The 144,179-nt window shown below is 42.1% G+C and overlaps 2 protein-coding genes across 2 annotated transcripts; both read left to right on the top strand.

Moving 5' to 3' along the window:
* The first annotated feature begins 15,426 nt into the window (after positions 1-15,426).
* LOC147897476 (putative glutathione S-transferase parC) lies at positions 15,427-16,102 on the top strand. Its single transcript, XM_087380936.1, has 2 exons — positions 15,427-15,480; positions 15,673-16,102. Exon 2 carries the CDS (start codon positions 15,682-15,684, stop codon positions 16,030-16,032), a length of 351 nt encoding a protein of 116 aa, XP_087237062.1. The 5' UTR covers positions 15,427-15,480; positions 15,673-15,681; the 3' UTR covers positions 16,033-16,102.
* A 68,081-nt stretch (positions 16,103-84,183) lies between these two features.
* On the top strand, positions 84,184-139,395 carry BIOF (biotin F). The gene is made up of 11 exons (XM_087380517.1): positions 84,184-84,474; positions 84,721-84,863; positions 84,973-85,080; positions 99,000-99,229; positions 99,361-99,402; positions 99,773-99,860; positions 99,958-100,091; positions 113,921-114,009; positions 114,090-114,240; positions 114,455-114,523; positions 138,978-139,395. The coding sequence occupies exons 1-11, from the start codon at positions 84,234-84,236 to the stop codon at positions 139,228-139,230; spliced, it is 1,548 nt and encodes a 515-aa protein (XP_087236643.1). The 5' UTR covers positions 84,184-84,233; the 3' UTR covers positions 139,231-139,395.
* Positions 139,396-144,179: the final 4,784 nt, after the last annotated feature.

Here is a 144,179-nt window from a genome sequence, read left to right as displayed (position 1 = left end):
AAGGGAGTATCTTAGACTTGGGATATGGGGTTTGATTTATGTGGGAAAATGAGGCAAAGGGTTTTCGCACACAATTGAGAGTGCGTACCCACCTAGCCTACATGGGAGACTTTTCCACACACACCATGCATGTGGGACGATGCATTTATTGGGAGAGACCCTCTCTCTTGGCTATAAAAGGAGGGGGCTATTCCTTGGTGTAACACGCTGATTCTTGTAAAGCCACCTAGCTAGTACTTTGATTTCCCCCTCCCATCCTTCCTTTCAAATAAAGCATGACTCTCTTCCCTTGATGTCTCCATCTCTACATTCCACCTCCCATCATGTACATGCTCCTCTTCCCCCTCTCCCTTCCCCCTTGTGGCATAGTCCCTCTCTTCATTCCCACCCCTCTTAATCCTTTTTCCCCACCTATGTTAATGCGTCTTCCCTCATATTCCCTTTTCCTCTATGGCCCTCGAGCGTCGCCATGCCTCGCGGTCTAGCATTATGCCTCAAATTCTTTTCTAGTTAATAGAATCTATGTGGCTGCTGGGATTGAAATCTCCATGGCTAGTGGCATAAAATTCATTACTTCCATGGCTGGGTATAGTTGTGCAACACCTTCCGTGTGCGGTTCTCTGCTTTTGCGCCTCCAATCTGCGTGTCTTCAACTTGCAGTTCTCTATCTTCGCGGCTGCAAAACTTCTCAGTTTCTGTGCATCTTTTGGGTTCTTGTGCATCTTCTGTGCGGTGCCACGTATCTTCTAGTCGACTGCATCTGCAAAATCGCTTCTTCTATACAGTGCCATGCAAAACTACTCCTACGCATCTGCAACAGACCTCGCGCTCCCCCCCCCTTCTATCTTCTCTTCTCCTCTCCTCTCCCCTCTTTTTATTAAGGAGTGGGAATTGAACCCAAGACCTCCCCATTCACAAAAGGAAGACTTACCAATGGGCCAGCAAATAGGAAGTGATGAAAGTGTAATGATATTGCTTATATGGTGAAATCTCATGAATTGTAACTCTCTAACCGTAGGGAGTTTCCTCTTGTTGTAAAAAGCAAAAGTACTTTATTTCATATGCTCTATTTATATCTGATACTAGATCATAGATTCTTAACTTTTTTAAGTTCACTCCTTGGATGCACGCCACACGAGGAGGGTGGATATTTATGTCACTTCTTGATGAGTTCAAGGATTTGGTGCTTGGTCCTCCGCTCATTACAGCTACCAATTGGCGAGATCTCTTTCTTGATCTTCATGTCGATCTTCAACAACTTATTGTACAATGCATTGTTCAAGGAGACGACAAGTGGGATGACACACCGTGGATGATTCAAGGTGAAGAACTAGTGATACACTGGGAGGACTTTGATTTCAATTCTACTCATTGTGTGGTGATCGAGCTACTTGCTGCATCGAGGTAATTAAAAGGGTGACATTCTTCGAAGGGTGGGATGCTCCCCAAGCTTGGGGGGAGATTTGGCACATTTGCTTATTAATTCCTGTGGATAAGCTCGTCTTGAATGATTTCTTCTCGATCTCACTACAAAGGTTTCTAGGGCTCGATTATGGTTGGTAAAGTTTCGACCAAGGAATCCCTTTTACCTAATCAACCCTTTCTACCTCATTTTGAGCTTCAAGTTGTAATTCTTTTTTGTCTAAAGATAAACTATTAACAAAGGATTGCAAGTTTATTTGGTGCTAAACCTCTTGCGAATTTTATTTGGTGCTAAACGTCTTGCGAATTCTCCCCACCCTCTCCTTCTACTTATCTTGGACTATCGAGAAACTTGGGATTTCCGGATTTTAGTCTTGGTGTGATGACATCTTGGCTCCTCCAATTTGACGGCACATACAAACCTTCGACCAAGGCTGCTGGTGTGGGTGTGAAACTCACTTCACTAGGGGGTGAGGTGTATTGTTATAGCAAGTCTGCACTAGCAAGTACTTGAAACCAAGCTAAATACTCGGCACTCATTTTTGGGCTACAAAAGGTGCAAGAACATCGCATCAAGCAACTTGAGGTGCAAGGAGATTCTCAACACGTGTGTGAACAAGTTAGTGGAAGGTGGAAGGTGCAGAGCGAAGGCTTGGTTCCATGACATCAACAAGCATTGGAACTTTGCCAACAATTTGAAGAGGTAAAAATTCAGCATATCCCTCGAGCTCAAATTCTAATTGTTGATTTCTTGGCACGTGAATCTTGTACTTCAATCACGCATGAAACGTGCGGAAGTACCACCCCAACAAAGCCATAAGCCATGAATGAGGGTGATCATTTGTAAGGAATGCAAAGGTTGTGGTCATCATGAAACTAAGTGTTGGGCATATTTGATACGAGTTTACTGACTTCGAAAGATCATCAGAAAGGTCCTTAAGCACATTGCTTAAAAGAAGGATGCCAAACTGCACACCCCTTGAAGAAATAGCATGGCGACTTCAAGAACTAGAAGAAGCTGAAGGTGATGTGCAAGCCCTCCAACTATTGACATTTGTCATGGCATTCTTGTTTGCCTTGATGAACAACCTCATGCAGTGCCACGTCTCTAACCCTCGCTTGTAAATATGGAAGCAATATCATGAGGGTTGGTCGTTTTAAGATTGTCTATGAGCTATTCTATGCTGAAAATTCTTCCCGTATAATATTTCACAAAACACCAGTCACACCCTACCCTGCCTATGTGTGCTTTGTAGATGTATCTTAATCTGATTTTCAGTTCAAGCTACCTCTTTTTATTGTTTGCCAATAGATAAGCCTCATTTAACCTCTCTCTTTCCCATCTTCCAAGCATGGCTGACATTCTCATGTTCTGTGGTCGGATGGAAGAAAATCCAAATGAGTATCTTGTAGCCTTGAAGCGCCGTTGTGTTTCTCTCAACTTTCTTACCAAAGATAGATGGTTGTTGGTTCTTCCCACATTTCTAGAGGGTTTGGCTCAAGTGTGGTACAAGAAGTAGGCTGAAGACGTTCGCCAAAGTTGGCCGAGGTTAATAGCAGCTATGATTGAGTATTTCGGTAAAAAAGAGGAGCCGAAGAATGTGTACTTGCAGGTGGCAAACCTGAAGCAGCCAGAAGGGGAGACGACATGCCATTATGTGGATCAAGCAGCCGTGCTCCTAGACCATTTAATTGCCACACAGGAGGACAATGCCAGATTTCAAGCTAGAATGACTCAGCATGTGTTGGGCTACCTCGTAGCAAGAGCAAGTGATGAATTCCGCGCCTCAAGCTTAAATGGGAGAATCCAGAAACTATGGTGCTAGCACATGAGATTGCTCAAAAGTTTGATAAAGTTCAATCTGACCCCACTTCAAAGAAGATGATTGTCCCTCCGCAACCCCCTCAATTCTTGCAACAACAACCTGGGGGGTCCAACTCAAGGGCATACCCCCACCCCCCATCAGGGATGTATCCACCACCTCCACCTCAAATGTATGGTCCTCCCTTAGATGCTTACCCTCAATAAGGAGTATATCCTCAACCTCCACCTGGAAGATTTCCCTAGCCTTGCCCACGAGCCCCCCTCCTTCCTACTCCCCCAGCCCCTCTGGCTAAAGAACCTGGAGTCAATGACCTAGCCAAGGCCCTGAATGATCTTCGGCTTGAGATGGTGGGCATTAGAAATCAAGCCAATCGCCCTCCAAGAGAACATGCCAATGTTGTGTGCTATGAGTGCCACCAGAAGGGTCATTATCGCACGAAATGTCCCAATATTCCAAGGGTGAATCTTCTAAGTGAATCAAGCACCGAGGATTCTGATGTAGAGATCCTTGACCTCGGGAAAAGAAGTCATACCACCTCGGACCCCTCTCCAAACCGTGGACTGGGCCACGTCGAAAAGAAGGTGTCCTTCTCAGAGCCCTCAGATGCTGAGATGGCAGACCCACCAACAGAGAAGACTAAAAGATCTCGCAGAAGTAAGTGGTCACCCTTGGATTTTCCCATTAGCTTGGGGCAAGAGGACTATTCAGTCGTTGAGGACCTTGCTCATTAGTCTTTGAGCATCATGCTTCCTCAACTAATAGCATTAAGCCCTAAGGTGAGACGTGAGCTGCAGCAAGGGCTCTCAACAAGGAGGAGCAAGAAAAAGGGAAAGGTATGAGAGGTTTCTTCTCTCTCTCAAGAAATTGATCGGCACCCTCATACAATAGATGTCATCATAGATATTTGCCATGTCAAAAGTGTGTGTGTTGATAGGGGGGCTGCATGTAATATCATGGTGCCCTGTATCATGAAAAAGTTGAATTTGAAATGTACAAGGCATTCCTCCACTTGAATCAAGGTAGCAGATGGTCGACGACTCACCACCCTGGGAGTCATTGAGGATTTTCCCATCACTATCAATGGGTTGACCACCACCGTCAATTTCTATGTAGTGGACATTGAAGATACAGGCAGGAGTTACCCAATCATACTCGGGAGACCATGGTTGAGGAAGAGTGATGCAGTTAGCTATTGGAAGACGTGACACATGTCTTTCGGTGCTTCTAAGGAGAAGATCCCGGTGCAGCCAGGTGCCACTGAACCAGAAGAAGAAGAGGAGCAAGATAGTGATACTCTCTCAGTGAATCAATGGAAGAATCAGACGGGGGGGAGTAGTTTTCAAAGCAGGAAGTTTACATGATGGGGGTGTCTCTGACCCTGCCACCTGCAGAAAAGGTAATAGCTGTTGAGATATCGAGCTCCACTCGCGATATGCCAAGGTGACCGTTGTGTATTTATGTCACCGACTTGTTAGCTGGAGATGCGGTTGGTACACCGCCGATGAATAATAGCTAGATGACAGCTATCCTTATCTACTCTAGTTTGTGGCTCAGTTAGTATGCCACCTTAGTTAGTTGAGTTTGATTTGAGACCCACATATAGGGTTCTTCTATTTCTTTGTACTAGAGTTCTTTTGGCTTTCACAACTAAGAAGAGGAAAACTGTTTTCAGCCTCCACCTTTGTGTGTATTCCCCCATTGTGCATGTGAGAAAGCCACAAGTGAGACTCCTTCCCTCTCTCCCACAATCTTCACATGGTATTAGAGCCTTGTTCATGGTAAGGAGCTCAAGAAAGCAAACCAAGTTCGCAGTGTCCTGGTAAGAGGACCAGCGTTGCTTTCCTTTTTCGAGTTTGGGAGCAAATCTCTGCAGGTAGCACAGCCGGAAGTGCAAGAGTGCACTGTCTCAGATTTGAGACGCCCTTCGCGGTGTGGCAAGAGGGAATTATATGCTACGGGAAAGGGCAAAACCCTTGGTGACTTTATTTTTCTGATTCGGGGTCATTTCGAGGCCCGTTTTGGAGGCGAAAGTTCTCCGCAAGCGCTCAAAAAAAGGCCCTGTTTTTATTGTGCGACCACTGTTCTACAGGTCGGTGAAAATTTGCCGTAGAAATTGCATCGTATGCCTGTGCACAAAGACATTGGGAGTTGCAGATTCATGCTTGTTGCTTGTTGATGCAAAATCGTCACTAGGAAGTGACTGTGTCATGAAATACCACTTTTGTCAGTTTTGCAAATCTGCTCGTGTGAGGCAAAAGCTGTGTTTTTTGCAGTGACAGAATATTTTGTAGTGCTTTGTAATGGCATCTGATTCTCTTTCACAAATTGTCACTGAAAAGTTTGACAAGAACAACTTCCAGGCATGGAAGTTTAGAATGACAAATTTCTTGATGGGAAAAGGCTATTGGGAGTTCATTACAGGAAATGAAGAAGAACCTGTTCTTCCTAATGTTTCCAGTCAATAGGAAATGCAGGCATTTAAAGGATGGCATGAGAGAGCCAGGAAAGTTATGTACTGGCTGTCTATCAGTATTTCGGACTCCATGATTGTGCATATTCAGGATGCAAATACGCCAAAGGAGGCATGGGATACTTTGGCAAAAATGTATAGCACAAATACGCAAGCCAGGAAAATGCAACTCAAACAGGAGTTGCACAATGTGCAGAGAGAAAATTTGAGCATAAATGACTACCACATGAAAGTGAATAAAATTGCAGATGCACTTGCTTCCATTGGGTCACCAGTGGATGATGACGATTTGGTCTCTGTGACCTTGAATGAGAAAAGGATTATGCACAGTTTCGGACATCCATTGCCATCCGTGAAAAATTTCCTGATTTTGAGGAGTTGATTGCTCTTCTAATTTCCGAAGAGCAGAGAAATGGTGGTGCATCTTCTTCAGTAGGAACTTCAAAAGAAACTATCTTCTACTTAAATGCTGGCAGAGGTAGAGGCAGAGGTAGAGGAGGCTGATCTGCAGGTCGTGGTAGAAATCAGAATATGCAGCAAACGCAAGAAAACCAGTCCTATGCAAGGGGACATGGTAACTCTAGAGGCAGGGGGAGCCAAAGAGGCCGTGGTGGATGGCAGAGAGGCCAAAATGCAAATAGCAATGTTGAATGCTACTATTGTGGCAAAATGGGTCATATGGTTAAAGACTACTACAAAAAGCAGAATGACATTATGAATGGAAAATTGCAGCAAGGCAATTATGCATCCTCTAGTAGACAGGGTGATGACAGAAATGAGCATTTGTTTATGGTGCAGCATATGACAAATTCTGTAACAAGTGCAGAAGAAAGCAATGATGTGTGGTATGTTGATTCAGGTGCGTCAAACCACATGACAGGTCATGCTGAATGGATGCACGATGTAAGAAAAATGGAAAAACCGGGATTTGTGGAGACTGGTGACGATACTGCACATCCTATTGTGCAGATTGGCAAAATTCCTTTGTCTATGCAGGATGGGAAAAAGAAATACTTGTCTGATGTATTTCATGTTCCGAACATCACCAAGAACCTGGTTTATGTTGGTCAGCAGATGGTTGAGCAGGGCTTGCAGGCCAGATTTAATCCTCATGGATGCTTTGTTGAGGATATGAAAAATAATGGTCGCTTGATAGCAAAAGGAAAGAAGAAGGGCAGGATGTTTACATTGGATGCAGACATGCCTGAATTGAGTGCAGCAATGTTTGCACATGGGACCGGTGTAGTTGCAGATATTGATATCTGGCACAAACGCATTGGTCATGTTAATATACAACGACTTAAATCAATGCAAGCCCAAAATATTGTTGCAGGATTGCCTATATTCAAGGTTGCAGAAATGCACAAGGTTTGTGAAGCCTGTCAATTTGGGAAACAGGCAAGGAAACCTTTTCCTAGGCATGTTCAAGAGAGTAAAAAGCCATTGGAATTAATCCACTTTGATGTGTGGACTACAAAAGCTGCATCTATTGGAGGCTGTCACTATTTTGTCACATTTATTGATGACTTCAGCAGAAAACTGTGGGTGTATTTTATGAAAAAGAAAAGTGAAGTGTTTGGGCACTTCAAAGCTTTCAAAGCTATGGTTGAAAAAGAAACAGGCCTGCAAATAAAATGCCTAAGGTCAGATGGAGGGGGAGAGTACCTCTCAAATGAGTTTGCAAGGTTCTTGCAGGAGCATGGTATAAAGCAGCAATATTCATGCAGTCATACCCCACAGCAAAATGGAATTGCAGAAAGAAAAAACAGGCATATTGGAGAGGTATCTCGGGCTATGCTAAATGAAAAAGATCTACCAGATTATTATTGGCTGAAGCAGTTGCTACAGCAGTCTATATAATGAACAGGACTCCCACTGCATCAATACATGGCATGATGCCAGAGGAGATGTATACTGGTAGGAAACCAGATATTTCTCATTTTAAGATTTTTGGTTGCATTGCCTATGTCCATGTGCCAGATGAGTTGAGGTCTAAGTTGGATCCAAAAGCTGAGAAGTGCATCTTTATTGGTTATTCTCTGTAGCAGAAAGGGTATAGATGCTATAACCCTTCTACACGTAAGTTCACAGTGAGCAGAGATGTTGTTTTTGATGAGATGAGCAGCTGGTATAAACCAGTAAATGTGATGATTGATGTAGATGCACAAAATGGTAATGCTGCACAGAATGCACAGCAGCAATCATAAAATATCAGTGGACCTGGAGTGTCCTCTACCAGTGGTTCACATACTTTGCCATGGACAGGCAGATTGAGATCAAGAGAATCCCCTCAAAGCAATGCAGAGAGTGGTATGCAGGTATCACGAAAAGGAAAAGAGAAGGTAGATCAGCCCATGTTTGATGTGAATGCAGGTCACTCTTGTGTGGATGGTGAATCCAGTGGCTCAGAACAGAGCATTGATGATGAGTTGGGTATTCCTTCTGTTGTTACACTTGGAGTAAGGAAGACCAGGGATGTTTTGAGAGCACCTGGAAGTGAGCCTATTTTGCGCAGGGTCTACCAGGGTCAGGTATCCTGTGGATAGGCTGAAATATGATGGATTTACAGCCATTCACTATGCCTATATGGTCAAAGTGATACAGGAACCAGAACCCACTTCTTTTGAGCAAGCCATGGGAAATGAAAAATGGGAGAAAGCCATGGATGAAGAAATGGATGCCTTGGATGCAAATGCTACATGGGAATTAGTACCTTTGCCTAAAGACAATAATGCAATTGGCTATAAGTGGGTTTATAAGATCAAGCACAATGCAGATGGTTCTATGAATAGATACAAGGCAAGATTAGTTGTCAAGGGGTATGCACAGACATATGGCATTGATTATGAAGAAACTTTCAGCCCGGTTGCAAGGATGGCAACCGTAAGAGTAGCCATTGCTATGGCTGCATCAAAGGGATGGTCTTTACATCAGATGGATGTAAAGAATGCCTTCTTGCATGGTGATTTGCAAGAAGAGGTCTTTATGGAGCAGCCAGCAGGTTATGTTCATGCCATTCATCCTGAGCTTGTTTGCAGGTTGAAGAAAGCCTTGTATGGCTTGAAGCAAGCACCTAGAGCATGGTCTGACAAGATAGGACAGTATCTTGTCACTATTGGCTTTCAGATTTCCAAGGCAGATTTCTCACTCTATGTGAGAAAAACAGAGAAAGGAATTATGCTGCTTGTCATTTATGTTGATGATTTGATCATCACAGGTGATAGTGATGAAGATATCCTTCATGTGAAAATGCTATTGAGGCAGAAGTCTGAGATGAAGGATCTGGGAGAGCTGCGTTATTTCTTGGGCATTGAGGTGATTAGATCACCAAGTGGGATACAGCTCTTACAGAGGCAATATGGATTGGACATGCTGTCCAAATATGGGATGACAGGCTGTAAGCCTATTTCAGTTCCTTTGGAGTGTTCCTTTGGAGTAGAATGTGAAGCTGAGTGCAGATGCAGGTGAGCTTCTGGAAGACCCTACTATGTACAGACGCATAGTAGGAAGTTTGATTTACATGACTATTACCAGGCCAGATTTGAGCTATGCTGTTGGGTTGGTAAGTCAGTTTATGCAGGCTCCAAGGAAACTGCATTTGGATGCGGCTAGACGCATACTCAGGTATGTGAAGTCCACATTGCAGTATGGACTATTTTATGAGGCTGGGATTCAGATACAGTTGCATGGATACACTGATGCTGATTGGGCTGGTAGTATTTCTGATAGGCGATCTACCAGTGGATATGTGTTTTCTTTTGGGAGTGTTGCAGTCACTTGGAGTAGCAAGAAACAACCTACAGTTTCCTTGTCGAGCACAGAGACTGAGTACAGGGGTGCAGCAATGGCTGCATGTGAGGTAGCTTGGTTCTCGGGGGGGTCACTTATCATATGTAACGCTATCACGTGAGTTCAATAAAAGGATATTTTTTATTTCTAAAATTTACAGAAATAAATATACATAAGGGATAATTTAAAATAGTTTTGGAAAAAATTTACAGATTTGTATAGAAAAGGGGTACATTTTATTAATGAAAAATTTACACAGATAAGGGATTTTAGAAATATGCCTTGAATGCACGTGGTATAGAGGGTTTATACATAGTGACCCCCCCGAGGCTTGGTTACATAAGCTACTCTATGATATGCATCAGATGGGCCAGTTGTCATTTATTGTGACAACATGAGCAGTATACACTTGGCAAAGTACCCAGTCTTTCATGCTAGAACAAAGCACATTGAGGTGCATTATCACTATGTACGGGAGAAGGTTTTACTAGGTCTTATTGATCTAGTTTATGTTAGCACAGAGGATCAGGTAGCTGACATATTCACGAAAGCATTGGGCGCAGAGAAGCTGCGCAAGTTCAGAGACCTACTTGGTGTGCAAGAATTGGGATTGAGCTCGAGGGGGAGTGTTGAGATATCGAGCTCCACTCGCGATATGCCAGGGTGACCATTGTGTATTTATGCCACCGACTTGTTAGCTGGAGATGCGGTTGGTACACCACCCATGAATAATAGCTGGATGATAGCTATCTTTATCTACTCTAGTTTGTGGCTCAGTTAGTATGCCACCTTAGTTAGTTGAGTTTGATTTGAGACCCACATATAGGGTTCTTCTATTTCTTTGTACTAGAGTTCTTTTGGCTTTCACAACTAAGAAGAGGAAAACTGTTTTCAGACTCCACCTTTGTGTGTATTCCCCCATTGTGCATGTGAGAAAGCTGCAAGTGAGACTCCTTCCCTCTCTCCCACAATCTTCACAACAGCTAGTCCTCTACAGCTTGAATCTATGCTTTCCCCAGTCCTCAGTCCAAATGAGAAAGACGAGTTCCTAGAAATGTTCAAAGATTTTCCTGCCTCTTAGCAACTAGGTACCACCACCTTCGCCATGTGAGTGCCATAGAACACAAGATAGAGCTGAAGCTTGATACGAAGCCAGTAGCTCAGAAGTATCAGATATTAGGGCCCCTACAGACCGATGCTTTGCACTCAGAGTTGTAGAAACTTGTAGAAGTTGGGTTTATTGTTCTGGTTCACAATACTGAATGGGTTTCACCAGTGGTAGTCACACCAAAGAAAAACAACAAGTGGTAGGTCTGCATCGACTATAAGAAACTCAATGCCGCCACCAAGAAGGACCATCATCCTCTTCCTTTTCAAGACCTCATTCTTGAGAAGGTAAGTGGTCATGAGATGTATACTTTCTGTGATGGTTACTCCGGGACTTATCAAATCAGAATTGCTTAGGAGGATGTGCTTAAAACAACATTTGCCACACCTTGGGGGACATTTGCATTCAAAGTAATGCCATTTGGCCTCACCAATGCTCTTGCTACTTTTCAAAGATTTATCCAGATGGTGTTTGCTCTATATTTGGGGGTTTTCTTGGAGGTATTTTTAGATGACTTCTATATATTATCGACACATAAGGAGGTTGGCCTTCCAAAGGGTCAATGATGTGAATGGAAGCCTCAACCCTGATAAATGCATCATTGGAGCCACTCAAGGGAGGTTACTGGGACATATTGTCTCATCCGAGGGCGTCAAACCTGACCTCAAGAAGGTAGATGCTATCCTCAAGCTCTCCCCGCCAACAACCAAACGTCAGGTACACTCATTTGTCAATCTAATAGGATACTGTCGCCGCTTCATTGATCAATATGTTGCTTTGACATGACCCATGACTATGCTATTAAAAGATGGAGTTGATTTCTCTTGGGATGAGGATTGTGATCATGGGTTTGTACAAATAAAGAGTGCTCTAGCTTCAAAACCCATTCTACGCAATCCTAATTGGTCAAAGACTTTCTATATCAATCCTGGGTTTGGTGAGTACACTCTGGTAGGTATTCTTCTCCAATAAGGGGAGGATCGGTCCATGTATCCCGTTTGATTTGCTTCTCGACAATTGCTCAAAACTGAACGATGCTACTGTGAGGCTGACAAACATGCTTCGTCTTTGGTATTTTGCATTGAGAAATTTAAGCATTATGTGGCTAGAAAGTCCTTCATTATAATTTGTAGCAATGGTCTTGCAAAGCAGGTTCTTCAATCACCAAATCCCATGGGCTCTGGTTGGCAGTTTTACAAGAATATGATTTTTCTTTCAAAACTGTAAAAGGGGGTTGTTCCAACTTGAAGAATGCTTTGATTGATTTAAAAGAGTACCTTGATGTAACCCTTGTAGCGGCCATAGAAGTTGGGGATCCATGGTATGGTGGTATCTACAGGTTTCTAACCACTTTCTCCTTTCCTCCAGAAAGTACTAGCTATGAGAGAAAGAGAATCTATAGAGATAGTAGGCGCTACACTCTCTTTGATGGGGTGTTGTACTGTCAAGGCTTGGATGTGGTACTAAGACGGGCCATTGATGCAAATGAAGTACCTAAGGTATTCAAGCATTATCATGATGGATTTTGTGAAGGCCACTATGCCGGTGACTATACAGCTAAGAAGATTTTACATGCTGGGTACTATTGGCTGACCTTGTTTAAGGATGTCACTATGTATTGCAAAACTTATGAACCATGCCAATTCTTTGGTAGGAAGGATTTGCATCCTGGGCAACATCACCCAGTTATTGGTCAAAGACTTTCTATATCAATCTTGGGTTTGGTGAGCACACTCTGGTAGGTATTCTTCTCCGGCAAGGGGAGGATCGGTCCATGTATCCCGTTTGATTTGCTTCTCGACAATTGCTCAAAACTGAACGACGCTACTCTGAGGCTGACAAGCATGCTTTGTCTTTGGTATTTTGCATTGAGAAATTTAAGCATTATGTGGCTGAAAAGTCCTTCATTATAATCTGTAGCAATGGTCTTGCAAAGCAGGTTCTTCAATCACCAAATCCCATGGGCCGGTAGGCCAAATGGTTGGCAGTTTTACAAGAATATTATTTTTCTTTCAAAATTGTAAAAGGGGGTTGTTCCAACTTGAAGAATGCTTTGATTGATTTATAGGAGTGCCTCGATGTAACCCTTGTAGCAACCATAGAAGTTGGGGATCCATGGTATGGCGGTATCTATAGGTTTCTGACCACTTTCTCCTTTCCTCCAGAAAGTACTAGCTATGAGAGAAAGAGAATCCGTAGAGATAGTAGGCGCTACACTCTCTTTGATGGGGTGTTGTACTGCCAAGGCCTGGATGGGGTACTAAGACGAGCCATTGATGCAAATGAAGTACCTAAGGTATTGAAGCATTATCATGATGGATTTTGTGGAGGCCACTATGCCGGTGACTATACAGCTAAGAAGATTTTACATGCTGGGTACTATTGGCCGACCTTGTTTAAGAATGTCACTATGTATTACAAAGCTTGTGAACCATGCCAATTCTTTGGTAGGAAGGATTTGCATCCTGGGCAACATCATCCAGTGATGTCCATCCATCCGTTTCAGAAGTGGGGAATAGATTTTGTTGGGCCCCTACCCATGACTGCCCGCAAAAAGAAGTATCTTCTGGTAGCCACTCAGTATGTCACTAAGTGGGCTCAAGCTATCGCCCTCCCCGCTGCAAATGGTAAGGCAGTTTCAAATTTTATATTTGAATGTATTTGCACAAGGTTTGGGACACCCATGGAAATAGTATCTGACCATGGGAGTCCATTCTTAAATGAAGCAGTGGAATTGCTCATGGATCGCATGGGTATTGATCACCGCACTTCTAGCATCTCTCATCCAGCGTCCATGGGACAAACGGAGCGGACCAATGGCCTCCTTTGTAAAACCATGTGGAAAATGGCCACAGGGAGCAGGAGCTAGTGAAATCAGAAGGTCACCGAAGCTGTACGGGCTTACAACATCACCCATAAAACGTCTACAGGTCACACTTTTTTTGAGTTGGTGTACGGTATTGAGGTAGTTTTACCAATATAGATAGAAATTTTGGCCTTGAGATTGGCATGAGAAGAGAGGATGACAGAAGATGAATATGTAGAGGCCAGGTTGGTACAACTTGGGAAGCTAGATGAAACCCGACGCCTTGCACTCCATCAAACAGAGATCCAAAAGAACCGACAAAAGGCCCACATGGATGGTAAGATTTGCAAGTGATGGGAAAGACACTTTGCTGAGGGGGATGTTGTGCTATGCTTTGACAATAGATTGGACCACCAGATGGATAAAAAGTTCCTTCCACTGTGAACCGGTCCATACAAAGTCATCAAGGAACGTAGCAATGGGTCTGTACAAGTACATGAGCTATATGGCAAGAAGGTGATCAACAAGCGTTATCTCAAGCCCTTCTTTGTTCGTGATGGTCCCAGGCATGGAAATGCTGTGCATTCCCTGCCTGGGGGGGGGAACTGTTATGGATAAATTTGACCAAGGTAAAAGGCATAAATATATGTGTGTGCTTGTATGTGTGGCAATAGTATAATAAAATATGGTGTGCATAGGGCCCAGGGTGTAGGTGGCAGGGCATGACCATGTGCCACCCTTCCACATAAGAGGACCCATAAGGTGTGGTAGTTATATTATAAAATGGTAAGGTGGCATGGTTTCTCCATGTGCCACCCCTCCACTAGGTGGCCCCATGCCTGCATTTAGTAAGACATGGCCCAAGGACCATGGAAGAAGTAATATAAAATAGGTGGAGATGGATATTATATTGGATTATTCCCTCCATGTAGGAAAGGCCCATGTGGGGGGGGTATAGATAGTCAAAGAATGCAAGTTAAATAATGGGAAAAGTAGGATGAGGTAGCAAGACTTCTTGTGCCAACCTTCCACTTGTCCTCCTAGATGTTTGAATGTATTATAAAATTGGGAAGAGACCCAGGGAGTATCTTAGACTTGGGATATGGGGTTTGATTTATGTGGAAAAATGAGGCAAAGGGTTGTCGTACACAATTGAGAGTGCATACCCACCTAGCCCACATGGGAGACTTTTCCACACACACCATACATAGTTCAATAATCTGTCTCAATTTAATGATTTAGTATTTAAGGAGCAAATAGATTCTGAACTTGATGCTCAATGTGTACTTGTGCCATGGTTGTGCACCCTAAGCATTGTGGATTGTTTTATTTGTTTTACTATGTGCACTTTGGAATGGCTCTAATATGTATAACTTGTTTGGTTTTATATTCTACCACGTGATTATTCCTTTTGGAAGAGAAGGCTATATCTTATACTATTATACCTCGACAACGTGCTCTAGGAAATGGATGGTGTTTTGTTGTCATATATGTTTTTCTTTTAAATTATCTCGACTAGTGGTGTGATTTTGAAGATATTTATATATTTGTTGTACCATATTCAAATAACTTTATCTTATATAAGAAGTTCTTTTAAATATTGTAGAAGTTCTAAATATTCCTCCATTTGAATTTCCGGGAAATTTCCGACTGCCCTTATGTAAGCTACGTCTCAATCTTGTCCAAGTTGCAACAATGTAGCTTTTCTCTCGTGGTTATGGAAGCCACTCTTGAAGCTTGCTGGGCAATAGCTTGTAGAAAAGATCCATGGCCGATGCTGATGATGTTCAGCTCCTCACCGTCTGGTCAAGCCCCTACGCCATGCGGGCGGAGCTCGCTCTGTGTGCTAAAGGCATTCTTCACACAAAAATCCCTAGGATCTCATCCACAAAAGTTCCCTCCTCCTTGAGTCCAACCCCATCCACAAGAAGGTGCCCGTCCTCCTCCACCGCGGCAAAGCCATCTGCGAATCGCCCATCATTGTCCAATACATCGATGACCCACTGACCCTTACCACCGTGCTGTGGCTCTTTTCTGGGCTGATTTCGTGGACAAGAAGGTCAGCTACTGCCCTTTCTCTTTCGGATTAACGGCCATGAGTATCAGTGTCCTTTTGATTGGCCCTCCTCTTCTGCTGGATCCTTGCTTGTCTCTGATATATGCGAGAAAGGCTACCCATGAATTAAGCTCGCTGTCTAAATCAAATGATGTGCTTGCTTGCTTACCTTCTGTCGTCCGACCTGTTCCACAGATCACGGATATGGTAGTCCGCATCACATTGAGAACTACAGGAGACGAGCAAAAGGCAGCGGTGCAGGAGGTCATAGGGCACTTTACTACACTGGAAGGAGCCTTCAGCGTTGTAGCAATGGAGCATCCATTTTTCGGGGGTGCCACGGTGGGCTATGTAGATATAGTGTTGGGGTCTCTTGTGGCGTGGCAAGAGGCGTTCGAAACGTTAGGCGGCTGCAGTCTCGATCCTTTTCCGCGGCTGCTTCGGTGGTTGAAAGCAATGAAGGAATCAGCGTCAATGGGAGACTGTTTGCCAGCTCCGGAGAAGGTTACAGAGTTTGCTCGCACCAGGCGGCTGATGCGTTTTGGAACCCAGTAGAATGACCCTCATCCTCATATATGAATTAACAAGTCGTATAGATACTTGTGATGTGCTCAGTAGAATGTGTGTGTAGCTGATCCAAGTTTTTGCCGTGATTACCCTCATGCTGCTCACTTACAGATTATCTAAGTCCTGTTTCTTAGTTTATAACATAATCTAAGTCACTTGGCAAATCGTGTTTCTTAATTCAATATTGGCATGCACAATGTGATTTTACTTCTGTTGATTAAATTAGGACAATCTGAGAGCAAGGTGATTTAGAAATTACATGGATCGGAGTAGAATGGATCCATCGAAGTGGAGGCACCCTATTTATGTCTGACCTCAAAGATGATGTTGAGTTATGGTTATCCGGATCCTCAAAAACCATTTGACATCTTGAACATCTAATTCAGCTCATTGTTCTTAGAGAAAAACTCCGCGCCCATGTGCTTGGGTGGGGGGTCTTGCCCGCCCATGTGCTTGGCGGGGGGTCTTGCCCACCCAAGGTTGGGCGGCCTCCAAAAAAGTCACGTTCAATTGCGCCTCCCCATGTGGCAACACGCCATAAATATTTTATAAGCATAGGCAAGCACACCATGAGTGTGTAATTGGCCTTAGTCTAGGATATCTATCATGCATGGAAATTGCTCCTTTTAAATATCTCAAGTGTATATTCTTGTTATCAAATAGCTCGTCTAAAATAGCCCATAGAAAATAATATCGCTAGACAATTGCACCAAGCTAAAATATGTCTGAAGTGCAAGCTACTCACTATCACCATTGTTGATGATAGACCTTCCCTCTTGCAATGAAGAGTACATTACTTTAGAAAGAACCACATGTCATCTAGAAAAACATGGGGCATAAGACACAAGATAAGTTTTGTAGGATTACAACTTGAATGTTTCGATATATCAGGGTCACTCAAGGCATTCTAGGCTAGAGATCTTGATGCCTTTTTATACATGGGCACTCACCTCCAATAGAGGTAGGCTTGACTAGTCCATTGTCATTATCCTTTTTTTTTTAATTATTTTTTTCGTTGGACACACAACAAGATTGAGTAATGCTCAGTTGGCTCATCCCTTATAACTATGTTCATTACATGATCCATGAGTAGATTGAACTGGTCTTGCTAGAAATACCATAGTTTGCCTAACTATTTACAAGTACATGCAAAACGTCTTGGCAATATCATAAGATTAGAAGGTCTTTAGGGTATCATCTCCTTGAAGGCTCTTTGAAAGGTTTTTGATTGGTACATGAGCACTAGCGTATTGGCTATATCAATGGTCTTCAACTAGCATATTATCGCGGAGGTATTACCCCCCTCATGTGCCTTACATCACCAAGGTATAGCCTCTCATCAATGATCTTTCATTAGCTTTCAATGAATACTTAAGTATAACTCTCCTTACAGGTTTAGAAGAATGAATATAGATAATTTTCCATCTTCATGGCACGATAAGACTAGACTTGAAACATGACCATGTATGTGAAACTTGTCCCTATTAGTGTATTTTTCTTTTAAGTCAACTTTTTTTTCTTTGCAAAAAAACCACATACTTATATTTAATATACTTTACTTCTCAACCTGAAATTTTAACATCATGCTTTTAGAATCTACGCATTCACAATACTAACTATTTAAATCAATAGGGAAGCTATAATTTTTAAAATGTTTAACATAGCTATTATGAAACAACCAACATGCACTACAAGGTATTGGTTGGTTTTTGACACTAATATTGTTTGGAAACAACACTATTTGTTTTTTCTTGCAGGCGCAAAGCATCAAAAAATCATCAGTATATTGTCAATAAATGAATGTCGGTATGTATCAACAGAAGAAGTGTTAGTATATACCGACACTAGGAAAGCATTGGTATATATCGGCAATTTACATAAGCTTTTAAAAAAATAGTGGGGTAGAATAGGGCTTTCAACCCCACTATTGTATGTATTTTATTAAAAGGTAATAGTTACAACATGGTTGTGTAAAATAGCCTAAATCTCTCCAATCATCATGTCTTATATATTACAAAATTTCCCTTAGGGGAGATAAAAAATGAGATACACAATGACAACATTGCCGAAGGTATACTAAATACAAAATGGCAAAATTATCGAAGGTATACTATAAAAGGGCAACTTCACCGAAGGTATACTACTACAAAACTGAAACATTGCTCAAGGTATACTACTAAGTTGACTCCAAACTAGTAGAATGGACCCTTCCTCCATGTGATCCCTCGGCATCTCCACCTTTGCATGATCTATCAGCCTCCTCTCTCTCCAATAGGTCACTTGCAAGCTTCTCCTCCTCTGTGTTGCCTAGGGTTTCCAAATTGCCACCCTAAGAGTGAAACAATTTAAAAAATAATATTACAATTTCATTGTAAAATCAATGGTATGATCAAACATTCTTGAGAACAACGATGATTGGAGTAGACTTACATGCCAAGTTGCACTCCCTCTCAGTTACACAATGACATTTTTATGGAGACTGAGAACAATATCTATAAATACTTTTTATTCATTTTGAACAACAGAAAAGTAAGTAGGTTTCCACCCTGTCTTTCTCCTAAATCAATTCTCTTTACATTTGCATAACATACTTACATATTGCTAAAAATTTATTTTTGCAAACACTTCAAAGGAGCAAAAGCAAAATTCAATGCAAGGACATTGTAAATAGAAAAATTCAGATAATTCAAAGCTATTGACTCCAGGTATTACTTACACAAAAAAAGTTGACATTTGATGTATTAATACAAAATGATTACAAGTATCATATGTTTTTCTATTGTTGCTCAAAATCTCTCTCTTAACTTTTTTGTAGTGGAGAATCCTTCTGAGAAGAGTTGTCTTTAGTTTCTTCGACATGCTGCTTAGGTTGCTGTTGTTGTTGTACATCCTATTGCTATACATCCTCCGTGGGTACTGCCTCCTTGTGCATTGAGTCCTCATGCTCCTTTGGTGTCCCTGCCTCCTTGTGCATGGGCTCAGGCTCGTGTTGCTTTGATGTCCCTGCCCTCCCTGCCCCCTCATGCATAGGCTCAGGATTTTGTGGTAGCTCTGCCTGGAAAGGATCAACTGCAGCTTCTCCTTCCACATCCTTCAAGAATTGTTCGAGCAGCTCATGAACACCAACACCTTCTAGAATATCTTCTAGATTGCTAGTGATAGGGACATTTTGAGCCTCTTGTTCAACCGGAGATCATCAAGGCCTTTTGATCCCTCTCCTATATGGATTGTTTGGCTTGGTGTTGGACAAGGGGAAGAGACCTCTAGCAGCTTCAAAATTGTCTTTGCTCTGAAGCTATTTACATATTCAGGGCCAAAACTATCACGCTCTTTAAACTGCAATAAAAACAAAGAATGTTTTCAATCTTTTTTGTATCAATGCATTGAATTTAGAACTTCTTAAACAGTACGCAATACAAGTGCTTACAATTCAGGCTGTATCTCTGAAAAGTATCTGTCCATCATATATTTTGCACTTATTAGAATCCTCCATCCACAAGAGAAAGGATCCTCCTGTTGTGGTGTCTGTTTTATCAAAATAGAAAGCTAAGATGTATATTGGACTATGAAGAGTGCAAAAATAAGATAGAGATAAAGATAAGTGACTATGATTACTGTACCTGCAATTGCATTAGTTGAGTTGAATCTAACTGCATCTTTAAATTTGGATCACGGAGGTCTAGTGCACCCATTCGTCTTTTGAGATAGCTGCAATGGGAATGAAGGACAACAAAATATAAAATTCATGCTTTTGCATGTAAAAGAGATATGGCTGACTTTTCAAGAGAAAACCTAGAAATTGTGTTTTACAGCAAAAGTATGGGGAATGACTGACTTACAATTCTAAATCCTGGTGGGCTCCTTTTAAGGAGTTTAAGGTATAGCATAGATTTTGTTGTATGTCTATATGCACCAAACTCTAGTGATTGCTGCAAGAAAAACAACAAACATGAGGGGATTAGACAAGAGGGTGTAAATACAATTTGAACATATCAGGATTTTGTCAATAGAGGTTAGTAGTGGAAAAGGTCAGGGAACCTACTCTGAAATATGGGAGGAGAATCATATCAACCACATCCAAATTGCAAAAACAAAACCACTTGAAAATGCTTTTGGTTGATGTCTTGTTATCCTTTAACTTGACAAATATCGCTGAATCAACTATATACACAGAGTGTTGAAGGCTCTGGTGGATCTGACTCTTCAAAAAACTACAAAAAACCACTTCACTTAGCCTATGAAAAAGTGAATGCTAGAAAGACATAAACACAATTGACCTAGAAAGATATACTTACTATAGAGCTACAAGCATGTTGTGCAAGTGACAAGGTTTTCTTTTTGTGCTAAAGCCATGATGCAATCTTTTGTCAAATCCCAGGTTAGGTCATCATTCACAGTCTTTACAGATATTCTGATCCTTGGTCCAAGTTGTAGGAGCTTTGCTGAATTTGCACTTGCCTTAGTAATGCTATTTCTTTAACTCTCTCCCTGAGGGACTCTTCATAGGCAACCTTGCCTCTGGTCTCATGCTGGTGAGTGAACTCTATGATCTTTACTACATCTTCTTTAGGTTTCTTGACTGGAGGTATCAACAGGATATCTCTCATTTTTAGATCATGCCAATCCTCTGCATTAAGGATCTTATCATACCTATACCTGACCCTTACAAGTGTTTGGATGTCTTTTTTCATGATAGTCACCCTATGTGCATGCGATGCTGCTACCATCATGGTGTCTTGGAAAAAATTTATCAGCCACTCTTCAGCAACTTCTTGGAGAGCAAGCAGTGTAGTCCTTTGCCATCTAAAGTCCCTGTGCCGGTTGATGCATATTGCCCTCACAAGCCTCTTGAATGGTGCCATGGGTACTGCATACCCTATGGCTTTCTGAGCCTTCCTGATCTCCATCAAGATAGATCTACTTTGGCTCACTCTCTTCTTCTTGCTCCTTGCTAGCATGTGCACAGGTTTCCCCTCTTTGAGTATTTTGATCTATATGGAGCTGTGGTAGCCCCTGCAATGTTAGGTCCCTTGCCTTTCTTTCTGGCTGTTGCTTTGGTTCTTGCCATAGTCTATTGTTGTCTTCTCCTAAATAGAAGCCCAAACATAACAAGGAAATAAGCCACCCAAAAGTTTGCTTGAAAACGCGACTTGGTTCAAAGATATAGGTGAACAGTAGTTAAAATCGTGTTTTTTAGAAAATAATATTTTGCATTCTTCAGCAACACACTCTAGCAGTATAATCTTAATTTTTATGTATCAAACTCTAGAATGCAGATGTTTGTTTGCTGCATGCTAAGATGAATACAAACATAACAATAAATACTCCATGTAAACATTTGCTAGAAAACACGATTTGGATGAAATATATAAAGAAAGTGTTGAAATTGTGTTTTTGAGCAAATTCCTTTGCAACATAATCTAATCAATCTGTTTGATGCACCATCCTCCTAAACTCTAGAACACAGATGAGATGTGCTCAATAGAAACAACTCATAAAGTGTCTTTGAGAGAAAGCTCGAGAATGGCCATTTCACCTTAACAACAGGAAAAAACCAATGATGGGTGACTAATTGCTTGCTTGGACTTGTGTGTCCTGATGACAGATAGGTCTAGATGATGGTTTAGGATAGAGCTAGAGCTAGTGAGGTTGGAGCTGGGAGATGGAGCTAGGGAGGTTGGGGCTAGAGCTATAATGGGTGATGGAGCTGCAGTGGGTGATGGAGTTGGAGTTGTAGTGGGACTCTGTGAAGGAGGTGGTTAGATAGTGAAGTTGGAGGTGGAGCTGCAGTGGGACTATGTGATGGAGGTGGTGAGCTAGTGAGGTTGGAGGCAACTGAAACTAGAGATAGAGACGAAAAGAGAAGGATAACTCTACTTAGTGGTGGTTTGGTCTCGAAATCTATGCTAGCAATGATTAGCAAATAAATGCACACTGTGTGGACAAAAAAGTAAATATGTTTTTCACTTGTTGCATGCTGATGGGTAGGTGCATAGCTATGTACATAGCTAGTTGATGGTGGCTTTGAGTTATGGACACCCTCATAAAGGAATCTACACTGATGTATATATTTTCTTGAGATGGTAGATACTTCTATGGGGACTTTTGGGAAATGATGAAGTGCAGTGTAGGTTGCACCAGGGTATGACATCCAATGTGCGATGATATTTTGTTACGGGATGACATGTGCTCTTCATGGTTGTCCTGAGCCATATGTGCATGAAAGCACGAGTTTTTTTCATTGAGGATGCCTTGTTTCCAGTGTGTCGAGATCGGCTTATATGTGGATAAGTTGGTAGGCAACTAGGTACTAAGCATTTGTGATATGCATTAGTGTGCACAAAGTCTGAGTGTGGTGCATTAATTGCCTCAGTCTAGTTTGTGGGGAAGTTTTGGGAGTGGTAAAAAGGCAAAGGTCAGGTGGCTAATGAAGGATAACATGGCTGGAATCAAGAAAGGCATGCATGCATGTGGCTACATGATGGAAAGGGGATACATCTAGATGACGAGTTGGCAGCTACGTGGGTTGACAACACTGAGGGACTCTAGATCTTGCTAGAGAGTCAACAGTTGTTGTGGTGGAAAACGGATGGACTTGACTGTGGTCACTATGACGCGGGCTAGGGAAAAGGGAACAAGGGGATCTGAGGATAACCGGGAGCTTCTTGTGAAGAGGGGGTCTCTTCTTTATAGAGCAAGAGGATTGGAGGTAAGAGCAGAGTACGAGGACTCTGTGAAGTAGAGGTCGACTGTGTAGGAGGAGCTTTCAGAAGTGGGAGCAACTCTGTAGGAAGTCGGTTGGCAGAAGCTATGGCTTGGGGCTTGTAGACAACGGGGGACAAGGAGTTGTGAGCATGAGTAGGAAGTTGTAAGTCTTGGTCATGGGCTTTCCTTTGCTGGCGTTGCTCTCTGGTGGACTATGGCTTGGTGGAAAGCTTGGGGACTTGGTTGTATCTCTACTGTGGGCAAGCATCGCTACTATGCAGGCCTGGAGGATTAGAGGTGATGAGAGGCCAAGGGCTCCAGGTGCTCCGTGAGGAGGGAAGCTGAGAGACAATAGGATATTCACATCAAGGTGATGGGCGATGAGTTTCTGGAGGTGGCACCTCAAGTGTGGAAAGCCATTGATATCTTCACGTAAGGGAGTCTGTGAGCTTGTGTGCTCTTTGAGAGTAGAGAAGTTCCAAGTGGTGGGTATCTTGACACATGGGACATGGGTTGTTGCTTCTGGAAGGGATAGGAGGTTGACGACTAAGTGGCAGTAGCAGTTAGTTGAGGCTGGAGGATTATGGGTGTCACCACTACATAGGCCAGGAGTCCCTTGGATAAATGGAGCTCTGGGAGGATCTTGGATGACAGAGGGTGTGTGTTCCGTGGTGAGCAAGAGATGATCATAGTGGAGGGGAGGAGAACTGTCAAGGCCAGAGGTCCGTGAGTGCTCCATGAGCAAGAGAGAGTCATGGTGCTTGGAGCTTCCGGGAGGGCAGTGCAATGAATTAGCCTAGAGAACCTTGGGCAATAGAATCCAAAACTCTATGATGCAGAGGAGAAGGTTGTCGTAGATATGAGGAGAGGGATTTTCAAAAGAAAGGCAACTGTGAGCTTCTTGGAGAGGGATTGTGGGTGCTAGGGGCTTCTGGGAGGGACTTGGCTATGGCGTCGATAATGTGTGGGCAGGGAGCCTTGGAAGAGTTCTATCGGGGGTCCTGCTCAAAGGTTCGGTGAATGTGATTACAAGGAGTTTGGCCTAGGCGTGTCCATTGAGTGGTTGGAGGTCCTTTAGGGGAGGAAGTCCAAAGTTCCTGAGACAAAGGAAATGTGTGCTCCATGAGCATGGGAGTAGCCACTACGCTATGACCACCATGTGAAGGATAGATAGGTGCCATCAATCCAAATGAGTCGTGAAATCTAATGCACTTGAGAACCCATGCACTACTACAAGGAGTACCTTTTGTAGAAGATCTCCAAGGGTCGAGATTATCAAAGGGCCAAAGCATTCTCAAAAGTCCATGAAATGCACGTAGGAGAAGAATATTACTTATTGACATGCTAATGAACGTGGCTAGCAAATCAAAGGTGATCGTGATGTTGGTTTTCTTGGCCTGACACAAAGGGAGATTGAGGTTGCTTGTTTGCTGAGCTGCAATGAGAATTTCATGGAGTTAACAGGGCTATCTCTTTGTGAATATGCAATTATCAAGATGATGTTTTGTTGCTAATTTAGTGCTGGAACTGACTTGTTGATTTCAATTCTACATGGATGGAGATGTCTTGTCTTCAGTAGCATGTTTCCTGTTGACAAGACAGTTTTGAAGCTGCTATGACTAACTGTTTTGAGTAGGCACAATATGAAGCTATCACTATGGGTTGTATGTTTTGTGACTATACATGGTTGTCTGGATGATTGCTGGTCAATCAAGAGGGGACTTCAAATGACAATTGAACAAATCTAAAAATCATCAATCTTTTGTGCATCCTAAATTGTAGTTCTTTTGTATGTTCCTGTCAATCAGTAGGAGCTTGTGTTGAGCTGTGTAATCCACTGGGTTGTTTAGGTTTTTTGGCTATTAGAGGAAATGTGGCCAAAGTATGAGTTGTACCCAAAGGTGTGTAGAGACAAGGAGTTTCAATTAAAGCTTTTTACTTTGTGATTGTGTTGTTCACTTGCTTTAAATGTGGATGAGGGTGGCTATGAAGGTGGTCTAGGCTCTACTTCTTTTGTCCATCCAACGCATACTTAGAAGACCATTTTTCGCACGTGTGGCTGACAAGACTGATGTGACATGCATTGATAATTGTGCCATCTCCTCTTATCTACACTTTTCTACATCCCTACACCACATCCTTATCTACATCACTGCCATCATCCCCCCCCCTTACTGTACCTGTGCAAGAGCCACAGACAAATCACCAAGGCTAGCCATGGATAGAAAAAATCTAGGTATTCATATATACCACTTTGGAATCTGCTATATTTGTGGGTAGTAGTGTTTTATTGATCTGTGATTGTCTAGACCTCACTTTTTCTTAGATCCCAATCCTTGCTCCATAGAGGACATGAATATTTCCCAGAAAATGAGATTTGAGGCCCTATTTGCATAAAAACACCCCATATCACGTTTATGGACAAAACATGCTATGTGTGCTATTATTTGGTAAAAAATGCAGTTTTCTTGAAAAAACTAGAATATTGTGTTTTTGAGCAAATGGGTGTGCAAGAGTCTATAGAATGCATAGAGAAAGACCAATTTACAGAAAGTACTAACCTTATTAGTATGTAGATAACAAGAGCTTGATGGGTGATAGCTTTGCTAAAGAGCCAACATATGATCCCCACTAAGCCTAATGCACACAAGATTAGCGGAACAACTAAGGAGGCTCAAAGCACACTAAATAAGACATGAGAGGGATATAGCAAATCTATATCTCTTGCAATGTGAGTACTCAACAATACATGATAGGCCTCTTATATAGACAGTGCCCTTTGAATAGTCAACACATGTGGGATCCTCAGATCCACATCTCTCCTTGTGGATATCCTCAATCCACATCTCCACATCATGTAGTCCACATCCTAGGGTGGCTACTTTAATACATTCCTATACCATACCTTATCCTCTAATTATGTGCTCATGGCACCACAACTCTCAACACCTCCCCTTGGTGCCATGATCCTTTGGCTACTACAAGGTGGTTAGATGTGAGTTACATTCCATCACCTCCCCTTAGTGCATACATTGCTACTTAAGGTGGTCAAGTGTGGGTATTTCAACATCAAATCCTCCCCTGAATGCTTACATTGTTGAGAGAGAAGAAGAAGAGATGATAGACACACGAAATAGACTCCCAATGACTAATTCATATTGATCACTAGTTACATATATATAGGTGAGACCTAGTTCAAGTTAGTGCAAGCTATATATAGCTCTAACACCCACACTCAAACAAAGGTCTCCAGCTACGGATGAAAAAACCCTTGGGAAGCACAAGGGAAAAACCGGAGCTCCTATATACAAGTATACAAGTTGATCATTTGTACAATTATTTACAAGTATGTAATACAGATGTGCATTTATAAACAAAAGGTCACCCATAGGTGTGTTAATCTTGGAAGAGAGAAGCTGCAAGAACTCCAAGTTCTGATCGTAGCATTGTGAAGCGTGCCTCACTAAGTCCTTTAGTGAGAATATCTACAATCATTTGAGAAGTGGGAAAATGTTCAATCATTATCATCCCTTTCTTCACTTCATGTCTGACATAATGGTAATGAACATCAATATATTTGGATTTGTTATGCTGAACATATTCTTTAGCCAGACTTATGGCACTTTGATTATCACATCTGATGGAGTACTAGATGATCGAGGATGACCAATATCTGCAAGCAATTGTTGTAGCCAAACCAATTCTCAAGCTGTTAGAGCTATATATAGCTTGCCCTAACTTGAACTAGGTCTCACCTATATATATGTAACTAGTGATCAATATGAATCAGTCTTTGGGAGTCTATTTGGTGTGTCTATCATCTCTTCTTCTTCTCTATCAACATGGTATCAAAGCTACAAAGGTTTTGCTATTGTATGCTCACTATAATGAAGAAAGACAGGAAGTATTAGTTGTTGATTTGATTACATAGTGCTTTCAGTATCTCATCGCTTATTTTCTCGTCGATTTTGGCATGTCTAACTTGATGTGGTTTTTTGGAGGTTTTCTAGTGTGAATTTGAGAAACTAAGCAGTGGCAAATGGATCGTAGATCATTTGTAGAGCGTGGCTTTCATCGTGCTCTTCGTTCTGAGCACTTAAATGCCCTAATCAGACTTTGGAGCAGAAAGTTACGTCAGTTTTTGTGACGACTACTTTTTTCTTAGTTTCATGATCGGCATGCTCGTACTGCTTTTTGCCAAGAATCTCGTGGCTTTGTGATAAACGTATTGGTTTCATGATCAACACAATCGTGGTGCTTTTTGCCAAAAATACCTCCGTTTCGTGATCGACAAGTTCTGCTTTTCTCCAAAAGTATCATGGTTTTGTGATCAACAAGCTCAAAGCGCTTTCTTGGCATTTATGCTATTTTTAGTATACTCTTGTCTCACGTTCTATCCTTTTTTGGGGTATCTCAAGTTCTATATTTTGAGAGCGACCGTTGTATTCTTGATCATTGACATGAGCTTTGATACCATGTTGAGAGAGAAGAAGAAGAGATGGTAGACACCAAATAGACTCCCAAAGACTGATTCATATTGATCACTAGTTACATATATATAGGTGAGACCTAGTTTAAGTTAGGGCAAGCTATATATAGCTCTGCTATTCTCAGGTGGTCAGGTTTGATTACAACCATGTGGGCTAAAGGTGGCAAGGATGTTGCTTCTCAATGATTGATGTCAATGACGTTCTCTTCTTTGCTTGATGTAGCTTGATGCATGATGCATTGTTCTTTCATGTGCCTTGATGCTTTCTGTGTGGATGCCATGCTTTATGCTATGGTCATCTCATGCACTTATGCTTCCGGAATGCTTATGATTCCGGCATGCTTATGACAGCAATGTGTGCATTCATACTTTGATTTCTCATTTGTTGCAAAGGTCTTACCCATTGATTTCTTTCAATATTGGCAGTGTCTAATTGCTAACAATGATTCTGATCTAACAGATGCGTAGAGCTCGAAAAGACGATCACTTTTTTTTTTGGAGCATGTCCAAATTCCTCTTGGATTGGGAGTTACGCCTTGTCAAAGTTTATGTGAAGAAGAGGGCCTTTGATGATGTGGCACAGGGATTCATATGCTGCATTCCAAAGTGTGCTTAGTAAGGTCTATGTGCTTAGGTGGCATATTAACCAACCCTAAACATGGCTTAGTGGGTTGACCTCACCAAGGGTTGGCTTGACCAACCCTATCCACTTGCTGACCAAGGTTAATCCTACCCAGGTTAAGTTCACTAGCCACACCAAACTAACCAAGGTTCGCTGTGGTTGGATTAACTTAACCACAGTTAACCTTTATCTTGCCACGTGGCTTTTTGGAGAACCTTAGCAAAAGTGGAAGCTTTGAAGCTTCTCTGCAGATGATGCGGTCGGATTTCGACGACGGAGTTAAAGTAGCTGCGACACAAAAAAATGGTGCTCGTGCGTACTACTTCTCCAAAGAGGAAAAGCTACTGGCAGATGAATATTTGCCACGGGGAGCCTCTCAACTATGCTTCATGGCACTAAGACTTCTACAGAGTCTGTGGATTGGGAAACATGATTGAAAATTGCAATTGTAGCTATCGGAGGCGTCGCTCATCTACATGGAATGAGTACCAAATTTACACACAGAGATATCAAGTCGTCTAATGTCCTTCTCCACCAAGAGTATGATCCTTGTGTATTGGATTATGGCCTAACTTCACTCTTCAGCTTCAATGCCACTATCTCACGCATAGTGGGATACAGGGCATCAAAAGCTACTGGCCATTGAAGACAGTGGAGCAAGGTCATTGAAGAGCTGTTGTTGAGGAAGACTGTAGTTTACTAATGGTTGTTTGCAGCCGTCATTGCGTATATCTTCTGCCGATGCAAATTTTGGAGTTGTATGGCATGGCTCATGGTGCCTTGTAGGGGGTTGTGAGGCCTCTATTGCAGGACACTTTGGAGCTTAGGCTGGTGGAGCAAAGCCTTTGTGAGCAAGAGCATTGGCATGCACGCTGTGTAGATGTTGCGGCTTGCAGGTGCTACAGTTGGTGACCCGTCTGTCTTAGGAGGCGCTTGGGCACCGTTAAGCTATAGAGGTGTTGTGGTTGCATACTTTGGGAAGGTTGTTGGGGTGCAGGTCCTCTTCAGCATCATGGGGTTTTGTCTTGCTGCAAAAAAGCTTGGTAGCAGTAAGTTCCACCAAGCCTGTCAAATGGGCTGTAGTCATCACTGCTAGGCAAAGCTAGAGGAGTAGTCTAGTTGGTAGGTGGAGTTGGACAAAGATTGTGTTCATAAACCACTATTGAAGAAGGGGGAAAGAACATAGTACGTAGTCTCTCTTGGCCGACCCTGAATTTAGGAAAGAGCACTAAGACAAAATATGCAGGCTGAGGGGTAGGACTAAGAAAACCTTCTATCTCTCGAAAAATTTCTCTCTTTCATATATTTCTTTCTCACAAATCTCAAAGCTCTCAATGAACACTCAAAGAACTCTCTCTTCCTAAGCAAAGGAATGACCAATAGCTCTCTCCTGAGAATAGAATAATGAACACTCTAGAATCCACCATGAACTGAAACTATCTCATGGACTTATCTCACAAACTCTCCCTAACATCAAGATAAGAGTGTGCCACTCACTCTAAACTACCTATGCTTGTGGGCAACCTATGCTCTGATACCATGTTAAAGAGCCAACATGTGATCGCCACTAAGCCTAGTGCATACAAGATCCCGCAGAACAACTAAGGAGGCTCAAAGCACACTAAATAAGACATGAGAGGGAGATAGCAAATCTATATCTCGTGTAATGTGTGTACTCAACAATACATGATAGGCCTCTTATATAGAGAGTGCCATTTGAAGAGTCAACACATGTGGGATCCTCAGATCCACATCTCTCCTTACGGATATCCTCAATCCACATCTTCACATCATGTAGTCCACATCCTAGCATGGCTAATTTAATACATTCCTATAGCATACCTTAGCCTCTAATTATGTGCTCATGGCACCACAACTCTCAACAAGCTTGATGGTTGTCAGCTTGATGGGTTGAGCTATAGTGGGTCTGGTTGGGTCATGGATTTTGAGCTGTATTAGGTCAGTGTGATAGAGCTGGTGAGGTTGTGGGTGATAGTTTAATGGGTGTCAGCTTGATGGGTTGAGCTAGAGCTATATCGGGTTTGGGTGATGGAGCTTCAGCTGTGGGTCAATGTGATAGAGTTGCTGAGATTTTGGGTGACAGTTCGATGGGTGTCAGCTTGATGGGTTGAGCTAGAGCTGTAGTGGGTGTAGGTGATGGAGCTGTAGCTGTATTGGGTCAGTGTGATAGAGATCATGAGGTTGGATAGCACAAGCGTGTAGGGAGGAAGATGAAACTCAAGATGGGGATGACAAGGCAGATGATTAAGTCTGGCAGCTTGGTCTAAAAATAGGTGCATGCAATCACTAGATTCTTAAGTCACTAGTACCTTGAAGACTATTTTTGGCATGTGTGGCTGACAAGTGTGACTTGCATAGATATTTGTGCCATCTCCTCTTATTTTCACTTTTCTCCATCCATTCAAAAGTTTTGATCTTCATCTTCTTCCTCATCTTCATCTGGACAACACTTTAGACCTTGGCTTGTCTCCCACCATCATCCTCGCTCGCCTAGCTACACTTGTGGAAAAGCCATGGAGAGAAAGGATACAAGTACTTAAATACGCCATAGTCTTGATCTACCTTTCCAAGTGTTTTCTTGATCTATGCAATTCCACTGCATCAGATATTAGCCATTTGCTTCATCTTTTGCATGATCAAGACTATTTTCTTTAAGATTTACCTGAATTTTTATGGACTTGATGTTTTATATGGAGCCTGGAGATTAATACTATGTGGCCAAGTGGTTTTCTTGAAAACACGATTTGAGCCTTATATAGCTTAGTATTACCCCATATCGCGTTTATGAGCAAATCCTATTTCTATTGCTAGAAGTTTATTTGCATAAATAGAATGTTTTGCTAGAAAACACGATTTTAGTGTATTTAACTAGAAAGACACTCGTATCATGTTTATCTCTACAAACTTTCAAAGAGGAGGAGCTAACTATTCAATTGATGTAGGTGATGCAACAAGACCAGACAGGAAGACCATTGACCTCTCAGCTTATGCTGTAAGGGAGGAGGAATCTCCTAGTAAGATTTTTTTTTTGAGTGCTTCTGTTTCTTTTTAGCTATATGTGTAGGACTTAAATTTAATTTTGTATGATGGAGTCAAGAGAAGAAATCCCAATGAGAAGGGTTCAGACAAAGGTGGATAGTCAGTTTTGTAAAGGGAAAGGAGAAGGACGAAAAGAAGTCACCCCAATTGCAGCTCTTCGAATTTCTACAAAAGTCAGAATGCCAAATGCAGTATCACAAATACCATGAGATGTTCAATAAGGAGATGGATTTGCAGTCTCTTCTGACATAGCACAAGGATTTTCATGGAGAGATGTATGAATCCTTCAACACACAAGGGAATCTGCACTGTACAAAAGGGCAATTACAGGATACTTGAAGGGTCACTTGCATTTGCCATGTATGTACACTATGTTGATGGATCAATTGAGGGCACAAAGGATAGTGATGACCAAGAGAAAATAGAAGATAAAGTCAAACCTACTAGAGGCAAAAGGGACCTGAAAGAGGAGGAGCTTGTAGTTGTAGCATTGGATTTAGTGGTCTTAAAAAATGAGACCCTAAGAGATGTTATCCTAGTGGATGACATTGAGGTTGAAAGCTCCAATGTCACTGTGCCCATTCTTCCCTCTTTTAATATTGAGGGGAAAGAGTATGGCTTGTTGTATGACATACACTGCCTTTTTAATTTGAGAGAGGATTATGCAATTGCCCTTATTGCACAATCTTGCAGGGCTGACAAGGAAGTAAGGATTGATGAGATGATCCTTTATTAGAGCTGGAGGACAAATTCAATCCTTTTGAAGAATCGTCCATCTATTTTGAGCAAGCCAAAATGTATGAAGAGGTGGATCAGACAATCTTCCAAGAAACCCAAGCATGAATGAACCTCACAGCAACAAGCTTGCTTGGAGGGGAAGGATGATGTATTTCCTTGTTTAACAATGATGTACTTAAGAAAGATGAGAATATTGAGGTGAGGCACCTACCTTTCTTGAATTTGGATTTTAGATATGAAATTTGATTGTCTGTTTTAAATCTAAGTGTGTTTCGCATATGGTAGTTGTTCATTAAAGATGACACATTCCTCTTGAGGGTTGCTGGAAGTAGAATTCCTGGGCTTCATAAACTATCAAGCCTCTCTCATTATATTAAAGAGCTATCTACTGCAAAGATATTGATTTTTAGCAAATTTTTTAGCAATGATAGAGTTTCTACTACTTATTTTTTCAAGTGGTTGTCAAAAGTTTTGGGTGGTCATCCTATATCGTGGCAAATAGATAAGATCACTTTGATAGAGAAGCGATTTGCTTTAATTACTTTTGGGTGTTATATTGGAAAGAAAGGCTCAAGAGCTGGTTACTTTTTGACATATACTTCATGGGCACTAGCTTGTGGTGTAAAGGATCCCCTCTCCTTGGAAGGTTATGGAAAGAATAAACTCATAATGAATTGAGAGCCTTCTTTGGTGGCCCTTCACGGGACAAAATAGATGAAGAGCAAACTATGAGACAACAACCACTCTTGTACAAGATGAGAAGAGTTCAGTTGCTCCTCAGCTCAAGAAAAAAAAGTCTCCAATCAAAGTCACAAGAGGGGTTCCAAGCAAAGTTGGCAAACCATTGGAAGGATAGCCTATATGGCATTGTATATTTTGCAAGATGGAAATAGAGTTGAATTGTTAGAACACTGTCATTTTAGAATGTCTTAGTTATGTTTATGTGTATTCATGACAAAAACAATGAAATTTTGAAATAGAAATATATGTAGTACATTTCAAATATTTCAATGGTTGCATACAATGACTTCTTATGAATGAAAGATCCAAGTCATTGTTCATTGCAATTTTTTTTTTAATAACATTTAATGATACCTATTGATGAACAAGGTTTAGCACTTAGCTTCTATCTACCTATTTGTGGTATACAAATATCTTTGAGTGTCTCCACTCAGCATGTCTTTGCACTGCATTTGAGTTCTCCAAAATCTGCCTCCTTTTCTTTTGAGCCAATCTGAAAGCTATCTTAACCTGTGATGTATTAACTTTCTTTTTAGCTTGAAGACTTTATAGTATTCCTCAATAGAACCACTGGAAGACTTCTTTTGAACTATTGGCTTTTTGTTTTCCTCCAAAATGTTGTGTATATCTAAAGAATGCATTCCTTGCCATGTAGTGTGATTTCTCCATTCCCTGTGTGGACCAAATTGTAGGGCATCTATATTTGTTTACAAAGAAAGGAAGGTGATTGTATATTGTATGTTGTTTTGATACATAGGCAAGTGGGCATTGGAATATATAAAACTAATATTGTTTGCTTTTTAAAAAAACATGCACAAAAATAGGATATTGTTCTTACCATGTAATGATTGATGTTTCATGTTATCCAAAGCCTCTTTCATTGCCTTTCCAAAACTCTTTACCGCTTCTTCAAATGCTTGTTTATCATTTTTGCTAAAGGTAGCCTTGACATCTCTTGCCAATCTATCTGCCTGATGATCTTTAACGGCATTGTGTACTTTTCTCCACAAGTTATACTTTATCCTTGGTACATTTGTTGTTTTACTACAATTAATTTTTCTTTTGTCTGGATGAGACAAAAATCTTATAGCCTTTACTCCACCAATAGATGGCTTAATAGGGACATCTCTTCCATTTGTAGATTTTTAAAGATTCTTTGTAATATATACATCTCCTCCATGGAGACCAATCTCCAATAGCACTACTTCTAATGATTGTAGTGCCTCTTTTCTTCTACTCTCGGGGCAAAGTTTCCATGCAAATCCAATATATAGGAAAACTAGTTTCTCAATGATCCTACATAATGCATGCAATGTACAAATGTGAACATTGCATAGTGGGATCTCAAGAAGTGCTTTGAAATTCTTATCTACTTTATCTCTACTGGATGCTCTTTTCCACCATTTAGAATCTAAGACATGCGCTGGCTCATTGCAGTAGTACAAGCAAGGAGACTTTTAGTTACCCCCTTTAGTTATATTGAACATACACTTCAGTGTCTTTAGGTCACCTGCCATATGCCATTCAATTTGAAAATCATCCTTCCCTGGAATGATATCCTTGGAGTTGACTCTTTATAATTGATGGTATATCTATTTGATGAAGTACCCAATAAAGTACTGCATGGCCTCAATCTTCACCTATAATTTAAAACCATAGGTTTGCAAGATATATGATATAAAATTTATAACATTTCAAGCAAAGACTAATTTGGAAGGCAATAGTTTACATACCTCAAATGAGCCCAACCACCATACGTGATTTTCCAACTGGACACTAACGTACTTTGAGCTAGACTTTTTGATTGATTGATCAAGTGATCGATTCATCAAAGTGATAGAAACTCTCTCTATCTTGTTTTCCTTGACAATTTCACATTGATCGAGCTTCACAAAACAAACTTCAAAACTCCTTTACATTCTTCAAATGTGATACTGTAGAACTCAACCATTAGTCTTTGCAATTGTTCAAGATCTACAAAAATATTATTCAAGCATTATATGTAGTGCTTCCCTTTTCACTTTCATATACACTTTCGTTATTATGAAGGTATTGTCCAATGAACTTATCAATTTCTTGGTTGAGATGACCTCGTTCCTTCCACAACTGTGTTGGTGTTGGTAACAACACATGTTTTATCCGTTGATCTTTTAATGTTGATGACACAACTCTAAATATTCAAGCATATCCCTTTCTGCTCACTCCGCTCACATCAAGAGCCTCTTGAATTTTTGTGACATTAGCTTTACTTTTTGATAAAAAATCTTCAAGAACTTCACATTTTACCTTCTTAACCTTTTTTTCCTCCATCATGTTCTTTGCAAAACAACAGTGGAGACTAAACCCTTCATTTATTTGATGGGAATTAAATTAGGATCAATGTTTTCTTTCTGAGGTCTCAAATTTATTTGCAACAAGTACAATTTGCAATATCATAGATTTTCTTGTAAGACAGAAACACATATACAAATACAATTTCTAAACAAGATGTACTCTTACCTTGATTTCTATACTCTGTGCTTACACCCTCTAGTGCCAGCTTTCAACTCCGCAATGTTTTGAATACTCTTGCTTAATTGTCTATCTCCAAGAACCTTCTCTTCATTCTTGCTCTTCGTAGCTCATTCTTTGTCTTTGAATGCTCTTTGATTTCCCTTTACAGCTGCTCTTTGAAGTCTGAATTTATCGACATTTCTTACACCTTGTTTGTTCTTTCTCGAACATACAATGTCTTGTACATTCCTTCTTCATCATTTCTCGGACATACAATGTCTTGTATATTCCCGCAGTTGAATGTTGAGTCAAAATGTATCCATACATTCCATTGTTCTCGTCACTGACAAACCTCAATAGCATTGTCGCAATTGTAACTAATGCATAAAATAGAAGGAGATCTTTCATTTATATCCAATTTACAAGAACACAAAATTGGAACTCATACATGAAAAGAAAAGGGAGATCTTTCATTATGTATCCAGTTTACAAAACAGAGTCTCAAGATCATTGTGGTTACTTCTTGAGGAAGGGATCTATCGAAATTGAGGTGGTTATTTCTTGAGGTGGGGATATATACGAATTGAGGAGCTACTAGGGGGGGGGAAATGAATAGCTATCATGCAAGAAACTATGAACCTCATAGTTTCTTGAATCCATAAGGTTTGGGGGATATGGGGTTTAGGGTGGTTGTTGCACCTGCTGTGTAGCTTGCTTTCGTTGTAGGAGATGCAAATCCATGTCGATAATAATATCCTCTAGGCCGTATCTTATGGCTGCAAGATCTTTCATGAGGTTATCAACCATTTTTAGTCTCACTTGCACTTGTTAAGATTTTTGGGCAAGTGATATTTTTCAATGTAATCCTTTCCACAAGGATGTTATCATCAACATCTTCAATTTTTTTTGGTTCTGTCCCACCCTTCAGAATGGAAATATCAATGTATTTTATTGTAGCATCAACCAAGGCATCAAGGTTTGGCACGTCCATTTGATCTTCAAATTCATCCTTGTGTGTGCCTATTGTGTCCTCTTTAGTGGCTTGAGACTTGTGTAGGCTAGGCATACCTTGTTTAGATGCATAGAAGGTATCCTTTTATTTCTCTCTCTCTTGCCCACCTAGCTTGTTCATTAGGAAACCTACCTTCTGCACTTTCTCATGTTCCATGCTTCTTAGCCTACAATGATGCTACAACATTTATTTGTGTTAACATACTTCTCCATGGGGGAAAAGAATTGTGGATGGATTTACTAGCTCTACAGCCATCATACAGATGGTTAGTTAGCAAAATAAAAAGTTGGTTGCAAGCACTTTACTATAAGTTAACAAAATTAGCACTATAGTATGCTAACTAGCACAAATCCAATCAACATAAAGGAAATAATTATAAAGCTACTTAACATTATATATTTCAAAGATTGCTAGCTAGCATTAGTGCTAGTTAGCATTTAGATAATAATGTTAGTTACAATACTATAGTGTTAATTAATAATGTGAGTTACAATACTATAGTGTTAGTTACCATGTAGTTAATAATGCTGGCTACAATACAATAGTGCTAGTTAGCGTGTAGTTAATAATGCTAGTTACAATCATTAGGAAAAAAGGGAGCTCATTTTGGGGCCATGAGAGAAATTGAAGATTTCTTCATTTTTCTTTCCTCTAAAATAACAGAATATGACATAACCCCACTGACGTACAGTGTAAAATTTGGTATACTTCTGTCATCATTGGCGCATCCCAGGAGTGAGCCAAAACCGCCAGAAAGACTTTGGAAATGGAAAAAAAGGGTCCTCGAAGGCCCAAAAAAGTCCAAAAAGGCCCAAAAAGCTACCTGTACAATTGACAAGACTTGTCAAATCGTTTTCATTTGTACAGGTGGCAATCTGAACCTTTTTTGCCTTTTGCAAGCCTTGGAGGGCCCATTTTTAGCATTTCCAAAGCCTTTTTGGGGGTTTTGGCCTGCTCGGGATGTGCCAATGATGGCAAACATACCAAATTCAACACCATACATCAAATATAATAAGGGATCAAGTATCCTCATTCAATACAAACTCGACATTTTTTTCTCTCTTTTTTTGATTTTTTCAATGTTACATTGGCCCTCCTTTGATTGGTGGAGGGCTATTCTCCTTCAGGTCTAAAAGGCCCCAAAATGAGCTCCCTTTTTCCTTTAAATGACTATAGTGCTAGTTAGCATATTAGCATAGTGCTAGTTATGCATACTACAATGGTATAGTGCTAGTTATTCATACTTCTTTCTACAATACTACAGTGCTAATTATGCATACTATAATGCTAATTATAGTTAGCATCATGGATGATTTTTTCAAGTTAGTTTCGTGAAGAAGCTAAAATTTTATATTGGCATCGAAAGTTTGTATGCCCTAATAAAAATAAAAATTTGAAACATTCGCCAGGATTTGAAACTTTTATGCAAAAAAAAATAAAGTTTTGCCAGGATTTACATTTTTTCCTTCAAAATTTAAAAGAAAATATATAAAAAGGTACTGAATTCCACCGATATTGTGAAACTAAAAAAAAGGAGCTTGAAAACTTTTTCCAAGATTTTATATTTGGTTAGCATACTATAGTGCTAGTTATGCATACTACAATGCAACTATGCATAAGGAGCTGCGAGTTAGCATAATCTAGAGCTAGGCATCATAGAAGAAATAAATCAATGAATCTAGTAACCATACAATATTTTTAAGAGTTCTAGGTATGATACTATTATACTAGTTAGCACAGTAAAGGTAATCTAGTGAGCATGTTAGAAATAGATAAATTCTCATATTTAAACCATGCACCACAAAGATGGAGCACTAGATAGCATATCAAATTGTTGGTGTGGTGTTTACAATTACTCACCATAGTTTGGTGTTTTGAAAACCCTTTAACGAGCCTTTTACCACCATCCTTAAAATAGTTAGAGGTTATCATTTGACCACAACTTGAAAGTGGGGTGGAAGCATAGATACGTGGTACCACTTTTCTCCTTTTTCTAAAGACTTTCACATGGTGGTTTTTGGGGTGTAAGAGAACGTATTTTCCAACATGGGGGGAAGAGGTTTAGAATTTCAACAAATTATATGATGATAGAAGTGCAGGGCGTCCCAAACATGCCACAAGATGTGCCGATTCACTCTATTCTCCACTTCAGTGTACTCTCCACTTCACTCTACTCTCACTTCAAGCTTCCCTCTCTCTCTCTCTCTCTCTCTCTCTCTCTCTCTCTTTTAGAAAGCATCTGCAGTTGTTTCAAGGCTCTCTTTCTCACAACATCCTGAACAAATAGTTGCACATAATGAAAACTCCATTGAGAAACTGTGCCAGCAAGTATTTGCGCCTTGATAACACTAGAATAGAAGTGTCTTCATAAGAAATCTAAGGCGTTTCTATCCTTCATTGTTCATATATGATTCTAATAGAGGCACACCATCCTCGTTTAGTCATGACTCTTAGTTTTGTTGTATGGTTTCATGCAAGAAGTGGTAAGCGACTTGAACATCCTTGTCTCACTTGGTTTTTTTATACAGTTGACGAAATGAATGCATAGTACAGATTGAGCTTGTTAGGAAAGCTCCCAGTACTTGTAAGTAAAACTTACCTCCTATATATTAAATGTGGTTGATGATGCTCTCTAGCAACCACATAAAGGGCAACAAAATTTTCCTTAGCATGCTTTGCCCTGAGTTTTTGGATGAGTGCCAACTACTTTATGAAAGAGTTAACTAGGGGAGTGCACCCAAAAATGAGCTCACCACCAAGTTTGCAAAGTTCTTTGCATTTGAACAATGCAAAGTAGCCAAGGATGACATAGAAGGCCACCAAATTGCCTAGGTAGTTTTTGGTGAAAATGTCCTGATGAGGTTATGGTCCAAGCAGGTGGCCTCAATAGGAAGCTAGACAATTGGAGGAAGGACAATGGCCCAATAAAATCTTACTCAAGTGTAAGGAGGTGCCCATGCAAGAGACACTAGAATGCAAGCCTTTACGTGTGAAAGAGAAGAAGCTCAGAACACCTTCAATAAAACATGTAGAGTGTGCGGAGCAATGCTTGTGAGCATGAAACTCAACATTGTTAGAAAGGAAGAATCCCAAGGATAGCAAAATCTGAGTACAAAGAAAAAAGAGACGCTCTGCTTCAGCTAGAAGGTACTTCTAGTATAGCTAAATTGTTCTTGTTAGAGATGGAAACCATTGAAAAAATAGATGGCTACAATACACGCATCGTCGTATCCCTTGACTTGGTGGCTTTCGAAAAGGTAGAGGCACAAATTCAACTCTATGAGAAGGGCTTGGGGTTTTGTGGGGTTGATGTAGACTGCCACGCAACAGTGAAACAAAATTTGGAGTCACTACAGTTAACCAAAAAAAGAAATACCGTGGAGTCTACATTCAATGAGGATACTTGGCATACTTTATTATATTGACATACAGTGTAGAATTTGGTATTTTTCACATTAGCGATGCATCCAGAGCACAACAAAACCCCCAGAAGGTCTTTTGAAATGCCAAAAATGGGCAACCAGAGGCCCGAAAAAGGCTAAAAGGGCCTAAAAGCCATGGGTGGCACACTACCAACCTGTGAAATTGCACAAGTGGTTTTTTGGGATTTTTTGGCATTTTTGGCCCCTTCAAATGCCTTTTTTTGGCGTTTCAAAAGTCCTTTCGGGGGTTTTGGCCCAACCTTGCCAACTTGTCAAATAGCATTCAATTGCACAAGTAGTTTCCTAGGCCTCTGGGTGCCATTTTGGACATTTCAAAAGTCCTTTCGAGGGTTTTGGCTTGCTCTAGATGCATCGATGATGTCATAAGTACCAAATTCTACACTGCATGTCAATGGGATTATGTCATATTTTATTGTTTTAGAGGAAGGAAAAATGAAGGAATCATGAATTTCTCTCAGGGCCCCAAAATGAGCTCCCTTTTTTCCTAATGATCATCTGAAAGTTCTTTTTATTTATTGTTCATAACACTTGAAAGCACTTCAATGACCTGGCAATCATGTATAGATCTAAAAGCACTTCAAAGTGCTTTTAGCACAATTCTAGGCACTTGAATGTGCTTTAGTCATCTAAAAGTTCCTTTTGAATGTGAGTTTAATGTGCTAGAAAGCACATTAAGGCATTTCAAAGTACTTGAAAGTGCTTTCATGCACCTCAAATCACTTGGAAGGGATTCCAACCATTTGAAAGTGTGTTCAATCATCTAAAAGTTCTCTTTCTTTATTGGTCATAGTGAAGGGGCAAATTGATGTGTGTGTGTATGTGCCTATGGGCTTGGAGTCCTATGCAAGAAGTGTGTGAGTGTAGGTGTGCTAGAAGGTTCTAGCTAGGTGTGTCAAGTTGGTGTGATGAGTGAGTGATCATAGGAGGTGATTGATTGAGATAATTAGGGAGATGATTGTGGATCTCGGATCTACCTACATGGAGGCAATTGCCTATATATGTAACCACTCTTGGAATAAAGATTTACATTTGTGCCTCATTGCTTCTTCCATGGATTCACACGTGGTATCAGAGCTTGCCGAAGATTCTAGTGCCTTTGAAGAGATTCTTTGAAGATTCCCTCTAGATTCTCTCTTCTTCCCTAAATGGAGTTTTCTTCTTCTTTCCTTCCATGAATTTCCTTAAGCTCATTATCCTCCTACAAGCCACCATTGCTCCAGCACTTTTAGGTGTATATTCCCCTACTTAGGGTGCCTCTTCCACCTGAGAGGAATTGAAAGATTATGGCCTCTACAGCCCATGCTTACACTCACCCTATCCCGTGCCATTTTCGATGATAGAGCATGTTGGAGCCACCATTTTAAAAATGGTCTAAGGTGCACTTAGGAGACCCTATGGCTACCTGCTGGGAATTTTGAGAGCAAATGGACCAAGGAATGAGGAGAAACTATAGAAAAACCAGTTGGGTTTTTCAAGGAGACATGTTTTTAGAGGTGGAGAAGATGCTGCTACCCGTAGAGGTGTGAAGCTCTTGTTGGTCTGAGACTTGCATTGAGTCTTCTACTCCCAAGGATCATTAATTGTGCAACAAATGCCCTTTGGTTGATGCCTTGTGGTGTGAAGTAGCAATCCTCCAAGGTTACTTTGTTTCTACAAGCATTTCTTGACTATTTTTTTACTAAATGGTAAGTTGATGCTTGAGGAATCAGAGATTCAGATATTTCTTTTATAGATCAGAGAATGCTCTTTGAAGTTCAGTTGATGTTGTAGTACTTTGTTACAGAACTACCAACATAGTACTAAGTAGGACTACTGTTACTACTAATGTAGTACTTTGATTTCTTGACAAAATGCCAAACTCTCAATCTTCTTCTTTAAGTGCCAAGAAGACTACAAAGACAAAGTACAAGGTAAAGAAGAACCCAGTTAAGAGGTTGTGGGAGAAGCCAACTGGTTATGAATATGCCAAACAATTAGTATTTTCAGAATTCTTATCTTGCAATTTGCATCTATATGGTGAAGGTGATTTTCTTGTTCAAAAATATTGATCTTTTGTAAAGGGATTAGACATTGCCATTAATTTGGTAAGACCTTCCCAAAATGGCTTCCAAACTGAAAATAGATAAGTTTGAAGGAGAGGGGTTCCACACTTGGCAAACAAAAATGAAGAAGGGAATGTGGAAGGTAGCAAATGGAAATGAAGCTAAACCTACAACTAGAGAAGGAGAAGCTTCATGGCTTCCAAAAGATGAAAAAGCACTTGCTATATTGCTCTTGGTTTGAGTGATTCCTTTATTCATCACATTCATAGATGTGAGACTGCTCATCCTGCATGGACTCATCTTAAGCATGTGTTTGGAGCACAGAGAAGATGCTCTAAGTTTAGCTTGCTTATCAAGTTCTTTGACTTAAAATTGGATAGAACGGAGTCCATCTCTTCACATCTAAATTCAATGAAGAGCATTTTGACACAGTTATCTGGCATCAAGTTTAATCTTGATGAAGATATTGTCATTGCCATCTTACTTCGAAGTCTCACTAAAGAATATGGCACTATTGTAACCACACTCACCAATATTCCAAAGATAAGTCTGGTAGAAATTAAAGCATCACTCTTGGAGGAGGAGAGAAAGATCAAACAAAGAAGTGATTACAAAGAAGGGGCATATTACAAAGAAGGGGCATATTTGGTTAGAAGCAACTTCTAAGAAGAGATGTTCAGCCAATCTTGTTGAGGAAGAAGAAACTAAAGAAGAAGAAGAACCAAAGAATGTCAAAGCTCTCACTGCTTACAACAACCAAGTCAAATCTAACAAGGGTAAGGATCCATATGTTTTCTAAGTTATGTGTGTATATTTTGAGATTTTTTCTTGTTGGACTCATTGGGCTTTACATACATAGTCAATGTCCATCTCCCAGTTGTAAACCAGGAATCCTAAAGAGTGAGTCACAGGTTGGGGCCATGAGTGTTTGCACATGATGGTGGGCAAAATCCATGGAGCATCCCATGTACTACTCCTAAGGGATGAGGTCATCAATTTGTGGGGGGGAATGAAGGGGCAAATTGATGTGTGTGTGTGTGCCTATGGGCTTGGAGTCCTATGCAAGAAGTGTGTGAGTGTAGGTGTGCTAGAAGGTGAGAGTGCTCTCAACAAAAGCAAGAACGGAAGAGGGAGAGAGAGAAACAGAGAGCCACACAAGTTTTGGTGGGTGCAGAACCCTAATCTTCTTTTTCATTCATTTATATATGCATTTGAGTATTGTACATAACCAGGGTAAAGGCACAGTGACCTTCAACCCCCACAACCTCCCACTTAAAGAACAATGTGCCTTTAAGGGAGAACAACTAGTGAGCATACTATCCAATGCCCATCAATACACGACAACACTCAAACCACTGACTAGGTAGACTCTTCGTCAGCATATCTACAAGGTTATCATCTGTATGAACCTTGACAAGCTCTATGCACTTGTCCTCAACTACCTCTCTGATGAAATGGTACCTGATCTCAATGTGTTTGGTCCTTGCATGAAAGACCGGATTCTGTGCTAGCTGAATAGCACTCATGGAATCACTATGCAATGTCGGTACACCTGTATGAATCCCCAAATCTCCCACTAGCCAATTCAGCCATATAGCCTCCTTGCAACCCTCTGTGGCTGCAACATACTCAGCCTCTATGGTAGACAAAGCAACACACTTCTATGCACGAGACATCCACGACACTGCACCACCTACAAAGGTGAACACATAGCTAGAAGTGGATCTCCTACTATCCACATGCCCTGCATAGTTTGAATCTGTGTACCCAAGTACATGCATGTCTCCTTCACCAAAGCAAATGCACATCTCCTTGGTACCCTTCATGTACCTCACAATGCACTTAACTGCCTTCCAATGCCTCTTTCCTGGATTAGCCATATACTGGCTAACAACTCCCACTGCAAATGCAATGTCTGCTCTAGTAGCTATCATAGCATACATAAGACTCCCAACTGCTGATGCATAAGGAACCTTGGCCATCATGGCGCTCTCCTCATCTGATTTGGGACTATTTGTATGACTTAGTTTCACATATGGAGGCAATGGAGTACTCAGTGCCTTCCCCCCCCTCCATATTGAAACGCTACAATACTTTTGTAACATACTCCTTCTGTGAAAGCCAAAGGAGTGTCCTACTCTGATCACGCATGATGCGCATACCAAGAATATGACCTGCAGGTCCCAAATCCTTTATATCAAAGGCCTCATGCAACTTGGCCTTTAATGCATCTAGCTCATAAGTATTCTTGCTAGCCAATAGCATATCATCCACATATAGTGCTAGGATTATTAGGCTATTATCCTTAGCCCTTTTAGTATAGAGGCAATGATCAATTTCACTCCTCCTAAAACCCTGGGACTGAATGAAAGCATCAAACTTTTGATACCATTCTCTAGGCACTTGCTTAAGACCATAGAGACTCTTCTTCAACTTGCAAACTAAATGCTCTTTGCCTTTTTCTTCAAAGCCTTCTGGCTACACCATGTAAATTTCCTCATGCAAATCCCCATGCAAGAAAGTTGTCTTGACATCTATCTAGATAAGCTCCATATCCTCTGATGCCACTAGTCCAAGCATGCATCTAAGTGTGATCATCTTCACAACTGGAGAGAATATCTCATCAAAGTCCACACCCTTCTCTTGCTTGAACCCTTTAACGACCAAACGGGCCTTGTACCTAGGCATAGCATGACCTGTGACCTTCATCTTGTAGACCCATTTACATGGCAATGCTTTCTTTCCATGTGGCAAAGAAAGCAAGTCTCAAGTCTTATTCTGCATAAGTGAATTCATCTCTGATTGCATAGCATACTCCCACTTGCGTTGATCCTCGCGCATCATAGCCTCTCTGTAGCAAGAAGGCTCCCCGCAATCAATAAGCATCACATAGTCTACCCCTGGAACAAACCTATTAGGCAGTCTAGACACTCTAGATGATCTTCTCAAGGGCATTTTAGCTTGTTGTCCCACCTGCGAGCAAGCAACGAGAGAGTGACGAGAGAGCGACTAGAAGTATCAGAGTGGAAGGAGTGGTGTGAGACGGAATATAGACTGGAAGGAGTGGTGTGATGCAAAGAAGAGAGGAGGGGAGACTTTAAATATTGAGGGAGGATAAAGAGGAGAAGGGAAAGGCAAGGAATAAAACGAATAGGGTGATAGGGGATGTGATTTGCATAGATTGTGGAATAAAGGAGAGTGGATGGAACAAAGTTTCCTAGAATTATCTTTTAGGAACATATTGGCTTGTGCGATATATATAATTTGTTGAATAGAAGTGAATGTGAATGTAGCTTGTTGGTACCCTTAATTCTTTTACATATCTTGAATGAGTGGCCTAATATAATTTGCAATGTGTTTTATATGGACATATTTGGTTCTTTTCTTTCAAATAGATTTTAAATGGAACATCCTCCATGACAATATTTTGAAAACCCCAACCCGATTCCCCACATTGCAATGATTTGGGACATCCAAACTCTACTATCACATGTAGCATAGAAGATTGCGCATGATACAGAGTACAACATCGAAGTGCGTGCACATGGGTGGGGTCCTGGCCGATCGCACATGGAGTGGGGATGACTGAGGCAAGCACACAAAACAACCTATGGGATCTCCATAAACTTTGGAGAGACCACTACTACGACCACAAATATAGAAAGGATGAAACTATAAATGACAAAATGGGTTGTGTAGAGGTCTTCTTGGATAGTAACGAGTACATAGTCCAAGAAGAGTATGATTATATATCAGAAGAAGTGGAAGATGAGGTCCTGAGTGACCTGTCTAGCAGGCTGAGGAGGAGGAAAGTACCTCGGATAGAGCAGTAGACCTCCTCCTCTATTTTGGCATTTTTGTCTCTTTTGGAGACAAATTTGTTTAACAATATTATTTTTGCAATATTTTTTGTATATGAAAACTCTATTGGATATAAATTGTCTTAAGTAAATAATTGTCTTTTCATAATTGTCTTAAGTAAAAAATTATCTTTTCATAGCTTTATTAAATTGAATTTGAGGTTCAAGTAATAAATTTTCTTTTAAGTAAATTGTCTTTCTGCTTCTTACCCACTCCTGTGTTTGTTTTTGGCTTTGTGTTTGTTTCTGTGTTTGTTCAATCCCCCCAAATTAGACATGTCAGCATGTCGCACGTCCAGAGAATATGGAACCCCTTATAGGAGGAGACGTCATGATTTGTACTCTCCAGAGGACTTCAATTCCACTCAGCTGACTCCTCAAGGTCCTACCACTGGGTGGACTCCCCATGGGCTGACTCCTCTCAGGCCTGGCACTTCGACTAGAACTCATTTGCTTAGCAGTCCATGGCTTTGTTGAGAGTCCCAATGAGTTTGTTGCATCCATGAGCGACGCGGAGGCAGTGAGATTCTTCTCTCTGTTGTTCGAGAGGACCTCAGCTATTCCCTCTCCTACACCCCTCGGGGGTAGACCAGGGCCATTGACGGTTTTACCTATACTTAACAGCCGTCCCCTGTAGCCCCTTCAACCGAGGGGTCATCACCTGGGCATACCCATTGTAGGTCTAGGAAGAGTAGTAAGGGTCGAGGTATTGTGGTGGATTGAGGGATGTAGACGAGTCTACACACACACATCCCTACAGGTCTCCACTTCATCATGAGACATTGTACCAGTCAGGTCCCTTACCATCTCCACCCATAGGCAGTGGCACCCTAGAGCCCACTCCCTCTCTGCTACTCCTCGCTCCTAAAGTGCTCGCACCACCCCTCACTCTAGCTCTGCTACTCCATCCATTGTGAATCCTTCGGACTTTGTTTTGCTCAAGGACCTTTTCTACAGAGTGAACAGCATTGGGAACGTTATATATTACAAGGACGGGAAGGCGGTCATCGGATACATGAAGAGGTTGGTGAGCACCCATTGGTGAGCACCCACTTCCCAAATGATATATTCAAACCTTGAAATCACCAAGACCTCAGAGCCAAGGATTCCTACAACGAACATCGTTCTTCTCCCACTTGAACTTTTTATGTTCTTAAATCAATGGCTTGTTGTTGGCTTCAGACATTGGAAATCAAAGACCATCTAAGTATGTATTCAAAATGATATTAGACTAGCCCAATGAATTTATTCCCAGTTCTCCTCAAGGCCCCTCCTCTCATTTATTACCATTGTTCATTGCTAGGATTTGACTTTGAGTATCTATTGACTTTGCTTCACATCTCTGCCAGGATTTATTTTGATCACAAGGAATTTTAACAAAACACGCACTTTCTCAAGGCCTGATGTCCTACAAGAAATGCTTGCTCTCTTTTGTGGCCAACTTCCACTTGAATAGTCATGGTGCACATCATCTCAATAGTAGTATAATTGTTTTTGTCATGTTGAAGGTGACCTAACTTTGCCATAGAGGATGCATCTTGCAATCACATCCGTTCACCACTATAGTCACACAGGCTTGGAAGGAGGCAAAAGCAATTCAGTATGCAGGAGCTATCTTCAACTATCTAATTAGATGAGATATTAATTGTATTGCTTAGAATGTATACGACAAGAATGTATTTCTAGGGCGCCTTCTAGTCTCAATGTATGCCAAGTGTGAATCCTTGGAGCATGCCTTCATATTGTTTTCCAATCTACATGAATGGGATGTTTTCATATAAGAGTGTCCTCCGATTTGATATCTGTTAGGCATTATGTTCTTGTAATCATTATCATTGATTCTTGCTGCTCTTTTTTGGTAAATTGCCTAGGATACTTTCTATCCATTGCCGATTCGAGAACACCAGCCATTAAGGTATGCCTTATCCTTTTGGGTGAAGGAGTACATAGTACATGAAGTGATTGAGCAAAGGGAGTCACTAATCCTCAACAACTCCCACATTGAGATTTTGGGTAATACGAAGGTGGCTCGGCGAGTGTGCACTACTAAGAAATCCTAGATATCACTTGGGTCGAGGGGTATTTTAAAAACCCCTCAACTAAATTCTTTACCTCAATAAAACCACCCCTCTTGACTTATTAACTAACAAATTTTTATCTAAAATTGAATTGAAATTCCCCTCTTGTTAAATTTTTTCCAAAACTGGGATTAAAATACCCCTCCATTTGAATGCACGTGGTACACTAAATTTTTTTGAGGTGAACCCCCCAAGTAAGTTGGGAAGGAAAATTTGTGGAGATCTTGGCTATGCATTGACTTTGAATGGAGGTAATTGAAACACCAACCTCAAACTTAAATGCATGTCTCCTATTCTAAATGCAAATCCCACCATAGGCATAATGACTCAATATTTACAGACAAGTACTTCGAATAAGAAAGGGATTAACGGGTTATGGGGATGGCGGTGGAAAGATCTTGACTAATTTGCAAGTTAAGACCATGCAGAACTGGAAAAGAGTTAAAGGCATGTCATCCAGGTTGGGTGGCTGTGCATGTTAGGGTTCTACTGGATTTGTATCTGCCATCATGTTTGTGGTTAGGATGACTATTGGATATTGAGTCATGCATTTACTTCAATTCCAAACCATCTCATGTACTTTTAGTGTCCCTTTCCAATATTCTTGGTGTTACTAAATTCACAATGGTTTTCCCTCTTTCGTCGTGAGTCATTATTTTGGATCTTCTTGTAATCCTGCCACCACTGTTGGAGAGGGTGTTTGCTATCCATGTAAATAGTGTCTTGCAATGGGGGAGAAATGGCGAGCATCCGAGATTACAAAGAACATCTAGAAGTAATCGAGAAAATGGGCATCTAGGAACACCAAGAGAAAAGAGAAGCAAAAATCACAGTGATCACATCCAAATGAGTACTCAATAAGTAATCCATATGTGCCACGTCCAACGAGTACTTAATAAATAATCCATATGTGCCATGTCCAAACGAGTACTCAATAAATAATCCATTTGTGTACATCGTGAAAGATATATATTTAAATATGAATCACATCCAAATGAGGACTCAATAATAATCCATGTGCCACGTCCAGACGAGTACTCAAGCAATTAGCCATATGTGCTCATAAATATTGTCATCTAAAAGACGTTGAACCTTGCCACATTCAAACGAGTACACAATAAGTAATCCATAGGTGCCATGGCCAAATGAGTACTCAATAAGTCAGCCATATATCTTCATCTCGTGAAAGACATATAAGTATACCTCACCACATAAAGGGCGGAATAAAAGAGCAAAATTAAAGTATGCCTTGCTTGAAGATACAAGGTGAACCAATAAGTAAATACATACCACAAGTCATCAATAAGTTAATCAAGAAAGAAGGAACAAACCGCTAGTCTAGCAAGACCTTGCATGCACTTGTAAATATAGATGAGTATGAAAAAGAAAGCAGATTACTCATCCTGTAGGTATGCAATGTGCATTTGGTCCATTGGATTCTATCCAGGCACCTATGCAAACTTGCATGTACTTGAAGACACAACTAAGTGTGATGAAAGAGAGCATATGAGCTTAGCCTAGAAACAAATGAGTGCCTTGAAAACGATAAGGAAACATGTGAGAAGCACGTTTGCATATGTGAAGTGATGCATTCGAGAAGTAATGATATCAAAGATAAATAGAAAAGAAACATTGAAAGAAAACATGTTGGCATGTTTACAATACAAAACATTCAGCAAGTCCTTTTCTTCCATAAGATAGATCAACTTGTGAAAGTGAAGCTAGTGTTGAATACATGATGAGCAAGTCAAGCAAAATGTAAGCTTATAATAGAGAAAGAAACATTAGATCCACATTATCTTTCACATATCAAGCACACCTACATGATTTGCAAGTCAGCCTAGAATGATAAGAAAGTGTTTAGGATGAGGAACCTCCAAGCAGTATAAATGAGAAGCTCAATATCAAGTCTTTACCCTACTCCAAATCAAATACAGTGGATGGTCTATAGGCATGCTTGATTGACAAAAGATCAAACATAACCTGCTTTTAAAATCATAAGATAATCAAAAGTAAATCTTACCTTCAAAATAACAAACATTTAGGAAATCAAAAGTAAATGATAACATAATCAAAGAAAATCTAGCCTTCAAAACAATACAAAACATTTTGGAAGCTCCTTTGAATCAATCAGCTCATGCTGGAAAGTAAAGCTTGATATAGAATATTTGGCTAGTCTCTTTAACCAAGATTCATGGAAACTTGAAGGCAAAGCTAAACTTGTTAGCAGAACATAATAATACATGTATTATGATTGTGAACAAAACATCAAGCATATGAATGTAGTGGAATACAAATAACATAACCTTTTAAGTGAAATATCAAGGACAAAGCATGGTATTGAACTACGATGATATCATGGTTCCCAATCATGTACAACATTAGAGGAAGTTGGTTTATCTCTATAACAACAGGCAAATAAAAGCTCACCAACATGTAAAGAAAAGCTCCAACACATAGATGTATGTCATAGTGGTTGGTGATCTTGCAATTAACCATCATCGTCTTGTTGAAAAGCAATTAGATTTTGTGAGGTACCCGAGTATAGATATTGACATAGCTCTTTGGTTGAAGGATGTTCTATGAATCCTGAGTAGCAAAGCACTTACACAAAGACTCAGCAAGTGATGCACTAAATAAGAAGCTAGTCAGTAAAGGATGTGCAAAGTAAAAGCTAGCTTAATAGATGTGAAACATCATTGGCTTTTACTTTTGTAAAAACTGCATGAAACCAAAAGTGTTGAAGCGCTAAACTCTTGTTTTCATTGATGACCTAATAGAAAGGAAATTTTTCTTTCATATAGTAGATAACCCTTTGTCCAAGTGATTTTCCTAATCAACTTTCTTATCTATTGAGTGTATATAATTATCACTGCAAAAGCATGTAGATTGGTTGCCTTACTCTTAATGACAAGATTGAGACTCTACTTGGCATCAATTAGATAAGATCTTTGTCCCCAAAGATTGACTATGCTTGCAACAACGATCATGTGCTCTTGGTTTTCGTGGATATCACCTCTCCTCTTCATCTAAATTTTTATGGAGTCATGTAGCTAAAGAAGTTTGCTTTTATGTGACTGAGCATCTATTGATCCATGTGGGAATGTGAAAGCATGATATGCCAGTGTGTTAAATCCTAAGGAATGCAAATATTGAGTGCAAGATGGTGTGATCAACTGGTGGAGATTGAAAGCGAGAGGGTGACGCCGTATCAGGAAGCTTCTTATCATTAAGTCTAATTTTTCATTGCTTTTGCTTTTTCTTCAAATATTGTTGATTCTATAAAGTTATGAACCTTTTCCATCCTCATGTCCTAGATCAAGTCCTCTCTGGTTATGGGTGTTTATCTTCTTGTCCAAACACTCTTGTACCAGTTTATTGACAGCAAGCAGCAAAAAGAAAAAACCATAACTTTTTCACTTGAAATCAAGATATAGTGATCCAACCAATTAAAATAAATGGCACATACTCTTTGAACAAGCTAACAAAAGCCGTTTTCATCAATCATGATCACAGCACTAATTTTTTATGCATCTTTGTTGATAACTTTTGCATATCAACTCAAAACCTAGTGATCAAGTGGTCGAAATAATCAAAAAGAACGTTTTGTGAATGATTGCATTGTCATATTGGCAAAAATCATGTTTCTTTCTTCTCACAGTCATGCTATTGCATAATTAGGCTCTGATACCATGTTGAGAGAAAGAGAAAAAGGAAAGACATAGACATAAGAGTTGCTCCCAAGGAAGTGATTCTATTCATAAATCATAGACATATATATAGTTGAGGACTAGGCTGAGTTAGGGCAAGCTATATATAGCTCTAACAAGGGATGCCTCTAAATCATACCCTCCTCTTTCTCTTTTCCCTATGTCTTGCTCACACAATAGGTGAGGTAGGCCTCTAAATTCTCCCTCCCCCTTTTGTTTCCCTCCCCCACCCCCTCCCTCCCCTCATCCTCTCCACTCCCATGGGCCCCCCTTTTCCATTCTCCCCTTCCTCTCCATTCCCCCTCCCTTCTCCCTAGCTTTTTCTTGGCTCCCTTGTCCATTATACCCATCCTCTCCATTCCCCCTCCCCTACCCCTCATTTGTTCCCACTTATTGCTCACATGATAGGTGAGGGGGTCCTCTAAATTTCCCCTCCCTTCTCTCTTTTCCTCCATCAACCCCTTGTTCCCTTCTCCCTCTCTCTTCACACCCCTCCCCCTCGTTTGTTCCCACTTATTGCTCACATGATAGGTGAGGGGGTCCTCTAAGTTCCCCCTCCCTTCTCGCTTTTCCTCCATCAACCCCTTGTTCCCTTCTCCCTCTCTCTTCACACCCCTCCCCTCCATTCCCCCCTTCCGCTCCCTCATTTCCCTCCCACTCACATTTTTCCACCTACACAGAAGGGTATCATATAAAGGGTATGTTAAATTCACGATAAATTTACATATAGGGGATTTTACAAATGGGGCTTGAGTGCACTTGATTGTAGGGTTTATACAAAGTGAACCCCCAAGCAATGACTTGGTAAAGGCACATGTATAAATAGGAAACCAAGGGCACCTTGACCCCATTGTGATGGCACATGAGGCATGTTTGAGAAACACCATTGATTCAAATACATTTAAAAGGTGTATCGTGAAACTAAAAGGTGTATATGTAAACCACATCTATAAGAAATAAATCATCTATCAACGTGTTAGGATCAAGATTACTCTATCCAAGTGGACATTTAAAGGATTTAATTTACTACTTTTGGTATTTCCATTTCTTATTTCAAACATAATTTTTGTTTTGAAAGATAGATTTGAAAATCATGGGCATATAATATTGATCCTTTTTGTACTTTTCTTTGGTGCAATTTTGAAAATGGACTTAAAACAAGTCCTTTTTTTCAAAATAATATGTTACTTTCTCTATTATCTCCACCATGGTGTTCCATCCACCATACCCTTGTACTGTGCTATTGTGTTTTACAAATGGCATTAGAGCCTTGTTAGAGCTTGCACCCTCTCTATCTTTTTAAGTAACCTTATTCAAGATTTCAAAGTTTTGTGGATGTTGCTGGCTGTTTTATATATTTGTGCTATTTGCAATTACTTGAAGCCTACACATAATCATCGAACACTGTCACAGATTGTTTGCGTAATTGTGAATGCTTCTCCTCAAAGATTCCCTTGAACATTTTTAAAAAATGGGTTAGTTTTTAGAATATGCTAAAAATCGACATTGTCCTTTGTAAAAAATGCTTATTTTCACACCTTTTCAATTTTGTAAGAAAAGAGCATGCAAAATAATAAAAGCGACTCTAAAACTAGCCATATTACTCTAGGATGCATGAAATGCATTGTATAAAAATTCACTATTTCTAAGGTTCTAGCAAATAAAAATATTCAATAAAAATAGAAATTTTCAATTACTCTTATTTGAAGCTAAATTGACTGGAAAAATACTTGAAACTTTATACATAAATATCTAGGCTCTAGTACAATAATACCATACGACTATACCATAATTGGAAAATATGCACTAAATGGCTCAACATCACAACCACCAAAATGTGGATCTCACAGCTACATCCATAGCCAATCTTGTTGGCTCACTTATTTTTCTTCTCAGCAAACCCCTTTTTTTTGCAAAGTTATTCCTTTCTTAGATAGGACTATTACAAAGGACATGTGCCTTCTAATAAGTATGATCCTTATTTTCTTTGCAATGTTATTTGTCATTTAGATTAATATGAATGATTGTAGTACACAACCTCTCTCTAATATAGTTGTACTACACTGGTTCTACACTTTTTTATAAACAAAAGTCCCATAAGATACCACAACAACTTGCCAACTCTATGTAACTTGAGTGCATCACACTCCCCAAATCTATGCATACCTTGCACCATAGAAAATTCAATGAGCCAAATTAAACACACACCAAGAATTCCATTTCTTCTTCAAAGTGATGCTATTGAAGAAAGGCCCAAAGTGCAACCATTGCAAGAAGTCGGGACACAAAGAAGAAGATTGCATATTGAAGCATCAGCAAGTGAACTACATTGGGGTCATCATCAAGCAGCAATGAGAACAAAAACAACAATGACTACATGTATTACATGTTTCATCCATGTTTTGTAAAGTTTACCAAAATTTGGGTAGACCTTGGTTCTAGGTATCAAACCTCACCACCTTGTAAGCACCCAGGGGATGTATTGATCATGTTGTAATACCACACTTACCCACCTTAAGTAGAAAGGATTTAATAAGGAGAGGTGATGGACCGTTGTCTCACATCTAACCACCTTGTAGTAGCCAATGGATCATGGCACCAAGGATAGGTATTGAGAGACATGGTGCCGTGTGCACATAATTAGAGGCAAAGGTATTATCTAAGCTATGGTGTTGCGTGAATTAAAGAACCCACCCAAGAATGTGGACTACATAAAAAGATGATGTGCAGCAAGGGCTACCACTAAGGATGAGAGGTTACCACATGGGGTGACTATTCTAAAGGCTCCCTCTATATAAGAAGCCTCTATTGTATTGTTGACAAAAGTACATTTGGGAATAGATTGAGTGTTTCTTATATTATGTCTCTCTCATGGTGTTTCGTATGTGCTTTGATCCTCCTTGATCATCTTTCTCTTCATGTGCGTAGACTAGGCTAGGCATATTCACAAACCCTTCTCCCCCCCCTTCTCTCGCTCTCTGTTTTTAATGCTTCTAGACTTTCCCCTTTTTGATTGTTGTTTGCCTCATTGTCACTTTATTGAAAGTTGGTGGTTCAATTCCGATCATCCCCTCAATGAGTTAAAATAATTTTATGGTGGTAGCATGTTAAGGTGGTACAAAAAGTCCAGTCCGACATGCCTAAGTAGGTGCTATTACAAGCAGGGTAAAGCACCTTTGAACATTCAAATTTCTTAGAACATAACACAAATGTGAAAGCCTTGTAACTACCTCCACAACATGCTCTCTCTCTCTCTCTCTCTCTCTCTCTCTCTCTCTCTCTCTCTCTCTCTCTCTCTCTCTCTCTCTCTGTTTCTCTCTCTCTCTGTTTGACTCTGTCTATTTCTCTCTCTCGAACACTTCAAGATGCTTTGAGGTGATGTTGCTCTCTCAGTTGTTCTCTCTCTCTCTCTCTCTCTCTCTCTCTCTCTCTCTCTCTCTCTCTCTCTCTCTCTCTCTCTCTCTCTCTCTCTCTCTCTCTCTCTCTCTCTCTCTTCTTCTTCTTTTTCTTCTCTCTCTCAGATCTACTAATGAATATAGTCCTATCAATTATACAACCACCTCTTTTTTTATTGTTGGGAAGTGATTGTTGTGTGTTTTTCGTCTAGAGCTGATGTTTCATTTATGTTGGCAAAATGTAGAAGGTTGATTCCAAAGACTCTGATACCTCGAGAGGTATGTGGATCCACAAAACTCATGCATTGTGCAACTCTATTGATCAAGCATTCAGCATCTTTCTCTTGGTCTATGTGGCACACTGTTGTGTGTAACTCCCTTGCTAGTAGCTTGCAAATGCATTGTTATATGATTTCTTTCATGACCTTCTTGCTCACCTGCTTTTATGTTGGACCATTCAGACATACTTTGCTAAACATGGAGGGCATGATTCAAAACAAAACGTTGGATTTGATTTCAACAAGCCACAATGATCAACATTTGTGTAGATGCTCCATCCCTAAACTGCAAAGTTATCCCCCTCTTCCAAACAGTCATTGAGGTCATCGAAACTCTCCCCAAACTATGGCGAGTCATTTATCTCTCCATTGTTTGTCACTCCATCTTAATGTAGAGGAAAAACTTGAACTCACTCCCATGCCTTCACAGTTGCAATGTTCTTACAATTGTCATGCTTCCCTATGATGCATGCACTGCAACAGAAACAAGAAAGTTTTCTCATTTTAATCAGTTGGTTGTTTGAAAAGCCCCATATGCTATGCAAACCATGAACTCCTTTAATTTTCTCTCAATCATGCCGGCTTCTCCTTTGCACTTCATTCACTTTCACTTCATGGAACACTCTGCATACAACAGTATTCTTAAGGCTTTGTTTACTGTATGTTGAATGCTCGCTTGTGGAGAGGTTGGTTGTAAGCCATGCTACAGCATCATGGCCATCATTGAGTTTTTCTTGAGGGCATGCTAATTGGTGTTTAAATAGAGCTTGCTTAATAATAGCACTGCATCCTTCATGTTCACCCTTGCCATGGCCCAAAGAAATTCCACATCATGTCTAGACCGGTCAGGGATTTGAACCTTGAGACGAAGTAGAATCCACATGCTGATTTGAATTGAGAGGCAGCACCATTTGACCACACCCAATGTTGTTTTATATTTTCTGCATGGGGATTTTCCTTTTTCAACCATTCTCAATGCAATATAAAAGCATGCTACACAAATAGGGTGTCATGTTCCCTATCATCTAAAATGTAGAAATGGTAAGTGCGTTGCATAGACCTGGACTCCTATGAGTCAACAAGCAAATTGGCATTAGGCGTGGAAGAATCAAGCAAATGATTGTACGTGATATGCATAAGAATTGTTATCTGCTTGTTGTACCAATGAGCACTTTGTATCTCATCTTGTTCTTGAAAAGAATAATTTTCCAACAAAATCTACGACAGATATAATAGTATCACGGAAAAATTGGCAAGGCACAACGAAAAGGTGTAGGAGTCCAGTGTTAGTAGTGATGAAAGAGAAAGAAAGTATGACATGCTATGGCACACTTTTTTAATAAACAAGCAGCTGGAATGGACAATGCAGCAAAAAGAGACATATTAAATAGATTGCTAAATCATGCAGCCTTGAAATATGCTTAGACACAAGAAACAAAAGATGAAGCTAATATTCAAGTAGCTCTCCTACGTGGTATTCACAATACCCTTGATATGGTGAAGCAACCAAAGTCTTCGTATGAGCTATTTTTTCAGAGGTCTGGTTTGATGATGTTAGTGAATGATGGGACAAATGACCCATCTCCCAACCTAAACATTTCAACAACCTCAAGAATTTTGAATATTGATGGGAGGAATTTATATGCAGCCAAATCTAGACTACTTCTAAACTATGATCAAAGTCTCCCCTTATCGACATGCCGATAGCAATCACCCACTAGCACCATTATAGAGAAGGTGAAAGAGCTAGTATTCTCCTTTCGGTCAATGCAAACTCATGTCTCACCCAGTAAAAAGGATGTATGCTACAAATGGATAGGGAGAAGTCATATGTAGCACACCCTTTTCATCTTTTGGATGTTCCCTAGGTGAGTGTCTTATCAGGGTCTTATCAAGATCCTTATCAACATACTACTGACATACTACATTCCTTCTTACCGTGGCACAAGATGCTTGAATCATAACAGATTGCTACTTACTGACATACTATTTGTTAGTGCTAGTTACTAACATACTACTTCTTGTTGCTACTTACTGACATACTACTTGTTGGTGCTAGTTAATGTTACATATTCCTTCTCACCATGGCACATGCTACTTGAACTACCACAGATTGCTTTGTTAGTGCTAGTTGATCACATCATATTGTTAGTTAGTGATTATAATAGTTCATCATAGTACTTGTTAGTGTTGCATACTAGTTCTTGTTCTTGCTTGATAGTGCCATATCTTGCTTATTAAAGCTTGTTTAAAGTGTTGTGACAGATATTTAGCTCCACATTGTGCTTGTTAGTAGTTACCACATAGTGCTTGTTTATGCCCACATAGTAGTTCTTCTTACTACTTGATAGTGCCACATATTGCTTGTTACTGCTTGTTATTATTGTCGTGCCATACTATTTAGTTCCACATAGTGCTTGTTAGTGGTGCTTAATAATGCTAGTTAGTGCCACAGATTGTTTGTTAGTGGTAGGCTATAGTTCTTATTGCTACTGCACATACCACATAGTGCTTGTTGGTGTCCACATAGTGCCTATTAGTGTCCACATACTAGTTCTTCTTACTGCTTCACAGTCCCGCACATTGCTTGTTAGGTGCTTTTTAGTACTATTTACTTATAGACAGTGGTTTTCAATGCTTGTTAACTTGCCACATAGTATTTCTTGTTAGTTCTTGATAGTGCTATTGCTTCTTAAGGCTTGTTAGTGCCTCTAAGTGCTTGTTAGTGCCATGACACACTATTTAGTTCCACATAGTGCTTGTTACTACCATGGCACACTATTTAGTTCCACATACTACCTGTTATTGTGCTAGTTACTGCTTCTTAGCAGTATGAGTTAATATTGCTTTATATTGCTTGTTAGTACTAGTAAGTTCTTCTTAGTGCTTGTGCTGATACTACTTGTTATGGCTAATTATTGCTTTTAAGTACTACTTATGCTTTATATTTCTTAATATTTCTTGTCAGTGCATCTGAGTTCCACTTAGTGCTTGATAGTGTTATTGCTTGTTAGTTCTTGTTAGTGCTTGGTAGTGCTTCTTAGTGTAGTGGTTCCCAGTGCCACTTGATATTGCTTGTTAGTTCATCTTAGTAATTGTTTGTGCTAGTAAGTGCCTCTTAGTGCTACTTAATATTGCTTGTTAGTGCTTGTCAGTACTTATCAGTGCTTCTTAGTGGTAGTTAGTGGTAGTTAGTGCTACTTCATATTGCTTGATAGTACTTGTTATTTCCTATTAGTGCTTCTTAGTGCTACTTTTGATATTGCTTCTTAGTGTTAGTACTTCTTAGTGCCACTTGATATTGCTTGTTAGTGCATCTTAGTGAATTTTTGTGCTAGTTAGTGCTTCTTAGTGCTACTTGATCTTGCTTGTTAGTGTTAGTCAGTGCTTGTTAGTGTTAGTTAATGGTAGTTAGTGCTACTTGATATTGCTTGATAGTGCTTGTTGCTATTGCTTTTTAGTGCTACTTGATATTGCTTGTGAGGCCACTTGATATTTATTATTAGTGTTTTCTAATGCTTGATCATAATCTGACCACATTTTGTAGTTAAACTTTTTGATGACATGCGATGGACTACCATGTACAAGTTGAGTCATTTCTTGATTTCAAGAAACATTATCCAGACATCGCAATCCAAAAACTCTCATTTGACCATTTGAAACCTTTTTTTGTTCGTAAATTAAAGGACAGATATACATGTTTTTGCATTCAACATGTCCAAATGGCCTTCCTTAAAGAGTCAATCCATTCCATGTTGCATCCTACCAACAGTTTGCATGGAGGAGATTGTAAATGCAAATGTAAACTATGTGCAAGGGACAATAATGGATATGTTTGCAATGCTTCTAACCATACATACAGCAGTATCACATCATGGTGGGAAGAAAGTGTGCTGTGTTGCATGCCTTCAAGAAGCATCTTCCATCAATTGGAATGCCTCATGGGGGAATGTGCTAGTTGTGGGCCAAAACAAAATGAAAACATGTCCACAAGAGATTGTTGATTCTACCCACCGTGTTTTCGTTAAGTTTTTTGAGGATGTGTCTGTAAATGTTGGTAAAAGGGGGGAGACAAAGAGAAGAAAAGTACTTACAATCAAGCAAGTGAGTTGCAGTGCTTTGTTACGGATGTCTAAGAATCACTTGAGGAAGTTCATCAAGCACACCTTCATATATAGATGGCAAAGTGAACAATTTAAAGATTGTGTGCAAAGGTTTCCTCAAGATGTAGTTGTGTCTGTGGTGGATTTTGCTAAAAAATACTCATTCAAGGAACAAAATGAGATACAGCCCATGCACTAGCATTCAAACCAAGTCACTTGTTCAAATAACATATGCTTGGACACAAGGTGAGATCCAAAAAGATATCCATTTCTACATATCTTATGATAAGGTGCATGACTGTACTCTATTCGTTCAGCATTGTTTCAAGCTACATCATAGTTGGTTGGTGAGATAAGGATTATCACTGAAAGAACATTGGGTTTGGTCAAATGGTGTAACTTCTCAATTTAAAGTGAAGCATCTTTTTTCTTTGTCGCAAGGTATCCTTCCATAACTAGCCTGAAGATGACATGGAATTATTTTGCCTCTAGGCATGGAAAGGGTGAGCATGATGGGGCCGGAGCTGTTGTGAAGAGAGCTTCTCAAGTGGAGCTCAAGTCTCCTACCCATCAAAAGAAAGGAATGTAAACAGAGTGTTTTGGGAGGTGAAAGTAGGAGAAGTTGGCAGATCTAAAACATGGGACTATGCTCCTGTTCCAATGGCACGATTGCTACACTCTGTCTCTGTATTCTCATAGCCTTAACCAACTGAGCAATGCTACTGCACCTCTTGCATGCATGGTTCTTGGAGAAGATGTTGCAACAAAGCATATGTGATAGGTTGGAACTATGAAATTCTTGTTTTTGGAGAGGACATGGAGGTTGAAGAAAACCTTTTTGATGATCCTACATATGAAGGACATCATGATACACTTTCTGATGCTCTCTGTATTGGAGAAAATCTTGTTGTTAATGGAGAGGTGGACAATGACGAGGGTGTAGACTTCTATATCCTAAAGTGCACTACCAAGAAGGAGCTTGCATATTAGACTTTAGAGGATGCATGGGAAAACATCATTAAATCCAGTTGTTTTGTGGTGAAGGGTTTGTTTTATGAATAGTAGGATGATCACTCTTATTGCCTTCTTGATACTCAACCTGAGGTTCTTATGTACTCTAACCTTGTAAAAGCTATAAAGTTTCCAATGACTGAAACTATGGATGGTGACAAGAATATATTTTTCCTGTCAGATGAAGTACAGGAAGCATATTTAATAGCATGCCATTCGATTTGTAACCTTGAGATGTTTATTTGCACTTGGTTGAACACAAAAAATCATTGTTCTAAATTTCAAATTTTAGATATAGTTCTGATTTTTTTATTTTAGATAGTCTTGATATCCTGTCTTTGCCTCTCTAAATGACAAGGGTTTTCACTGTCAATTAGTATATAGAGTAGATTGGAATGTTGAATCATGTGTCCATAGTGGGAGTATGGTATTACAAATTGCATGCTTTTCTGCTTATTTGAGATCCATCACACTATCAATAGTCCCTTTTCTTTGCATCCTCATAATCCTTGACATCATTTAATAGTAGTTACAATGATAAACATATTGTCCCGTTTTGTCCCTATAAAAGTGTGTGTTGCTTCGCCTACATCCCTTATATGATGGTTCTTTTCTCATACTCTAAATGGATACCATCTTTTTAGGACATATATATAGTGATTGGCTACTACTAGTGGTTAGTGTTGTTGCTACTAGTAGTTAGTGATGCTGGTAGTGGTTGGTGCAGTTGTGCTACAGTGCTGTTGCTAGTGTAGTTGCTAGTGTTTGGTGCTACTATAGTCCTGCTAGTGGTTGGTGCAATTGCTATAGTGCTGCTAGTGGTTGGTGTAGCTCCTAGCCTAGCTGCTCATGGTTGGTGCTACTTCTAGTGTGTTGTTAGTGCTACTGCTATTGGTTGGTGCTACTACTCAATGCTACTACTACTGCTTAGGGATTTTGCTAATAGTTAGTGTTATTGCTAGTGGTTGGTGCTACTACTAGTGCTACTACATAGCATTAGAAGATGATAGCTTGTCATTCTATGTGCATTCCAAGGACATTGTATTAATTATAATAACATTACACTATAATAGCAAAATTGCCTTGCTAAACAACAACATTATATTGAAATAGCTTGAATATAATATTGCCATGTAAAAAGTGCAACACCATTGCATTAAAAGAACAAGGGCATTGCTCACACATTACATTATAATAATATTGCATTGAGAGAAACATTGCCTTGCTATATCATTCCACAAATGATAGTCTTATTTGGTTGTTTCATTCCAAGAAGGTTGTTAAAAGCACTCATGAAAAGGAAAAAGTTTCGAAGACATGAAAAGAGTTGAAATAAGAACACTTCAAATGAGCCTATGTTGCAACAGGAAAAGGAATCCAATCAGTCTGCGATCTCCAAACAAGCAACATAGGAGCACAAAAGAATGAATTCTATTAAAATGAATATTTATATATAAAAGAAGTTGGTATCCACTATATGCATTTGCTTCCATCTTCATAGCTCAATCCAGTAGTTGTATTTGACCATATACTCCAAAATGTCAATGGACTCTATATCATGGAACAGGTCGTGCTCAAATGGTTCTGTGTAGCACTATTGATCCTCTATTTAAAGCCAGACAAATAGCCACAGTGCGACATTGTCCATCAAACAAGAGCACATTTCTTCAAGACCTTGCATCTCAAACTTTGGAAGTACTATCCATGTTCCAGATGGGTTTCTACAAATCTTGTATAAGGAGTCATCCAAAATAATATTGTTGGTGGTGACTGAAAAGTGCGTGAACTGGTTCCAAAAAATTGGCAAGCCCTTGAAGATAACAAGCTTCTCACTCAATAAATTCATCCACCATGAGTCCAGAATTATAATAGTCTTCCTCAGAAAAAATTGTTATCTTTTCAAAATGTTGTGGAAAGCATGCACGAAGGATTTTGTTTGCTTTTGTTCTTCTGGTGCTCAAAATAAGCACTTCAAACCATGAAATGCAAAAGTCCAAGAAGGCAGTTCAGCATCTCTACAAATAAACATGGTCTATCCCTTGGACTCTTGACATTTTTCCATCAGGTCTGCATAAGGTGGGGGTATATCTCCATGATACAACTCAACAACCTTTACTAGAAGGCCATTCAAGTCTAAGATCATAGCTCTTCATTCTTAATGAAGAGGGGTTGGTACCACTTTTGGTGGGGGTGGGGGTAGGCACAAGAGCTAAGGATGATCCATTAAAGGGATGGCTACCGCTCAGATGGCCTTGTCTCCAATCTTTCTAATATGTCCAAACACCACCTATAAATTCGATCCCATTTTGTTGCTTCCCTTCTTTGCTGCCTCTTTCACCACCTAGCGATTGATTTTGCTATTGATGCGTGAATGGACAACTGCAATTCTGCTTCCATCTCTTCCACATGTATTGAATCGGGGACCATATTTTCTGGTTTAATTATATCTTAACAGATTTGAAATACAAGTTTAAATATAGATTTAAACAATTTTGAACAAATTTAAATTTAAGATTAAAATAGATTTAAACAAACCTGAATAGATTTAAGCAGATCATAGTCAAATTTGAAATAAACATATGAGCATAGTACCTAAACATGTCTAAACAGATTTCAAAATAGAACTAGAACACACTCATACAAATCTAAACAGATTAACATGCTTCCTATCTTTGGAGATAGGCCAAGATACAAGTGTTATAGTGAAGTAGTAGATACTCAACAACCAAGCTACTGGAGTGATCTAGGAAACGTCTATTTTCTTGACTTTCTAGGAGTTTATGCTGAATTTCCTCCATGCCCTATAGATTGAAGCTATCACATCCCTCACACACTATTATACTAAGACCATGTATCCAACAAAATGCAAAGTTCACAAGGGCACATTCACACTCACACGTGAAAGGATACCAAATCATTAAGTCCCCAAGGGAGCCAAGATCCAAATTTATTAGAGAGAAGACCATATTACGATAGTTTTAGTGCTCTTGCTACTAGTACTTAGTGCTGCTGGTAGTGGTTGGTGAAGCTGCTGCTATAGTGATGTTGCTAGTGGTTGGTGTTGCTATGGTGCTACTATAGTGCTGTTAGTGGTTGGTGCAGCTTGCTATAGTGTTGCTACTAGTGCAGCTACTAGTGGTTGGTGCTACTTCTAGTGCTATTGTTAGTGTATCTTCTAGTGGTTGGTGTTGCTTCTAGTGTTGTTTTTAGTGCTACTGCTAGTGGCTACTCAGTGCTGCTACTAGTCATCATCGTTAGGGATGTTGTTAATAATTAGTGTTGTTGCTAGTGGTTGGTGCTACTACTAGTGCTATTACATAGCATTAGAAGATGATAGCTTGCCATGCTATGTGCATTCCAAGGACATTGTACTAATTATAGTAACATTACACTATAATAGCAACATTGCCATCATTATATTGAAATATCCTGAATATATCTCAAATTGATATTCACTTGAAAAGGTCCATAGTACAACAATTTTAATTGCATCTGATCTAGCATAAGAGAGCATGCCTTCAAAGGGCTTTGAGCCTGTAGCTAACTAGAACTTTTTACAAGGCCAGTACAACTTTTTGCAGGCTCTGGGCTTGAAGTAGGGACCGAGTGGGGGAGTCGATTTGGCTTTTGGACCAGCAACACTACCTCATGTAGGCATCGGTGTGCTTTGCTTTTCTATTGGGATATCCATAGGGTTCACACTAAAGCTGTTAGATATCAATGCTCCACTCTCATGTAACTATGCGAGAACCAGCTAACTCTACTTGTAAGCCCCCCATATGAGGAGAAGGCATTTGAGTAGCTCGGTTATCCGGTAGGTCCTGGTTTGGACACCAGATGGCTGGACAGCTTTAGATAGCATTGGCATACTGCCAACTAGGCTACATGCAAGTGCGGGAAGGCATCCCTTGACTGACCGCACTGAGGGTAGATGGAGCATTTCTCGGGCAACCCACTCTCGGGTTGCGGGGCCCGTTTGGAGCCTCAAATGATCTCGAATGGCTCTAGACCAAACGGAGACTGTATGTTAGTTGCTCTATTTTGCACACCGGTTCTATCATATGGTTGGTGGCCTATTTCGGGTTCGACCCCTAGTCGACCGTTTTGGGCGGACTAGGTCGGTCACCCAATTGAGCCTAACTAACTACGACTAGTGGCTATATAAGAGCAAGCCCGTGAAGCCCATTTCATCACTGGCTACAGTAACCCTGATTCCTTAGCATCGAACCTCTGTCTTCTACTATTTCCAGCACACCCGACGAAGCTTCTTTCACAGGAGCGCATGGTTGAGAGGCAGCGCCATCTATTGTATCAGTTCTACAGTAATCAAATTTTTGATTCTCCATACTATCTTGTTTTCTCTCTTGCATACGAGATCCTGTTATTTGTTGAGCACAGACGTTGTATTATTTTCTTGCATGGTATCAGAGCTTGGACTCTAGCAAGAAGATTCGGTAGTGTGTTTTCTGTTTGCAAGCAGATTGTGAGAGATGGCCCAGCCTGCAAGACTGCGAATCCCACCGTTTGGCGAAAGCAGAAAGTTGGACGGCTCTAACTATCCACTCTAGAAGTTCAAGATGAAGACCATCCTAAGCGCATACGAGCTTTGGGACACTACTACTGGGGTGGACGTGAGGCCGGTTGCGAGACCAGATCCAGCCAATGCAGGACAACAAATAGTACCAACTGCGGATGAGATTCTCACGTGGACAAGAAGAAATGCAGATGCGATATATTCTATTGTTTGCAATGTTAGTGATTCCATCATGGCATTAATTCAACATGTCACCACAGCAGAGGAGGCATGGACGGTCTTGAAAAATCAGTACAAGACCACGAATCAGACGCGGATTTAGAATCTAGAGACTCAACTCGCGAACGAAAAGTTGTCTAAGTCTGAAGCAGTAGAGAAATTCATCACTAGGGTAAAGAATCTACATGATCAGATGACTGCGATTGGCATCACCATCACCAGCAAGAATCTAGCACGAAGGTGCATACGAATTCTCCCACCAAAGTACGACGATCTTATTATGGTGCTGAATATGCAGAACAGAAATCCACCCCTCTACTTTGAGGATTTCAGCGTGATGCTTTTGGAGGAGGAGATGCGTCAAAAGATAAGGACTAGAGAAGATTCGGCTTTCTGGACCGAATCAAAGAAAGGTAAGGGTAAGGACTCCGGTAACCCATCTTCTTCTTATGATAAAAAGAGAAAGAAGAAGATCAAGTGCTTATATTGCAACAAGGCAGGGCACAAGCAGAATGAGTGCCGAAAGAAGATTACAGATGAGAAGAATGAAGTAAAGAAAGAATCCGGCAATAGCATGCAAGCGTACCAGTAGAGCTGTTCATCGCAATTGAGGAGATTTGCACGGAGGCAGTTCATGTACCTGCAGATGAACCGTGGATCATTGATAGTGGTGCATTGCGCCACATGACTAGTCAGAAGGATTGGTATACCTCTCTACAGCCCGAGGAGGCATGGACGGTCTTGAAAAATCAGTACGAGACCACGAATCAGACACAGATTCAGAATCTAGAGACTCAACTCACGAGCAAGAAACTGTCTCAGTCTAAAATGGCAGAGAAGTTCATCACCAGGGTGAAGAATCTACGCGATCAGATGATTCCGATTGGCATCACCATCACCAATGAGAATCTAGCATGAAGGTGCATACGGATTCTCCCACCAAAGTATGACGATCTTGTTATGACACTGAATACGCATACAGAAATCTGCCCCTCAACTTTGAGGATTTCAGCACGATGCTTCTAGAGGAGGAGATTTGTCAAAAGATGAGGACTGGAGAAGATTCGGCTTTCTCGGCTGGATCAAAGAAAGGTAAGGGTAAGGACTCTGGTAACCCATCTTCTTCTTATGATAAAAAGAGAAAGAAGAAGATCAAGTGCTTCTATTGCAACAAGGCAGGGCACAAGGAGATTGAGTGTCAGAAGAAGATTGCAGATGAGAAGAATGGAGTAAACCATCTGCATTTCTTCTTGTCCACACAAGAATTTGATCCGCAGTTGGTACTATCTATTGTCCTACATTGGCTGGATTTGGTCTCGCAACCGGCTTCACGTCCACCCCAGTAGCAGTATCCCAAAGCTCGTATGCGCTTAGGATGGTCTTCATCTTGAACTTCCAGAGTGGATAGTTAGTGCCGCCCAACTTTTCACTTTCGTCGAACGGTGGGATTCGCAGTCTTGCGAGCTGGGCCATCTCTCACAATCTGCTCGCAAACAGAAACACACTACCAAATCTTCTTACTAGAGCCCAAGCTCTGATACCATGTAAGAAAACAATACAACGTTTGTGCTCAACAGATAACAGGATCTCGTATGCAAGAGAGAAAAGTAGATAGTATGGAGAATCAAAAATTTTGATTACTATAAAACTGATACAATAGATGGCACTGCCTTCCAGTCATGCGCTTCTGTGTGAGAAGCTTCGATGGCACGCTGGAAACAGTAGAGGACGGAGGCTAGATGCTAAGGAATTAGGGTTGCTGTAGCCAGTGGTTAATATGGGCTTCACGGGTTTACTCTTATATAGCCACCGGTCATAGTCAGTTAGACCCAATTGGGAGCCGACCCAGTCGGCCCAAAACGGCCGACTGGAGGTTGGTCCTGAAATAGGCCATTGACCACACGTTAGAATCGTGGTGTAGAATAGAGCAACTAACCTACGATGTCCATTCGGCCCAGAGCCATTCGGGATTCATCTGGGGCTCCAAATGGGCCCTGTAACCCAAAAGTGGGCTACCCCAAGAAATGCTCCGTCTACCCTCAGTGCGGTCAGTCATGGGATGCCTTCCCGCACTTGCATGTAGCCTAGTTGGTAGTGTGCCAACTCTATCTGAAGCCGTCCAGCCATCAGGCCACACATGGCCCTCATCTGGTGTCCAAACTAGGACCTACCAGATAACTGAGCTACTCAAATGCCTTCTCCTCATATGGGGGGCTTACAACTAGCTGGTTCCTGTGCAATTACACGAGAGTGGAGCATTGATATCTAATAGGTCTTCCGTTCACATAGAGGAGGAGGAAGAGGCTTGGAGGAGTTGCTCCGCAAATATGAGGGGTCGTGGAGATCTATGTGTGTGTGTGTGTGTGTGTGTGTGTGTGTGTGTGTGTGAGAGAGAGAGAGAGGTCATCTCACGACTCCACGTTCTTTTAAGTGAAAGCCAATATTTTGAAATTTGAAAGGGAGGGAAGAAACATGCTTGAATTTCAAACAAAATATAGCTAGCATGCTTTGCTAGTTAGCACTGTCCCGGACAACAATCTTAGTGCATGTTAATGTGCTCCCACCCATCTATTATGAAGGCAATTCACAGTGTACATGCAGAAAAAGGTCGTCTACCAGCAAATTTGAGAATACAAACAAACAATTGCGGACGAGAGAACAAGAATGTACTCTTCTTTGCATTTTGGTAATGCTTATCACTCATTGAATCTTCAATGAGATTGAAGTTGGGTTTTGTTTGGTTGGGCGCACACATGAGGATATCGGATAAGGTTTTTAGCACAGTATCAAGAGAGCTGAAATATAAGGACATGGAGACAAGGGATGACTTGATAAGAAAATGTGGGAGGCAAGTTTGTGATCGCAAGGAAGGTAAAGTATGCTCCATGTTCAAAAGAATGTATGATTGGAAGAACTTTATTCTACCTTTCATACAAAACTACCTGATAGGTCATAGTGCTCCACACTAGTTGGCAAAATGGATTAAGAAGTAACAAGGCCTATAAAAAGGTCCCATTACCCTAATGAGTAGAAAAACATTTCATCTCGGTGGTGCCAAACCCTTTCCCACTTAGAGGCCTCCCCTGCCCCCCACCACTTGGAAAAATGTGCCCCAATTTTGATTTTTCTTAAAGGATGAAAAATTGGTGATGCAGTGGCAACACTATTCTCATGATACAACATGGGAACCTAAAAAACCTTAAAATCTATTAACTTTAGTTCCAAGTAAAGAAATGCATCCAACATGGTCTCCTATAAAAGAATTCAATGAGAAATCCAAAGGTGAAATAGAAGGCTTAAAAGCTTTATTACACACAAAGAGAAAATTCTTCTGACATTTCTTGATTGGAAGTCCTATTGGAAAGAACACAGTGTTGTTGTGATTAGAAAGACCTACCAATTGACAAAGGACTTTGAGAAAATGTGAGAAGATGATGTTAAGGCAGAATGGCCTTTATTTTGGCCAAATGTTGGTAACGACTTGTGCCCAGCTTGTGGCCTCTTTGAAAATCAATTTAAATTGCTACTCCCACATCCATATTGTGGACCAAAGAAGAGAGATTTCATGCCACAAGTAGACATAAATGTCCATTGTTTTGTTGAAGTTGGACCAATGACGATGAACATGAGAATGTGAAGTTCTGGGTTGCAAAAGTGGTGGACATGAGCATGGATGACCAGGGGAGAGAAACCACATTTATAATGGTATGGTATGAACCAAGGGGTAGGAAGGAGAACCAGGATAACAAGACACTGTATACTAGTTGTATGAAAATGAATAGGTCCCAAACCATGAAACAATATTAGAGGTTTCCATAGAGACAATCATAGTATCCTAGAAATCAAGGACAAATCAAACAAAGAAGCACATGGGGTATGATGTAGAAGAAAAAATAAAAATACCGCTACCAAGTCTTTTGCACATTATAGAGTTTTAAAAGATGCTTGCTAAGGAGGAAGTAGAAGGAGATAGAGCAAATGAAGAATGCCCATGATAACACAATTCAAGCATCTATAAAGACTGGAGATGACGGTGGTCAAACAACAGTGAATGAAGATGGAACCCAAGTGACAAGCAATGATGAATCAGACCTTCAAACAAGCAAATGTCACGATTGCCCATTTGTACTTAACTCAGTGTAAAGGTAGAATCAAATTATTAGAAAAGGCCGTGACAGACTCCTTTGTACAAAGCTTGTACAAAGACTCATCCAGATAAAATTCCAAGCACAGCTATTGCTATTTTTTGGAGTACAAAAGAGTCTTCCATGTCTCTTGTCTATTTAAAACTCTTAATTTGCTAAATCTTCAAGAGTGTTGTTGTTGTCTATATTGAATTTTAAATGCATTTTCATGGATTAAACCAAATTAATAATTTTTTATTTTGTAAGTGTTTTTTCATGGATTTAAATTAATAACTCAAGAATTTTTTAAAACATGAATAGGATTCTTAAAAACAAGAATTACAAAAGTACGATTTAATAGTAGTTTTTGCATTATTAGTGCAACATTATAGAGAGAGATTTTGAAATTTATTATGTGGAATTTGGAAACGACAGTGCCAAAAGGCTTTTGATTCCCGAATGAAATTTTCATAAGTAAACTTTCCATTTGAAAATGATTTTTAGGATTAGTCCAAATGTAGACATATGAGTCTTAAATTAAGTGTATTATGGCTGAGGCATTTGTAATATCCAAGTAAGCCTTGAAGGCCATCTCCTATGTCTTGAATCAAACTTGTCACATTTTCAAACATAGGAGGAGAACCTGTTGAGGGATCCACTAGAAAAAGTCCACGAACACTCCACAAGGAGGGTTACCAAAAAGCGAGTAAGAAAAACCGAGCAGAGCTATTACACAGAGCATAAAAAAGCGAGCAGACCATCCAAATCATTCATTTATTGTATTGGGGAAAGAATATTGTAACCAACATCAAATACAACTGAAAACATGAAAGGGCCAGAAGTGTGGTGTAGGAAAAGTTACTACTCCTTTCTGTAGGCTCTAAGCATCCTATTTCTCATAATAGGCACCTCTAAAGATCCCTTACCTCTCACATGGATGAACGAAATCTGTCTATATATGTATTACCTCTCACATGGATGATCAAAATCTATCTATATATGTATCTATTTCTTATTTACAACAAATAAAAGGAGCATAAGAAGCTTCAATTTTTGGATTATTTACCAACCTTTTATCCGTCTATCCTAACATCATATGAGCATAGAAATAAACTTTTATTTTGGCTTTTGCATGACACTGTATTGTACTTCAAAGCCACACACATTTTTCATGAATAATCTGAGGATAGAAGAGTTTCACAGTCTCCTTAATCATGGCACCTTAAATTTATGGAAATGGGGTAAGCCATTAGAGAAAGCATTTAGTAACAGCAAGGAAGCCATGCAAAGAATTAAGCCAGGCAGGCAATGATGCCAAATTAGTTCTCAAACAATCAAATCCCATCAGTCCACTTTCACGTACTTGCTTTATGTAGTGGAGCATATTTCATAATGCATCTAGTATTTTAATGGAAAAAAAGTTCATGCACAGTAGAGTGAAATACCAAAGGTACTGAAGCTAGTCCAAACCAAAAGATCTTCATTATTTCCATGTATATGAAAATCACAGCCCATCGACCTTGCACTTACAAAAAGTGTCCATGACATGTTTATGCAATAGATACTGAAGAAATATAGAGATGTCTCTTTCATCTACTCCACACTTGTTTGGCTCTACTTACTTTCAAACATTTGTAAAGACTAAAGGTATTGATATACCAAACCCACAAATCCTTGTTATTGTATGTGCAAAACATTACCAAAATTGAGACAGGGATCTCTTTTTATCTCCCATACATTGCCACCATTCTCCATACACTCTGCACATGTTAGAATTTTGCCACCTTCTTGTGCACCTACTCCATGCGTGCAAGGTTTCTACCATCGGCTAAGGCATGAAACAACTCCACCTTTGTAAGTGCAGCCTGATGCATGAATTGATGGACTTCTGCAACGAGACTGAGCACCGAAATGAATATGAAATATATGTGTTTGCAAGGCATGTATGCATTCTTTTTTGCATCACGTTGTGCGAAGTCCAAACAAGTGCAACGTGGAAACTCCGCAATTGTCACAGCATAACTAACCTTCTTAGCTATTGAGCCTGGAGTCCGCACGTGAAACACATGAGACACATTTGGAACAATGATATCCTCTTTCAAAACCTCGCCACTTTCTATCATTGCCTTCGCAATCCTTTCTTTGAATTCCTTACTCAATTTAGATCTCCATCTCACAATCTTTCCATCATGATGACATGGACGTGCATGGCTTACTGTGTTGCCTTGTTGCACTGGATCACCTTGCCCAACATCCTCAAGGACAAAGCCTGCTTTTATCAATTCAGCTATCTCTTCAATACTTAGAGAGGTTCCCTCAGCAACCTTCCACACACTAGGTGAATCCCCTGGCACACCTTGAATAGATCGATCCACGTTCCAAGTATGGGTCACCGTTGTATTGCAAAACCAAATAAATTGCTCTGTGATTCCATTTGGATGTTGTCTTCTACCTTTGAAGCATGGTGCAGACACTCCATGATCAGCCTCTCTACCCTGTGCATTAATCAACACCCCACACCTCCTTCTCATATCTTTCATGTACCCAAAGCATGTGACAACACTGTGTGGATCAGTTCTCCGTATTGCCCAATTGGCAACATGCACATCTGTCTCTTTACAAATTGGTTGACCTAAATGGCTTGCTATATTTGGCTTTCCTCTTTTACCAAGCACTCTATTTGCTGTCACTGTGATGTACTCGGGACGATGACTGTCTAGTTCATGCTCCTCAATAGGTAATCCTGAACCCCTCTTTCTTCTTGTTGTCAAGGGTTCAGTCATGGGTCTCTTCAACTCTGGAGAGTTCAATCCAGCCTCTTCTAGCACAACCTCTGTCAAATCCACAAGCTTATTTTGTTGTGCTCTACTTGAATTACCCTCAGAAACTCATCTTCGCAACACCTCCAAATCTGGTCCAGTCCCAGAGTGCTTTCCTAACATGTATGCATGATAATGGGCACTTTGTAAAGCACTCATTGCAAGATCTGAAACCGAAGCTTCTTATAGAGACACATATTTTTGCAACCCATGACCCGCTCTAATGCTAGAGTGCTTGTTCTCAGATAGATTTACTGTAGGTACAAAGCCAACATTTTCATGTTGCGTTAAGAACATGCCTCCCCATTGACTAACACGAATGTCCCAAAAGGCCATCCAGACTTGGAGGACAGTCAATTCACCTTCCTTCACATGGCTAGGAGACCAAAACTTTCTAATCCTATTTTTCCATTCATCTGCTGCGGCATCTGTGGTTGCGTTTCTCCAACTTCGGCATAATGATTTGTGTTCCTCTTGAAACTGGGAGGTAATGCAACGTCTTGTGTGATCAACCATACTCATTTTCCAATGGAAAATACAAGTTCTCTCTTTTCCCTCCATTCTATTTTTCGGCCCTCCATTGTACACAGTCCTTACAGCCAACCAATTTGAGCCAGCACTATCTACCATAAACCCTCGAAAGTCTGGTTTCTCAAATCCATTTTGCAACATTTGCTCATTTAACATGTGCCAAAATTGCACCTGTGCATCTGTATTCTGTACTTTAAACTCACATGTAGCAATGGTCAATAGCTCACATATATAGGGGTCATATACATGAGCAGCCATAGTGGCCCACCCTTTAACACGTTGTATGTGATCAAAATGCACCCACATTTGACCAAGATTTCCCCCAAGCCTCATTCTATTAACAAGATCTACTCCAGAGGCAGGGCCTATAGAGGACATTTTAAAAATATGAGGTTGACTCTTATCTTGTAGTTGGCCAGGAAACAATATACTTTGCAGGAAAGGATAAGTACATCTCCTCTTCAAGGCAAGGATTGCATCCAAGCCTCCATCACCAATGGAAGAATTCTTTCTTGCACACTTAATAGATCTTTGAAGGCGCCTCCGATGGCACAAAGGGGTTATTGTTTCCAGCATTTCATTTGGCCTTGTCTCAGTTAATTCTTCATGCTTAGTGTCTTCATCAACAAGCAACATATCCATCAATATGTCTCTTGTAACTGTCATCTCAATGTTCTTACAGGATGCATTTGGAGACACCTTAGCACGCATCAAAACCATGTCCTCTACCTGTTGTCTTTTCTGCCTTGAGATCCCTTGTTCCACAGGGTGGTTGTGCATACCCATATGAATTGCACATCTGGTAACTCTTTCACGGTCATGCGGGAGACAATAGTACATGATTGCAGCACATGGTTCTACACACTCTGGTGACTCACCACAATGCTTGCAAACTAATGTTCCTATCTCCTTGTTGAGTGGCCCTACAGAGGGTGTCTTCTTTAGCTTGCCTTTCCACTGTGTTTCATTTACTAAACCAGTGCGCTCATTGTAAGCACAATCCACATTAAAACTCTTGTGTGCTTGTTGTATACTCTGTCCAAATATGCCCATCACACCTCTAATCCATTCCTTTCATAGGAGAGCCTGAACTTATTGGTGGTAGCTCAAACAAAACATATCCATCATATCTCGCTGGAAGTTCTTGCACGACATGCATCGATTGCGCACTTGAAAAGGCGACATGCAAAGAGCTAGACAATGGAAGCCTTTGCAACTGATGGAAGGCAGCTCCCTTTCATGGCTTGAGCACCGCGTATTAATACGCGGTGCCAAAAAGTATTATATAAGCTCTTCTCTACAAAGTGCCAAAGTGCCAAAGTGCCTTCTCTACAAGCTCTTTATCCATGGAACCGACATATATCTTCGCCTTTTCATGGCTTGAGCACCGCGTATTAATACGCGGTGCCAAACTCTCGTATCAAAGCAAGCTGATATGACTTCCTTGCATGTGAGGAAGTAGCTTATGCTTGAATTATCACTTCCTCTTAGTTTGAATTCTGACTAATCACAGCGTTTGTACGTTTGTAGTTAGGGATTGAAGACTGTAGAAGGTATCCATTAGAAGAAATGGATCCCAACTCACAAGACACATATGATCTTGCCATCATTAGGCAGTATGAGAAAGACATGAAGAAGAAACAACGGGAGAAAAAGCGTATGAAGTGCAATTGTGAAGTGCGAGCTCTTAAAGACAAAGAAAAGCTCAAAATCTTTGCTATAGTTGTCAAAGTTTTCAAGGACAAGACTAAGGATACTCTCGCAGAAGAGAGACATGAAATCTGGAATCTAGTTAATCAACACCCTGTCGTGCGAGAAATCGTAACACCTTTTCTGTTAGTTCAGTTTTGCTATGCAGAGCATCCTCATTCCTTCAATGGTTTATTATTCACGAATTTAGTTTTACTATGCAGAGTGCCGTCCTCATTCATTCAATGGTTTATCATTTACAACGACGAATCTTCATTCAAAAAGCCGTTTCTGGTCTGCTTGGCCTGATCTCATTAATGCTTTGCTTGATCGACTCTTTAAGTTTTTATGTGTTCTATTTTGCACACATGCACTAATGGTACTAAAGTTGCAAATTCGTCAATGACAATATTGAATAGACAATAATTCTTTTAGGTACAGCGTCTCCCAAGTCATTTCTCTTATGTTGCTTGGGTCCTTACAGTAGATTTGCTGTGTGAAGTCCTTCTTATTGTTTGTTGAAAATCTGGTTCTATTTTGCTGGGCTAATCAATGATTTGTTTGGTCTGACTCTCTAATCCCTATGTTGGATTTCTACTTATGTTAGTTAATCAACACCTTGTCGTGCGAGAAATCTAGGCACAATCTAAACTGGAGGAGGCTTCTATTCAAACTACTATTGTTTCCAATGCGCACAACACATTAGCTCTTGTCAAGCAGCCATATTGTAAAGAGGCATTGTTCTTCAAGAATACAGCACTGTCCATGATGCTCAATACAAAGGAAAACATGCCTATTGAAAAAATCTCAAGAGTCCTTGGAGTCCCCCGTTGCACCTTGTACAAGGCAAAAACACAGGTAGAACCTAATGCTGATAAACTATTCTCATTGGTTGTATGTCATAAGCAAAAAAGATATCACAGATGAAATGAAAGAATTGGTATTCACATTTTGGAAAGATGAGACACGTGTATCCCCTAACAACAAGGACGCTTGTCGTAAACGAGTGGGAACAAAAAGTTACATAAAACACCCAATGCACCTGCTCGATGAGCCTCAGGTACAAATTGTATGCTTCTGCATGTTCTACTATTGTGAACTCTATGCTATTTAGCAAGAGTAACTCATGCTACATAGTCCTTCATGTCATAAGACTAGGGCACAGCATATTGCGATATCTTGCATGACAATTGAGAACCAGCATAGTTCAATAGCTCTGGATAAAGCCAAGTTGCATGGTCTACTAATAGGTAGGGTATGTTAACTAGCATGTGCTAATCACTCATTATGCTATCTAGATTGGTCTTCTAACAAGCATGGTTTGATAACTAACATTTGACGCATGCAAGTATTGGTTGCTAACTATCATGGTTTGATAACTTGATGATGCTAACTAGCATGATCTAATAACAAGCAGCGTATGATCTACATTATGCTTACTACCAAGGTCTCATAACTAGCATTTGATGCTTCCAAGTAGATGCTAGCTATCTGCATGGTGTGATAACTAGCATGGCCCATTAACTATATAATGTTAGCTAGCATGGCCCATTAACTACATAATCTTAGATAGCATGGCCCATTAACTACATTATGCTAACTAGCAGGGTCTGATAACTAACATTTGATCCTTCTACGTAGATGTTGCTAAGTAGCATGGTTTGATAATTACCATCGCCCATTAACTATATATTGCTAACTAGCATGATCCATTAACTACATTATATGCTAAGTAGCATGGTCACCTAGTAATCAAGGTCTGATAATGAGCATGGTTTGACCATGTTTATGCTAATTAGAATGGCCTTATTGTTGAGATATCGAGCTCCACTCGCGATATGCCAAGGTGACCGTTGTGCATTTATGTCACCGACTTGTTAGCTACAGATGGGGTTGGTACACCGCCCACGAATAATAGCTGGATGATAGCTATCCTTATCTACTCTAGTTCGTGGCTCAGTTAGTATGCCACCTTAGTTAGTTGAGTTTGGTTTTGAGACCCACATATAGGGTTCTTCTATTCCTTTGTACTTGAGTTCTTTTGGCTTTCACAACTAAGAAGAGGAAAACTGTTTTCAGCCTCCACCTTTGTGTGTATTCCCCCATTGTGCATGTGAGAAAGCCGCAAGTGAGACTCCTTCCCTCTCTCCCACTATCTTCACATGGTATCAGAGCCTTGTTCGTGGTAAGGAGCTCAAGAAAGCAAACCAAGTTCGCGGTGTCCTAGTAAGAGGACCAGTGTTGCTTTCCTATTTCGAGTTTGGGAGCAAATCTCTGCAGGTAGCACAGCCAGAAGTGCAAGAGTGCATTGTCTCATATTGAGACGTCCTTCGCGGTGTGGCGAGAGCGCAGTATATGCTGCGGGTGAGGGCAAAGCCCATGGTGACTTTATTTTTCTGATTCGAGGCCATTTCGGGGCCCGTTTTGAAGGCGGAAGTTCTTCGCATGCACTCAGAAAAAGGCACTGTTTTTGCTGTGCGACCACTGCTCGGCTAGTCGGTGAAAAGTTGCCACAAAAATTGCATCGTATGCCTGTGTGCAGAGATATTGGGAGTTGCAGAATCATGCTTGTTGCCCGTTAATGCAAAATCGTCACTAGGAAGTGACCGTGTGGTCAAATACCACTTTCGTCAGTTTTGCAGATCTGCCCGTGTGAGGCAAAAGCTGTGTTTTTCACAGTGACAGAATATTTTGCAGTGTTCTGTAATGGCGTCTGATTCTCTTTCACAGATTGTCACTGAAAAGCTTGACAAGAACAACTTCCAGGCATGGAAGTTTAGAATGACGAATTTCCTTATGGGAAAAGGCTATTGGGAGTTCATTATAGGAAATGAAGAAGAACCAGTTCTTCCTAATGTTCCCAATCAACAAGAAATGCAGGCATTTAAAGGATGGCATGAGAGAGCTAGAAAAGTTATGTACTGGCTGTCTATCAGTATTTTGGACTCTATGATTGTGCATATTCAGGATGCAAGTACGCCAAAGGAGGCATGGGATAATTTGGCAAAAATGTATAGCACAAATACACAAGCCAGGAAAATGCAGCTCAAATAGGAGTTGCACAATGTGCAAAGAGAAAATTTGAGCATAAATGACTACCACATGAAGGTGAAGAAAATTGTAGATGCACTTGCTTCCATTGGGTCGCCAGTGGAAGATGATGATCTAGTTTCTGTGATCTTGAATGGTCTAGGAAAGGATTATGCACAGTTTCGGACATCCATTGCCGTCCGTGAAAAATTTCCTGATTTTGAAGAGTTGTTTGCTCTTCTAATTTCTGAAGAGCAGAGAAATGGGGGTGCATCTTCTTCAGGAGGAACTTCAAAAGAAACTGTCTTCTACTCAAATGCTGGAAGAGGTAGAGGCAGAGGTAGAGGAGGCCGATCTGCAGGCCATGGTAGAAATCAGAATATGCAGCAAACTCAAGAAAACCAATCCTATGCAGGAGGACGTGGTAACTCTAGAGGCAGGGGGAGCCAAAGAGGCCGTGGTGGATGGCAGAGAGGCCAAAATGCAAACAACAATGTTGAATGCTACTGCTGTGGTAAAATGGGTCATATGGCTAAGGACTGCTACAAAAAGCAAAATGACATTATGAATGGAAAACTGCAGCAAGGCAATTATGCATCTTCCAGTAGACAAGGTGATGACAGAAATGAGCATCTATTTATGGTGCAGCATATGACCAATTCTGTGACAAGTGCAGAAGAACGAAATGATGTGCGGTATGTTGACTCAGGTGCGTCAAACCACATGACAGGTCATGCAGAATGGATGCAGGATGCAAGGAAAATGGAAAAACCAGGATTCGTGGAGACTGGTGATGATACTGCACATCCTATTGTGCAGATTGGTAAAATTCCTTTGTCTATGCAGGATGGGAAAAAGAAATACCTGTCTGATGTATTTCATGTCCCGAACATCACCAAGAACCTGGTTTCTATTGGTCAAATGGTTGAGCAGGGCTTGCAGGTCAGATTTAATCCTCATGGATGCTTTGTTGAGGATATGAAGAATAATGGTCGCTTGATAGCAAAAGGGCAGGATGTTTACGTTGGATGCGGACATGCCTGAATTAAGTGCAGCAATGTTTGCACATGGGACCGGTGTAGTTGCAGATATTGATATCTGGCATAAACGCTTTAGTCATGTTAATGTACAACGACTTAAATCAATGCAGGCCCAAAATATTGTTGCAGGATTGCCTAAATTCAAGGTTGCAAAAATGCATAAGGTGTGTGAAGCCTGTCAATTTGGAAAACAGGCAAGGAATCCATTTCCTAGGCGTGTTCAAGAGAGTAACAAGCCATTGGAATTAATCCACTCTGATGTGTGGACTACTAAAGCTGCATCTATTGGAGGCTGTCACTATTTTGTCACTTTTATTGATGACTTCAGCAGAAAACTTTGGGTGTATTTTATGAAAAAGAAAAGTGAAGTGTTGGGCACTTCAAAGCTTTTAAAGCTATGGTTGAAAAAGAAAAAGGCCTGCAAATAAAATGCCTAAGGTCAGATGGAGGGGGAGAGTACCTCTCAAATGAGTTTGCAAGGTTCCTGCAGGAGCATGGCATAAAGCAGCAATATTCATGCAGTCATACCCCACAGCAAAATGGACTTGCAGAAAGGAAAAACAGGCAGACGAGTTGAGGTCCAAGTTGGATCCAAAAGCTGAGAAGTGTGTCTTTATTGGTTATTCTCTGCAGCAGAAAGGGTATAGATGCTATAACCCTTCTTCTCGTAAGTTTACAGTGAGCAGAGATGTTGTTTTTGATGAGATGAGCAGCTGGTATAAACCAGTAAATGTGATGATTGATGTAGATGCACAAAATGGTAATGTTGCATAGAATTCACAGCAGCAATCACAAAATATCAGTGGACCTACAGTGTCCTTTAGCAGTGGTTCACATACTTCGCCATGGACAGGCAGATTGAGATCAGGAGAATCTCCTCAAAGCAATGCAGATAGTGGTACGCAGGTATCACGAAAAGGAAAAGAGAAGGTAGATCAGCCCATGTTTGATGTGAATGCAGGTCCCTCTTATGTGGATGGTGAATCCAGTGGCTCAGAACAAAGCATTGATGATGAGTTGGGTATTCCTTCTGTTGTTACACCTGGAGTAAGGAAGACCAGGGATGTTTTGGGAGCACCTGGAAGTGAGCCTATTTTGCGCAGGTCTACCAGAGCTAGGTATCCTGTGGATAGGCTGAAATATGATGGATTTACAGCCATTCACTATGCCTATATGGTCAAAGTGATACAGGAACCAGAACCTACTTCTTTTGAGCAAGCCATGGGAAATGAAAAATGGGAGAAAGCCATGGATGAAGAAATGGATGCCTTGGAAGCAAATGCTACATGGGAATTGGTGCCTTTGCCTAAAGACAAGAATGCAATTGGCTGTAAGTGGGTTTATAAGATCAAGCACAATGCAGATGGTTCTGTGAATAGATACGAGGCAAGATTAGTTGTCAAGGGGTATGCACAGACATATGGCATTGATTATGAAGAAACATTCAGTCCGGTTGCAAGGATGGCAACTGTAAGAGCAGCCATTGCTATGGCTGCATCAAAGGGATGGTCTTTACATCAGATGGATGTAAAGAATGCCTTCTTGCATGGTGATTTGCAAGAAGAGGTCTTTATGGAGCAGCCAGCAGGTTATGTTCATGCTATTCATCCTGAGTTTGTTTGCAAGTTGAAGAAAGCCTTGTATGGCTTGAAGCAAGCACCTAGAGCATGGTCTGACAAGATAGGACAGTATCTTGTCACGATTGGCTTTTAGATTTCCAAGGCAAATTTCTCACTCTATGTGAGAAAAACAGAGAAAGGGATTATGCTGCTTGTCATTTATGTTGATGATTTGATCATCACAGGTGATAGTGATGAAGATATCCTTCATGTGAAAATGCTATTGAAGCAGAAGTTTGAGATGAAGGATTTGGGAGAGCTGCGTTATTTCTTGGGCATTGAGGTGATTAGATCACCAAGTGGGATACAGCTCTTGCAGAGGCAGTATGGATTGGACATGCTGTCCAAATATGGGATGACAGGCTGTAAACCTATTTCAGTTCCTTTGGAGTAGAATGTGAAGCTAAGCACAGATGCAGGTGAGCTTCTGGAAGACCCTACTATGTACAGACGCATAGTAGGAAGTTTGATTTATATGACTATTACCAGGCCAGATTAAAGCTATGCTGTTGGATTGGTAAGTCAGTTTATGCAGGCTCCAAGGAAACCGCATTTGGATGCGGCTAGACGCATACTCAGGTATGTGAAGTCCACATTGCAGTATGGACTATTTTATGAGGCTGGGGTTCAGATACAGTTGCCTGGATACACTGATGCTGATTGTGCTGGTAGTATTTCTGATAGACGATCTACCAGTGGATATGTGTTCTCTTTTGGGAGTGCTGCAGTCACTTGGAGCAGCAAGAAACAGCCTACAATTGCCTTGTCGAGCACAGAGGCTGAGTACAGGGGTGCAGCAATGGCTGCATGCGAGGTAGCTTGGTTGCATAAGCTACTCTATGATATGCATCAGTCTACAAATGGGCCAGTTGTCATTTGTTGTGACAACATGAGCAGTATACACTTGGCAAATAACCCAGTCTATCATGCTAGAACAAAGCACATTGAGGTGCATTATCACTATGTGCGGGAGAAGGTTTTACTAGGTCTTATTGATCTAGTTTATGTCAGCACAGAGGATCAGGTAGCTGACATATTCACGAAGGTATTGGGTGCAGAGAAGCTGCGCAAGTTCAGAGACCTACTTGGTGTGCAGGAATTGGGATTGAGCTCGAGGGGGAGTGTTGAGATATCGAGCTCCACTCGCGATATGCCAGGGTGACCGTTCTGCATTTATGTCACCGACTTGTTAGCTACAGATGGGGTTGGTACATCGCCCACGAAGAATAGCTGGATGACAGCTATCCTTATCTACTCTAGTTCATGGCTCAGTTAGTATGCCACCTTAGTTAGTTGAGTTTGGTTTTGAGACCCACATATAGGGTTCTTCTATTCCTTTGTACTTGAGTTCTTTTGGCTTTCACAACTAAGAAGAGGAAAACTGTTTTCAGCCTCCACCTTTGTGTGTATTCCCCCATTGTGCATGTGAGAAAGCCGCAAGTGAGACTCCTTCCCTCTCTTCCACTATCTTCACACTTATAACAAGCATGGTTGAACCTACATTATGCTAACTATCACGATCTTATAACAAGCATGGTTGGACCTAGATTGTGCTAACTAGCACAGTATGGTTAGACCTATATTATGCTAACTAGCATGGTGTAATAACAAGCAGGGTTTGCTAAATAACATGTTGACATATTAAGCATTGTCTGATAACTAGCATGGTCAGACACTAAGCACGGTCTAACATTTTGCAGTTGAGTTCTTCCATAGGTTCAAAGGAAGACATCCAGACTGCAACATTGGTATGAGAGTTGAGATAATGAAGCCTTTTTTTGTACAGAGGTTGGGGGATAAATACACATGCTGCTGTGAGTACCATGTGCAAATGATCTTTCTAAAGGATGCGTTGAACCACATGCGGTCTCTTACATTTGGGCTCCATGGAGAAGGATGCATTTGCTCATGCAACATTTGTGCCATAGGTGGTGGCACAAGCATTGGCTACTTGGCTTCATGTCACACTTTCAAAGGTACCATACATCTATGGGGGGTCTATGGGAGTCAATGCTTTGCCCAAAGGAGATTGATGCAGCCTTTCATAATAGAAATTGTCTCATGGAAGAATGCAAAAAATGTGGTCTGAAGAAGTTGAAAACATGCTTCTTGAATACAACACTCAAAAGACCAAACGTGGGGGACAAGAGCAAAAGATCCACAAGAGCGAGTCTATCCAACTTCTATGATGGACTTCATTCCACACCACACACATAAACTTGTGTGTATGCATACAGGTATTTGAATTGGGGTCCTCATTCCCAAATCCACACACTCACACCGCATTGGCTTCTCACATGCTTAGCCAAAAAACACTTACCTATGCATTCCTCTTGTTTCATTCATAGAGATATTCCAACATTCCATCTCAATGCCAAATGTGGTATGGATAAAGATTGCCAACAGTATGTGATTTCCAACCTAGCAAGATTTGTACTATGGGAAGGGTAAGGTGTTTTGCCAAGTACAATTGTTGGGTCTTCTACCATTTGTACTAATGCAGTGGCAATGTTCAACACATTGCAAAGAATAGAGAGGTCATATGAGTTCGATAGGATTAATGATTTCTTGCAGTTGCATGGGAGGCATGGAGAAGAATGAGAAAGGGGGTTCCAACGTTGTACAATGCAAATGCCATACTTTTGGACATGCCCAAAACCATGGCGATGGAGGGTTTTGAAGGTGTGCCTGGATGGAATGTGTGTTCCGGAAGCAACCCTTGGTCTTAGTGTTGCGATATTGGATATTCCAGGTGGTGATTGTTGATCTCTTTTGCTACCTATAGATGGGAGATAGAGTTACGAATTGGGAGGCATGATCTGCATGTACATGACTGCATTCATTTGCATGGAGTGGATACTTTTAAAAAGAGAGTGACGGTAGACAAGTAATGAACCCTTATCTTGGATAGCAGTTTTGAGCTATAAGTGTACTATTCATTTGAAAGACTTTCTAGCATGTTTGCTAGAAAATGCTTAATGTTTTTGTTGCATGTCATGCTTTCTAGCTTATGTTTTGCATGCTACTCTAGGATATGGCTCTTGATTTGTATATTTTATGTTGCAAATTGTGTGCACCAAAATTGTAGGAAGAAATAGCAAGCCTAAGTGGAATAGACGTTGGTCAACCTAAAAAGTAATGTATGGACTCATCTTCTTCCAAAATCAGAATGGAGCATGGATAGTGATGGCAAAAAACCATTGAGAGGAAGTTTGAAGAAGAGTGAATGTTCTTGTAATCCCTCTTTCTCCGCATTTTGCAGGGAGGGTGGAGTGGTTGGGATATGCTTATTAAAGTAGGTGGGTCCATCGAGGGAGTGGCAATGGTTGGTGTGCATGTCATGGGTGTGGATTCTGATCAATAGATTGGTGTGCATGTTATGGGTGTGGATTCTGATCAAGCACGTGCATGCATGCTTCTTCCACAGAAAGACAAATTTTTAACTTCAATCACAAACCTAAAGGTTCATGCAAGTACCCCCCACTACCCCCCCCAACAATAGAACAACCCTTTTAGACTAGTGCACATCACAATGCAAAGCGTGGGTGCATGCACCTATGAGAGAGAGAGAGAGAGAGAGAGAGAGATCTTACATGCACGTGTGTGTGTGAGGTATGCGCGTATACACATGCACATGCGCCCACACACACATACTCTCTCTCTCTCTCTCTCTCTCATTAGTAGAAATGAAAAACAAAAAGATACATGATTCCAAGTTCTTAATATGCACAACCATGCTATCTTTCAAGAAACATGAGGAATCTAGAGTGAGGGCTTAGAGCTCCTCTAAATGTGCAATGTACTCCCTAAAGGTAGACATATTTACATCTATTAGCACCCTTGTGCATATGTACAATACGGTTCCAAATTGGGCCTCAAAGTGAGCACGCACACACACACATGTTGCCCACTTTGTACGCATGCAAGTGCATGTAGTTTCTTCCTTTTTATGGGTGCATGTAGGCTTTTGCCATAGAAAAAGGAAATTATTAATGCAACGAGATGCCTCAAAGATTCATGTTGGGTTATCGTGTGTGTGTGTGTGTGTGCACGCGCGCGCGTGTGTGTGTATGTGAGAGAGAGAGAGAGAGAGAGAGAGAGAGAGAGAGAGAGAGGGGGGGGGGGGGGGGAGGAGGAGGAGGAGGACAATTTTTTTAAATGTTAAGCCACAAGGCACGGGGACCTCTCGGGGTCATTAGACGTCGATCCTTGGGATCAATTAACAACAAAAGCCACTCTTGTAGTCTCCATAAGAGACGCACACACGTGCCACGTCGCACAAAGGGGAAATTGTTATTTCTCAACTGGTTGGGGGTAAAAAATATCGATCTTCTTCTTTTGGGGAAAAAATATACTTAGTATGATGTAAGCATTGCCTTCCAGCAGGTAGCTACACTTTTGTAAAAAAGTGTCACACAGTTTGTTACCAAGTGGCCCCCTTCCATTTTGGTTTAATCTCTCTCTCTCTCTCTCTCTCTCTCTCACACACACACACACAGAGTTTGCAAATCATTCGGACTTTCCTATGCACGGGAGTCCATCGGAGGTGTTGCAAATTAATCATCCAATGATATTGACAATTGTTTTCCTTTGACAAAAGCAATTTGAACGCAATGCAGTGCTGAGGAGAGTAATTGTACTCACTTGTTTGTTCTGTTTTGTATGTTGTTCTCTTAGGGAAGAAAATATACGTAGGAGTTGTTCTCATTTGTATGTTGTTCTTTCTCAAACGTGTCTTTGTGAAGGATTTTTGCATTGTTTGTGAATTAGGGGAGGAGCAAAAGCTTGTGCAGGCCTGGTGGCTATGGCGTCCTCGTGGGAGCTCTGGCTCGATCGCTCCCTCTTTGCTCTCTCCCAGTCTACTCTTCTTCGTTCCCTCCGCCCCGTCTTCCCTCACCCTTCCCCTTCTTCGCTTCCCGATCCCCCTGCTTCCTCCTCTCACCTCCAGATTTTCCATCGCCTTGGCCCCTGGGACCGCTCTTCCGTCGAAGTCGAAATTTGTCAAGATACTTTTCAGCATTGGCTCCACAATTCTCCCAGTTGTGGTACCTTCCACCCCATTTCTCATTGCTGCCTGCTTGTATCGTGAATCGTGCTGCATGCACAATGCAGCTTGCATTTCATTGTAGCGGCGTTTGGTATTCTCTTCGCCTGTACCGTCTTTGCGCAGCTTATTTTTGACCGTTTCACAGAATCTGAACGGTGTAACTTACGCTACAGAGTGTCGTCGTTACTTATGTCATATAACGTAGAGGTTGCACTGATGTTTTATTGACTCACTCGTGCGCCAGGGGACGAAGTTTATAATTCCGACCTGGCGCTAGAACGTGCCTCGGGATTGAATGCAGAGCTTAGTCACAAGTTGGTTTTATTTTCTGGGAATGATTATCTCGGCCTGTCTGCGCATCCTGCCGTTAGGAGCGCTGCGTCGAAGGTGCGGCGTAGTGACTAGGCCTCTAAAGGAAACCATTAATCAGCTATTTCGTCGTAGATTGTGCGGAGTCGTGCATTTTGTATGAAACTACTTCGGGCATCTTGTGCAGGCCGCTTTAGAATTTGGGATGGGTCCGAGGGGCTCAGCGTTGATTTGTGGTTATACATATCAGCATCGTCTGCTGGAATCAGCACTTGCAGATTTAAAAAAGACGGAGGTACGCTTTACACTATAATTTGCTTCTAGAAACAATTTCCGGGGGGCTCTGACGTGCAAATAGAGTGCTCTTTTTACGTGTGAGATCTCACAAAACATCGTTTAATAAAATAGCAAAATCTGTTTGTCATTCGTATAAGTGGTGGAACTAATCTTTGATTGTATAGAGCCGATCCCAGAAAGGCACCTTATGCTGAAAAATAATGATAACTTTGTTGGCTAATTGCCATGCCATCATGGCAAATGAAACTAGTGAGCTTCCATGTGAGTATGCTACAAACACTTTACAAGTGTCCCGGATAGTCAACAGGTTTTGAAGGTTACTACAAGGTCTGTTTGGGAGAATCCGCAGAAGAGGAGACACGTCATCCTAACCCACAGACTCCATCTACTAGAGTCTCCCTTGACCCATAGGTGAGTCACTAGCTAACTTGGGCTAGCTAGGGATGTAATAATTTTTTATGAGTGGCAATTCAATGCTATCTAACAACTATTTAGGGCTTGCCAAGAATTCATTCTTTCTGATTATATATGTACAACTCGTGTTGGGTATTTCAAGAATAAGATGTTTTTGCCATACATGAGTCTAAACGTTTATAGATTGATTGATAGCACTTAGCATGATAGACTGGGTTATTTGCCAAGTATATACTGCTCATGTTGTCACAATAAATGACAACTGGCCCATATGTAGACTGATGCATATCATAAAGTAGCTTATGCAACCAAGCTACCTCACATGCAGCCATTGCTGCACCCCTGTACTCAGCCTCTGTGCTCGACAAGGCAACTGTAGGCTGTTTCTTGCTGCTCCAAGTGACTGCAACACTCCCAAAAGAGAACACATATCCACTGGTATATCTTCTATCAGAAATACTACCAGCCCAATCAGCATCAGTGTATCCATGCAACTGTATCTGAACCCCTGTCTCATAAAATAGTCCATACTGCAATGTGGACTTCACATACCCGAGTATGCGTCTAGCTGCATCTAAATGCCGTTTCCTTGGAGCCTGTATAAACTGACTTACCAATCCAACAGCATAGCTCAAATCTGGCCTGGTAATAGTCATATAAATCAAACTTCCTACTATGCATCTGTACATAGTAGGGTCTTCCAGAAGCTCACTTGCATCTGCGCTCAGCTTCACATTCTGCTCCAAAGGAACTGAAATAGGCTTACAGTCTGTCATCCCATATTTGGATAGCATGTCCAATCCATACTGCCTTTGCAAGAGCCGTATCCCACTTGGGCTTTCTTGAGCTCCTTACCACGAACCAGGCTCTGATACCATGTAAAGATAGTGGGAGAGAAGGAAGGAGTCTCACTTGCGGCTTCTCACACACACAATGGGGGAATACACACAAAGGTGGAGGCTGAAAACAATTTTCCTCTTCTTAGTTGTGAAAGCCAAAAGAACTCTAGTATAAAGAAATAGAAGAACCCTATATGTGGGTCTCAAACCAAACTCAGTTAACTAAGGTGGCATACTAACTGAGCCACGAACTAGAGTACATAAGGATAGCTGTCATCCAGCTTTTATTCATGGGCGGTGTATCAACCGCATCTGCAGCTAACAAGTCGGTGACATTAATGCACAACGGTCACCTTGGCATATCACGAGTGGAGCTCGATATCTCAACATTTATTATCATTTTTCTTCAATTGGGGTTGCGTATGGGGAATTGTTGGGCTTGATGAAGCCAGCTCTAATAAAATTCCTTCAAGTATGTCTAAATCCTCGTTCATATCTTGCTGAGCTGAGCCGGTAGGGATGCTTGCTTGGTAGCAAAGCTTTTGGGAGAAGGTGATCTTTCGGCCAAACGAGTGGTAACTTCAAATAATCAATTCCTACAACTCCTACAACAATGCCTCTTGTTTTGGGTTGGTGTCTAAATGTTCTATTATAAATCGACTTAGATCAAATAGAACTTCTCACCTCAATGTAATCTTGAGTTAGTTGCATGGCCAAGGTTAGGGGCCTAGGGGAAACATCCTGAAGCCACGGAATGCAACTGATCGATAGGTATGATCTAGAACTTTTCTAAATATCGATGCGACCTTGAGTAGTCGGCTATCCACCCATTCAAAGATTTTCAAGATGGCTGCCTTGGACTCTATGTTTCTTTCAACGCTTTGGCCAAGGCTCCATTTAAGGCTATTGACTCTACGGGAGAGAGAGAAAGCCAGGCTCACTTAGCTATACTATGGGAGATGATATCCTTTGAACTCTTGGAGTTTGTTAGGATCAGGACCTTTTGGCCACCAATCTGGCCATAAAATTGGGAGATTGTCGGAAATGAATGAGGGTTTCCCTTGTGTGGATTCTCAATCTCCTCAATAACGATGGAAATCATTTTTGTGAGACATGAAGATGTAACTGGGCCAATTGTTGTGCTGATCTCCTTAAAGAGCTGCTTGAATTGTGTTTGATATACTTGGCCCATGTCTCAAAATTGAGGAAACCCTTGCTCACAAGTTCCAAGTTCATAGGTGGTCTTGTAGTCTTATGGCCTGAAACTACAAATGTACCAATGAATGTCCAAGTGTAGGCCATTGAGAAACCTCATTGTCTACCTTTTCTCCCCTTCCCTCTATAGTCAGGTGGCCACTTTGTGAACCAGGTTGGCCAACTCATTGGATCCCTAGAAAGCTCAAAGAATTGGGTCTCCAAATGGTCCAAGTACTATCCAAGTACCGAGATGAAAGAAAGTGTGTTGTGACTCATGATGTCTTTCACAAGCTCCTTCCACTTGTATTGAGGTATTTTTAGCTCTTCATTATAGTGATATGCGGCCACTTGTGCCACCAAGTGACAACTTCACCTAAAAGACGCGTAGAAGCAAGGATACACTTCTTGTTGTGCTTGGTGGGGGTCATAGAGAAGTAAACTGGCTATGCTGTACAAATCGAATGGTCGGTTTACGATCGTGCCTTGAAAACTGAGTTTCTTGGGAAAGGAAGACCTAATTGGCTCTGTCATTTCGTTGGTAGAGTCTCTAATACGTTTGGTTTGATGAGAGATAGGAATAGAGTTCAATCTAGTTCTTTTGCCTTCTGAGCCTCGTGGTCAAGTTCTTTTTTGGCTTCTAGGCAGCCCAATCATTTTCTTTGGCTTTTTTGGCCGCCCGATCGTGTACCTTCGCTATGTGGTCCTATTCTTTTCTCACATTTTGGAGCTGTAAGACCTAAGTGATGAGGGTCTATGAGTGTTATTCTTGCATTTGGACCATGGCCAACATGGCAGATAATGTAATGGGTGCTTTTGGCTGGGGCTCACTTGGTGTGGACCAGTGTCACAAGAAACGTTTCGTCTGTTTCGCCGTTTCGTGGTCTGTGCTGATGCTGCTGCTGCTGTTCTGCCCACACATACTGATGTGGCTGCTGCTGGTCTTCCTCCTGCTGTGCTGCTGCCCATGCAGGCTGCCACTTGGCCTGCTCAGACCCTTATGCGCTGTCCAAAGCTCCTACTGCTACATAGGTACCATGCCATGGGCTGAGGATGCCCATAACATCACTGGCTATCCAATCACAGTGTTTGGTGACATCTGCCATAAAGAGGGCTGCATAGTGCTGGTTTGAGTAGTCTATAATGTAGTATGTGTCTATATAACGCTAGGTGAAGATGCAGTTGCATAGGCCTCGAATCTCGTAGTAGCAAGGGCATCCCATTAGTACATGCTTCTCTATCTCCACCTCCTATGTGTCACATAGGGTGCATAAACTGAGTTCTTTACAGTGTCGTGTGTTACGCAGGGTTCATAAGCTGAGTTCTCTAGAGTGTTGTGTGTGGCTGCATTCTGGAACTTGTGAGATGACGTGCTGAGTTGACCCATAGCCACTCAAACTCTACAGGTGCACTTGTGAGTGCCCCAGCATTAGGTCATGTCTGATCACTCGATGGAGCTCCTACTATGTAACGAGGAAGGAGGGAGCATCCAAGGACTACTGATATGAGGGAGGTGATCAGTGGACATGCAGGAACCATCTGGATACTTGTGCATACCAGCATGTATTGTCCCATCTGCCTGCAAGCTGCATGGATGACAAAAGGGCCCTCCAAGGTAGTCTAAGCGTTGCCATACTGGCCTGTCTCAGGCATGTGGCGATCTGTAATGAAGCATCAGTGTGGAGAGGTCGTGCTTCGAACTGTGCTAGGATGATGTTGTGTGGAGTCCCCCTGAACTCTGAGCGAGATTTTCCGAGCGAAGAAGAAACTGAGCAAAACCCACCAAAATGACATTACTACATAGTCCGTTTTTGAATGATTCAAAAGCTAATTTCGGGGTTTTGGGACACTTTGGACGCATTAGTGATGTCAAAATATCCAAATTTTTGTGCTCCATGTTAGGAAAAAAAATCCCACGACATGTTCTAGCCTACAAAAAAACTTTCTCGAAAATGCTATGAAATGCTACATGTTTTGATGATGTTTAGGATAAGTGGCAATATGAGAAGGGCAAAGTCAAGGAAACATTATGATGATGTTAATGTTGATGCAATTTTGGGCAAATTTTTATGCGTAAATCAGGCCACACCAATGCATTCGGAGTGGCCCAAAACTCCAAAAAATTTTGATGGAGAATTTGGACATTTTGACATCTCCAATGCGTCCGGAGTCCAACGACGTTCGAATCACCAAAATTGGGCTTTAGATGAGGGAGGTTTTCATACAATTTTTTTTGCCTAGATCAGGCCGGGCCGGTGCGGCCTGATCTAGGCAAAACAAATTTCCTCTAAATGTCATTTCTTCCTCATCTAAAGTTTGATTTTGGTGATTCAAAAGTCGTTTTGGGGGTTTCTCATCTGAAGTCCGATTTTGGTGATTCAAAAGTTGTCAGAGGGTTTTGGGGCACTCCGAACGCATTGGTGATATAAGAATCTCCAAATTCTATATCAATATTTTGCTCCATGTTAGGAAGAAAAATTTCAATAACAAGTAATGCTAATAGCAACATGTTCTAGCCTGCAAAAAAACTTCTATGAAATGCTACATGTTTTGGTGATGTTTAGGAGGAATTGAATGTAAATGGTAATAGGAGAAGGGCAAAGTCTCAAGGAAACATTATGATAATGTTGCATGTGATGATGGCAGATAGATTAGTTGTAATGAAGGGAGAAAAGGGCCAAGTTAGAGGCCCTTTAGGTGGAAAATGTGGAGGGACTATATAAGTCCCCATCCACCCCCTACTATGTACTTTTGGATGTGACATCTAATCCTATCTACTCTTCCACCTCCTTCTTGCTACTCTCTCTCTCTCTCTCTCTCTTCTACCTCATTCTCTCACTCTTGCCTCTCCTCTTTCCCCTGTTTTCCTATCTCTCTCTCTCCCTTCTGCTCCTCTATCCCCTTTCTCCAAATTTGTCCCTATCCCTTTTCTACATTGGTATCAGAGCTCCGACTCTGGCACCTTTGCTTCCGCCCTTCCAGCGGCTGCACCTTGGCATCTCCAGCAGCTGCTATGCTAACACCAATGCCACTCTTACGCAGCCAAGGCTACCTGCAACAGACCAATAGCCTGCATGCACAAGGTGGCAGCCAGAGGTGTGACCACTAAATGAATCGAACCAGGTTGTGAACCAAATGAACAATTCCTTGACAAACCAGGTCTTCACAACGAACCAACAGCCTATCCAATCCCCCATACCAGACAACAACCAATCGTTTAACGAAGCATTGGAGGTCGGGTTGGAAGAGACTGTGTGAACCCCTCGCACAATCAAACAACGCCAGTCAGCCTGGCGCCGCCATCGTCCATCGCTACGTCGTTGACCCTGTAGAGTATTGGATTTTTGGCTGCCATCGTCCGCCACCAACATCCTTCAGCCATGCCTCAAAGTTTCAACCCATGCCTTAGCACCACTCTCATGCCCAAATCGCCTCCTCCCCTCTCAATACGCCTCGCCCTGACGTCGTCCGTCGCCTGATCTCCGCCCGCGTCGTCGTTGCCCGCTGCGATGTCACCTGATTTGCGCCAGCGCCGCCCCATCATGATGCCCTTTCTCCACCTTAGACTAATGTCTAAGGTCCTAACTAGGGTTAGTCTTGTAGGTCATGTTAGGTTTAGTAAGTGGGGTGGGTTAGGTTAGTAGATTGGTTTAGTTAGTTGGGTCTGTTGGGTAATTGAGGTTTAGTTGCTAATTTATACTAACCAAAGGGGTCTTAGTGGTCCTAACTGTCTTACCAATCTTTAGGTTAGGAGTCCTCAGTGTCCTAGGTGACTTAGGGGACCCCCCCCACCCCCCAAAAAAAATAATTTAAAAAAAAATGCAAAAATTCAAAATTTCCCAACCTCTTTTAGGGGCTTTCCACAGCCCTATTTTGGCTCATTCGGGCCCCGTTTTGAAGCTTCTTTGACGACCTTTCTCCCGAGCCTCTCCATCGGCCTTCTTTTGTGGTTCTACACACTATATCAGGTGCTCATTACAGTAGGATTTTGTTGTCTTCTTCTCCAAGTACACTTGCCTGCATTCGAGCTTCTCCCTCCCGGACTGCCACCATGCCACCCAAGCATGCCCCATGGGATACATTGCATGATACTGACGAGGCTGCTCAGCATGAGCAATTGCCTTCCACAGTGGGTGCATCCATTGGTGGTACAGAGATTCCTACAACTCTCCTGCATCTCGCGAAGTGCTGGCAGTGCAATCACAATTTTTGGATACCCTTGCTTCTATGTTCTAGGGTGCCATCCGCCAGATGGGACAAGAGTTCAGCCAGTAGGTTACCACGGCCATGGCTATCCAGGATACAGCTCTTGCCCAGATGGGACAGTAGCTCGAGCAGCAGATTGGTTAGTCTATGCAAGACAAGGGCAAGCAGCGTGCACCCCAGCAAGGGGACCACTCAGACAGTCAGGATGTTTTGTCTGCTCCACACAGCGGTTTTATGGTAGATGCCCACCGTGCCTATGAGCATCAGTCTTCTAGACGGTTGCATGTACCCCATCATGGGGATTATTTGGACTTAGATGATGCATTTTCTATGCCACAGAGCACCTTCTTGCAGGATCTTAGGCCATCTTTTGCCTCATAGCTTCCTGCATCTATGCAGGCTGAGCCGTCTCTTCTGGGCCCACCCGTTAGTGTGCATCCAGTTAGTGCTCCTTTCACCGCACCAGCGAGTATGCCTAGAGCTGGCTTGGGTTTTATATGGCAGCCCACACCCCTGGGAGAGAGGTCAGTCCTCTTCTCAGCCCTTTGGTATGCCATGACTTTGGAGAGATGCATTTGGCAAAGAGACCTAGCTAGGGATTCATGCACCTATCGCTCCACCAGCGAGCACATATAGCAAGACGCAGCCAGTGCATCAGAAGCAGCAATTACTACGCAACAGGGGGTTAGTGGTGGGCAGCAAGCCACTTTTGATGACATGCTGGGAGATTCTTTGCATTCATATAAGGCCCTACTTGAGGCCATCAAACTTGAGATGTCCTTCTGCGATTATGTGAACCTCAAGTGTGATGATGCCTGCACTTTCGGAGGTTACACACACAAGAATTATGCAGCCAAGGATATCAAGGACAAACTCATAGTGCATAAGTTCAAAGGGGACACTCGCACACCTAATGAACTGGAGGAGTGGCTTACGAAGCTCAAAGATTACTTCCACTTCTACCCAAAGCAGGATGAGGATCGCATAATCTTTGCAGGTATGCACATGCAGGACTATGCACATACTTGTTGGCGTTATATGAGGGGCTTGCCTCAGAGGCCAGTCACATGGAAAGAGTTCAAGGAGTTGATGATCACCAATTTGTATCCCCACTCAACCTGAAGCAATATCTGGCTGAATTCTATGTATTATCGCAAACTGGTACCGTCCAAGAGTACTTGCAGCGATTTTGGAGACTTTCTTTGTTTGTATAGGACGTATTTGAGAGAGGGAAGTTGCTGCGTTTCATCCAGGGATTGAGTCCTTCTCTCGTTGCAGATGTAAAGGCACATAACCCTCAAACAATTGAGCGCGCAGCCCAATTGGCAGAGGTGTTTGAGCCCAAATATGCCAGCAAGTGTAAGTTGTCAACAGACAGCGCATATGGGAATGCAAATGAGGCTAAGAAGAAGCCTAAGGTGACTGATTGGCATGAAAGAAAATCAGAAGCAGCACCATTTCTAAGGTTTCCCACTGTTACAGGCAGCAAGATGCCATACACGTCATTTGATGCTAAGCCAAGTGTTGGAAATGAAAAATCTGAATTTAAACAACACACCAGGGCTATTATGGGCAGCAGAAAGCGGGCAAACTTACGCTTTAAGTGTGGTGAGAAGTGGACTCCTGAGCATCGGGAAGTTTGCAAAATGCGTAACAGTGGTACTGCAAAACTCAGCATGATTATTGAGATATCGGATGATGAGGATTTAAAGGATGCTTTTGAGACTTTGGATGCCACTCATGATAATTCAAAGTGTGCACAAGTCGTGGAAGCAGCTCCAGATGTTGGAGCCATGAAGGGGGCTGATTTCCCCTTTGATCCTAGTGGTGAGATGGAAGGATCAAGCTCTCTAGGGATTATGAATTTGCTGGGGATCTCTTGGCATTGGATATGGGCCCAATAGATGCTGTCTTGCGTTGCGATTGGCGAAAATCTTTGGGTAAAATTAGCATGGATTTAAATGCCCTATCACTCATATTTGTCTAGAAGGGTAGAATTGTAGCATTGCATGGCATTGCCACTCCTAAATTGCAGGTCATTTCAGCAAGGCAGTTGGCCAGAGAGCTCAGGAAGGAGCATGCCCTCTACGCATTGAATGTGTCAGTATCTCAGGGGGGTAGCATTCCCCGTGTTGAGGATTGTGATATGCAGCAGTTGCTATCGGAGTTTGCTTATGTATTTGCTGATATGCCATCCCTATTGCCTCCCAAGAGGGATGTGGATCATGCCATTGTTCTAGAGCCTGGCAATAAGCCCATAAACAAAGCCCCATACCGTCTCTCAAAGGTTGAGCGGGAGGAAGTGGCAGTACAGGTGCGGGACTTGCTTGAGAAGAACTTCATCTCTCATAGCACTTCTCCTTTTGCCTCCCCGGTGCTTTTGGTGAAGAAGAAGGATGGATCGTACCGCATGTGCATTGATTACAGGGATCTAAATAAGGCCACTATCAAGAACAGGTTTCCAATCCCGAGGATAGATGACCTGTTGGATGAACTCAAGGGTGCTCAGTTTTTCACAAAGATAGATTTGAGGTCTGGTTACCATCAAATCAGGCTGAAAGAAGGAGATGAGTACAAGGCGGCCTTCCGCACAGAACGGGGCTTGTATGAATTCAAGGTGATGCCTTTTGGGTTGACTAATGCACCGGCAACCTTCCAGGCACCGATGAACAAGATATTGCAGCTGCTTCTTTTCAGATGCGTGCTAATGATATCCTCATTTATAGCGAGGATAGACAAGAGCACATTAAGCATGTGAAGCAAGTGTTGGAAATTTTGAGGATGCATCAGCTTTATGCCAAAGCCAACAAATGCACTTTTATGGCAAAGGAGGTTGAGTACCTGGGGCACATTATGAGTAGATGTGGCATTTGGGTGGATCCCGCAAAGGTAAAATGCATCAAAGATTAGCCACAGTGACAAAATTCCACCGAGTTGAGAGGATTTTTAGGTCTTGCTTCCTTCCATAAATGCTTTATTCGCAAATTCGCCAAGAGGGCAGCTCCTCTTACTGACCTCTTGAAGGAGGATGCTTTTGGGTGGTCAAAGGAAGCACAACGCAGCTTTGAAGACCTGAAATTTGCTCTCACTCATGCACCTGTCGTGGTATGCTTGATTTTTTGCGTCCTTTCATTGTGGAGGCAGATGCCAGTGGCAAAGGATTGGAGGATGTTCTGAGGGAGGAACACGGGGTAGTAGCCTTTGAAAGCAGGAAGTTTGATGCCAAAGAACTCAATAACCATGTTTATGATCAAGAGATGCTGGCTATCCTTGCTTCCTTCTATAAATGCTTTATTCGCAAATTTGCCAAGAGGGCAGCTCCTCTTACTGACCTCTTGAAGAAGGATGCTCTTGGGTGGTCAAAGGAAGCACAACGCAGCTTTCAAGACGTGAAATTTGCTCTCACTCATGCACCTGTCGTGGTATGCTTGATTTTTCACATCCTTTCATTGTGGAGGCAGATGCCAGTGGCAAAGGATTGGAGGGTGTTCAGAGGCAGGAACACGGGGTAATAGCCTTTGAAAGCAAGAAGTTTGATGCCAAAGAACTCAATAACCATGTTCATGATCAGGAGATGCTAGCTATCTTGCATGCTTTCAAGAAATGGTAAAATTAAGGTGAAAACAGATCATAGGACACTCAGATTCTTCCTCACCCAACCAAATTTGTCATATAAGCAGAAGCGGTGGTTGGCTGCAGTCCAATCCTATGATTTTGACATTGAGTACAGAAAAGGTGGTTGTAGATGCCTTGTCCAGGATGTGGGCTTGCAATTTGTCTGCTATCTCTACCACATATCAGGAGTGGATTCATGACATTCAGGAAGAGTATATGCAGAATTCTAAGGAAGCTCCCATATTTTCAGATTTGCAAAAGCCTTCTAGTCAGGGTCATCCGGATTTCAAATTGCATAATGGGCTGTTGTGGTGCCAAGACAGGATTTGTTTAGTACTAGACTCAAAATACTGCCAGTTAGTTTTACAAGAAATGCACTTCTCTCCCATGGGTGGACATGCGGTTATCACTAAAACATATGAAAGAATCAAGCAGAGCTTTACTTGGGAAGGCATGGAGAGATGTGGTTAAATACGTGGCTGAATGCTTGCTTTGCCAACATAATAAAGTGGACAGCAAATTACCCGTAGGTCTCTTGCAGCCATTACCCATTCCAGAGGGCAAATGGACACACATAGCAATGGATTTCATCACAGATTTCCTTCTATAGAGAGGGGATGGGACAACATCTTTGTTGTGGTGGATAGAATGACAATACAGGCCCATTTTATACCCACTAAGACCCGATATTCAGCATCACAGGTTGCTTGTCAATTTCTTGAACACGTCTTTAAGCATCATGGTTTCCCTCAGGAAATTGCCAGTGATAGAGATGCAAAATTTATGGATCACTTTTGGGAGGAGATATTTACAGCAGTGGGTAACTCTACTCACACCTAGCACTGCTTACCAGATGGACAGTCGGAAAGGGTGAACAAATGGGTGGAGGAATATTTGAGGCACTTTTGTCATGATACTCAGAAGTCTTGGAATAAATGGTTGGCACTTGCTGAATTTTGCTACAATAGTACCGAGCATCTCTCCATTGGCATGAGCCTGTTTAAGGCAATGTACGGATGCAAGGTCAGGATGCCTTCTTCAATTGCTGACATGGCTGTGAAAAATTAGCAAGCACGGAATGACTTGGAGAGGATGGATGCCCTTCTGCAGTTGGCAAAAAAGAATATGTAGGATGCCCAAACCAAGCAGAAGAAATATGCGGATGAACGTAGAAGATATTTGTCTTTCAAAGAGGGAGATTATGTGCATTTGTGTCTCCATAAGAACCATTATGCCTCGCTGAAAGGTAATACCAACACAAAGTTTGCTCATAGGTACTACAGTCCATACAGGATCATCCGCAAGGTTGGAGAGGTAGCATATCAGTTGGAGCTACCCAGTACCTCCAAGATCCATGATGTTTTCCATGCGTCTTTGCTGAATCCACATGTTGGACAACATGTCCATGTTTTTCCTGAGTTGCCACCTATGGATGAAGAGGGCCACATCCTCTATTTCTCGGGGCGCATCGTGGGTTTCTCACTCTTGCCCCTCCTCTTTCCCCTTTTTCCCTATCTCTCTCTCCCTTCTACTCCTCTATCCCCTTTCTCCAAATCTGTCCCTATCCCTTTTCTACATTAGTCTTTTAATGATCATGTAAGTTATTCACATTGCATTCATGGAAAATTTGAATGAAAAGGGATGAAGGAAGTGAAAGGAAAGACAAATGGCTAAAGCATGAGAGAAATGCATAGACTGAACCTCATTCAAATAGCTAGTTCTCACGCTTTGGCCCTCTCTCGTGCATTAGCCCCTTGTCTCATGCTTTAGCGCTCTGTTCAAGCCAAGAAATTTTGCAGTTGTTTGCACCCAAAATGAGGAGACAATCCCCAAAGAATAAGGACAAAATGCACATCTTCAAACGCACACTCTAAACATTCAATAATGTATGAGACAACTAAGAGTCTTCAAACTCAATTATGGTGATGATGCATGCATCGACGTATCTGTTGCTTGTGAATGTAGTCCATTTGTTTTTCCTGCTGGTTACTCCTTGTTTTTTCTGTCATGGGTGCTCTTGTTTAAGCGATTTTCATCATGTTAATGTAATTTTAAAAACTGCTAAGAACTAGAGCACATGTGACAAATTATTCAGGGACACATCTTCAAGCACACACCCTAAACATTCAATAATCTATGAGATAGCTAAGAGGCCTCAAATTCAATGATAGTGATGATGCATATGCATGCCTATTTTAGTAGGTTTCGCTCGGTTTTTTCTTCGCTCGGAAAATCTTGCTCAGAGTTTGGGAATAGGCGTTGTGTGGGGTACAGTGTTTCCCTTGAATCATGTGGAGAGCATCGTCACTTCCAACCCCTCAAACTTGACCACTCATCCCTCTCATGTCCACAGCCCAAAAGACACTTCCAAAGAGAGAGAGAGAGAGAGAGAGGGAGAGAGAGATGATTGTATTAAAGTCTGCTTGAGACCCTTTAGGATCTATGGGACTGGACAACACTCTCAAATAGATAGTGGCTCTTGCATCCAAAAATTCTGAGAAAACAATTAATACAAAACTTGCTATGCTACAAGTATGTGTCTAGCTAACTGGTGTGCTAGGTGAACGACCTTGCTGGGGTGCCCTAAAACCTGCTTTATGTAAGGCCCCAGTTTCTTAACTGGCTGGTCCAGGAGGCTTTTGAGATTGATTGCATTGCTGCTGTATTCTCCCCTCATATGTATGCATGCTGAGCGATGGAGGAGCATGTGTTCTTCATTTTCTACCTCCCATATGGGGCAGATTTTACAAGTTCTTTCGTTCCTTGGAATTTTGGGTCTTGTCCATCTACCCCTTTCCTACCTCTAGATCATGAGCGCTAGTCCTTATTCTGCAGGTTAAATGCCCTTTGAACAGTGAGATTTCCTCCTTGAGGTACTCTTTTATTTCATATTCATCCATTGGATTGCTTTCCTGTTTGTGGAAGTCCATTTCAGTCCTGGGTCTTGCCATAACTTTTGTAGCATTTTCTGCATAACCAGATTTCTGATATCTCTCACATCCTCAAGAATATCTGCAGCCTGTATTCCGCTCAGCTCCATCATTTTGACCCCTTTTTTGTGGATTTTGTGGCCTCCATTGCCCTGCATGGGATCCTGTTTGCTTCCATTTTCTCAAGCTTGTTGAGGTCTACCATGTACTGGCACATTGAGAGGTATCATCCCTGTCTCTACTAGCAGGATAGGATAAAGGGTTTATAATTTTGTCCCCAACTCCCCAATAAGAAATCGTTTGTGGATTCTCTCTATTCTTTTCCAGTAATGCCCTGGAGAGTTCGGGTGCCCATGAGATTGGGAAGAACGTATTTAGGGCCATATTTGTAATTGTTCAGAGGATGGAACATCTTTCATTGCAACCATGGAAAGGAATTAGAATAGGTTCATTTAAACCACATATCTTTTAATTCTAATTTGTTAACTGGATCACATTGTAGGAGTTAGTCTTCTTTCACATACTCTACTGGTATATGTAAAACCTTGATGTATGCATGCTTAACTGTTCTGGGTTATGGTGCAATGCTACTTCAGGTTTACAAATATGTCATTTCTTATATGCGATGAAAATCTACCTCTACTGTCTTTCAAGGGTTACGTTATGAAATTGACTAAGTGAGGAGTACCTTTGACATTTGGTTCTCGTTGTTGATATAGGATTGCTTACTGTGCCCAACTGGCTTTGCTGCAAATATGGCTGTAATGACAGCCATCACCACAGTTGTTTCTCAGTCTGCTGATGCTGCCTACGAGGATACGATTGCAATTTTCTCAGATGCCTTGAACCATGCGTCCATCATTGATGGTATCCGTCTAGCTCGAAGGAAAAGCAAAACAGAATTTGAAATATACAGACATTGTGATGTCGACCATCTGAACCAGCTCTTGTAAGCTGCCAGGGTTTTGAGACATCAACCAGTATAGCTAAGAATCTCCAAATTTGCAAAGGATACTAAAATGGATGCCTTGTTTTGTTATTTCTACAGCAAACTAAACCTCTATCTCCCAAATTTTGCAGATCCAGTTGCAAGCACCAGAGGAAGGTAGTCGTTACTGACAGGTAAGCTATAAAATGAACCACATTTACTCAAAATGTATAACTATATATATGTATGCAGGTATTTGTAGAAAGAATTTATAACCATATTTAGTTGAATGTATTATCTGAATCTAAGCTGCATGCTGATAAACTGGAAATATGCTTTTTGCAAAGCTGTAAAAGCACATCAATCGAATAAAGATGCTTTGGTACTGATGAGAATATAAAAGGTATAGATGCTGAAGGCTCACACCTTATGTTAAGAGCACATGCAATTTTGGATTTTGTTCAACTGATTTATAGTGAAGCTGCAGAGCTCCAGATCCACATGCACATTCTCAGATAACCTGTATTCCATGCACTCATTTGCATGTTGGCATTCAATTTGCAGTTTGTTCAGTATGGATGGGGATTTTGCTCCTATAGTGGAGTTGGTTGCTCTTAGAAAGAAGCATGGATTTCTACTAGTTATTGACGATGTAAGTCTTGTGCTGACTTGTCATTGCTTTTCATTCAAGGAATTTTCTGGTGACTCTTTTGGTTTGTAAAGGCACTGCTTTCTGTCCATGTGGCTAGGCACATGGAACCTTGGTCTGTGGCGAAACAGGAGGAGGAGTTGCTGAGGCATTCAATGTTGAGGGAGAGGTAGATATTGTAGTGGGTACCCTAAGCAAAGCTGTAGGGTGCCAAGGTGGTTTTGTCGCTTGCAGGTATGATCTTTATTTAAGCTACACCTACAATGTACATGTTTCTTGGAAAATTTAGGTGGTGAGTCTCACAAGCACATAGTCAAAGTATATTCACTATGTTACATTGTTTTCTGTGCACAAAATTGTGAAACTTAAAAAAATGCTGATCCCATGAACGTATTGTGGCTCATATCATGACTCTCCACACAAAAAAATTGTCGACACCTGTTTTCTGATTAATGAAAGTAAAGAAGGGGTTACCAAGGTGAACAAGCAATATGTCTTGGTGATAAATCACAATTGCCAAGTCCATGTTCCCATGTGAGAAAGCTGGTGTACCTTGATAAGCTGAAGGAAGAGATTTAGACAATCTTGGTATGTTTTTAATTTTAGGGAAAAAGGAGGAATTCAGCAAATGTATGTTTAATGTCAAGATATGTGGTTGTAGACATTTAGTAATTCATGTCATAAATTAAGGGAAGGAAAGAGACTCAAGGCTTTGAGAGATATGACCAGAAATATGAAGGGATCATGGTAGCCTGTGCTACCTATATGGCAGTTAAGGTGATGTTAGCATGTGTTATATTGACAGCTCTAAAGCCCATCTTATTTGAAAATTATGAAACTGCATGGAGTGCTGTTGGTTTTTTTTGGGGGGGGAAGAGAAAATGAGGGTGTTTAATTATAGCATCACATAAGTACATCTTGACATCAGGCCTGCTGCTCAGTATTAGCAAAATACATGAGGATATCTCAAGCCACCGTATTACAAAAAACACAGTAAATTTTTATTTGAGAATGAAAAAGCTACTTTTGAATGGCTTCCACCACTTTGCAACTTCCACGTATGTTCGTTGTCTCTAGTTGCTTCTTTGCCAGTGCAATGTCCCTCTTGAGTCCTGCTATGAGCTTTTGCAAATGGACATCACACTCCTTAATGATTTGTCTCTTTTATGTTACATCAGCTCAGGCATCTAATTAAATAACATTGCATTCTGTTGTAACCAGATGGACCATACTACGGTACTTCTTCTTTTTTTTTTCAAGAAAAGTACTTCATTAAGTATGGATAAAAACCACAGAGCAAGCTCAAGTGCGGAAGTACATCATGTCAAGCATGAGAAAAAACAGCTCATAATGAGCAAACAAAGATCCCAGGTGGCGGCTGAAAATGCCACCTCATCCCTGAAGGAGAGTTAGAGAAGACGAGACAATCCTTCCAGACTCTGAGAAAGAGCTGCAAAACTGAAAGGAAAAGCTGCTGAAACAAAGCACCAAACCTCACCCGTGTGCTGTCGATAACCTTGGCAAAGTGCTTTGTTGACAGGCTGTTGGAAAGGTCACCTCCCCATCTGTAAGCCCCCAAATGAGGAGAGTGTGGGGGAGAGAGACCTAGGGCAGGATATGCCCAGAGAAGAGAGAGAGAAGGCGCTGCCACATGGGCAACACCTCACAGCAAATAGGGTGGAGCTATCCCAGGATGAAGGCTGCAACAGATGGCACCAGAAACAAGTGCAGAAGGCAGGGCCATCCAAGGCATGGAACTGGCTTGCAAGTGGGTGGCTCTGGAGCAGCACAGAAGAGGATTATCCCGGGTCAGAGGCGCCTGGGATGTGATGGTCTATGAGCAGGTTAAAGGTAAGGGAGGGCCTGGCAGCAGCACAACAATGGGCCAGGTGTTGCAGAGAAGGGAAGGGCTGCAGTGGGGAGCTGTCACGTGCACAGATTGGTATCTGACGTATACTGGGTACACAAGACTAGCTCAGGTAGCCTGGGGAGGCTTAGAGCTAGGCAGGCTTGATTCTCGGGTTGAGTGGCAAGGGTACGAACCAGTTTGAGGTCTTCGCTATTTTTGGCGCTTGGGGCCCAAGTCTATAAAAGGGGCCCAGGGGTTCAGTTCTCAGAGAGCCGATGGGAGCAAATTTCGTTCCCAGGGGCTAGGTCTGATCCTGGATTGAGTCGCGGACGCGCGCCTGCATCTTAGCGTAGCCCAAGGCCCAGTGGCAGATCCCAGGCTTCACAGCACCACCTGGTGGTATGGGACACCAGGCTGGTTTGGATCTGGTTGGGAGTTCGTGCCAGTAGCTCAGCTCGTGGCTCGGAGGGGACATCTCCTGATTCGGGATCACATCCCGTAGATGTCATGGTTGGGTGGTGAGCAGCCTGCTCAGTTTCTCACGTCGTGTGTGTTTGTTTGCAGATCAGAGGTTTCAGGAGTGCTGGGACGTGTCAGTTGGTATCAGAGCCAGCTCCTGAGGTAGGAATTTCTGATGCGAATGCTTTGGACGATTTCTTCCTCCAGGTATGCCCTAAATTCGAAATTTGCTGCTGCAAGTTCTGGTTGGTTCATGGGTTATCAAGGGTGGTCAAGATGTAGGGAAAAGGTGGGAGAAAGAGAGAGCGTGATTCGGAATTGCTGAAGGGATTAGGTGAGAGAGGGTTGAGGCGTAGCTAGGAGAGTGCAAGTAGGAGAGGCGATAGAGGAGCTGAGTGGCAGGCGTGGAGTTCGTGGCTGGTCAGGGCTGCGTAGGGGTAGAGGACGCAGAGGCGTGTGGCTGTGTGGTGCGCCAGGGCTGGAAGGAATTTCGGCCAGGGCAAGGAGGTGCGCAAGGGGCTGGAACAGGGTGCGGCCACTCTGTGGGAGGTGTTGCTTTTTTCGAAAAAGCACCACCCTCCAAGTTTGGGAGGGTGAGCTTTTCCGAGAAGCATGGCTTCCTAGATTAGCTGCCCTATTCCCTATATAGCTTGGCAAGGTCCCAAGCTCAGCCATAGCCTTGCGCAAGAAGCCCTCCTTGCCCATCGACTTGATTGCGCCATCAGGATTTGGTACAGCCTGCAATAGGCTACCATACAGACCGCGTCAGCTACCGTACAGCCCGCGTCAGCTGCCGTACAACCCGTGTCAGCAACCGTACAGATTGCGTCAGCATCCGTACAGATCGCCTCAGCATCCGTACAGATTGCGTCAGCAACCGTACAGCCCGCGACAGGCATCCGTACTGTTAGCATCAGTAACTGTACGGCCAGCAGGAGGATTCCGTACAGTATGGTCTGCTGCAGATTTCCGTACACTGCAGCCTGCAGCGAATCCAGCAAGGGAAGACTCCGGGATTATTTGCGCCCGCTGTTGGCCAGTTTCCAGCATCTTCTTTCGTCAGCATCTCTTGGGACGGTTTTTTCTCCGCTCCACTCTCCTTCCAGCTTCGATTGCCCCAGTTATTTCTCTCAGTTTATATTCCTTTCAAATCAGATTTCAGATATGTCTGATTCTGCAAATCCCGAGTTCACCATGGGAGATCAGGATTTGGATTACACTGCTGAGGAAGACCAGGGTCTTTATGACGATCTGATTACGAAGAAGGCCTTCAGTGAATTCACCACTGCTCTGGATGGAAAATTCGAGCAGGTTAATGCGAATCAAACGGGGTTGACACAGCAACTCCAAGCGATTCAGACGACTCTCACCCTTTTGACTAGCACTGTGCAGGCACTCACACATGTGGATGCCATGGCTTCAGTGCTAGGTCCGAACATAACTCCAGACTTTTTTCCCGGAGATCAAAAGTCTCGAACTAAGGAGGTTGTTGACACTTGGTTACACAAGTGGCAGGTACACTTCCAGTTCCACCCGTACCCAGATGAAAAGAAAATACAGCTTGCAGCCGGTTTCATGTCAGGAAAGGCTTTGTGATCATTCACATATCACGGCACCCTTGACAAACATATTGAAAGGTCGTGGACGCAGGTCTACCCAGCCGATCTCTTGGAATGATACATTGAACAAGGCTTTTGAAACCTTGAAGTTTTCTATCAAGGAAGCACCCGTTCTTGCATTACCCGATCCTACCCGGCCTTATGTTTTAGAGGCCGATGCGAGTGATTTTGCGATTGGGGCAGCTCTATTTCAAGAGGGCAGACCTGTAGCTTTCGAGAGTAAGAAGCTAGACGACACCCAATATCGTTGGCCCATACTAGAAAATGAACTTTATGCTGTAGTGTATGCCCTTAAGATTTGGAGACACTACTTATATGGTTCAAAGTTCCTTGTATTGACTGATCATTAGTCAATTAAGTATGTGTGTGATGGATCTGAATTGAGGGGACAGAAAGCTAGATGGGTAGAATTAATGCAAGATTTTGATTTTGAAATACGTTATCGTAAGGGTTCGTTGAATAGTGTGGCGGATGCCTTAAGTCGAGTTAAGTTTGTAAATGCTATGTCATTTACGGAAATATCCTCAGACCTATTTCAATCCTTGAGAGGGCTATATGCAACTGATAGTCATTTCAGTTCTTATTGGCAGAGAGTCCAGAATGGGAGCTCCATGGTTGACCAGGACTCAGGGATTGTGCCACCTACGGTACAGGCGGCGGGAGGTCAGTGGATGATTAGGAACGGCTTGCTGTTCCGGAATGAAAAGATTTGTGTGCCTGATGTTCTGGACCTTAAATCCAAGATTCTCTGGGAGTGTCATGATGCTCCTAGTGCTGGACATCCGGGTATACATCGGACTCTGTCTCTTGTGAAGCATACCTTTTATTGGCCTAAGATGCGTGCATTTATTGAAAACTGTGGTAGGCTGCCGGGTTTGTCAAGTTACTAAGGCAGAACGCCTTAGAAGCGCGGGTTTATTACAGCCACTACAGATTCCAGGTAATAAATGGGAAAGTATTTCCATGGATTTTATTACTGGTTTGCCTAGAACGCGCAAGGGTCATGACTCCATTTGGGTCATAGTCGACCGTTTGACAAAAATGGCTAGATTTTTACCTACTAGAAGAACTACCTCAGTTGTTCAGCTGGCTCACGAGTTTGTGGACCACTTGTTTAAGCTATATGGTTTGCCATCTGACATAGTCAGTGACAGGGACTCAAAGTTTACAAGTAACTTTTGGACACTTGTGTTTGAGAAGTTAGAAACTACTCTAAGTATGAGTTCTTCGGATCATGCACAATCCGATGGCAGTACAGAGAAGGTTAAATAGTTGGTTGAAGACATGCTTCGGGCATATGTATCTAAGAGACAGTCTTCATGGGAAGATTATCTACCTATGATAGAATTTACTTATAACAGTGCAAAGCATTCGAGTACTGGTTACAGTCCTTTTATGCTTATGTACGGGTTTCAACCTAAGTCACCAGTTATGGTTGGATTAAAGGGGATTCAAAATGATGCTGCTAAGAACTTCTTGCTAGACATGCAGGAAATGTTGCAGTTTGCCAAGGAGTCTATTAGAAGTGCCCAAGATCGGGACAGATTTTATGCTAATAGACATCGTTCACCTAGAGAGTTCTCTGAAGGAACGATGGTATATTTGCGAATTTCCAAGGAATCCAAGAGCCTAAGTACTTGTTTGGTTCCGAAATTATCCCCCAGATACTGTGGCCCATTCAAGGTCATTAAAAGAATTGGACCAGTTGCATATCGACTAGAATTGCCTCCTAATGTTAAAGTACATCCAGTCTTTCATGTCAGTCGACTGAAAGAAGTCTTGGGTGCAGATGATCAACTTGTTTCTCCTCAAGAGATAATAGAAGTTACTGATTTGACTTTTATTCCACACGAACCTGAGTGTATTCTTGAATTTCATGATAGACAGATTCGAAATCGATCTATCACGGAATACAAGATCAAGTGGAAGGATTGTGTTGAGGAGGATGCAACATGGGAGACATTACAAAACCTCCAGAGAACATTTCCGGGTTTTTTAGCGAACTCAGGAGTGAGTTCTTAGAGGAGGGGGAGTATGTCATGTGCACGGATTGGTATCTGACGTGCACTGGGTACACAAGACTAGCTCAGGTAGCCTGGGGAGGCTTAGAGCTAGGCAGGCTTGATTCTCGGGTTGAGTGGCAAGGGTACGAACCAGTTTGAGGTCTTCGCTATTTTTGGCGCTTGGGGCCCAAGTCTATAAAAGGGGCCCAGGGGTTCAGTTCTCAGAGAGCCGATGGGAGCAAATTTCGTTCCCAGGGGCTAGGTCTGATCCTGGATTGAGTCGCGGACGCGCGCCTGCATCTTAGCGTAGCCCAAGGCCCAGTGGCAGATCCCAGGCTTCACAGCACCACCTGGTGGTATGGGACACCAGGCTGGTTTGGATCTGGTTGGAAGTTCGTGCCAGTAGCTCAGCTCGTGGCTCGGAGGGGACATCTCCTGATTTGGGATCATATCCCGTAGATGTCATGGTTGGGTGGTGAGCAGCCTGCTCAGTTTCTCACGTCGTGTGTGTTTGTTTGTAGATCAGAGGTTTCAGGAGTGCTGGGACGTGTCAGCAGCACCCTGCCCTTATATAGGGCCAGGAAGGCTGGTCGGCTGGCCAACCAAATCAGCCAGCCCACAGCCCCATATAGGGTAGCTGTGGGGTTGATTGGGGCCTGATTCAGTTGGCCAATAAGGGGCAGACTGGTCGGCTATTTTTGGGGCCCTAGTGGCCTACAAAAGCAGCCCATTGGAGGGCATTAGAGTATCCAGCAGACCAGCAAGTTGGGGAGCAGCAGTATACACTTCCTCAGGCCTACATCCAGGAGGCAGAGGAGTCCCGGCAGACTGAGCTCATCAAGGGCTGGACCTTGGCTGTCTTCTAGGGCAGCAAGGAGCTGAGGGAAGGACTGAGAGTCTACATAGGCTCGAGTTGGAGCGGGCTCAGTGTTCTAGAGATGTTCTAGAGATATCCGGCAGATAGTAGAAGTACCTTGTGGTAAGATCAAAGGAGCATGATCTGGTGGGACTTTGGATCTATCTCTTTTGTTTTGTGTCCATAGCTTTGGACAGAAATATATTCTTTTGGTGGTTTCTATACCTAGCTGGATCATTGTCTATTTATGAGTCTGCACATCTATTTGAAGCACATAAGTTAAGAAGTTTGTGATTCCACACCCCACACACTCTGTGTGAGCTCTTGGGCTATTGTTGTTGGCTTTCTTTGTATCTACAACACATAAAATGAAACAAACTATTCATGCAATCACGACCCTCTGAATTATCATATGAATTCTGCTTATGCACTCAAAATATAACATTGAAATAAATCTTTGAGACATGAGAACATGAGATGGAACACACAGTAAATCTATAATTGCAAAAGTAGGCGCAACTCGACTAAGGACCCTTCACATGAGCAGCTGCCCTACTGTATCGATTACTGGGAACAATTTAAACAACCGACTCTCATGAGCAATAACTGCTCGGCCAAAAGGACCAAGCTCTTTATCTTCATGTGCATATATAGGTTCATCGCTGCTCCAATCAGCGCCACAATTAGTCGCGATAAGTCTCCAAACCACCACCATGCATACGTAGAGGATTGCAACACCTTGTGCCAAGTGGCCATGCATGCACCCATCGACCAATTACCATCAACCATCCACGCTTTCCATTGCATGAACCAATCACAAACTGGCTGCCATGTCGATTGGCCAATTAACCAAATCTGTAATGTGCTCAACCACCCCTCCATGAGAGGAATTCCCGACAATTCTATCAGTCTTCCGCTGTGTGTACCCTCTGTTGGTTGATTTCTACAACAGGCTGCCACCCAATTGCAATGGTGCAAGTGGTATCCTGACTGTTCTTGGCAATGACATTGTTGAACTGAAGGCTGTGGGCTGAGGGCTAAAGGCAGGAACAGTGAATGAAGAAGAATGGGGGGGGCCAAGGGTCGCTTATATAGTGATCTAGGTGGCCCGACTTTTCCCAACCAGCCTAGCTGACCAGCCAGTCGGCTGGTTGGCTTGGTTGGCTGGCTGGTAGGGCCTGCAAATGCAGCCCTACTGGCCGATAATAAGGGGGGTTAAGGCTGCCTATAAAAGGCGTCACCCCCATCCCCTTTCCTTATGCTTGGTGCTGGGTTCCTACTCTAAACCTAACATACCCTACTTGGTTCGTTTGGAGTTTAGCATCTCCTGATGTACCATGGTTAGGTTAGCTAGAGTGAAGGCCTTGCTTGTGGATGTGTCCGCCCAGAGAGCTTAGGTTAGGGTATAGAGAGACGGCCTTTCCTTGTGGGTATGCTCGCCCCTCGTGAGGTAGTCTAGGGTAGGGTAGATCTACCGCAGGTTGTGTGGCCATCCTGGTCCATATGTTGTCGCATGGCAGCCCTCATGGAGGCACATCCAGTTGGTCAGCTTGGGAAGCTTGTGTGGCCATATGTGTGTGTTGCAGCCCCAGCCCCAGCCCCAGCCCCCATGGGCCCTTTATAGGCTGAGGTGGGTTGACCTATTGGTCAGAGGGGAAGCAACCCCTTATGTATGGCTGGGTGCAGCCCATGTAGAGGACCTGAGGCAGTCGGCCCTAGGGCCCTGCGAGTCAAAGGGTGTCAGCCCCTTGTAGTGCTGCATAGTAGGTCCTATTTGTAGGGGAGGTGGGTCAGCCCACCCTGCTGGTCGGCCTCTAGAGCAAGGGGTCGGCCCCGTTCATACAGCCAACTAGGGAGGGGGAACCAGGCTATATGTGGGCCCCCTTCCCTTAGTGGTTGGTATCTGTTGTGGATCTATAGAGCAGGGTTTTCCCCACCGGACGGGGGTTTTTCTTGAGATCACTTGCCGTTCTCTCATCTTTTTCTCTCCTTTTCAGTTTTGTGTGTGTGATATCCTGATGATGAGATTGATATATAGTCGACCACCGACATGACTATGTTGTACTTAGGACTTAGTACTACCATTTTGCATTTTTTGCATTTTGCATTGGTGTGGATGCTCGTTTAGTAGCTCCACCACCACAGCTCATTTGTACCAGGTTTTTCACAGTCTCATAGACCCATCGGTCTTCCAAAGACTTCAATAAACTTTCTCTCTCTTCATTTTCGTTTAGCTCTGCTACACTTCTCAGAGGTTCTCCAGTGGATACCATTGATTAAAAATTGACCTAGGGCTTGAGAGTCTGGCCTATGTAGCTCGTGCGTGATTGTCCCTGGACTAGTGCTCCCAAAGGGATCACGGCATATGGCTAAATCACTATTAGGGATCTATTAAGCACTTGTTGATGTAGCTAGCGTGTCACACTACACCCAAGTGACATCCCCTTCTTCTTAACATGGTGGTAACTGCATCGCTTCCAAGTAGTTTGCCAAAACCTGTAGGAACTCTTGGAAAAAGCTTTCATCTAACCATACTGCTTTATGGATCCCTTGATCTCAGAACTTGGTGTAGAACTCTCGGATGCGTCGTTTTGACCCATGTTTCCACTTATGGAGGAGAGTTTGTCCTAGCTTTATAATTTATGTGTCGTCGATCACTTTGGGTTGCTGCTTATCTATGATGTCACTGAGTGCTGGGCTGATGTGAGGCTTCAACCACGATACATGAAAGAGTTTGTGCATAGTCCAACTATTTGGAAGCCGCAACTTCATGGAGATGTAGTTGATCTTTTTAATAATCGGGAAGGGTCCAAAGCTTTTGAAAGAGAGTCGTGGACATCATGGAGAGGTGCCTATCACTTGGCTTTAAGCACACATAATATATTCTTGCAGAAAAGCCACCCATCTTGAATTGAAAAACGACGGGGTGCAAGAGTAGTGGCTAATTGAGATTGACTACCGCACTTCACTGAATCCACATATCGTGCCTTCGTACAATCAAGGTCTTTTCCTTGTATCTCGAGCACAGTGCCCCGTGAAGTGTTTGAATGGATGTTTTTCGACTGAGAGAATTGGTGGCTGGGTTCTTTCTAGGGACGTACTCAATCATATCCCCGCACTATTGAAAAACCCGACCCCATCTAAACTGATGATCATTACACTGTGAGCTTGGCATTATTTGAAGCCATTTCAGGGCTTGGTGATATGTTTTAAACGTGAAAGTGCGTCCATAAAAGAACGGCTTCCAATGCTTCCATGGAATAGTTTTTCTCGGCGTCATTCAACTTTTGGCTATAGTAAGCCGCGGGTCTGTCTCCTTGCGATAACACTGTCTCGATTTACTTCAATCTATGATGACTAGGAAAGGATCATCCCATGATGCTATCTTCATGGTTGGAGCTATGGGAGCCAATCTTTGTAAATCGTGGAAGGCTTGTAAGACTGCATCGGTGGGAATGAAATCTTTGCCGGCGTGTTTTAACCCCTTTTAATTAATATGTTAAGCTGTGGAGAATCCGACCATGTGAGGGTTATAGGCCTGACAAAGCCCAATGCAAGAAATGGATCTCTTTAGGTGTTATGGAGACAGCCCAGCTTGAGATGGAATGAACCTTTCGTGGTCTTACGATCTGCACTGACAATATCACCCAGATGTTGTATTTGCATCAGCCCAAGTTCACTCCTTTTAGTATTGAGATAGAGCTGATTGTCGCGCGCAATAGCTAAAGGGCATTCCGCACATCTTTTGAGTGTTGCTTTGCTGTAGCTGAAAATATGAGGATATCATCCGAAAAAGATGAATAAGCACGCTCCCATGGGTTCATCCGGCCATCTTCATCGCCATTTGCGGCTCCCATATTGTTTGTACAAAAATGATAGGCTAGCATGATTATGTGTTGACTTTATGACACTCAATAACCTCTTAGTCAGCAATAAGTTTCCAATGCCCCGCATTGAGTACATTTTAGGGTGACTCAATGATGCAAAATACTTTTCCAAGATAGACCTCAAAAGTGGTTACCATCAAGTGTGTATCTTCGACACCGACATCCCAAAGACAACGTTCAGGATAGTGCCAGTCATTACAAGTTGATGGTTATGCCATATGGTCTTAAGAACGTGCTGCTAACTTTCAACAAAATGATGTCGTGGGTATTTGCTAAGTGCATAGGAGTGTGTCTGTTCATCTTTCTGGATGATGTCCTCATCTTTTCGGCCAATCAGAGCAGCACTTAAAAGATGTGTGAAATGCCCTTCAGCTATCGAGCAACAATAAGCTCTATTTCAATGCTAAAAAGAGTGAATTTGGGCTGATGGAAATACAATATCTGGGCTATATTATCAATGCAGATGGCATCCCTTGGACCCCAAAGTCACAAGTTGCATTGTCCTCACGATGGCTCAAGAGATCTGTTCTTTCATTTGGCTTTGTCCTTTCACATGGCCGCCGGATTCTCCACAGCTGCAACAGCCTTAATAGATGTATTAAAAGCAATTAAAACACGCTAGCAAAGACTTCAGTCATGGCGCAACCTTATAAGCCTTCCACATCTACAAAGGTTGGCTACCACAGCTCCAGTCATGAAGACAACATTATGGGATGATCCTTTCCTGGTCATCACAGATGCAAGTAATGTGGTCATTAGGGTAGTGTTACAGTAAGAAGATAGGCCCATGGCTTACTACAGCCGGAAATTGAATGACGTAGAGAAAAATTATTCCATCAATGATAGAGAATTGCTTAGAGTTATTTAGGCATTGAATTATTGCAAGCCGTTCTTGTATGGACGGACCTCCTCACTATTAAAACGGATGCTCATGCCTTGAAATGGCTTTAAACAATGCCAAGCTCACAGTGGAGTGATTGGCAATCTAGATGGAGTTAGATTTTTCAATAGTTCAGGGGTATGCTTGAGTATATCTCTAGAAAGAACAACTCCTTTGTCGATGCTCTCAATCGCAAAACATCCATTCAGACACTTTAGAGGGCCACTTGCTTGAGATACAAGGGAAATACCTTGATTGTATGAAGGCACAATATGCGGATTCAACGCCAGTATTAGTTAGCCACTACTCTCACACCCAACCATTTTTTAGTTCAAGATGAGTGACTTTTCTACAAGAATAGATCATGTGTGCTTAAAGCCAAGCGATAAGTGCTTCTTCATGATGCCCACGACTTTCTCACCGATGGCCATCAAGAGGAACGCTACTTTTATTAGCCTAAAATGTGGAAGGGCATTTACAGTTATGTGCAGAGATGTTAGATATGCCAAAAAGTCAAAGTGTCTCCATAAGAAGGCAACAGGTTTGCTTATGGCATTTCCTATTTTCGAAGGTCCTTTTCAAGAATAACCATGGATTTCAGGGATCCCTTCCTACATCATCAGACATGCGCAACATGTAGTGTTTAACTATTGTTGATCGCTTTAGTAAGTTTTGATGCTTATTCCTTGCAAGCAGACGGCCAATGCAGAGGATATAGCATGCTTGTTCATCAGGTATTGGTATCCCATTGGAGGGTTGCCACAGACCATTACCTTAGACAGGGATTCAAAGTTGACCTCTCATCTCTGGAGGGCCCGGTTTAAAAATTTTGGCACCAAGCTCGAGCTGACCGACACATTTCATTCGCAGATAGATGAGCAATGAAAAGTCAACAGTCAGCTGGCGCTCGACGTACTTAAGCATATTTTCATGAGTAGTGAAACGTCTACAATCATCTAACGCTCAATGTGCTTTAAGTACATTGAGCATAGGCCTATGGGCGCTCGATATACTTAAATCATATTGTCATGATACAAAGTTGAAGTGAGAGCATTATCTTTAGCTCATATAGGCCATCCTTAATGATACCTATTCATCGAGTATTGGTCGTATACCATACGAACAACATTCAGTAGAAGGTTTTCATCACTCCTTACCAGGATGATCTCTTCCTCTCTTGAAGCCAATGAGATGACATAATCCATGGCAGAGATTATAGAGTCAATCAAAGACCGCCTTGCCAAAGCGCAAGCAGCTTACATGCGCCAAGCCAACAAATCCCGTTGAGGTGTTACCTTCAAGGAGGGGGAATGGGTATATTTATGAATTATCAAGCAAAGGTTGAAACATGTGGGTAAGCGATGCCCAAGCTCTTCTTCAGAAGCTCTAGACCCTTACTGATTATTAAAAAGATCAACGACGTATGCATGAAGTTATGGATTCGAGATAGTTGGACTATGCACATCTTTCACATATTATGGTTGAAGCCTTGCATCGGCCCAACACTTATTAGTGACATCACAAAAGAGCAGCAATGATATAGAAGTTATAGAGCGAGAATAGATTCTCCTAAATGGGTCAGGATGATGCATCCGAGAGTTCTACACCAAGTTTCGAGATCGAGGAACCATGAGCGGTATGGTTAGATGAAAGCTTTTTCCAGAAGTTCCCATAGGTTTTGGCGGACTACTTGGAAAGGATGCAATTACCGCCGAGGAGGAGAGGATGTCCCATGCACCCATGCACTTGGGTGCAGTGTGACATGCACAAGCTACGTAGGTCAGTCTCTGAAGCCCTAGGTCAGTCCTTTTTCACTGGCACCCAATGGAGAACCAAGTAGGGTAGTGTTTCCTTGTTAGGTTTAGAGTAGGAATAGGTGCAGTAGGTGCAGCCTATGATAGGAGCCCCAAAGGCCCCCCCAAAGGCAGCACCAAGCATGAGGCAGGGGCCTGGGGAGGCGCCTTTATAGGGAGCCTCAACCCCCCTTATTGTCAGCCAGTAGGGCTGCATATGCAGGCGCTACCAGCCGGCCAACCAAGCCAACCAGCCGATTGGCTGGAAAAAGTCGGGCCACCTAGAGACCTATATAGGGAGCCCTTTGGCCGCCATATTTTTTCATTCACATCTCCTGCCTTCAGCCCTCACTCCAGCCTTTAGTTCAGCCTTGTGCGCTAGGAACAGATAGGATACCAGCGATTCTCTGTAGATGTCAAGAAGTCTATCTGCCCATGTAATTATATCTGCCTATGTAATTATAACATTTCTTGTACTTCTCTTTCAGAATTGTGTAAGCATAATACTGCATTTATGTCAATGACGCTAAATAGAACTTTTAAAGAAGTATATGGTAAGTCTACTGGAAAATCCTTCTATGGGTTCTATCTATAATTGATTTGATTTTTTTGAGAATGTGTGCTTGTATACTCTCCTATGTATATTCTTTTGGCCTAAATACTTGTCCCAGCTCGAGATAGAACGATTTCGGACATTTTTAATTATTTGCAGTGCAGTCGAAAGTGGAAGCAGTTAATCCAGTCTAGGGGTCGCTCATTTATATATTCGACTGCTCTTCCTGTTCCAGTGGTGGCTGCTGCACATGGTGAGTGTACATGCTCTGCAAAAGCATTGCTTGAAGTTTTCTTGTAACCATATTCTGAAAGTGACTTCTGTCATGTCTAGCTGCTATCCTTGTTGCTCATGAGGAAAAATGGAGGCGGCAAGCTGTTTGGGAGAGAGTCCGCCAACTTTCAGACCTAACTGGGTTCCAATTCACGAGTCCTATTGCTCCCATTATCGTAGGCAGTGAAGGGGAGGCTTTGAAAGGAAGCAGGTTTGCAATCACTGATTTCTTGTGATAGTGTTTAAAAGTTCTAGTTTTAAGGCTGTATTTTGCAATGCAACTGTTAACATAATTCAGGGAGAGTAAACAAGTTTGTATGTGGGATCTTCAATCAGATCAAGATATGTATACTGTATTTTCGTAAGGGGTACAAGATTGTCCAAACAGTATATGAGTTCTGAATGTGTGGATTTTCTTTCTGCAGATCTTTGATGTTGGCTGGATTCCATGTAACTGCAATCAGACCACCTACTGTGCCTGCCCATTCTTCTAGGTGAGTCCAGAATTTTTAGAGATATCTTACCATGAAATATCAGAACTGCAGTAAATTGACTTGTTGTCCCATAATATCCAATGTAGAGATTGGTTATGCATGCATGTTCCCTGTTGATATAACTCTTTCATGTTCATATAGGAGGAGGCATACCATGGCCGCTTGAAGGATACCACAGTTGTGTCAATATTTTTCAATTCCATAATAGATCCATGTCAACTTGCCTTCATGGCTACTAGCTCTCTCTAGATGCATACCCCTTAGCCACTACAGCAATCATCCATGCCAGCTGCCCTTACCTATTACAGTCATATATTACAAATTGTCCCTTGATAAGGTAGGTACTCTGCTTGCTTATAAAAGGCAACTCTATCAACACTTTTGGGGAAGATTTTAGCCAGTTTACTGTATGAGGCTTCTTTCATTGAATTATGTTGCTATTCAGAATGAGGAAGTTGTGACATGAAGTCATCTCCCAATGCTGAGGATATGTTGAGCTTAGTGATTTTGAAGGCACTAGAGAACCTTTGATAATGTGAAGGAACTCTTATGGAATGTGCATTTACTTCATTGCATAGGAATGCATAAGGTGCCATATGGGATAATCAATGCAAATTCATCTGCAGAAAAGACACGAACGAATGCAGAAGTTCATGTTTCTGGGAGTCACATTTTGACTTCTTATGTACATGTCTCCTGTCGAAGAAGATCCAAGACAGTAATGCAATGCAGCCCATGCTCTTCTAGTTATATATACTATTAACTAGTATATGATCCAAAGACCTAAGCATTGGTTGACCCAAAGAAGATCAACTTTGACTAAACGTGAGGATGTACCCATCATGGCATCCAACAGCCCATGGCCATCTCCTTGATCACAGGGCAGCCCCAAAACATCAGCTAGGGTTAGATCAGCAGCAATAGGTCCAGATGGCAGCCACACTAGCTGTTCCATGGAGGTGTAAAGCAGCAACCAGGTTAATAAACACTGCCACATAGCGATGTCAGCCAGAACAGCAGCCATCCAGCAGGAGGTGTGGCCCAGCACAGCAATAGCAGCAGCCTTTTAATAGGCTCAGATCCAGTCTGTAAACTCACAGACCAACTTGGGTCTTTGGACACGTTGATTCAGTCTTTGAAATGGTAGGTATGGACCTAAGGGCTATAAAAGGAGGCCGAAGCCTCATTCTTCCAGATTCACCTAGTGCAGCACTTCAGCCTCAGAAGCCATCAGTCCCTTGAGCCACCATGGCCTCTCCATATCCAGTGACTATTTCGGAGGAGTTGGCCATCAGCCATAACCAAATTCATCCATGAGCAGCAAACCCCTATCTCTACAGCCACATTTACCTCTCCATTGAGGGAACTAGATGTTGTATTCAACCCCCTCCATTGACAGAAGCCTTCAGTTGTATTTAGTGGCTCATTGGCATTGCCAAGGCCAAATAGAATAAAGATACTAGTTATATAAACTCTCAGTGTAATAGTTACTACTGTGATTTGATGTATCTCATGCATGTCCATGGTATCTTTCCCTCCCTTCTAAGTTATTAGTGTAATAGTTACTAGTGTGATTTGATGTATCTCATGCATGTCCATGGTATCTTTCCCTCCCTTCTAAGTTAGCATTCTCACTTCCACACTTAGTATATAGTATGGGCAGAACTAGTGAGAGACTAATATAAGCTGCATGCAAGCAAATTTTCTATCAAGCCATCCTTAGCATGTGGTAGCAAAAGCACTAAAAAGAGGATTCTGACATTGTAGGGTACATGGAGGTCGATTGTGTAGGTGGTCTCTATACGACAGCCTCTGATCTGGCACCCAGAGGTTCGGGATCAGGATGGTCACATGCTGGAACAGAGGTTACACATTGGTTGGGCACAGTGGGACAGCGGCCCAGCTCGATCTTTCAGGACGTGGGCGAGACTCCCAGCGGCTGATGCAGAGGTACAATTAGAGACACTCTCACATCTTCAGGGCGCGGGCCCGAGGATGGCAGAGATTGAGGCAGCGATCCCAGAGTCTTGGTGGGCGGGCCTTCAGAGTTTCACACCAGCACAATGGTTGGGCCAGTTCTCAGGGACAGGGGTACCTCTTCAGATTCAGCTATGCCCCCTCCCTCCCATTCTCAGCCGAGCTCGGTTCTCCAGTGTGGGTCCAGGTGGACTCTTGCAGTCTCTGACAGACGGAGATCCGGAGATGGATGGAGCCTTGGATCAGTTAGGGTGGCAGAGGGTCAGAGTAGTGGGCCGTATGGGCAAGGAGTGCTCGATTGACCCCTCTCGCATCTCAGATCTGGATGCACGTCGCTGGTGCTTATGGTTATGGGAGGGTCGTCCCCTCAGTGAGGTACAGTGGGACCCAGGCGAGTGGTTCTGGCTGTCCAAAGTAGGCCACTCAGAGAGAGTGGAGGAGGTGCCCTTCTTCTCTTACACTACACGCATAGGACGCCGCGTGCAGCCACAGGGTTAACACATTTTAGGCTGGTGTATGGTTGTGAAGGAGTGGTACCCATGGAGTTTGTTGGTTTTGGACACGCCTCTGGTCCATTCTCCGACTACGAAAGATCTCCTACTTTTTCTGGATGATAGTGCATGGAGGTCTTCCTGTTGGCTCTTGGTTGGAGCAAATGCGGGTGGATGGAAGCTGCCATAGATCTCTTCCTTCATCGGAGGACAGCGTGTGGGAAACAATAGCCAGCATTACGGTATGGGACATCTGGGTTGGTCGCTGCAGCTGGGTTATGGGCCAGCACCATGTCCCGCCATTGGCCACCTTGGTAGCCATCTTGCAGGACATCATCTTCACGCTTCGTGCCATTTGGAAGCGAGGCTCTTCAGGTTCTCGAGCTACCATTGTACGACGGGAACATTTCTATAAGGCTTGGCCTGCATGTGTTTTCTACAACATCACCCCGAGAGGGATCAGATGGTTGTATAGTCCGCCACCCTGGTTGTTAGCCCCTGTTACAAAGAATCCCTAGGCAGTGAGCTGGGATCTTTGACAGCAGGAGTGTCTTTCTGACAGGCAACATTTAATTTTTCATTGATTTTCATGGTTGGCACCTTTATGGTATTTGCCAACTTGTATGATCGTTTTTTACAAGCATCAATAGAAGTTCTTTTCTTTGGAAAAAAAAAAAAAGGAACTAGAGGTCGCACTTCTCTTCTTCCACCAACCTTTATTTTACTTCCCAGTTTTGGGAATGAGTTTAACATCTTGTTGAACAAGACAAGTATTGCTTTTGACCTCCTGCATGTGCGACATTAGCTGGAAGAATAGATGATCAGGAAAAGTCCTAACAAGCCACTGTAGCAGATCTCCACAGTGTTGATGTGTTCCAGCCCCACAATAACCAAAGCAGTCTGACCACTCTATGCCACGCTTATATTATCCCCATCCCGAGCCCCTCAAAATGCTGACCAGTTCAACTCCTATGCAGGGGAGTCAGAGAAAGAACTCTTCACCATCTCAGTTCATCGAAATTTAGGAAGCCTTACTAAAAAACGATTTTTCTCTGGTGCCCACTTTCTCTTCGACCCCCCCTTCGTCCTTTTGAAAGAAAAAGGGAAAGAGAAAGTAGGCTACAGAATCCCTCAATTCTGTAGCAGCAAGAGGACTCCATAGATAATATGCTAAGGCCCACATAGTGGGGTAATTCCGAAGTCCGGGTGACTATAGAAGAAAGAACCACTGCATGAAGAGTTCAATGGTGCTTGGAGAGAGACTATAAGCTGAACTAGATTTAGTAGATAAGACTCTAGCCTCAAACCTATATTTTGACATAAGCCTTGGAGATCATTCCTGTGGAGGCTCAATTCTGTGTTTCAGCAAGTATCAAAAGCCCTTTACTAAACAAGCTGAGGCAATCAAGAAAGGATTTTCAAAGGTTGGCCCTGTTCAAGGCTAATCATTCTCTTTTTCAGCTCTCTATAGTTAAGGAAGGCATAATTGGGTATTCGGAAACTACCTTAGGTAGTAATGACCAACTCTTTGACAAATGATGCAATGCAATTGAGAGCCACAGTGCTTTTTGATGGATGTCAGAAAGAAGGTAGCAGCGGTTAGAATCTCATAGGCTGCCAGAGTTGTGCTTATGTGGAGGCACAATTTCTAGTTAAATTACTCAATAAACTTGGAATCTCAAATAGCTGTTGTTTTGAGATGAACATTCACACACACATCATTCAAATTTCACACAAAGGGTAGGGAAGAGAAGGGAATGAGATACACCCCCTATTGATCAGCCCAGGTAGGGGGTGTATCTCAAAGGGTTGTGAATGAGATACACCCCCTACCTGGGCTGATCAATAGGTATATTTCTTTAATACTATGATGCTGAACTTCAATTACAATAGTAATGCAGACCCGAGGTAATCTAGAAGACCTAGGACGTGAATATGAAGCCTAGCCCAATATATATACAATGATCTCCCCAATGAATGGCAGAGGAAGCATAGTTTTCAGAAACCCGGTGGAGTGAAAGTGCGCCTATATGAGAGGATTCTATGGCTGAAAGGTTTGGAGAATGGTCGCCTACATTCATAGAATTTGAAGCTTCAAGATCAGGCCAGAAAGGGAAAAAATGGGAGGAAGGATGGAGGAGGTGGAGAAGAAATGGCTCAAGGAGGGCGTGGTGGCTTTGATACCACATGTTGGAGCAGCAATGGAAACATGATGGAGACACGAGAAGATGGAAGAAGCTTATTCATTCATTCATGAGATGGCCAATATATAGGCAAGAGATACAATGTACCTATGAGCTCAAGAGAGCATCTAGATCCACAAATTTCTCCATGAATCTCTCAATCACACTTACTAACTGGCACATCATCAGTCACACCTATCTCAAGCACACCTACACACACGTGTTTTCACACACTCACTCATGTGATCACACTCACAACCATAGACCTTGGTATTGACCCATAACATCAATTCGTCCCAACAGAAATCACATGCTGAAGTAGGGATTTTGGCAAATTGTCAAGTTGGACAGCGGAAGGAGATCATGGAGCACTAGAAGATTGAAGCGAAGTTGTCAGAGGGGCAAGCAGGGACAACAAGGAGGGTGGCTAGGAATTGGGTGAATTAGCAAGGAGAGCAGTAACGAGAGGGTGCAAATTTGCAAGAGAGAGCAATTGGACTAGACCTAATCACAATCTTCTTATAGAGCTTGGGTGAAAGCGGAAAGCTTCAGAGAGTTGAGAAAGCACAAAAAGAAAGCTGTAAAAAGATGAAAAAACGATTCGAAAATATTATTTCCTAATTGTACCAAAAAAACGAATTTCTAAAATCTTATTTCCTAATTGTACTTTCAAAAGTTGAAAAATGATTTTCTAAAATCTTATTTCCTAATTGTACTGTTTGATTGGCGATTCTAGGTTAGAATAATTTTAAGGAGTTATTTTAATCCTAAGTATTGGCCCATGACTCCTTACCAATGCACACAATTAACTTAACTAACAGGCCTAAAACAAATGCACATCCTAGGTTTGCTAGGCTCATAACTTGACCTAGACAACTCAGAATTTACCTAAACTGAAGCCATCCTTTAGACCTTGATGTGTCCAATGCCCTACCTAATGTGCATCTGAGTGATCAGGGTGCGGGACCTAACACTCAAAGATTTGGGTTCTAAAGATCACATCCGCCTCACCATTAAACATGAAACATTCCGCTCTGAAATTTTTTTTTTTTAAAAAGCTTTACATTGAATCACAGGCATAAGCACTTAGTTTATCCTCCCAGCCAACCTCAGTGGTAGCAAGCTTCTCTGCTGAATCCAGAAGAATACGTTTTTATAAAAGCTTTTTGCTTGCTTAATTCCAACGAGCCCCAAAACTCCCTAGATGGATCTAGTATGCCACATGTCCTCAATTTAGGGTCCCTCCTTAATGCATCATTTAACCCTCTCTTGGGATAACTTTGAAACATTTGCCCCTAGGCACATTTCATGCATCTAGGTCCCTTAGCCTTAGATCCACCTAGTCTAGTGCCATGTCACCCGCACCAAGGACCTTGACCTTTATTCCTTTTTTGATCATTTACATGAAGCCCAAACAAATATAATACAAACATTGATTCTTTAAAAGAAAATGCCGACTGACCCTTCTGAGGTCATGTTACCTCGACTTGAGCGTAACATTCCTTCCCTCTTCAGACATCAGCGTCCTCGATGATAAAGTCTGGAAACACTCTCCGTAACTGGTATACGGATTCCCAGGTAGCTTCTGATAGAGGTAGACCACGCCATGCAACCAACACCATGGGTATCTTCCGATTGCGCACTTGCATTGTTCCTCGGTCCAGGATTCCTGTTGGTTTGTGTCTTGCATTATCCTCTATCTCCTGAAACAAAACAACACCTTCGATTAGTGAGTCACCTGTATGCAAAAATTTCTTTAAACAAGAAACATGAAACACTGGGTGCACCTTACAACCCTGTGGCAATTCTAATTTATAGGCTACCTTGCCTATTCTTTTTAGAATTAACCATGGCCCACAATATTGAGGTGATAACTTAGCACACTCTCTTGCAGTCAAAGACTTAGTGCGAAGGAACTCTGAGAAAAACTTTTTCTCCTTCCTTAAATTCTCTAGCGGATCGATTTTCATCCACATACGCCTTAGCTCTATCCATAGCTTGGCGGATGTTAGCTCTCGCAAGTGCTAGCATCTCCCGCATCTGAACCACAAAGTTCGCGGCACTAGGCACTTTCTGAGGTATTCCAACTATAGTTGGATTCGCTGGCCTATAACCATAGTTCAACTCAAACGGACTGAACCCTGTAGAGGAATGTTTTCTATCATTGTAGGCAAACTCTAACAATGGCAACCACTTATCCCATGTATGTTGCCTCAATGACACATATGCTCTAAGCATATCCTCTAAAATTTGGTTGATTCTTTTCGTCTGACCATCCGTTTCTGGATGATCCCCACTGCTCATTCCCAACTCAGTCCTTAGTGTCTCAAATACCGCAGTCCAAAAATGACTGGTAAATTTGACATCCGTGTCTGACACTATGGATTTGGGTAATCCATGCAAACGAAATATATGTCTAATAAACAAATCCGCCACTTGCGGGACACTAACCGACTCTCTAGTTGGAATGAAGTGAGCCATCTTAGTAAGACGATCAACCACCACAAGGATAGAATCATACCCACCTTGTGTTGTAGGCAAACCTACAATAAAGTCCATGGAAATGCTCTCTCACTTACCTAGTGGTATCTCCAAGGGATGTAAAAGTCCGAGTGGCTTCACCTGTTCTGCTTTACTTACTTGACACGAAAAACAACGTGTCACATATTCATGAATATGCTTTTTCATCTTTGGCCAAAAGAAATCTCGCTTCACGAGATCATATGTCTTCTCGACTCCTGGATGTCCCGCACATGGGCTATCATGGCATTGTCGAATGACTCTCTGCCTGAGATCATTCTGATTAGGTACTACTACCTTGCCATTTCTTTTCAGCATGCCATCCCTTATGGCATATCTTGCATAAGTTTGGCCTTTTCTGGATGCCAGGTCATCCTTTTCCCCGGGTTTAAACACATGAGCCTTAGGCCAAAGGCTCTGGACGAACTTGTCCACCTTTTGAGTTTCTCTAATCTCGGTCATTAGAGCACTCTCTAATACCGTGAAACTCATGTTATGCATAATGCATGACAACGCATCAGTAACTTTATTATCCTTCTCTCTTCGGTACCGAATCGTGAAATTAAACTCCTGCATGAGTTCTGCCCACCTAGCTTGGCGGCCTCTCAAGTCAGGTTGTTTACAAAAATGTTTCAGAGTATCATGATCAACATCAATATAAAACTCTGATCCATACAAATAATGTCTCCATGTTTTCAAAGCATGGATAACAGCATACAACTCTAATTCATGAGTTGGCCAATTTCATTGAGAGGGAGAAAGCTTCTTGCTTTCAAAGGCTACTGGCCTTCCCTCTTGGAGGAGAACTGCTCCAATTGCAATGCCACTTGCATCGGTTTCAAGGAAAAACGGTTTCTGGGGATAACTATTTTTAACACCGGTCCTATGACCACAGCTTGTTTTATGGTGTTAAAACTTTCATGTTGATTCAGTCCCCATATAAAAGGTACTTTATCTTAGGTCAGATCAGTCAATGGTGATACTATTTCGGAATATCCTGTGAGGGAAAGGGAGAGGGAGTGGAACTAAGGAGACAGAGAGAGAGAGACACAAAATGTATGGGTGTGTCAAAAAGTGTTGAGCCACACCACAAACTCATAGGTTTTATTAGGATTAGGCTTTCACCCTATGACTGTCTTAAGACAGTCATAGGTGTCATAACTTTAAAAGGGTGGCAATGTGGCTTTACCCCAACAACCTCCCACCTAAAGGCCAATGTGCCTAAAGGGGAGAAAAGAATAAAAATTACAGCAATATACAGTTACTGTATACAAGACCATAAAATAAGAATGGTCTCATCCTAATCCCATGATGTGGCGGCAATGTGCAAACCGCTCTGTAGGCAAGCTCTTAGTGAGCAAATCTGCAGGATTATCATCAGTATGCACCTTCACAAGCTCAAGTCGCTTGTCTTCCAGTACCTCCCTGATGAAATGGTATTTCACATCTATGTGCTTGGTCTTTTGATGAAAGACCGGATTCTTTGCCAACATGATAGCACTCTGACTATCACAATGCAAAACTGGCATATCTCCTGTAATGCCTAAATCTCCCACCAGCCGAGTAAGCCATATTGCTTCCTTGCAAGCCTCAGTGGCTGCAACATATTCAGCTTCAGTGGTTGACAGTGCAACGCATTTCTGCAACCGAGACACCCATGATATAGCACCTCCTGCAAATGTGAAAATATAACCGGTAGTAGACTTCCGATTATCTGCATTCCCTGCATAGTCTGAATCTGTAAAACCATGCACCAATGCATCCTGCCTACCATAGCATATGCACAAGTCTTTGGTACCCTTGAGATACCTCAAGACACCTTTCACTGCTTCCCAGTGCCGCTTGCCTGGATTTGCCATATACCTGCTGATGACTCCCACCGCAAAAGCAATATCCGGACGAGTGGCAACCATGGCATACATCAAAGAACCAACTGCAAATGCATACGGAACCTTGGCCATTTCAGCCTTATCATCATCTGATCTGGGGCTGTCCTTACTGCTGAGTTTTAAATGTGGAGGCAACGGGGTACTAATAGACTTCCCCCCCTCCATTTTAAACCTCTGCAGTACTTTGTCAATGTACTCCTTCTGTGACAGAAACAAAAGTCCTTTGGACCTGTCACGAATAATCCGCATACCAAGAATATGGTTTGCATCACCCAAGTCTTTCATGTCAAAAGATTTATGCAGTTGCTTCTTCAAAGCACTAATCTCCTGCTGAGATTTGCTGGCAATCAGCATGTCATCCACATATAGAATGAGTAGCATCAAACTGCCATCCTTTGCCCGTTTGGTGTACAAGCAGTGATCGGTCTCACACCTATGATACCCTTGGGACTGCATGAAGGCATCAAACTTCTTGTACCATTCTCTTGGCGCCTGCTTGAGTCCATACAAGCTTCTCTTGAGCTTACACACAAGCTGCTCTTTCCCTTTAACAGCATATCCCTCTGGCTGACTCATGTAGATCTCATCATGGAGATCTCCGTGAAGAAAAGCAGTCTTCACATCCATCTGACATAAATCCATGTCCTCATGAGCAACAAGAGCTAACACTGCTCTCAAAGTAGTCATCTTGACTACAGGGGAAAAGATCTCATCAAAGTCAATGCCCTTCTCCTGCTTAAATCCCTTGGCAACCAATCTGGCCTTATACCTCGGTAAAGCATATGAATCCACTTTGACTTTGTAAACCCACTTGCATGGCAAAACCTTTCTGCCTGCAGGTAGCTGCACCAAGTCCCATGTATCATTTTGAAGTAGGGAGTCCATTTCTGACTGCATGGCTTTCTCCCACTTCCTTTTCTCTGTTCTTCCCATAGCTTCCTTGAAGCTGGAAGGCTCACCACAATCTGTCAGCATGATAAAATCAGCCACATTATTGGCTCCTGGAACAAACCTGTCAGGAGGCCGTTGTACACGGGTGCTCCTCCTAACAAAATGTTCCGGATTAGGCTGCTGTCTAGCCTGTTCGTCATGCATGACGGGTGGCTGTACCACCATATTTGGCTGTTCTACAGCCCCATTTGCTGGCATATCCAGTGGTGCATCATTGGCAAAATTGTCTGGCTGAATTTCAGCCTGTATACCCTCTTGAACAGGGTTATCTACAGCAGCCTGCTGCTGCATATTAATGGGCATTCTTTGCTGTCCGACATCATCATAAACAACCCTCCTGTATTCCACAGGTTGCACGGGTTCTTTGTGTACACTATCCTCTTTAAAGATGACATCATTGCTGCGTATAATCTTCCGTTTGACGGGATCCCATAACCTGTACCCCATTTCACCTTCGTCACCATAACCCATGAAGATGCATCTGAAAGACTTTGGCTCCAGTTTGGTGCGCAGTTCTTTGCGTACATGAGCAAAGCACTCGCAGCCAAACACACGTAAGTGCTTATATGAAGGTGGCTTGCCAGACCACACCTCCTCTGGCACTTTCAACTCCAAAGCCTTGTTCGGCGACCTGTTAATTATGTGAACTGCTGTTTGCACGGCTTCTGCCCAAAAGCCATGGGGCAATGCAGCATAAGACAACATACATCGAACCTTCTCCTGAATAGTTCGATTCATCCGCTCACTCACACCATTTTGAGATGCATTATGAGGGGCTGTGAGTTCCTGTTTAATGCCCTTAGCTTCGCAAAACTGTACAAAAGCATGTGACACATACTCACCCCCATTATCGGATCTGAGGCATTTCAGCCTGCGACCTGTCCGATTCTCAACCTGAGCGACAAACTTCTTGAAAGCATCTAAGGCATCGCTCTTATGCTTCAAGAAATAGACCCACACTTTGCGTGTGGCATCATCAATAAAAGTAATGAAATACTTTGCACCCCCTAGTGATAGCTGTGGCATCTCACACAAATCAGTGTGCACTAGATCAAGCGGTGCTCTATTTTGGGGAGTTCTCCTCTTATGAGGAGTCATAGAATGCTTGCCAAATATGCAATGATCACAAGTAGGCAAATCTGAAAAAGAAAGAGACGGCAGATAACCCAAACGTGACAGTTCTTGCATTCCTTTAACGGACATGTGTCCCAACCGGCTATGCCACAATGAAACCTTTGGCAGCTCGGTTATGGCAACAACATGATTACCTACACTGGAAACATAAAGAGGGTACAAGGTATCACTCTTATAACCCTCAGCCACTACAACCTGGCCATCAGTAATCACCCATTTGGAATCCCCAAATGTGGTGTGGTAACCACTGTCATCCAACAAGCCAGTGCTAATCAGATTTTTCTTGATTTGCGGCACATGACGAACACCATTAAGCATAAATGTGCGTCCATCAGGGAATACTATCTGTATACTGCCAATCCCTGCAATCTGACATGCATAGTTGTTCCCAAGGTGAACAACTCCATGAGTACCTGTGTAGGAAGTAAACCACTTCCTATGAGGAGTAACATGAAAAGAAGCACCTGAATCCAAGAGCCAGGTGTGCATGTCATGGCCATCAATAACCAATGTATGTGCAATTACAGCAGAAGAGCATAAAACATCATGTCTGTCACTTTCACTGTCCTCTGCTGCAACATTCACTGCATCCAAGTCATCTGCCTTGGCCTTGCCTTTGCCTTTGCTTCCACTGCCTGCATCCTTTGTCTCAGCCTTCTTGGCTTTCTGATCCCGTATAAACTTGAAGCACTTAGACTTCACATGTCCCTTCTTGCCACAGTAAAAGCATTCAATATCCTTTTTGCCACGGGACTGACTGCGGGATTTGGACTTGCCAGCAGATCTCCCCTTCTGCTGAGTCCTACCTCTTTCCTGTACCTGCAAAGCATTGGAAGACTTGCTGCCCATATTATTCTTCCTGCTCATCTTCTCCATAAGGAGAGAGCTCTCCACATCAGCATACATAAGAGTGACATTTGAATTAGACAGGGTGGTCTTGAAAGTGTCCCAACTCTCAGGGAGGGTACACAACAAGAAAGTAGCCTTGAACTCCTCATCAAGGTTCAATCCCTGTGCAATAAGCTGTGTAAAGATGGCATTGAACTCACTCAAGTGTGAGGTCATAGCTGTACCTTCCTTCATGCGAAGGTCTACAAGCTTTTTCAACCAATAAACCTTACTGGCTGAACTCTTTTGGGCATACAACTCTTCTAGCCTCTGCCATAGGCCATAAGAGGTCTTTTCAGCCTGAACATTGAACACAAGAGAATCACTGAGAGTAAGCATGATAGCAGCCCTAGCGGACAAATCAAGCTCCTCCCACTCATCATCTGACATCCCAGATGGCTTGACACCCTTCACCCTTATGGGCTTAGAAATCTTCTTTAGCAGAAGTACATTCAAACACTGTTCTGCCCATAATGCATAATTGTGTGCCCCTTCCAATTTCTTTATGTTCAGAATTGAAGATTCACTTCCCCCTGATGCCATATCAGATAAGGAAAGTACCTGACTCCCTGTAAGTCAAAAAATGACTAAATAAAATTCTGATTTCTCAGAAAACCTGCTCTATCAAGAGCCAGGAGCACTCACAATAGTGCTGTTTTTACTGTCAAAAAATCTGCAGCAAAACAGAAAAATTTTCCCTCCAGTCATTGTACCTTCTGACACACTGTACCGTGCTCAAATAGGCATAAAACAGTAACTTCAGAATGCTGCAGCTGTTCCACAAGTGCTTTATCAGTGCATCATCAACTGACGAGGCACAAAACACTGCTGTCCTGGACACTTCTCCCACCTCAGATGAGGTATTGCACTGATTTTATATGCATAAACCACTTGTCATACACTGTTTTGTCCACTGAAAAAGGCTCCAAACACCTCAGCCTGTCACAAACCTGCAACAAAGAATGCGACAAATCCCAAGCAATCACCCTTCTGCCAAGGGGATAAAAGGCATCTGAAGGTCTCAAACAGTAACTCAAGTGCTCACAAGCAAAATCTGGGCAAAAGCCCCTTGATTTGACACCTGTACCAAGTGAAAAACACCTCAACACTAAGGTAGCATACAAAATACAGCGCTCTCCTGGCACTTTCACCTGACAATGTAATGCATAAACGGCCCTGTGTACACAGTAACAACACAGATCCCAATGTACAAACACTGAAGAGAAAATCTTTTGAGCACTGTCAACGATGGACAGTCAGGGACCGAGTAAACTCGATGCGCCCTGGCCAAGCGTGGCTCAACTGAGATTTTTCAAGGTGTCGTACACAGAATGTGACCTGCAAGAAATGTCACTGAATACACTGCGGAAACAAGACCAATGTGGGCCCTGGCTCCACACTGCCTCAAGGCATACACTGCATAAACTTCCAGGCAAAAGCCCTTTGAAATTGTCACCCGAAAGCTAAGATTTGCACTCAGCAAAAGCATAAAAGCCCTCTGCAAAATCAAGGCATCTGACCTCCCCGAAACAAAATAACTGTGCAACCACCACACACTGTGGCAATAGTCACCTCAAGCACGAGGGACACGAGTGTACTTGCTGTACCTCAAACACACAGTTTTAGAACTGAACAAGTTCCGGGAATGAAGAGCAGAGTGCTCTCTCTTTTCCTTCTTCCCCAAAACAAAATTTCTGTGCCTGCTGTACCTCCTGTACCTGCGCAGGGTACTTGCTGTACCCTGTACCTGCAAGGGCACGAAATCCCCAAAAAAAAATTTGACCTGAACCTCCTGCGCAGCGTCCGTACGGTACAGTTGCCTGTACGGCGTCCGTACAATCGGTACGGATGGCCGTACCTGTCCAGTCGACGGGTTGTGAGGGGCTGCACGCAGCCGGTACTGCGCGCTGCGCGTGCCTGGTAGGCTGCTGCCGCCGGTGCTGTGCGGTGCGCAGCTAGCAACAGCTAGCTGCTGCGCGCGGCAGCGCCCTAGCCTGCTGCTGTGCAGTTGCTGCGCCCAGGCCTAGCTGCTGCTGCGCTGCCCCAATCTGCTCGCGCTGCCCCGATCTGCTCGCACTGCTAGCTGCTGAGGGCACGAGGCCCGAGGGGAGAGGTGACCTGAGAGGGGTGGACTGGAGAGAGGGGGAGAGGTAGAGGGTGCTCTGATACCAGTTGTGAGGGAAAGGGAGAGGGAGTGGAACTAAGGAGACAAAGAGAGAGAGACACAAAATGTGTGGGTGTGTCAAAAAGTGTTGAGCCACACCACAAACTCATAGGTTTTATTAGGATTAGGCTTTCACCCTATGACTGTCTTAAGACAGTCATAGGTGTCATAACTTTAAAAGGGTGGCAATGTGCCTTTACCCCAACATATCCTTTGATATGCCTTCGATAAAATTGGACAAATCCCAAGAATGATCACAAAGCGGTCAGACTCTGAGGGATTGGCCAAGTCAGTATTGCAGCCACTTTCTTTGGATCCATTTCTACCCCCTCAGGAGTAATTATGAATCCTAAATATTCAAGTCTTACCATACACAGTATAGTTTTCTTTTTATTTACATAAAGACTGGCTTTCCTCAAAGTACTGAACACTATTCTTAAGTGTTCATGATGCTCAGTAATACTTTTACTGAATACCAAAATATCGTCAATAAAGTGTACTACAAACTTTCTGATATACGGACGTAGTAAATCGTTCATAAGCATAACGAATATAGCTGGAGCATTGGTAAGTCCAAAGGGCATTACCAAAAACTCATAATGTCCAAACCTGCTTCTAAAAGCGGTTTTATGCACATCCTCGGCTCTAATAGGGATTCGATGGTAGCCACACTTAAGATCTATCTTACTGAAAATTACAGCCCCATGTAATGCATCTAGCAAATCATCGATCCGAGCCATCGGATACCTGTGCTTAATAGTGATATTATTCAATGCTCTGTAATCTATACAGAGACGAAAAGTATCATCTTTCTTCTTCTTTAATATCACTGGTGAAGCAAAGGTGAGAAACTTGGTTGAATCTGCCCCAACTTGAGGTATTCTTCCAATTGTCTTTGTACCTCCGCCTCTTCAGTAAAACTCAACCTATAGGGAGGTATATTTACAGGTTCTGCCCTCGGTATTAGTTCAATTTTATGCTGAACATTTCGCTCTGGAGGTAACCCATAAGGTAGCTCATCCCTAAAACGATCAGAGAACTCCTCTGCTATTTGATCAGCCAGCTTGGCCATCTCTCCATTTTGAGCCACATCAGTGCTAGCCGAAGAATCATCAACCGGCTCTACCGTTGCTGTACAAAGAAACAAAAACTCTTCTTGAGCTTTTCGAATTTCCATCACGGAAACCAACGGTCCTTGAGGTATATCCTTTTCACCTCGTAAGACATACAGCACATCATTCAACTTGAATTGATAAATGTGCTTTTTCCAATCTATGGCTGGATTCTTCCTAGAATGCCAAGCCTTACCCAGGGCTATGTCTGCATGAGCAAGCTTAGTCATTTCAAAATCAAGCTTCTCAGCATAGTCCTGAATTCGAAGCTCCAACAGGGTAACCCTTTGGTCCCATACTTCAGTTGAACTTCCATCTGCCATCCTGACTGTATATGCATAGTAAGATGGGCTAGTCTTTAGTTTCAGCCTCTTTACAAGCTTGGAGTTAATTACATTGTGCGTTGACGCTGAGTCAAACAGCACAATGACATCATGATTAGCTACTTGTCCTTTCATCTTAATTAACTCCGTATCATTAAAGGCTGTATACCCCGTTGCTGCGGGCTTTGACAGGATATTATCAGGTGCACTAGTTACTAACTTAGAAACAGACACACATAACAAAAAAGGTACTAACCTTTGAGAAGATCCCGCTAGCTGAATCTGCATCTGTTCTGCTCTGGGACTTCCCTCCATTTCCACGTCGCATTCTGAGACCACCATCTCAGCTATCCAACGATCCTTGTTTCGTGGACAATCTTTCCACTGATGAGGCTGAAGGCAACCAAAACACAAGCCTTCTCTCCTTGCTTTTTCCCTTTGCTATGGGTTCAAAGAAGACTTCAACCAAGCCCGGGCTGCCATTGGTGCTACTTTTCTTTTCATTCCAATGGTGGTACTTGATTTAGGAGTCTCAACTAGTTTCGCCTGCTTGGCTTGACCACTAGGCTGTGAGGCACTCCCTTTAATCCATTTCTTCTTAAACCCAGTTTTCTTTGGGTACCCATACTGAGTCCCAACCTGCACAAACCCACTTGGTCTGTTCCCTTTTGCATCCTCATAGTTCAGGGCTATGGCAATTGCTTCATCTAGCGTGTTCGCATACTTAGCCCGAACTTCCATCTTTATCCGATCATTCAATCCAAAGATAAAATCTTTTACTTGGATTGACTGAGGTAGGGGTTCATCAACCTTCATTACACTTTCTCTGAATTTATCAGTGTATTCTGCCACTGATAAATTTCTATGACGAAGGTTTCAGTACTGATCCCAAGCTCGGGATGCTTCGTCAGGAGGTAGGAAGTGTTTTCTAAATTCCTTTTTAAACCCCTCGCATGTAGTGGATGCTACACCATCTTTCTGCTGTTTTATCCACCACCTATCCGCTGCCTCATTAAACATATGGGTGGCCTCGCGGATTTTCTTCATATCATTCCTGATTTCACAAATGGCGAAGGCCTCGTTCCATTTGTGTAGCCAGGTCTCAATGATATCGGAACTGCGGTCAGACATCCGACCAGAATACTTTTCAGGCCTATAATTGGCAATATTAGGCACCTTAGCCCTCCTAGGCTCGACCATACGAACATTGGACTCCGGTTCCATTGGAGATTTACCTTTCTCCTCACGAGATGGTCTGACAGACATACTATGCACCATTTTCCTGAGCTCAAACTGCCCTACATTTGTCTGTAACTGTTGTGCTAAAATCTGTTGCAGGGCATCCTCTAACATTGCAATTCTGCCAGATAATGTATGACCTACTGAGCGCGACACCTGCGGGGTCGGCCGGACTCCCGACTCTACGGGATCCATCCTGGAAGCTTCTTCTTCTACTTCCATTTAGGTATGTGTGTGTGTGTGTGTGTGTGTGTGTGTGTGTGTGTGTGTGTGTGTTTTTTTAATAATAAAACACCGCTTGCAACTGTAATTACAAATCAAAAGTCCAACTTCCAATTTTACAACTAACCAAGTATATATCACACTTATAACCAAAACCACTTTACCCTATACTAGGGAAACTCCTGCACACCTAAACTTCAAATATCCCATGCATAACAAGCATATAACCAATTGTTTCCATCAATCCAGTACGCCTTCAACATCTGGAACCCAATAGAACAAGCAGGAATTCCAAACTAAAACACGGAAGTAAATAACCAAACATATGCTCCAACAAAGCTTAGAAGGCATAGAGAGCTCCCTGGTTATAATTCTTACGGCATGAAGAGATCAAGTTGTTTCGGCTGTAGCTCAACTACACCCTCGTTGGAGACCCAAAGCACTCCTTCACACGAGCTCACGATCAAGCACAACCAGTTACTAGTACCATGACCTGACAACCATCTACTCAACACGATCAACGATGCTCTTTTAGAAATTACGTTGTTCTTTAATTATTGACTCATCCGATAGGGAAGATCTGTCTGCCTTCTGCTGTCACCTCTCGTTTCATATACAAAGTCGCTTCACGTCTCCCTTTCGAGATACCAAAGATCCTTGACGTCAATCAACCAAGACCAGCTCGTGCGCCATCCTGACATCCAACGCACACCCAATTCCTGCTTTAACGTATACCCATGCAGGTGACGGGATATCTTCAAGCGCACGTAGCAACCCCGCGTAGCAGTTCACCATCACGACGCTTAATTAACAAGGACCCACAATTGCGCCATCACCTGTGGCAACTAATTTTGTGACCACACAGTCCCTTTGGTCGTGCGCTGCTCATGAGCATTGCTCCTAATACGAAATCTCAAAAGCCAAAGTTCCAACTCCTGCGACAGCGTTTTCCACAGTATTGCACAACTGGTCCCTCGATGCGTCAAACGCCCAACCAGTCCTAGACCGCTTGCAATATACTCTGCGCTCTAATACCAAATGAAACATTCCGCTCTGATTTTTTTTTTTTAAAGCTTTACATTGAATCACGGGCACAAGCACTTAGTTTATCCTCCCAGCCAACCTCAGTGGTAGCAAGCTTCTCTACTGAATCCAGAAGAATACGTTTTTATGAAAGCTTTTTTCTTGCTTAATTCCAACGAGCCCCAAAACTCCCTAGAGGGAACTAGTATGCCACATGTCCTCAATTTAGGGTCCCTCCTTAATGCATCATTTACCCCTCTCTTGGGATAACTTTGAAACATTTGCCCCTAGGCACATTTCATGCATTTAGGTCCCTTAGCCTTAGATCCACCTAGTCTAGTGCCATGTCACCCGCACCAAGGACCTTGACCTTTATTGCTTTTTTGATCATTTACATGAAGCCCAAACAAATATAATACAAACATTGATCTTTTAAAGGAAAATGCCGACTGACCCTTTCGAGGTCATGTTACCTCGACTTGAGCGTAACAAAACACTAATGATCTTGATCTGCCCTCATTAAGCCAAGCATCATAGTTCCACACACCAAGGCTCACCCCCCCAAAGCCGATTTGAAGGTGTTAGGAATAAACCATGGGCACTGGAGACCCATCGTGTGTTAGGAAACCCTTCTGGATGCTTTGATCAACTGGATCATGAGATTGAATCTGTTCTACGAAGACTTGGTAAGGTCATGTGTTGCACTTTCCACAAGGTACATATTTTTAGTTTAGACCACTTGCTACAGATCACCATCATATACACATCACAAGGGTTGCAGATTGCTCTTGCCTAGCTCTGGGTTTTGTCATATAGGCTAAGTATTAAGACAATTCGAGTCTTTGACATTCCACGTGACCTAGGGCTATGCTTTGTATTTAATTTGAAGAGGTGGAGTTCCACGAAAAATGAATATTCCATTGTCCTTCTTACTTTGAGATGAGGGCGCGGTTTCATTGGCTCTTTTGAGGAGGGTTTTGACCAATGTATTGCCTCAGTAGAGTAGAGACGACGAAGGAGAGAGATCACCTACTTAAGTTACACAAAACATCACAATTGGAGTCCCTTGTGTTTACTCATCAATTGAGCAAGGTGATGGGCAGGATGAGGATCTTATAGGTAGCATGAGACAAAGTAAAAGGAGATAGTCTCAACTCAGGATGACATCTGACCAATGGGGTTCGTGTAGATGTATCTAGGAGGCTCCCGGCAGCTATAAGCAATTGACAAGTTCTTCTAGAGGATCGCACAACTCTGGTCACTCGCTTATTGCATGAGGATGCACTTCACGCCTTCCCCTACACTGCCCGCTCCACGCATCCACCACCTCTTGGGACCATCCCTTGCAATAATTGGTATGATGATGAGTGTAAGGCTTTACGCCACCAACTCAGATTCAAATCCAAACATAACCTTACGAACGATCCAGAGATGATACATGAGTACCGTCGATTGGTCTGCCGGAAGAAGCTGGCTTTTATATGCCGGAATGAGGAAGAGCTTCTAAACATCATGTTTAGTAACAAGTCCAAAGACTTCTGGTGGAAATTCCTTAAATGGCGCTCCCCCTCTCCTCTCAGAGATACTCAGGTTTGGCACGCCTATGCACACGCTTTATATGACATCCCACATCTGCCCGCCCCTAACCTCTCACACTTGCCTCGACCTACCTTATGCACTCTTTTCACCAAGGATGGCGGTAAGGATGCTATAATGAAACTTCATAACGGCTGAGCGAAAGATTATGAGGGTTTATGCACTGAATTTATTGTGCATATGGAATTAATATCCTAGCCTGGGTCTTAGCAAATCTCTTTTTTTTGCCTTGTCTTTCCATGTACCTGGGCCCTTAACACCATTTCACCCATCCACAAGGCAAGGGATCCCATGAACTTGGAAAACTAGAGGACCATCATGATTGGGCATGTCATGTCTAAGATCTATGCATCAGTTTTGACGATGAGGTTCACAAAGATGTAGAGGCTTGGAGCAGAGAGGCACAGGCTGGGTTCCGGTGCGATCACGGGAGCATGGACCATATACTCACACTTAGATGCATCATAGAGGAGGCCAAACCATGGAAGCAAAGGGTTTATTGCTGCTTTGTGGATTTCTACAAAGCCTTTGATACGGTAATGAGGGGCCACTTATTAAAAAACTACGGGAGCTAGGATATGACCAGGAGATCATTTGGGTTGTCATGGCACTTTATGAGAGAGTCTCAGGCAGAGTTCGGACAGGGGCTGAATGGATAGATCATGAGCACCATTGGTGTCAAACAAGGGTGTTCGCTTCCACCCACCTTGTTTAGCCTTTATATAGATGAGCTCAAGATTTTTATGCAGACTTTGGGAGGGGCTGGTTGTTTCCTTGGTGGTGCTTTGATTCAGATCTTATTATATGCAGATGATGTGGTGCTTTTATCCTCTTGCAGAGCGCCTTTAGAGGCATTGCAATCCTTTTGTGAGTCACATGATTTGAAGGTCAAGCTTGGCAAAACAAGGTTATGATCCTCAATAGCTCCTGAGCAGCCTTGCATAGAGATCAGTTTACCTTTGATGGGTCACCGTTTGAGATTATCTCATCAGATCATTCAAGCTGAGTTTGGGTCATCCCCATTACAACTAGATGCTACATTTCAGGTCATCACATATATGTACGGAGTCATGGAGTATGGGGATTCCTCTTTTGGACGCAACAGGCTGCCATGGCTAGCATTGTCCTCTTCTATGACACTCTCAGTAGGAGGTGACCAGAGATGATGGTTTGAGCGACTGGGGCTCCACATGGATCGACTCCCTCCCTTATAGTACAGTTTGGACGCTCCATTTTCTCCCCTCAGGTCGCACGAGGTCAACCAGGTAATCCGTGAGGATCTTTTACACACATTCCGGACCTAGTTGGGACCGAGTGAACTCCCAGTGAAGCTCGGCTTCTATAGAGATCATTGCTTACATATCACAAAGGAGGGTTTCATTGACCCACCAAGATACACGCAGATCCACTTACCCCACTCACTGAGGGTCTCTATTGGGCAGTTTTGGGTCTCTTCCCATAGACTTCGTATCGAGAGCGGCAGAGCAAAGGGCCTACCCAGGGAGAGGCGCTTATGCACATTATGTGATAGGTAGGAGGTTGAGACGGAGGAGCACTTCATCTTCAGGTGTCATGTTTACTATGAGATCCGAGGGCATTTCTACTGCCTCTTCATAGATAGCTATGGGGTTTTGTTCTGATTCCTCTCCTATCCAGATCAGAGATGCTTGGCAGGCTTCATTCATGAGGTATTTAGGTACCGCGAGAGGATACTCCGATCACAGAGACAGGAGCGGACTTCTTCTTCCTTGGCAAACCCCTCTCAGAGTTCTATCACGGATTTCTTTCAGCCATATCACTTGGACCCCCACAAGATGAGGCCTCGACATGATCGTGACCCAAAGCCAGTGACTCGATAGCTCAAACAGAGGGTTGACGCTCAGATTACACTTGGGGATATTTCCTCCATGTTTAGCATTGGAGCCTGGCCGATAGGGGTTATTGTAGTCCTAGTTAGGTGCAGAGCTATGACCAAGAGACGCCATAGGGCCGCACCCTCGAGTGATCGACATCACTCTATCGCCGATTTCATGCTTTCATTACCTCATCCACCCTGATGGTCTAATGATGATGATGATGGTGCGATTGATATGTAGTCGACCACTGACATAACTATGTTGTACTTAGTACTTAGTACTACCATTCTGCATTTTTTGCATTCTGCATTGGTGTGGATGCTACTTTAGTAGCTCCACCCTCACAGCTCGTTTGTACCATGCTTTTCAGAGTCTCATAGACCCATCGGTCTTCCAAATACTTTAATAAACTTCCTTTCTTTCTTTCTCATCTTACACCTACTTAGGGGTTCTCTTTTCAGGCCCTGTTTTTAAGATGAGACCAACGTTGCAGGATTGTCTTAGTAGAGGATATGCCTCTTTAGCTAGGCTGGAGAGGCAGTGCTTCCACTCACACTTCCAAGATCCCGGAACCAATTCGACTCCTTGGTCCAGCCGGCTGGGATATATGGCATCCCTTGTTGGGGGTCGGATTTCTCAGATTCAAAGTGGTCTCGGGTGGAGCGTCTCCAGGTTATCATGTTATCAGGCATGATTCACAGTAAGCCGTTGGTTCCCCACAAGATTGTTCAAGACAAGTTTGGGTCATCTGTACTACAACTTGATGCGGCATTCCAAGTCATCACATATTTGTACCGGGTCAAAGGGTACGAGGTCTACACTTGAGGACACCATGGTTAGCACTATCCTCCTCTATGGCCCTAGCAACTGGAGCCGAGTGAGCTTTCGGTGAAGCTGGTGGGCTTCAACAGAGATCACTGCCTACATATCTTTGATGAAGGTTTCATTGATCCTCATGGACGTACTCGGATTCACCTCCCTCACTCACTAAGGATTTCTATTGGGCAGTTTTAAGTCTCTTCACATTGACTTCGCATTGAGACTGGACGATTTGAGGGAGTACCCAGGGAGAGGCGCCTGTGTACCTTGTGTGAGCTATAGGAGGTTTGTTAGAGGAGCACTTTATCTTCAGATGCCCAGTGTACTACGAGATCCGGGGCTGTTTTTCCTTCCTCTTAAGAGATAGCTTAGGGCTGCTCTTCCGCTTCCTTGCCTTCCCAAAACAGGGATTCCTGGCTGCCTTTATCCATGAGGCAGTTAGACATTGAGAGCATATACTCAGATCACAGAGACGTGGATGGGGCGCACTGATAGACTCTTCTCAGAGCATGATCACAAAGCTTTTCCAATTGGATCACATATGTTCCCACCCCACTCGCGTCATACATGGGCGAGACCTGGAGCTAGAGACATGGCACACCCGACAACAAAGGACAGACGCAGGGCGTACTTGTAGACATCCCCTCCGTGTTCAGAGTTCGGACACGACTGACAGGGGTTACGGTATCCCTATTCCGACGCTGGGATTTGCAGGAGATCACGCTGAGAAGTGCCTGCAGATAGTTGACAATGTGCTATTTCTGACTTTATAGTACCACCATCTTACCAATCACCTGGTCACCCATGACATTGGGCCGGTTTTTTGCTTTGTACTTTGATGGCACATGATGCTAGTGATGATGGGGAGGGTCATATTGATGCTGTTATATGACTCCATATTGATGTACTTCTAGCTATATAGCATGTAGCATGTAGCTATGGGTGTTTATGCTCGTTTAGTAGCTCCACCCTTTCAGCTTGTTTGTATCAGGTTTCTCATAGTCTCATAGACCCATCGGTCTTCCGAAGACTCTAATAAGCATTCTTTATTTCTCTCTCTCTTTTCATCCCTCCCTCTAGATGTTTTGACATCGTGTTGCACATGGTCTCATGGACCATCGTTTTGGTCTTCAAAGATTTTAATAAACTGTTAGCCCTGTGTGTGTGTGTGGCTGGTTCTTTTGCTTGTTTTGGGTTCAGGCACTTAGCTCAACTAATTTTTCAAATTCACACTTCTCCTTATCCCTGGGTATTGATATACCAAAGCATCAGTGAAAATATACAACCTTATTCAATTTCCAGCAAAGTTGCAAAGTGGAAATCAAGGGATGAGGAAAAGAACATAATGCAGCAGGATATAGGTGCATGTACGGAAGGCCTCAAGAGTGGCAGGAAACAAGACTAAATGGGAAATGATGTGAGATGAATGACTGGATATGAGAAATAACATTTACTCCTGATCTTTGATGTGCTTAAGCTTTCACATTATGCAGGGAGAGGGCTTTTGGCATTGAATCATAATGGACTCCAAGTCTGAAGTGCAGTAGTTGGTGCCAAAACTTCCAAAGCCTTCTTTTGAATGCCCTTGGATGTATAGCAGTTCATAGTTAGTTTATACAGAGTATGCTAGTTGGTGCAAAGAGTTTTTGAGGGTATTCTTTTGAATTCCTTTAATTGTGGACAGGAGCTTCCTTTGATGGAGGTGAAGGCCTGGCTTAGTCTTTATATGAATGAAAATAAGTGGCTTAAACTTGGCTTCTGCACGTAGGTTGCAAAGGGTTTAAGTGACAGTAGTTCAAATTGCTTAAGGTGTGTCTTGTTGGGTTCAGTCTATCTGATGTTCTTGTAGGCGTGAAAGTGCTGTCCCCATTTAAGTCCATGTCTGCTGCAATTTAGCCTTCCTCCACGTTTCATCGGGCAGATCGATGCAGTAGATTTCTTGGGATTTTGGTTTGCATTAATGCATAGTCTTTACAGCCAAGCTTCTTTTTTTAAGAAAATTTTGTCCTTTGTGATTTATTTAGAAACACAACTCAAATGTGGTTTTGCAACTTGATGTTCAAGCAGACTTCGCCTCACATTATCTGCAGCCCACACAAGTGATGATATAAAAGCTCTTGCGGCAGCTCTTACACCATGGATAAGGGTCAAACAGCAATCCCTTTCTTCTTGTTTAGATGGATCTTCTGAATGTATCAAGGATGATCTGGAAAAACTACCCTCAATGTCATTTCCACAGGAGGACAGGATTATCGATGAAGGCAAACACAATTTGCAATCTAAACAGTGGCTTTCTGAGGATATAAGAGCAAAACTCTGACTGACTTGTTGCAACTCATGGCTTGCAAAAGCTTTTCTTGGCAACATATCCATTCATTGTTAGGGTGGGATATTCCTCTCCTTTGGTCATGTCAGGTTTATGCCTTAGATTCTTGATTGATTTGTAGTGGGAATAATTTTTGATTTTGAAGTGTTGTTTGGATAAATGCCTTGAATCAATTGTAATTTAAAGAGTTTTGGATGAATGCCTTGCATCAATTGTAATTTAAAGAGTGGACTGGGATTAGTTTTTTGTGACTGCCATTCAGACAAGGGACAGGGCTTCAGCCTCAGCTTACAGACAGATATGCCATGCAAGTGGGCACTGTGACTCAAAAGTGTGAAGTTTGAGTAGACTTGTTCTGGTAAGATTGAATATGGTGGTACCTTTTTGTCCTGGAATGAAGCTCGTGAAGTCAAAGAAATGCTACTGTACAGGTTTCAGGAGGGGTGATTGTAATGTGCATGCTCAAAATGAAGCTGTTGCGACCTGATTAAAAGGTCTTTGGGTGATCTTTGAAGTCTCTAGTTGGTAGCATTCTAGCAACTCCTGGTTTGCTTTATCACTTTAAAATTTAGTCTCAAATACTCTTTAGGTCCCCAGTGACTGTGATTACAAGGAGTCCTCAGTGAATCCCTACCCTGAGGTCAATATACTTAAGGAGCCCTACCCTTATGTACAGAAAGGCATTTAAGACCATATCGAATGAGGCATAGAAGGAGCCAAGGATACTCATTGACAATGTCATCCAAGAAAGGACATGCCAACAGATAAGAAAAGCGCTTACAAGAGGCTTTTCCAGAGCCATGCTTTGTGGAAGCGTCTTTTCAAGAATTTATTTCATTAGGACAAGAAATTTATAACCATGAACTAAAAATTAATATTACCACACAACATTCATCAAAAGCGAGGTTTTTTGGGTTGTGAATGAGGATCATCCCTTGCAAGAGATCAAGCACTTGGCATATTTTGTATTCCAATAATGTTGAATCTTAATGCAAAAGTAATTCCAACTTTAGGACGAAACCTTTAGAATCCTAGGAGGACATAAAACTAAAATCCTAGGAGGAAGTATTTCAAAATTTAGGACGGAACCTCTAAATCTTAGGACATAAAACTAAAAACCATTTCAAGGACTAGAATCCTAGGAGGAAGTATTTCAAAATTCAGGTCAGAACCTCTAGAATCCTAGGGATAAAAGTAGAAACCATTCCTTTATAGATGTAGGAGGGAGTTACAATGCTTCCATAACCAAAACAACAAAAGATTGTGTAAGCTAAATCGTGGTGATAATTGTAGTGTCTCTGTCATATGTTCAAAACTCAACCAATAGAGTAGACCAAAATTGAAGTTCTCATGCTTCCTTCATCCTTTACCACAAACATAGTCACAATCACTTTCCATGCTAGAAGAGTTAGTGAAAAACATTGAAAATCCCTTTCAATTGCTCAACAAAATTTAAACTACAACCTTACTCTCAGTTCAACAATGAATAAAAAAGAAACTAGATGATGTAAGAACGCAAGATGATCAACCCAAGAGTGGTTGGAAAGTGTTTTGACATGAAACCATCAACCGAGTAGAAAATTGAATCCAAAAAGTGAAAAATGTCAACCAAATTTCAAGTTATATATATAATTGTAATTTGTGCAACAAGCAATCTCATTAGAGTAGCCCGCCAAACATGAAGCATCAATACGCAGTGGAGCAACCTCTTCAAGATTTTGCAAGTTATTCAATTCACAACGTTGAGTGTGTGTGTGTGTGTGTGTGTGTGCATGGATAGCTCCTCATAGAATTGATGCAACTCTCTCATCTCTTGGTCCCCTACACTTTTGATATTTGTTCCACTCATTGCCTAAGAAGTGCATATTCATTCTTATTATTGGTCTTTTGCAAATGTTACACCTCCACTTTCTGCCAAGTGACATCTTAACCCTATGGTTTTGAAGGATTTTGACCTTGTCCATGAGCCTCACCCTCGGATTTAGGATGTGCTATTCCATCATCTAGGGTGGCTCCTTGTAGAATGGCTTCAACTCTCTTAGCCCCTAGTCCCCTACACTTTTTGATGCACTTTTTCTCATCACCTAAGAAGTGCTTACTTATTCTTGCCATTGGTCCATAAAACTCTCGGTTGCAAATATTACATCTCCAATTTCCATTGACTAACATCGTTACACAATCTTGTGCCTTTGCATGATCTTGACCTTGTCTTTTAAAGCCAAGATTGTTGAAAGAGAGATATAAACAATTTCACTCCTACTATTCTATTGCTCGTCTCCATACTTAAAGGCTACAGATTTTCAAGCAAAAAAATCCCAAAGCATAAACACATATCAATGCAATCTCTTCAAGTACAATTACCTTACACATGACACGACTATAAAGATAGGATTCCAATCCAAAAATCTATGCAGATACAATCTCTGTTGAAAATTTTAATATCTCACATAAACCCCTCCACATTCATTGCCTTCCTATTGCAGTTAACCCTTAGTCCAATACACATGATTAGTTGACTAGTTCAGCAAAATCACGATGAATTCTCTCTCTCTCTCTCTCTCTCTCTCTCTCTCTCTCTCTCTCACGATGGATTCTGCTTCGCTCCAATCTTTTTTGTTTTTCATTGTCACAACCAGATGTATTTGACTATGTATGCTCAGACTTAGGACTCAGCATGGGTGATGATGCTCGTTTAGTAGCTCCGCCCTTACTGTGGTTTGTATCAGGTTTTCTTTCAGTCTCATAGACCCATCAATCTTCCGAAGACTCTAATAAAATTTCTTTCTTTCTTTCTTTCTCTCTCTCTCTCTCTATTCCCAGCTCGATTGTGGTACACCTTACCCCAATGCACTAAGTGTAAGAGCGATGGACTACAATCTTGCTGAATGAAGTGCTTGTGGCTCTTGCTGGCTTTCTATATGCATGAAATGCAAGTAAGTCGAATCATCAGAGCAATTGCGTTCATCCTTTTTAGTGGCGGCATTGTTTCTAAACCTGCATCCATGTTCATATGGTGTACCATTGATCATTAGATTAGTTGGCGTGCAAATATGACATTTTTGTGTGTTTGTGAGAGAACTTATTTTTACACATGCTTTGAGAGTGTGGAATGAAAGTGTGTTGAGCAATTATTCCTGCAATCAGCTATGTGTCTAAGCGAAAGTGTGTGAGTGCACGTGACTTAGTAACTAGGTAGGGACTAACTAATGATTTTTTTTTTGTTGCTGGGATTTCGTAGTTTAAAGATAAATGATTAAAAAAAGAATGAGTCAATTAATGCGACTTAGACAAACATGAATTTTGTAAGCTTTGAAAGGGAAAGATATGGCTTCTTGAAGGCTTTGCCTAAAGGCTTGGAGAGATTTATCATAGTCAAATTAGTTATAAGAAATTATAAGCTCCAATCATTTGTAATCTAAAAGACCTAAGTAGATAGAGACGACTTGCACTAGGACCTAGTACTTGTCAAGCTCATGATGTAGTTCAGCAAAGGGGAAAATGGAAGCACTTTTTGAAATGTTTTTCTTCAAAGACACGTGCATTGAGCATTCATGGGCAATTGCCAATCTACTAATTGAAGTCTTAACACAAATACTACTATAACATTTTTAGTACTAAGAACTTAAGTCTACAAATGAAGAGGGTTGCCCTATATTATGAGGAATATAGTATAAACATCTGAGAAAGAAAATCATAGAAAATGATTATGGTTGCTTGAGGAAAAATGCTTATGCAATTTATAGCTACTGGGAAAGAGTGCACTTTGAAATTTAACTAAGTTCTCTTGGAGTATACATATATTAACATAAGAAATGTCATTGAAATCACATAGCATGAACATTGTTACATTTCATTCACTCAAAATGTGTTGTATACACACTTTATAAGTTTATAAATTTCCAAAATTGATGCAATAAAAAGTTAAGTGCTCCCAAAAATTGAAAGTAGATTTTAACACAATAGAAAGAGCATTACATACATTTAATGCATTGCCTTCAAATCATGTAATGGTATTATTTCTCCTTGCCCTTTACTTAAAATATTCCATGAAAAGGGAGATCTTGAAGATGAATGAGATCAAATCAATATGAGGTTACGGAATAATATTCCAATTCAAAATTCTATACACCAAATATTTCAAAAGATACATCCATAAAATCCATCAATCACTATCTTCACACTGATCATCCACAAAAACACTATGAAGCACTAGTATCCTTGCTCTGCTAATCATATCACTGGTCTCTCAACATGCCCCTAGCCATCCCTTCAACATATATAGGCAAAACTCTACAGGTGACAATTCAAACATGAATAAGTTAAAATTTGGAAGCGAAGTATACAACGACAAGAAAATAGTTCTATTAAGTCAACAATTCTCTTATTCTACAATTAGAAAGAAAATCAAAGATTCAATTTTAGGGACAAAAAATTAATATCCATATGCAATCAAACACAAATAAAGTTTGTGTGCATCCAACGTCCATAGTACAATAAAATGGAAGTAAAGTGTCTCACTAGTCATCGATGGGTTTAAAGCAGGATTCACTGAACATTCATCCTCCCCAATATCTTTGTCATCCCTACTACGAGGTCGCTTGCCAAGGGATTCCTGCACTAGTGGAAATCTATGTGTATCCAACTATGAGTGATCCATATCACACAAGAAATAGGATCTACCACTAGCCTAGCATGTGGCCTTTGCCACAACCCATCACAAGGAATAGCACCTTGAAGTTCTTCATTAGAAGAAGAGTGTTCATGAGCTCGCTGAGCCTCGGGCATGTGATGTGTACACATGTCATTGCTCACTCAGACCCAATCCATGTGAAAGAGAGTGTCTCTCGGCCTTGAAGATGGGTGGCATGGCACAATTGTGACATGCAAAGACCAACATAGAAGTACCAAGAGCAAACACTTCATGTCACACAGACACAACTTAA

The sequence above is a fragment of the Dipteris shenzhenensis genome, chromosome 10 (assembly GCF_047967505.1).
Source record: "Dipteris shenzhenensis isolate YYH24624 ecotype China chromosome 10, Dip_SZ_1.0, whole genome shotgun sequence".
Classification (NCBI taxonomy): Eukaryota; Viridiplantae; Streptophyta; class Polypodiopsida; order Gleicheniales; family Dipteridaceae; genus Dipteris; species Dipteris shenzhenensis.
The sequence above is the reverse complement of the archived record's forward strand: the minus strand, read 5'-3'. Positions and strand labels throughout refer to the sequence as shown.

What these genes read in the sequence shown, in the direction of transcription:
- LOC147897476 (XM_087380936.1), top strand. Translation starts at nt 15,682, where the DNA reads ATGGTAGTCCGCATCACATTGAGAACTACAGGAGACGAGCAAAAGGCA.
- BIOF (XM_087380517.1), top strand. Translation starts at nt 84,234, where the DNA reads ATGGCGTCCTCGTGGGAGCTCTGGCTCGATCGCTCCCTCTTTGCTCTC. An exon ending in CCACAATTCTCCCAGTTGTG is followed by an intron (nt 84,475 to 84,720) that starts GTACCTTCCACC and finishes CTCGTGCGCCAG; the next exon opens with GGGACGAAGTTTATAATTCC. An exon ending in TTAGGAGCGCTGCGTCGAAG is followed by an intron (nt 84,864 to 84,972) that starts GTGCGGCGTAGT and finishes CATCTTGTGCAG; the next exon opens with GCCGCTTTAGAATTTGGGAT.